The following is a 144,179-nucleotide window of genomic DNA, read 5'->3' as shown; positions in this document are numbered from 1 at the left end:
ACTTCCTTCTGCTGCTGAAAATGCAGGTGTGCCCACCGCTCACGGATACACCTCAGGTGTGCCCACCTACCCTGGAGAGAGAGAAGGGAAGATGGAAGGCACGATCGAGAGCCATTCCCAGGGCCCTGCCTGCAGCTCCTGCTTCTGTCTTCAGGTACCCGTCTAGCTCCAGAAGAGTGCCAGAGGAGGAATCTCCCAAACCTGATCCCCTCTCCAGACCAAGCCCAGGCATGGGCAGTACCAGCGGTGTGGCTCACCACACTTGCTGCTCCCTGACCCTGTGGTCGGCCAGGCACTGTGCCTTTACAGAGAGTTTATCTCCACTCAACCCATGTCACGAAGCTGCAAGAATCAGTCATTTCCTATCACCCACATCATAGTCTGGGAACTTGGAACCAGTCGCCTAAGTTACTTTGATTTCTCTCACTCCGGGGCACACAGAGCATTGAATGCAGGGCTTTTCAAGTTTTAATATATAGATGCATCACCAGGGAGCCTGCAAAAATGCAGACTCTTACTCAGTCACTCTGGGTGGGACCTGAGTGCATTTCTAACAAGGTGATGCTGATGCTGCTGGTCCAACACCATAATTTATGGAGCAGGAATCTGAGTCAGACCCCTCATGTTACAGGTGGGAAGACTGAGCCAAGAGCAGGAGAGTGGCTTTCTCATGATACTTAAATCAGGCTGGAGGAAGTGTTTCAGGTAGGCTCACCTACCTCCTGTCACCTCAGTTATGATACAGACCCCCAGCTATTTAGGGAAGTGCTTCTCAAACTTTAATGTGCACATGAATTACCCAGGATATTGTAAAAACACAGAGTCTGATTCAGTAGATCTGTGGTGAGTCCAGAATCTTAATTTTGTCACAGCTCTCAGGTGGTGCCAATGCTGTTGATACATGGATCTCACTTGAGTAATAAGGTCCCGGACAATGGCAGTGCTATGGTTTGAATGTTTGTCCCCTCCAAAGCTTGTGTTGAAATTTAGTTACTATTGTAACAGTTTTAAAAGGCATACCTTTGAGAGGTGGTTAGGCCCTGAGGGCTCTGCCCTCATAGGTGGGATTAATGCCCTTACAAAAGGGTGAATTCAGCACCCTTTCGCCTTTCTCTCTCTTTGCCTTCTCACCATGTGATGTCACAGAAAGCCCTCACCGGATGACAGTATTTTAATCTTGGATTTCCCAGCCTCCAGAGCTGTGGTGAAATAAATTTGTTCTTTATAAATTACCCATTCTTGGGTATTCTGTTATAGCAGCACAAAACAGATTAAGATAGACAGTAAGAGCATTGACTTGGTGACATCAGGAAGCATCAATAGTTTATAACTGGCTGTTACATGCATTCACTTCCCTGAGGTTCACAGCTGCCATGGGGCACAGCCAAGCCAAAGGTATTTATTTCCCCCATACCTAGTTGGTTTCCTACCTGAGGTCAGCCCAGAGAGGAGTTGTGCTGTTAAGGCTGCTGTTGAAAAGAGAAAAAAGTTTAGAATAGTGACAGACTTTAAGATTTCTGATGGTGGAAGTTACTTACAGCTTAGTTTCTGTGGAAATGCTTCCCAGGGTTGTCTTTAGCTACAGAGACCAAAGCTAGAGCAAGGTAAAGTAGAGCTATAGCAAAGATGGGGGTGAGTGTGCTTAATATACATTCCCCCCTTTTTCTTATTAAAAGAAATCTGATTTTACTGGAGGCATCAAAGTACCCAGCTTTTAAAAACTGCCATTTCTATTCTCCCTTGAAGCTAGGAATAGACTTTCACTAAGTTCTGGCCAATGAATTATAAATTATAAGTAGACATTGCTGGATGAGGCTTCCAGAAAAGATCCTTAAAAGCAGAAGAAAAAATCAGTTCGTACATGCCTTTTTATCCTTCAGTATCTCTTCCTTCTTGCTGCCTGGAATGCAGATGTGAAGTTGGGGCTCCAATAGCCATCTTGTGTCTATGAGGCACTCCGAAGAACAGAAGCTATATCTTAAAGATGACAGAGTCAAAAGATAGAAACAACATGAGGACAGATGGAATCATGGATCTTCTGCATTATCCCTGAACCAACTAATTCTGCATATCATATTATGTTACAGTAAAAGAGACCCACATATTCTTTAAGCCACTCTTCTGTGAGTCTCTGTTTCAAACAGTTGTGGGGAATTTCTGATTCTGTCATCAATCCTGAAAAGTGGTGCAACAATATATTTATGTATTCCATTCCCAGAATGAAATAATGGAATTGAAATTGGATTTAAAATGACCCAAAGTGGACAAATTTGTGTGGAATGAGCTCGAGAGAGAGTGCCACTGTGTCTATGGGTGGGTGTGTGCAGCCTGCTTCCAGGCCTACAGCATCCTCATTGCAAGGACTCTTTGTTGCCCCCTTTGTGTGCAAACTGTGGCAGACAGAGGCTGCTTGGCTCTCACATCCATTCTACCAAATAGCAGCAGGGTGTCTGTGGACCCAGTCGTCAATCTCTCTGAGGCTCTAGTTATCTAAAAAAATGGAGAGGTCAGGCTCAGTGGCTCACACCTGTAATCCCAGCACTTTGGGAGGCCGAGGCAGGCGGATCACAAGGTCAGGAGATTGAGACCATCCTGGCCAACATGGTGAAACCCCATCTCTACTAAAAATATGAAAAATTAGCAGGACACAATGGCGGACGTCTGTAATCCCAACTACTCGGGAGGCTGAGGCAGGAGAGTTGCTTGAACCTAGGAGGTGGAGGTTGCAGTGAGCCGAGATTGCGCCACTGTACTCCAGCCTGGTGACAGAGTAAGACTCATTTAAAAAAAAAAAAAAAAGAGGAGACTGTAATTAAAATGCTTACTTCTTAGGGTTGCTGTGATCCTTAAATGGGACACATCTCAATTAGCATTAATTACTATTACTTAAATATTTATTGTACGTATATTTACTAAATTTTGAAGAGCCAAGATGGGGACACAAAGATGACAAAAGAGTAGCCCTATTCCCTCAAGGACCTTCCAATTTCATTCCTTGAAGAGAGTTGTTCCATGCCTTTGTCAGGAAGACGTTTAAATGCTACCAAAGAAACAATCCCGAAGATGAGGTTGTATCCTAGGACTCAGCCTCTGCAAGGCTGTAGGCGGACATTCTACCAGGAGTAAGTTCGAAATGGATTTCTCCAGGACACTCAACAGTGTGCAGAGACCTGGCTGCCTCAGCATCCTGCTTGATCTTTCTCTTGAAAAGTATGTCCCTAACTCAATTTTCTCAGCATTAAAATATAAAGATAAAGCCACTTATCTCCCAGGGCTTCAGGGAGAACTCAGTGAGGGCTTGCAGGTCAAGGGGTCAGGTGTGCTGGCAGCCATCGGGTCTGTGACTGTCCTTCCCTTATGGGGTCCTGCTGGTCCCATCCTCATTCAGATCCCTTCTCTACACCTCTATGCTGAGGAGTTCAGCTGCCAGCCCCATGTGCTGCTTTGCAGAGGACTGCTCATGTGGGACTGGAATATCCTTCCTTGTGCTGGGTATGGAGTTGTGGGAGGAGGAGGAGTCCCACGGATAATTACAGCAAACCTCCACTTATCCAAATAAATTAGTCAGGACTCTGCAAGGCAGGGAGGGCAGCAGCTGCCTCCGAGGTCTGCCTGTTTGAGGCCTGTCCGTGCTCAGCCCAGGACTTGCCTCAGAGAAAGAACTGGAGGAAATGAACCTTTCTTCCCCTCTCTCTTTTGAGAGCTGACTCATCTACCCTCAACTCCTGGCAGCTGCCCCTCTGCCACCAGCCTGGATCAGGAAGGTGGGGAGGGGAGAATGTGGCTTAGGGGCCAGAGTCAGGCAGGAAAGGGGTCCTGACAACAGACTCCTTCACACTCTCCTTCTCGTCTCACTTCAGAACTGAGGCCCAGAGGACACAGACATACTTGCTTTTTACCAAACCGACTGGCTCCCAGCTGATGGCCTAAGTGTTCACGGATAAGTTCAGGGGAAGGCCTGGACCTCATTTAGAAAATTTTATCAGAGGAACCTGGGAGCCACCATTGCCCCTCCCTCCCCCTGCACCATCCATTGATCTATGGGTAAACACTGTCAATCCCAGGTCCCAACACGCCACACATTGAGCCCCTCCTGTGCACCCCCAGCCCAGCCATCCTCATTCTGGGAGTTAATAAGATGATCCTGTAAGGCTCTTTACCCATGGCAAGAACCAGTGTCAGCTGGCATCATTCTTACCATTAGTGTGATTCTCCCTGGCTCTCACCATCCTTTGTGGCCTCACCCTTCCTCCATAGCCCAGAACAGCTTATTGCGGAAGGTCATTGCTGATGAAGGAACCCAGCGCCACATCCAGATGCCCTGCCCTCTCTGCCTGTGCTGCAGCATGCCCACAGGTCAGGATGCACAGCTCCCGTGTCTCAGAGAAATGCACTAAGTGCCTTTTCTAATGGTTCATAGACTCTCCCCAGAGCATAGTAGTTTTAGTGCTTCTGACGTAGTCTCTGGATCTTCTCCCTTCACTCTGTGGTCTGCCAGCATTCCCTTTGTGGACACCCACTACCATTCCAAGCTCGGTGGGAGAATGCTTAGGCTGGGAGGTAAGAAAGCTGCTTCCCCAAGATGCATGCCAGAGCTCCGAATTGAGTTTTTTCCCTCCATGTCCTGGAAGAATATGCCCCACAAAGTTAGCAGCAGTTATCTTGGAGTGGTGGTGGTAGTGGGCTGTGTGTGGTGTGTGTGTGTGTGTGTGTGTGTGTGTGTGTGTGTGTGTGTGGTTTTCCTAGGGTTTCTAGATGTTCTAGATGTCATGTTAGTTTTCTGATATCTGATAATTTTTAAGGTTAGCAAAACCAAATAAATTACAAGATTTGGTTAAAGCAGAGGAACCAGACCACCCCAGATGAGAATGAGAGGAGCAGCGCCAGAATGGGAGGCCTGGGTCTCAGAATCTGCTCCTGCCCTGGCATGGACTTACTGTGTGACCTTAGGCTAGGCAAGTCTTTTCCTCTTTCTGACCCTCTGATTCTCATCTGTGAAACATGGAAGCCAATGAGATGAGCTCTGTGGTCTCGCCCAGTGCTGACATTCTTTGATCTACTCACCCTGTGGAGACACTCTAGATCTCTTTTGGCCCTGCTACTTTGCAGATGGTTAAGAAATATGCTCAGTAGCTCTTTCCTGCCTTCCAGGGCTGAGTGATGCCACATATCACACACTGAGTCCCTAAGGCCAAAACACTGCAAGGAATTTGATAAGGGTAAACCATTAAATTCCACAGGGTAGTGGTTCTGAAACTTCAGTAGGCATCAAAACACCCAGCTTTCATACTCTGTTCTTCCCCAAGCCCACCCCCAGGGAGGGACAATGTTGCTCTATTGCAGGCCTACTGGACACAGACTGTGTGGATACTCCCAGAGCAGGAAGGTGTGGAGTGGGCCAGGTTGGACTTTCTTGGATAAAGTGGACATTGCCTGGAACAAGAAAGGGGACCTTCTTGATTGGCAGAGGCCTCAATATTTTGTGCATCCTGTTAAATTTGGCTGGGGAGAAATTCTGAGCTAGGAGTAGTGGGAAAATCCAAGGAAAATTGCAGAACCAGAGCAACATGGCCTCTTGATATAAAAGGGAAGCTGGGTTGCAGGTCCCAAGTATCCCAGCCCAGAAAAAAAAGATGTCTTGCCAAGCAGAGTGCCAAGCAGTAACCTTGAAACAGTATTTCAAGAAACCATGCAGGCTTGGGCAATGGACATGGCCACTGTGACTGGGATACCAGAGCACCTTCCCCAGGTATTTCAGAACTAGTAAGGCCGGCCTGGAAAGGTTCATTTGCTTCTGAGAGGAGGTGGAGAGAGGAAGAACTCCAGGGATGACTGAGATGTTCTCATCCCCTGGAGGAATGAGGGCTCAGAGAAACATTTAGTTTAATTTTATAAAAATAAAGTAATGTAGCATTTCTAGCACCAGAGCATTGTGGTGAAGTAAAATCCCTACTTTCTACACACAGATCTTCAGATGATCTGAGGTAGGCTGGCAGCATGGTATCCAATCATCTCCTTGCACAAGATCCTTCACCAGGGTTTTGGTCCCTGTCACTGAACATCCCCTACCACCCTCAGCCAGTTGTACAGGCCCCACGTTCCTAAAGGAGTGGTACCACTAAGGACTGAATTGTGCCCTGCCAAAATTTACAGATGGAAGCCTAAACCCCAATGTAACAGGACTTGGAAATGAGGCCTTCAGGAGGTAGGTAAGGTTAAATGAGGTCTTAAGGTTGAGGTCCTAACCTGATAGGATTGGTTACCTTAGAAGAGGAAGAGAGATCTCTCTTCTACACACTCTGTGGTATTTCGTTTGGGCAGTACCCAAACTGCAATGCTCGATCCTCTTTATCAGAATTACCCAGAGTGCTTGTAAAAAATATAGAATCAACTTGGAATCAACTTCAAACTTACCACAAAAGCAAAAAGAAAAAAAATAAGATCTTAGGAATGGGGCTCTGGAATATGCATTTTAGGACCACCCCAGGCAATTTCTGAAGTTTGACAGGCACTCATTTCTAGGTCTCACTATCTCCCTTCCCCACCCTCCATACCCCAAGGAGTCCAGACACAACTCTGCCCCTTCCAGGAAAGTTCCAGCCCACCCTGATCCCCTTCAGGAAGATCCCTGGATGGATGTTCTGCTCTGAGTGCCAGAAAGTGCACCCAGGGAGAGCAGAGATGTTTGCTGCGTGCAGTCATCTCTGACAGTGACAGGGGTCATGGGCAGGTGCACACTTCCATGCCACCACAGTGGTTTCTCAAAAGACACCTTTCCACATAGCTGCCATCTTCCTTCCAGCACTCTGTCCTTTATTGGCCACTGTCACAGACAGATTGTTCTGGAGTTACAGGTGTCAAGTGCATGAGCCTTCCCAGCCAAACTGTGAGTTATTTGAGAGGGAGGCCATCTGACTGCCCTCCCCTGGAATGCCAGTTCCACATACAACTTCTGATACGGAGGTTCACTGCCGGTTCCAGTGAACTTCCCAGCCGGTTCACTGCCCTAGCCTTGTTGCCAGCACCTGCCTTCATCTCTCCGGTGGTTGATTCGTGGGTCAGGAGAGTACCATCTCTGGCCTAGGGGAATAGGCACCTCAGGGCTCCCCTCAGGAAACTCTCCTCCAAGAGAAAAGACTCCTAACCAGTCCCCCCTCCCAGTTTTTCATCTTATTCTACTTATCAAAGTAATATATTTCACTGTAGAAAACCTGGAAAGTACAGGAAATTAACTGCATTATTAAAAGTACATTTTTGAAACTCTCCTCTGCCAATTTCAACTTCATTCATTCATTGAATCATTCATCCAGCAAATATTTGAGCTAACCGTTCTCTACCCAAATAAGCATTAGAGAGGGAGAAAATACAGGTCGCAGAGCAATTCTCACCCTGTATGGAAATGCTAACATCATTTTTGATTTAAGATATGTAGTTCATTTCAATTAAATATATATTGTATTGAAATGCTCCTTGGACTCGTATTTCATCTTGAATTGAAATATCCATTAACATCCATTCCGTATTTCCTCTGTCCATTTAGATTAATTCCGAGCTCCTGATTCTCTTGGGCATGGCATAGCTCTTAGAACACACCCCACTTCTTTCAGCCCATCTCTCAGTTTTTCCTCCAGCTGAGGGCTAAGAGGTTTGCGATCTCAAATGTTTTCTCTTCTTCTAAAAACCTTTCCGTTCAGCTTGCGCTGATCTACGTCAGGCAAGGCATTTTACTTTGAACATCTCTCTGTAAATGAAATGCTATTGTCTAAGAACGGTGCCTACAGATTTCACTGCCATTGCTGATTTAAGCGTCTGTTCTTTTACCTATTTTTTTCTTACTTTGAAATTATGAAAACAGGTATCAATTATGACTGTGAAACAATTGTCATTTTAATGAATGTGAATCCATTTGGAAGATAATGTGAGCAACAGTGCCTCTCTCACACCAGCACCACCCCCATCCAATCCTATTAGAACTAGGAGCCTGGGGTACAAAACAAAATCACATCTTTTAGTATTCAGATCAGTATAATTTCAAGCTCTGTTCTGTTCACTGCAAGGGTGTCACTCTTCCCCAGAGCCACCTGCTCTACAAAGTTCACAAATCTTGATGATTCGCTGAACTTGGTCCATCCGTGTGATGGTAATTTGGAACCCCAGGGGTCAAGGTATCAATTTGCTGTGTTATTACTCTGTTAAACTCTTTCCTCCCAAACGACTTCATGACCCATATACAGAGTGTCCCTCTTTCATTCTAGAAACTTTCCTGTCTCAGGAGTTTGGGGTGGGAGGTGGTTCAATGAATCTCATGCCTACAGAACCCTAGTCCTTCCAAACAAATATCGTATTACACTTTCTTCCAGAACAATGGTGATTCAAGATCCTGAAGGGTCTCAGGACGCTTTGCAACTGTGCCTCCAATGAGTGTCCGTTCGCAACTATGCCTCTTCCCCCTTAAATCAGTGGATGCTCTGATAGCATCCACGAAGACCTTTCTAAATCATGAATCCAGCCCCACTGCTCCCTTCCCTTCATAGAATGAACCCCTCTTTCCCTATGGATAGAACCCCAGCTTCACAATTTCCGCAGTTTGGATCTCCTGCCCATCCCCCAACCGTGCATCCCCCTTCCCCCCTTTCCACTTCACCTCATACTCTGTGACTTCACAGAGGATGTTCCTTCATCCAGTGTTTGCAGAAGCCCCTTCCTCTGCGTGGAGCGAAGCTTCCTCTTATTCTGGAACTTTCCCAGAGCTGAAGGATCCCTCCTCTGTTTCTTGCCCTGAGTTCCACTGTTGCCAGGCCATACTGTGTTGGAATTTTCAGCTCTATGGCCTGTCTTTCTCGCCTCTCCCTAAGGATGGTGACTGCACTTCAGTCATCTTGGTGTCTGTAGGCTCTGGCACAGAGAGAATGCTCCATTCGTGAAATAGAAAGCCCCATAATCCCAAGTTCTCAAATCTACCTTTGGTTGGGGTGGGGAAGGTTTGAGAGGCTAGTGCACCCAAAACTCAGTCTTTCTTCCAAAGGCCCTGAGCCAAAGAGGAGCTACCAGAATTACAGAGCAGTTTTAATTCGGGTATCTGATCACAGGCAGCATGTGCCCACAGCCGTCCCCATAGGAACCGTGTCAGGCGAAGCTCTGAATCCGAGTGAGCAGCCTGCCTCAGGCCTGCACTCCTTCCTGCCTACTGCGGCCCCAGGGCCCAGTAGGGCACCCACAGCCCCCACCTCAGGGGCCCACAGGTGCTGCAGCTGCAGGGATCTGGGTGGGCAGGTTGCCATGGAAACCAAGCTGCTCATCTCTCCCTGGTGTCTGGAATTCTGACAAAGAGGCCAGGCTCCACCAACGCATCCTTATTCCTGGACTCCTCCTCAACCTCTCAGCCTGTGTCCAGGGCACATCATGAACACAGAGATGGATCAAGAGGCTGAGAGGTGCCGGGAAAACAGAGGAACCGAGAAACTGGCCATGATTCTCTCCCTTCCACCTCATCTGGCCACTGCCACAGTTCCCGGTGCAGGTTACCACCTGAAAGGAGTTGACCCACCCGAGGGGTAGTAACCAAAGAAGTCCAGAGTCACATTTGGGAAATTTTGGTGTCAGGAACCTTGGACCAGGAAATCTTGTTCTGACCTCATTCTGATATTTCATAGCCTGGTGTCAATGGTGAAGCCTCTCAACCTCTCTAAGCCCAGTTTCTCCACATATAAAATAGGGACCATTTTATCCACCAGATTTTCATCGGGTTTTTTACTCAAAGATAAATTGTAAGCTATAAAGACTGTATGTATAAGGGGTTGTTACTATCCAGGTTAAAACATAACTTGTATTCAAAAGAATTCGATCAATGCACATGTGACAAAAGCTGATGAAATATTAAAAGGATCAATTCCTTGACTTCTCTCCTAAGTCTTACTTAGCTCAAAACCTTTCTACCTAGCTAGGCCTGGTGCTAAGGGCTGGAGATCTAGAAACAAGCCATGAGCCCTGCTCTGGAGGAACTCCTGGCCTCACAGAAGTGTTGTTTGTTGACCTACTGGGTGCCTAACACTGTGAAGCATGCCAGAATAGACACGGTCACACTTTTCTTAAGGAACACAAATAAAACTTTTCAGGGAGATGAACACAAGACATACACCTGTGAAACAGACTTATTATGAAATTAACTTATTTGGGAAGAAAGCTCTAATGCATGTCTCCAGTGGATACAGGAAGGTTCCTGGGATATAGTGTGGAAAGAGGAGATTGAGTCAAAGGGGCAAACACTAGTCTGCATTATAAAATTCTCTGGTTGGCAAGGGAAGAAAAAATTTTTGCAAAATATGTTGCCCTCTGAGGAATAATTATTGTCTTTTAATATGCATTTGTTAATTCATTTAATTGCACATTTTGTCTCTCCCTCCCTCCAGAATGTAAGCTCCATGAGTGCAGAACTTCATCTTTTCATTTTGGTATCTGTAGCCCTGAGCATAGATTTTCATTAAGCAGATTTTCATTAAGCACTACTTAAATAATTACATAGTAGGGACAATAGGCATTCAACAAGCTGCTTGAGGAAGTGCTTTCTATCCACAGTGACATAAGCACTTCTCTTTTATTTTTCCTCCAAAACTCCTATTGCAGTTGGTAGCACGGTAAAATCCTGCCATGATGCTCTATGTGGGGGCCAAAAAGTTCATTTGCAGAGAATATGTGTTGCATTGTCATGAGGTCCGTGGAGTGACTAGGCTGTGCCAGCCACCAAGGATGAGAGCTAATTGCCAACTGCTGATTGTGTGAGTTTGTGTTATTCTAGGAAATGTCACCACAAGACACATTAACGTGGTCATTTTCAGAATTAGTTGTTCTGTCTTTGTTTCCCCACTAGACTGTGAGCTCCTCACACGTGGGCAGTGCTCAATAAATATGTATTGAATTAATGAATAAGTGAATTCATAGGAGAGTAGAACATGAGTATTCCACCTTGCTTTGGAGGGTCAGGGAATGTTTAGTTTGAGGAGAGAAGGATGACTCAAAGTTGGTAAGTGAAGGGAAGGGAACAAATGGGATGTGAGAAAACAAGCAAGAACATTTACAAAGATTCTGAATTGGAAGAGTGTAGTGTGTTCAAGCATTTCACAGCAGCCCAGTATCACTGCGGTATGAAAGAGAGGGCAGGGTGGGGCATTGTTAAAGAGAGATCATGGAGAACTCATAAACTACTTCTGGGATTGGGGACTTCATTGTAACAGCAGTGGGCAGGCACTTAAAGGTTCTCAGTAGAGGTGTCTTCTGACAAGATATTCATTTTCATAAAGAACATCTCTGGAGAATGTGCTGCAGAGTAGTGAAATGATAGTGGGGAAACCTGCTGGGAGCTCACCAATGTCATCTAGGAGAGAAGACAGTGATGTATCATGTTGGTGGCCAGGGAGGTAGAATCAGGGAGTTTCTAGGAGTTCAAGTTAAAGGACTTGGTAGGGAATGGAGGTAGGGGTGAGGAATAGGAGGGATTCCTGCATAACTTCTAGACTTCTGGCTTGAGTGTCCAGGTAGACGGTGACTGAGGAGGAGCTCTGAAGGAGAACCATTTTGAAGTGGGGCATGAGAACAGAAATATCTAGCTTAGTTTTAAACATACTCAACCGGAGATGCTTATGAGATACTCATAAATGGAGATTTGAGACTTTGCTACATTCACGGATATATGGGTCCAGAATGTAGGGAAAAGATTTGTATTGGAGATAAGGGCTTAGATGCCATTTAGGTGTGAGGTAATTGAAGTTATACGAGAGAATGAAATCACCAAAAGGAGGGCCTAGGACAATACCTTAAGCAATGTCATGGTTCAATAGTCAGAGGATGGAGAACCAGCTATGGAGGCAGAAGAGGATCCTCTGCCAATAAAAGCCAAGGGAAGGGATTGCTTCTGCAAGGTGAATGTGGCCAATTATGCTGAACACCCATGATAAGGACCAACTGAAAAGATTCATAAGTCTACAGATAAAAAATGGAAATCCCTCAGGATTCCGGGGGGCTCTCATCTTGGTCCCCCATGAAAGCTTCTTGCTTCCTTGGATATACCCATTTCTCTCCTTCTTCCGGCTTGCTCTCTCTGGATAGGAATTCAAGAGTCAGCCTATTTCCCCCTATAACTGGAGTTTGGAGGGGGTGAGAGGAGTAAGTAGCTTGTGGCACTAAGAGGTCCCTTGGAATAATTTTCACCATCGTACATCATCACTGCTATAGACACTTCCTGTTGTTTCCTGAAACAGGAAGCTGGGCCCTTCAGAAATGGGCCTCCTTCCACCTCCGACAGGCTCACTAGAGTGGACCAAATACACCCCAGCCCAGATATCATCAGAATGTTAAAAACCCACCTCCTTTGCTCTTTTGTACCTTAAACGAATCGCTTCTGGATAGCTTAAAGAGATTCATCATTTAAGATTTGGCCTCCTATCCAGCAGTAGGTCATTGGGAAAGCAGGTTTAATTGGGGCTGCCTATGGCATTTTACAGATACAGCCTTGGAACCTACGACAGAACGCTAGATATCACCATGAATAACTGGCACTAAAGGAATTAGGCCACTTGCATGGGTGCTCGATGAATACAGAGCTTCCCTACCCTCCGTGTATGCCACCACTCTTCCACCCGCTATCAGGCTTACTTTAATATTTTAAAAAATATATAACATTTTTGGCTGGGGACAGGGGTTCATGCCTATAATTCCAGCACTTTGGGAGGCCGAGGCAGGCAGATCACCTGAGGTCAGGAATTTGAGACTAGCCTGGCCAACATGGCAAAACCCCATCTCTACTAAAAATACAAAAATTAGCCAGGCATGGCGGTGTGTGCCTGTAATCCCAACTACTCGGGAGGCTGAGGCACAAGAATCGCTTGAACCCGGGAGGCGGAGGTTTCAGTGAGCCGAGATCGCACCACTGCACTCCAGCCTGGGCGACAGAGTGAGACTCTATCTCTAAATAAATACATATAAAAAATATATAACATTTTATTTTGAAATAGCTTGAAAGACTTGAAAGACTCTCAAAAGGTTGCAAAAATAGTATTGTTTCCATGTACTCTTTTATCCAACTTTCCCCAATTATAATATCTTCTATAATCATAGTACATTGTATAAACCAGGAAATTGATGTGACTACAATATTTTTAACTCAGGTATAAGCTTTATTTGGAGTGCACCAGCTTTTACATGTACTTTCTTCTTATTAGTCTTATTCTTATTTTGGAGGGTCTAGAGTTCCATATAATTTTTACACAGTTTTTTTTTGTAATTAAGATGTAATTCCCACACCACAAAATTTACCATTTTAAGGTGCACAGTTCAGTGGTTTTTAATATATTCACAAAGTAGTGCAACCATCACCACTATCTAATTCCAGACATTTTTATCACTCTAAAAAGAAACCCCATACTCATTAGCACTCACTTCTTTTCCTTCTCTTCCTTGGCAACCACTAGTCTATTTTCTGTCTATGAATGGACATTTCATATAAATGGAATCATAAAATATGTGACCTTTGTGTTTGATTTATTTTACTTAACATACTACTTTTTAAATTTTATTTATTTATTTATTTGTATTATTCTTTAAGTTCTAGGGTACATGTGCACAACATGCAGGTTTGTTACATATGTATACATGTGCCTTACTTAACATGTTATTTTTAAGCTTTGTCCAGGTTGTAGCACTTATCAGTACTTTCTTTCTTTTTCTTTATTTCTTTTTTCATTTTTCTTTTTCTTTTTTTTTTTTTTTTTTTTTTTTTTTTTTTGAGGGAAAGTCTTGCTCTGTTGCCCAGGCTGGAGTGCAGAGGCCCAATCTCGGCTCACTGCAACCTCCACCTCCAGTGTTCAAACAATCCTCCTGCCTCAGCCTCCCGAGTAGCTGGGACTACAGGGGCACAGCACCATGCCCGGCTAATTGTTTTGTGTTTTAGCAGAGATGGGGTTTCACCATGCTGCCCAGGCTGATCTTGAACTCCCGACCTCAGGCAATCCACCTGCCTCAGCCTCCCAAAGTGCTAGGATTACAGGCATGAGCCATGGCCCCCGGCCAGTACTTTATTTCTTTTTATGGCTGAACAATATTCCATCAACATATTTTTGAATGGGTATCCAGCGCAGTGCTGAGATCCTCCAATGAGACATCTAAAGTTCCCTGGAATGGCTCTTTTTACTCTCTCAGCTGCACCCACACAACTATGATCAGCATCCATAAGTGGTCCAAGAATAAGGAGGGGAGTTGTGGCGGTTGAAATGAAGTTCCAGTAGGCAACTTTCCCCACGTGCCTTCCCTCTCTTTGCCTTCAGCTTCCACTCTGCCTCAAATGGTGAAGGCATTTGGCGTAGACCTTGCATACCAAAGAGCAAAAGTATTTCCATCCAAAGGGAACCACCATAAAAACAGCCATATTGCAGTGGCTCACCCTTGTAATTCCAACACTTTGGGAGACTGAGGTGAGAGGATCACTCGAAGTCAGGAGTTCAAGTCCAGCCTGGGCAACAAATCTAGACCCCTATCTCTAAAAAAAAAAAAAAAAAAAAAAAACCTTGAGAAATTAGCTGGGCATGTCGGTGCACGCCTGTAGTCCCAGCTGCTTAGGAGACTGAGAAGGGGTATCACTTGAGCCCAGGGATTTGAGGCTTCAGTGAGCTATGATAATGCCACTGCACTCCAGCCTGGGAGACAGAGCAAAACAACAACAACAGCAACAACAAAACAACAAACAAACAAACAAGCAAAAAAACAAAAAACACCAACAACAAAATTGGCAGCTTCCCCTGAACCATCAATCTGCAAGTATATTGAGATGAACCCTGATTGTGGTAATTAGTTACAGGAGGGGAAAGATCACATCATACCAATAGTGTGGTAAGACTTCTGAACATCTGCGAGGAAAGAGATGGTTAATGATTTTTATGACATTTCTAAGTTCAAACCCAACTGCAAAACCAGAAGGCAGCTAAGAGTTCTCCTTGAAAAATGTGTTTATTTTGCAGGTGGAGAAAATGAGATCCAGAGAAATTAAGACACAAAACTTACCAGTGGCAGCACTGACCCTCCATGACAAACTCCACAGCTATTTCCCCTAACAATGCCCCTTCTGAGAACCCTGAAGCCCTGGTTCTAGGATGGGAGGAAGAGAGAGAGCAAGCGGAAAGGGTGGTTCCAAAAACCGAAGAGAAGCCCTTTTCTAGCCGTGCAGATTCATTTGAGGGAAGACGACAGGGCTTAATGTATGTGCAGGGGCACTCAGGGGATACCCTCTGAAGGAAGGATTCCCTTCTCCCAGTCAACACTCCCAGCAGTTGCTCCTTCTTACTCACCAGACAAAGGGGGGCAGAAATCCTGACAGAGCCCTCACCATGCTCTTTATTTTTTCTGAAATTAGCAAGTTTAATATGGAGAGAAGTTTAAAAAAAGGGAGAAGAAGAAAAAAAAATATTACCCATAATTCTACTACACACATACAAACACTCAAACTTTGAGTGTCTTTCGTTCCAGACAGTATTCTCTGTATATAGCTAGAATTTTGTTTTCATAAAGTTAGAATCAACAGTGTCACAATTCAGTTTTCATGTAACAGCCTAGTGTTAATGCCTTTGCATGAGCATCACAATTTACAAACATTTTGTTACAGAAATTTTCAAGAATATACCAAAGTAGAAAAAAATAACATAATAAAATTATTACCGACTCCAATTCTACAATTATCTACTCAGAGTCAATAAATTATTTTGCAGCAAATTCCAGACCTCAAGTCATTCCACCCATAAATATTTCAGAACCACCATCTTTCGAGGCAGTTCAGTTTTCATTGCCTGGATAGACTGACAGCAGAAGCACCTTAAAAAGCTTGCTGGGGTTGAGGAAGCACCCTCCTCCTCCTCTTCCTCCTCGTCTCTACCCTCCATGGAGCTCTCTGATGCCCATACCCTCTGACCTCTACCCTTTCTGTAGATCTGTGCCTTGGAGCAGGGATGTGGCTGTCCTTGGCTGGTCCCCTTACAAATTGCAGTCCCTTCAGGAAAAGGCCAAGGCTTCACAAGAAAGGAACCCTGGCCCAAAGAAACTGTTTTTTGCTTGACTTAAGAGGTTTTGAGTAAACAGAGTTGTAATGTAATAAAGCACCGAGCCAGTTTCCTCCTCTATTAACTGGCACTGAGAGACAAGATGAATCAAGCAGCTGCAGGGGAGCTGGCTTGGCCTGGGACCCCGCTGCAGCACCTCCTCTACCTCCCCCTCCCTTTTGGTCCTGTGGCCCTGTGGACAGGTTATTTTCTCCTGCTCTTTGTTTTGTTTAATCTCATTGGAGGTTTCAGATCTTTTTTTTTTTTTTGTAATTTCATTTCAAACTATTATTTTATAAGACCTGGCCTATTACTTAGTATGCATGCAGAATATGAAAATTACTCCAGAACTTTTTTAAATGAAATTTTCAAGATGCAAAAAGTGAAACTTTAAAATTTCAATAGAAGAAGGGGAGCAAAAACATTTTAATAAATGAGACTGTTTATTCTGGAATGGGAATATAGAGACAAGGAAGGTACCATGTGAATGGGTGCACCTGTGCTCTCTCGGGTCAATGGTAGGAAACAGCCTGTCCCACAGTCAAGGCAGGCTTGCGCAGGCTATGAGTCTATTGTGGATGCTGGAGGCATTGTTATCTAAGTGCAGCCTCTTTGCTTCCTCAGGTTTCAGCATTTCCCATGAGATCATTTAAAACCACATTTGCTATTTTACCATCTAATCACACATAAGCCTCTCCCCACACTCCCCCCGCCCTGTTTCCATCCAAAGAGTGCACTTTCTGGAGCACCAGCAACCAGGGTGGAACTCGTGACGGGAAATGGGAATGACACCCAAGAAAGCATGATTCCTGTAGTTTCGTGAATGACAGCAAGGCTCCCATCAGACAAGCTGAGCCACTGTCACTGAGGAGGACAAACAAGTGCAAGTCTTTGCAAAGCTTGGCATTTCAGACTTGCTTCTCCTACCTTGCTTCACACACTAGCCTCTTGGCTAGAGAACAGACATCAGATGGAGTTTCTTCTTCTTGCTATGCCTGGATGTTAAGCTGAATGTATGTTCCAGGAGCTCGTGGTCTCCAGTAGAGGCAATCTGGGATAGAAGGGAAGATATTTCTTACGTAGAAGACAAGCAAGATTGAGCAGCAAAGGTTTGGCTGTGCGACTTTGTTAGTCTGTGGCTAACAGTGTAAAGATATTTGCCTGGGGTATTTTGAGGGGGATTACATATTTTATTCATAAACCAAAAACAAAACATGTTTGGTGGGACGTTTTAATATATGACCTTCCTCAAATAGTATTTTCTTGGAAAAATACTATTAATCTATATGCCTAAAAGACTCCCATTGCATCTCTTCCTCCGAAGGATAAGAGTGAAAATATAGCTAAATCCAAAAGCTATCAATTTCTACACACTACATCAATGTCAAGTTTATACTCTTCAAAGAGTTGTGTTGATATAAAAAGACGGTTTATCAGCAAATGTGATTTCAGACATTTAACAAAAACTGTGATCACAGAGCTCAAATGTCCTGGTAGTATTGATGAAGTTGTTAAAACTAAACAAAAAGGGGCACAGAAACAGGGAATGCATGGTCTCCGGGTCAGTGGTGATACACAGCTTCAGCAAGAAGTTTTGCCTCAAACTCAAGGCAACAAGTTATCTTGTTAGAGAAGTAAGAATCAGGGTCAGAGCAGTGGTTTTCATTCTTAGTACACATCAGAATAAAGTGGAGAACTTTTTAGAAACACAGACTCTTGGACCCCACTCCAGGCCTATTGGCTCTGAATGTCTAGGGGGTGAGAGTCAGAAATCTGCATTTTTCCAATACTCTCCAGAAAATTCAGATGGACAACAAGATTGAGGAACTTTTGTTTTCAAATATTGTGATGAAAAAAGACAAGACCAGGTAGCCAAGGGTATTATTCAACCTTCAGTGTAGCATTTATACGTGTTCAGAGAGGTGACAACAGGCACGACCAAAGTCACCTAATCTTTGTTTGTCACCCCAAATCTGTAATCCAGAATGCCTCATTCAGAAGTTTCTGTGGTTCTGGCTTTGTTTGTTTTTTTTCCCCATACCTCTAGCACACTTAGTGTAAATTTGATTCTTGATCATGATTTTGCTCTTCGAGATTACCTGATTAGATTTGTGCCAGAAAAGAGAAATATTTGCTATGATTTTAAAACATAGTTTGAATCAGCTTTACTGGACTTGTAAAATAAAGCAGAGAGAAGCAACCACATGTATATGTTTTAAGTAACAGAAGCCAAAGGTTGGACTTTCTAGCCACATGTTGTGGGAGGAAGTTTGAAATGACACAGATAAATGAATTGCTTTTAAACTGGTGGAAATTTTTGGTTTGAAATGGCATGAAGTTGGTTTGAAACATTAGGAAGGTTTTAGAGTGGCCTTAAAAAGTAATTTCCTAGTTCCCTGTCCACTCAGTCAAGTAATGGTAGTAATAATATTAATAATAAACAAGCATATAAATTGAAACATCAGCATGTTTTTGCCCCAAGCATATGAAAGAGCATATACCTACAATGATGATTTTGAGATAATAATCATCAGAAGGAAATGAAAAAGAAACCTGAGAATGGTCTGTAATGGTAAATGGTGGTAAAGGGTCTTTTACAACTAAATATTTCCAAGAAAATGTTATTCCAGGAGGAGAAACACACTAATTACTGACTCTGGGCATGTGCAGTCATGTATTCCCTTCTGTCAGCACCCAATCAAGTCAAGAAGACTCTTAAGATTTTCAGCTTTTTTTGTGAGTGTTAGCCCCAAGATTCCCCTTAGCTCCCCCACTCTCAGAATACAGACCAGCCCTATGGTCCCCAGATACAAAGTGATACTGTGAGTTTAGGGTCCACAACTCCTGAGCCCATGAGTGAAACACTGTCCCTGCCCCCTCTTCAATTGCCGTATTCTTTCTCATTCGGCAATTGAATGAGAGCATCCGCCGGGCTCTCCCTTTCTGCACAATCACTTTCTGCCCAAATCTTACCTGCCTTTCCAACTCCTGAATAGACCTCATTCTCCCACAAGGCATAGTGCCTTCTCTCTCTTCCTCTGCTCCCACCTCACCTCTTAATTTGTATTTATTTACATGGTGCATGTCTCATTTTAGAGTGATGCTTGTATGTGTCTCTCTCCCCACCAGAGTGTGAGTTTATGAGGATCTCCCTCTCCTCGATTTCTATACCCCATCAAAACTTTGCACATATTAGCAGCCCAGTAAGTGCTTACTGAATAAAAAGCATGGCCTGGTGTCCTGGATCATAGAGGAATAAGATTCAAATGTGACAGCACCTTCTCTCACCCTCCTCACTCAAGCAAATATGTTCTGTCCCTTGCCTGCCAGCATCAATTCTGAGAGGCTTAGAACTACTAATATTTGTCCTTAGAATGTCACTTTGGTCCGTCTTGCTCATTAGATCCCATGGTCACTCTTCTTACCTTGGTATTTATATATGCGCTTTTCTCTGTTCTCCAAAGATATCTAGAGCCATGTTTTATGAACTAGTTCATGAGGGTAGGAAGGGGTCAGAGTGCCCATGGCCAGTTATAGAGTACAGTGGCTAAGAGCATAGGCCTTGTGAACTCAGCTAGATCTTGGTTAGGGTCCGTTTCGTCAATTGTGACATGGCCATAATAATACGTATGTCACAAGATGACTGTAAATATTAAACAGGGGATGCACAAAAAGGTTAGCCTAGTCTATTATCTCCTATTCCTATTATCATTTAGTCTGATACACTCATTTTATAGATAAAGAAACTGAGACTCAGTTTCAGTTTTAGTGACTTATTCAAGGCCATGTAGCTGGTTACTGGCACAAGGAACAGGAACCCCACTCCCTTGCCTGCAACGTGAGGTGACAAGAGGGGAGTCCTGTTGGAGACACTTTGTTCACACTTTGTTCATACACTGTAGGCAGGAGCCAAGGCACTCAAAGCCCCGCATGAATTCATCAGCAGGTGTGAGCTTGACTTGCATTAGGCACAGTCCTTTGGGAGATAAGGTGGAATGGTAATTATTGTTGTGATTATTTTGAGGTACTCACAGAGCTGACCAGCAGCACAAATCAGAGGATGCTTCAGAAAAAGGGGAATTGAGGGGGGTTGTGAATAACAGGTAGACTTATTTATTTATTTACTTATTTATTTGAGACAGGGTCTCACTCCAACACCCAGGCTGGAGTGCAGTGGTACAATCTCAACTCACTGTGGCCTTGATCTCCAGGGCTCAGGTGATCCCCTTACCTCATCTTCTGAGTGGCCTCTACCACACTTGGAAAATTTTTATGGTTTTGATAGAGACAGGGTCTCGCCATGTTGCCCAGACTGGTCTCGAACTCCTAGGCTCAAGTCATCCTCCTGCTGAAGCCTCCCAAAGTGATGGGATTATAGGTGTGAGTTACCATGCCCAGCCATGGGTAGACTTTAGATAAATGGAAGAGAGGGGAGATTTCTGTGCCCAGAGTGCAGTGACAGGAAGAGAATCAGAAACATCTAGCAAGTGCTGACTCTGACAACAGAAGATGAACGGTAGTTCCCTCCAGGCAGAAGAGGGGTAGCCACTGGGAAGGGGTGCAGGAGAGTCTTCTCATTTTCTACATCTTGGTCTTGGGGGTAGTTACACAGGTGTTTGCATATGTTTTTTAAAAAGCATCAAACTGTAAACTTAAGATGAATGAACTTGGTGTACTTTGTGTATGTATACTCCTCAATTAAAAAAAAAATCACCAGTACTACCACTCCCCAAGAATGATGTGTTAATATTTGTATTCATTACCTACTGAGCGAAGAGATAAGATCATTGCCCATCTCCGATAGGCTATGACCTTCACTAAGTTAACCTCAAGGCTTTAGTGGCTTCTCTGCAGAAATGGGTTAATTATAGGATATTCTCCTATGATTGTGTGAGGATCAAATGAGTGTTCATAAAATACTTAGCACTATGCCCAAAATTTAGAAAGCAAATAAGAAGACACATTTGTTAGTAAGACAATCATCTTTTTTGTTCAATTTTTAAACACATAAAGCTGTGGTCACACTTTTAAAAACACTGGCTGCCTTGGTGGATGATCATAGGCCAAGCATGGGTCAGTGGCACTCAGGCTGCCAGCTGCCCTAGAGCTTGCTGGCAGTCACCATGGATCAAGGTGCTCAGGAACTATTGATTGGTTGCCTGGCTCATTGCTCCACCATAAACCAAGTGAGGGGCAGGGGGTTCAGGACATCCTGGTTGGCCTGCTGGTTCAGTGGCTGGCCAGAGGCTGGTCAGACACCTCACTGTTTCCCCTGCTCCAATATATTCCAGTTCTAGCTTTGTGAGAAATCAGTATGAGAGGAGGAAAAAGGGAATCCTGGGGAAATTGGTAGCCTTGGCCCTGGACAGTAGAAAGTCCTGGAAAATCTGGGTTGTTGTCCAGCTCTGCCTCTTATTGCTGGAGTCCCAGGCAAGATCCACTACCTAGTCTCAGATTCTGCAACTGTTGGCTGGAAGAGTTGCACATTAGGAAGACTGTATGTTTTGATGTAAAATCAGACAAAGTGGGTAGCACTTCTGAGTCAACTACTTAATTATGTTACCTTGGGAGATAATAGTATTAATAGCAAGATTAATATATTTCTTCCTTAGTTCTTGAGCAGTACATATCTTTTTTACGCTCATTTAATTTAATGTTCATGACTACTTCATAGTTCAATTTTTTTTTTTTTTTTTGAGACAGAGTCTCACTCTGCTGCCCAGGCTGGAGTGCAGTGGCACAATGTCGGCTCACTGCAACCTTCACCTCTCATTAAGCAATTCTCCTACTTCAGCCTCCTGAGTAGCTGGGATTACAGGTGCATGCCACCACGCCTGGCTAGTTTTTGTATTTTTATTAGAAATGGGGTTTCACCATGTTAGCTAGGCTGGTCTTGAACTTCTGACCTCAAGTAAGCCAGCTGCCTCAGCCTCCCAAAGTGCTGGGATTACAGGCGTGAACCACCGTGCCTGACCTGTAGTTCTATTATTATGATTATTTTGTAGATGAGAAAACTAAGGCACAGAGAAGTTAAGTAGTCTTCTAATAGTCCCACAACTGGTAATTGTAGAGTGGGGATTTAAGCCGGGAAAGTAAGGCTCCGGTATCCAAGATTATAATCATTACCCTATCCTCTTGAAACATTAGTTTCTTAACCAATGGAAAATACGTTGCTCTGTTGAAGAAAAGATATGACAAGTGTAAAAAATGTGTAGAAAAAAAGTTGAGAGGATTCAAACTTTACATGCAATCAAATGCATTTTGAAAAATCTGAAACAGTAAGCATATGCTACAATGTTTGCAAAATGCGACTATTTCACTGAGATCTCATTTTTACCTAATGAGACTATTTCATGCAAACATTCAACAAACCTACTTGGGGTATGTGCTAATGTGCTGTTTGCTGCCAGGCACTAGGGGCACAGAGCTGTGGACAGAATGATTTTTATGTCTGCTCTCATAGAACTTACAGTCTAGTGGGGCAGACAGATATTATACAAATACACAAATAAATCTAATTTTAAAGTGTGGTAAGTGCCAGGAAAGAAATAAACTAGATTCTTTGGGAGATCTCGGGGCCACCTAATTTAGACAGACAAGACCAAGGAAGGCCTCCGTGAGGAAGTGACATTTAAGCTTTAGCCTAAAAGGAGATACACTATTTTTGTCCGAGTTTGCCATTTATAAGCAGAATTTGAGAACCAAATCAAAATGCGACTTGTGAACAAAAGACAGATTCCTTCAGTGTCAGAACTGCACAGCAACACTGGATTTCCTGTGTATCCTTTGCTTCCCTGGAATAAACTGAAGGGCTGCATTATACTGGTTGGCATTTACATAATGTTCACAGTGTTTTTGTCTTAGAACCTTGCCCAAAACCCATTTCTACCTGTCAATTTTTATTAGAATTTGCATATTTTTTCTTTAGAAACTTAGAAGAGAAAAAGGGGGATTGTTGTTCATGAGAAACACTTTGGCTTTGAAATAATTAATGTTTAAGAAGATTAACAACCACAGAGTTGCTTAACGAGCAGGGGCTCATGCTTTTGGCAGGTGTTCAACCAAGGCCATGCACAGAGAGAAAGTGCCCAGTGGGGGCTTCAGTCTGGGCATGTATTTGTGTATTTTTCAGTGTACGAAAGCCCAGAGTGTATGTGGCATTGTGTATGTGGCATTCACATTGTGACAAACACAGTCATAAAAGTACTCTACCAACAGCTTCCTAGGAAGCCTTCACCAGCTTCTCTCATCTATATTGATCCATCCCTTCTTTAGTACCTTGAGTCACTTACCTTTATTACTTAAAATTCCATGGTCAGAACCATATAATATAGCCCTTATTTGTTTTTCTTGTGATTTCCTCGTTATAAGGGCTTCTTTTCTCCCTGAGTAGACTCAGAGGCCTCGAAAATAAGGAACACGGCTTCTTGTCAAGATAGAAGGGCCTCATTATACACCTAGACCAATCCTCTCATTGTACAAATGAGAAAACAGATCCAGAGAGAGAAGATGCCCAAAGACTGAACATGGTTTATTACAGACCTGCTGGGACTCAAGACTCCTAACCGCTAGCCCATTGCTTTTCCCACTACACCACATCATCTTCCACAGCACCTAATTGTGCTACTACTGATAATGAAAGCATTTTAAAATATTCAACAGAATGAGAAAGAGCTGTCTTGCCGGCTCACCCCATAACCTCCAGCAGCTCAGCTGGCACTTTCAGGCTCTGACAGTTTCAAGAGATAAGCCCCTGAACCTTAAAAACTCAAGGTCACGTCCACATTTGATTGAAGTCAGGAACACACAGATCTGTTGTTTCTCATTTTCTAGGAAGTCAAGAACAAAGTGTCTATGAAGAGCAGTCTTCTAATTCTTCCAAAAGTTGCATTCAGAAAGCAACTAAACAGACCAATCACATTTGGGAGAAATACTTCTGCCAGGTGTGTGATCAAACCCAGTTCTGTTGTTTGTTACTGCAAAGTCAACCTGTCTGCATGGAACCTGCCTGGCTTCTAATATGACAAAGCCTTAGTTTCCTCACAAGATCATAATCAGAATGAATCAGAGCCATAACATTACTTCCAGGTCCCTAAAGCACCAGAGTTTGCAGAGGTCACCTCAGAGCACTTCTTCATCTTCCTGCGTAGTAACTGCCTCTCAAAGACAAAAGCAACAACAACAAAAGCATGTCCAACATCAGAAAGCAAGTCAGCAGAAGGTCCAGGGTTACCGAACCCCAGAACCCCTCATTTCCGAATCACAGTTCTTTTCACTGCGTTACAATGACTCCTTCTTAAAAAATGTCACTGAGCTCCCCTTCAGTCATTGTCCCCATTTTAGTTTTCTTGCCTTGATATTTCAGCTTCAAGCTCCTCTTTCTTCACAAGACAAGGTCAGTCGTGCTTAGCATCTTTGGGACATAGGAACAATGTCTTTAATTCTAAGGTCAAACTAGGCACACTGACAGCAGAAATTCTAAACTTAACAGTCACAGGGCACATTCATGATGATTCTCTAAAATAGTCTGTCTCTGAGAAAGCCATCATCGTTCATTCATTTGTTCTTTCACTTCACAAATATTTCTCAAACACTTACATGTGTCACATTGTCTTAGATGCTGAGGATACAGCAGAGGAAGATATGAACATTGTCTGTGGCTCAGGAAGCTTACTTTCTAACATAGGAACAGAGACATTGAACAGATAATCATCAAATAAATGGCCACCAGGAAATACTGGCTGCTATGCAACTGAATAACAAAGAAAACGTGTCTAGTTCAGAGAGTCAAGAATGGTTGTTCTGAAAAAGTGACTCTTAACTAAATTGAAAGAAGAAAGAAGTCACCTGGGGGAAAGAAGAACAAAAACATTGCTGAGAAAGAGAGAAAAGTATGTGTGAAAAGATAAATTTCACCAGCAGAAAGCAAGCTGGTGAAAGTTAGTAAGTGAAAGAAGACCAGGGTAACTACCAGGGGAAAAACAAGGAAAAAGGTGATGTACAAGCAGGTGATGGGCAGGGACCAGATCATGCCAGGCCTTAAGTGCCATGTGAATGAATTCAGACATGCACAAGGGTTGAATGTGAATGTCTAAACCCAAAGAGGTTGAGAAGTCTTTGAAAAGTATCATCAGAGAAGTGATATGATCAGATTTGCAGTTTTAAAAGATTATGTTGGTTGCTATGAAAGTAGGCAAAAAAGAATATGGGGAGATACCAGTTAATAAGCAAGTCTCTGGTAATAGACCAGATAAGAGATGGTTGTGACTTAGTGGTTGGGGCACACGTGAAGAGGTGGTGAGAGGAGAGTCTACGTGTTTATGATGTGAGAAACTGGGTGCTTTATAGTGCTGTTTAACCAAATAGTGAATATGAAAGAAGCAACCAATTTATAGGGGGGAGATATCAAAAAAGAACAGGTGGATAGTCAGGTCTGGAACAGAAAAGAGGTTTGAGTGGGAGTTAAAACCATGAGAGGAGATTAGATTTTGATGCAAGGGAATATAAAAGAGGACTAGGACAGAATGCCAAGAAGCTCTGATATTTAATGACCTCCAGTACGCAGAAGACTTCAGTGAAGCCTCATATGGAACAGAGAGAGGATTTCAAGAAAAATAGAGTGGTCAGTCATGTCAAATTCTGCTGGGAAATCAAGTCAGTAGAAGTATAAAAGTTTATCTGGAATTGTCAGCCTGGAGGCCATTTGCATCTTAGCAAAAGCTTTGGTAAAGGAAGCTGGGAGAGACATATTGCAGTGCTTTGAGGTGCAAAAGCATGCATTGATGTACTTTTCATGTATGAGCTTTGTGATATTATATCACTTAATTAAACCTGTGACCTCATCATCCCTAGAAAAAATTGATTACACAAATTCTACTGTCCACCAAAACTTTATAAATGGCAAATAACTATCTACATTAGTGATTTTAATATTCTTCTTGAATTAAGCCTATACTTCATCCTTACAAAATCTTTGGCTTATTTAAATGTAACTGGTAATGTTAAGCCACAGTTTTAAAAATTGTAAGAACTCACACTGTTTTCCAGGCCTCCTCCTCCAAGAATTATGAAGGAATCCTATGATATCTGTTAAGGATATCATAGGATGAAAATTTGGGGGAGAGGGGGAATTAGAAATAGGAGAAAGGAACACGGCTTCTTGTCAAGATAGAGGGGTCTCATTATACACCCAGACCACTTCCCTCATTGTACAAATGATAAAACTTTTTTTTTCGGTCAGCTGAACCATATTCAAAAGCATTTGCAAACTAAAGGTGGGATATGGAGAAATAAAGTGGAACATTGTAAATTCTTTATATTTAATATAATTGCAAATGATCCCACATGTTTGTTTTGTTTATACACTGAGAGCTAGTGGTGTGGAATTGAAATAGGCTAAGTGGTTATTGGCTATTAAATCACATACGTAATGGAAATATTAAGGTCTATATTATGCATTTGTCTATAATTTATCTTACACAGTGCTTTCATATATGTTATTTGATTTTCCCAGCAACAGTGTCAGATGAGTAGGGCAGAGGCAATCATCTGCAGTTTGCAAATCACAGAAATGAGGGTCAAATAATTCAAAAGACCCAGTCAATGTCAGAACTCATGCTTCCTGTCTTTGAGTCCAATGGCTATTTCAACAAAACCACACTATCTCTCTGGGTTTTTTTTTTTTTTGAATGATTATAACTCAAGGTTTCTATAGCTGACTGAATCCACCGTCCTGAGTTTTTTGGTTCACAACACTTTCAGATCACGTAATGAGGAACTTCTTTTCTTCCTTAGACACAAAAATCTATTTCTTCTTTCTGATCCCATTCTCAATGGGTTGGAAGAGATGATACAGAGGTAAAGACTCATGAGAAGTTAACATTTCTCCTCTTCAACTTCGTTTGGATCTCCATTCTGGTGGGCAGATCTGTTTAAAGTGGCTTATTAGGCACTTTCTTCTCTAAACTCCAGCTTTCTTTTTTGAATTACGCTCTTCTTCCCCTTTAGCACCCATATAAATGCACCTATTCTCAGCACTTCAGCCTGACACACTCATTCAGCAATACCACCATATCAGTCATTTACCAAGCCCCACAAAAAGCCAGTCCCATCCAGCTCTCACCCATTCCTTCCTCTCTTGTTCAGTACCACGGTCAGCTCAAATCCAGACTAGGCACCCACTAGCTATTTCAGGACCATGGATAGCGCACGCACTTTTCTCCGCCCTGCAAATTACTTTGGTCCTGCTCCAACAACAGGTTACCTAGCTATTATCTCTGAGATCATTCAGAGGTGATTCAGTTAAGTAAGGATTTCCCTAACCCCATTTTTTGATATCAGAGGCAACTTAGGATTATTCAACTTCAAAGACAGCTAAGTGCTATTTTTCCAGTGTCACAGATTATTGAGACTCGGTCTTGAATGACTGGGCAGGATCACGTAGAGTGTGGTCTTACTTTCGTCACCACAAACAGCTTATTACACCGTCTCAGTGGCTTATCTATTTCAAATGCTATCTCTTTCCTGGACAGCTTACTCGTATGTTCGGTGTCCTGTTGCTCCCATCAGATGTCTAAAGATTAAAATTTTTCGAAGCAGTGGACTGCTTAGCTTGGCACATATCAGTGTCACTGGCTATATGAAATGCTTACATCTTGGAGACAATCTTTTTAAAGTCTTGACCAGTCTGGCCACATCTGCAAAACCAGGGACATTTAATCTCATGCTCGCGTTGCCATGGAGAGCCCAGCAATATCTTCAGTGCTAAAGCTAGTGTGGTTATTTGTTCCATGTATTAGAGAACCTAATCACTCTCAGCACCGTGCATAACACAGTTTCACTCAGACACAACAATAGTTCAGTTAGTATTTCTTAGCACCAGCTCAGTCACACTTTCACCCAGTGCTATGAAAGGTCCAACCACATTCTCAGTCCTAATAACATTCTTACAGCACACTCCTTATTCCGCCAAGCAGCTAAGTCATACCGGGCAGATAATGAACCTGAAACAGTTCATTATCATGGCCTGCTCTTTTGGTATCTCTTATAATTAGCTTAGTCATGTTTGCAGTCACACCAATATCTCAAACACCCTCTTCCAGCAACTCGAGAAATCTAGTCACATCCTCTCCACTCCACGGTACTTATTCACACTGCCTCTGAGTCTTCATGACTAAAATCATTCCCACAACTAGAACAAGACTCAGCAGTTCTTGAAACTTTTCTTCCTGCTGTTTTTATGACACTGACATATCCTTTTTCTTCTCTTTCATTTTTGGCTACCGCATCTTTGTAATATTCAATGCCATTCCGCCCCCACAACCCTCCTGGTTTCAGCCTTTATTGTTCCCCTCTCATTTTGGAGAATAACTTTTATCCAGATCTTGATGGATTTTAGTAAGTCGTTATTGAACATAAGATACTTGTCTTTTCAGTAACATGGAATATGGTCAGTTTCTATCCACACTGGACTCGCAGTTCAGCTACAGGTGCCTCCTCTTCCCTGTGTTCCCTAAACTCAATTTTGGTGTCAGGTGAAAGGCTCTTTTTATAAATATCTGATACATGCCCATCCAGATCTCTTGAATATTTATTTATTTATTCAACAAATATCTGTTGATTACCTACAATGTACTAAACATTATTCTCAGTGTTTGGGGTTCAACAGTTAAGCAAATAGACAAAATCTATACTTTCATGGGGCAAACATTCTAGCTGAAGGAGATAAATAATGAAAAAGAATGTAAACTATTGGTGGAAAAAAGTGTTATGAAGAAAAATGAAGAGAGAGCTAAAGGAGTACAAAGTGGCCAGAGGCTGCTGTTTGGGAAAGGATGGTCGGGGAGTCTTCTTTAGTAAGGTAATAGTTGAATGAGGTATGTAATTATAAACATGAAGAGAATATGGGCAGAGAGAAGGGCAAGTTGAAAAACACAGGCAATATTGTGCTTGGTGTGTTCAAGAAACAGCCAGGAAGTCTGTGGGACTCAGTTCCAATGAACAAGCAGGAGAATGATATGAAGTGAGTTCAGAGATGAAGTTTATGGGAACACACTATAGGGTATATTTCAAAAGTGCCATTCTGATTGCTACAGAAAGTATAGTCTTCAAGTGGTTGGGTGAATGCTAGCAGTGAGACAAGTTAAGAAGATATAATCGCAGTCCAATCAAGAGCTGATGGAGGATTGGACTGTGGCAGCAGCAATGAAAGTGGGTGATAGTAGCTTGGACTACATGGTTAGCAGTGGCTGTGATGAGAATTAGACAGCTGTACTTCAGAATCAGAGTTTTCTGAGACCGGATATGAGATTTGAGAGAGAGAAATAATGGGTAATTAAAAAGTTTTAAGGCTTTGGACCTAAGTTACCAGAATAATGAAGTTACAATGTGTTAAAATGGGAGAAGGCTAAGGAAACAGTATATTGGGAGTAAAATATTATAATTTGACTTTATACTTCTGTCAGACATCTGGGTGGGTGGTGATGAATAGATGGCTGAATACAAGGATTTGGAATGTAAGTGAAAGACTTGGGCTAGAGATATAAATTTAATGTTTCAAATGTGGCCACGGACTACTTAGGTTGTCATCATAACTTCAGCCTTTTTCTCCTTTGAACAGTAAGGGTCTGGGAAGCTGGCCAGATTAGTCGACTGAGGCCCAGAGCTACATTTAAGCTCCCAAAGGTTATGGACCTATAGTTTGTGTACTGCTGTATCCCCAGAATGTAAAAAAGTGTCTGGGATAAGGGAGGAAGATTTGAGGAAGCATAAAGGAAGACTCCTAAGTTTCCATCTTGGAAAAATGGCTATGCAGTTTATTGAGATAGGGAACACAGAGGGGAGAGAAGCTTGATTTTGGTGGAGGAAGATGATGAGATCATGGAAGACAATGATTTTGAGGTGTTTATGGAGCATTAAAGGGGATATGTCCAAAGGCAGTGGGTTAGCATGACTGGAACTCAGAAGAAAAGGTCAAGAGTTTGGAGTCACCTACATGAAAATGTTAACTGTAGTTGTATATAAGTAGATGAGAACAACCATGGGAAGTATGAGAAGGTACAATCCTACACAGGTAAAATCTTACAATTTTGCTTACTAATGAAGTTCTGGAAAAACTATCATTACCTGTTTATCCATATCATATCTGCTATACAGAGTCATATGTTACATTAGTAGAGAAAGTCCTCTACTGGGTTCTTAAGACCTCAGTGAGTTACAGGAAAAAAAGGCTGTTCTCAGAGGCCCCTTGAAATCTCACCAAATCTGAACACATTCAGATCAGTTGCTGCCTCTCTCAAGTCCCAGAACTCTCCAATGGTGCCCCAATCAGTAGGATTCCAGACCTGCCCCAGAGATGGTAAAGCTCTGAGTCTGGAATCAAAAGACTCAGAGATAAGCTTGTTCAGTCCAATTAACATCTTTATATCACAATAAGCACAGACCCTCATTGGTTCTTAGTTTTCTCTTAAGAAAATACCTTTGACCTACTCTACAGGATTTCTCTGGAGATGAAAAGGGATAATTACGCAGAAGTACTTTGTAAACTCACTGTACATAAATGAGGTGCTGTTGATATTGCTGTGGATCAAGGATTTGAGTAGTTCACCTCATGAGGCTTAGTCATTTCTGTGATCAGACTCAATTAGTAAACACTCAGGAGATAGAGAATTTATGATTGCTGTGTAATCAGAGAAACATCCTGATAAGATCTACAAAATCTGGTCGGAAGAACCTTCTCTCCTTCCCTGCCCACTGTAATCTCAGGGAGACCCTCATTGTCACCCTTATTCGCACCAGCCTCTGCCAAGAAGCTCTGAGTCAGCTAGCTCTCCCAAACCATAGGTCTTAATCAAAGACCAACCACAGCTATTTTAATCACCATCGAAATGGCAAATGTGAAACACCTGTCATCTGTTCAATTACATTTAGTCTCCTTCTTAGAAACTGCTCATTCATCAGATCTCAGAAATGCAAGTCAAGATGCTACTATGGCCCATGAAGAAGAGACCCAGTGGGTCCTCTTGTATCCCAGAAATCCCCAAAACAGGATAAATATCTATATAAACTTGATCCTCAGAAATAACCAAATTCCACTCTGTTCTCATTCCCTGGGTGTAAGTTTCCTGAAGTTCCTGGCCAGGAGTTGCCCTGATTCTGACAACAGAAGGAAGTCCTAAGGACTGCCCCAACAAAACCTCTGGGGAGTCAGAGTTTCCTAGAGCGAATAGGAATACCTGCCACTTGGTGCCAGGTCTCTTTTTCCAAAACTCTCTAATACTGGCTTCTGACCTACCTCCAAAATCCAGAAAGATTTTCATCCAGGCCCTAAGACTGTGGGAGTAGATCGTGGCTTCATCAGATTCTATAACCTTGTCCTGTTTCATCTCACAGTTGCAAAGAACTTCAGTGCTTCTCAAAGGGACAACACCTTTGGCAGCTTCAGTTATGAGTCTGTTAAAAATTGGGCTCCCTGGGCCTCACCTCAGACTTACTGAATGAGAGTCTTTGCAGGTGGAGTCCAGGAATCTGCATCTTAGCCCACTTCCCCGCTGTGATGGGGATACAGCTAGCTCAGCACCAGACTGCGGACTGGCATGTGAAGTTCACTGTACTAGAGAAGGTGGAAGAGCTGTTTTCCATAACACTAGTGGTTACTGCAGAGAACTAAGACGATCAATGCCTGTTGTAGGAGTTTTGGTTCTAGCTTCCCTAAAGCAAGCAACAAAAAATTCCACATAGATACTGCTTTACCCATCTGTGATGGCAAACCATCCTGTTTACCTCCAGACTAGCCCTAGGGCTGATGAGCTTTCTGAGAATATTGTAACGCATAAAGAACTTAGAAAGTCAGTGAACTGCCTGGACCATGATGGACCAGGGATCCCAGAGACCCTTTCTGGAAGCATTAGAGAACATATCTTAGGACAAGATTTCACAAGCTTATAGGACCAGCAAACAACTTTAAAATCATCATGCACTGTTAAGTCATCAGTTGGCCCTCAGGAGATGCAAGATATACTTGAAGTAAAATAACACAGCAAACATGGTTTCATGAATAAATCACCTGAAGAAATTATCAAAACCTTAATCAAATGATTTTTTTAAGAAAAACTTTATATGAGAAGGAAAAGTAACCAATTAGGGAAATTAAATAATTTGTTTTATTAAGAATAAAAAACTGCAATTATGCTGCCAAACTGGAGAGTGTCAGGCAGAAGCACATTCTCAATTAGCAAGTACATCCATGTATTCAAGGAGCTGGGCCTTCTCCTCTATCTTCCTGCCACGTTCGAGATTGGCTGTCACTTCTTAAAAGCATACCATTACATAATAAAAAGAACAATAAAACATGTTAGTGTCTTCTATACTTTTCAACAAATGCATTATAAAGGGGAAAATTTTACCCACATTGTTTTCCCTATAGGACTCTTATTTACAAATTCCGCAGAACACATTGGGGAAAATGCAAGGTTAGACAGTCCTCTCTGAAGGCTCTGAGTCAATACCCTTATAATTGATTAGTCGATGTGAGTGATGGGGGACTGCCTGTGAAAGGAATTTCTGTAGGCCTGGATCTGGCCCTCAGGATCTGGGGCAGAGAGGGTCACCACTGCATAAAGGAAAGTATTGGCCCTATACCTAATCCGTTCTGCCATCACTCAGGTTAGTGTCAGGAAACTCAACCTTCCCCCGGAGATCCTACAGGTTCTGGGAGACATGGAGCTTTAGAGAAGGGCAATAGAGAAAGAACCTCTCCCACCTGATATTAAGAAGGCAAAAGGGGCTGGGTACAGTGGCTCATGCCTGTAATCCTAGCACTTTGGGAGGCTGAGGTGGGAAGATTGTTTGAACCCAGGAGTTCGAGACCAGCCTGGGCAACATGGAAAAACTCTGTCAAAAATACAAAAAGTAGCCAGGCATGGTGGCACATACCTGGAGTCCCAGCTACTTGGGAGGCTGAGGTGGAAGGATCACTCAAACCTGGGAAGTCAAGGCTGCAGTGAGCTATGATTGTGCCACTGCACTCCAGCCTGGACAACAGAGTGAGACCTTGTCTCAAAAAAAAAAAAAAAAAAAGGAGGCAAGGGGAACCAAATATCACTGTTGGTTCATCTTGGGAGAGCTGAATGCCCACCAAATAGAGAGGCTCGCTTAGCAGGAACAGCTATTAAACTTAGGGGAATATAACTGCAAAAACTTATGCAGACTATTTGAAAACTAGGGCTGAGCTTGGAGCCAAACTAGAATAGATATTTCTTGATTTCTTGGATTGTCTCCTCCTCAACCACCAATTCAAGAAGTCAATTATCGGGCCCAGACTAACTCTATAACACATACATTTGATATTGCTACCTCACAAAGGATGTGCCTTCCCCACTGCATTCAACTGGACCCTAAAATAGAGATTCCCAATTAAGGTTGCAAGGACTGTAGCAGTCACTATCTGCATCTTGCTCATTTCCCATGGATCTAGCCCAGAGGTCATCAGCAGACACTTCCTACATGTGACTTCCTGCCTCTCTCTGCCCAGGACTTTCTCTGGCCACTGAAGTAAGTTCTGTAGAGTTAAGATCCCAGGGCGACCCTCAACCAGTAAGGGACAGGACCGGTAAATAAAACCCTAGTATCCTTACCCCTAAGTGAAACAATTCTGAGCCCAGTTTGCCCATAAGAGTAAATGGCTCATAAAAATACTGCTTTCTTCTTCTTATCTTACTTTTCCACTCTTCTATGACATTCCTAGAAATAGCTCTCAGATAAACTACTTGCACTCCAATATTTTTCTCAGGATGTCATGTAAAGACACTGGGTAATAGATGAGAATATAGAGAACCACTTCAATCAAGAGATCCCAGGTCCAGAGCTATCACCTCTAATGGGAAAGTCTTAAAAGAAGGACTGGTCCCTCATACCCACATCACATCACTACAAATTCCCACCCCAATGTTGAAAACAACTTTATCCTTAGTCAGAGGGATTTATGGTAGCCCAGAAGAACTATGGACGTTTGGCATCAAGTCAGTCTCATGACTGCGTCTGCTTTGACCTCAAGCCCCAGCTCCAGGACCTGGAATTATGGCTTAGTCCTGTTCTCAATCCTCAACATTGCATTCCAGTGTTACTGAGAGAACTCCTGCATTGTTACTAAACAACTGAGTCCTGGGATTCAAATTTGGTTCCAAACTATAAGTATCTCTTCTCCCCTAGATGAGGAAGAGAAAGTTAACTTAATCCTTGTTTCTCAGAAGGGAAGAATTAAAGACACTGAAGTCAACAGTGTTTGAATGGTCATTGCATAAATACACCATGTTAATCAGAATTTGGGCACACAATGCACAGAATTTCTAGGTTAGAAGAAAATAGAAGACAGATGTTCAATTATGTAATGTAGGTTGACTTTGAAAAGTTCCCTAAGAGACAGATCAACTACAAATAGGCAGGAAGAGAGGAAGGGGGTGAGGGAAAGTTCTCAGAAGAAAGTAATGGAGGACATTAAGGAAGAGGAATGGTGTCAGAGCAGTGAGAGCTCCTCCCAGGATTTCAATGCATGGAAGGACTGGTGACAACCAACGGAGCCTCCCACATATGGGTATTGGGTACCAGAGCTGCCTCTAGGGCTGGTGACAATAAGTAGTGTCTGTATCACAGGGGTGTTGGATTCAAGAGACACCTGTAGGTATGGTGGGAGCAAGCAGGATAGCCATCATAGGGGTATTTGATTTAAGCAGTGCCTCTGCCGCCATCTGCTTGACTTTGGGGTGTGTGAGCTTTAAAATGTCAATAGACTCAATCATCTCTTTGGTTCCTTATATTCCTATTATTGGATCTGTGATTTTTGCTGTATTTTTCTGAACAAAATGTTCTTTAGTTTTTCAGCTATTATGCTTTGTCATTACCTCTATTCATGCAACAACTATCTATTCTGTATCTACTAAGTACCAGACACTATACTAGGTTCTGGAAAAATCTATGCTGAACAAAATAGATGTGAGTCCAGCCCTCACTGAGCTTATAATTTGGTGGAAACAATAGAAAGGCAAACAAAAATTACAAATCAGAGGTTTATAGAGAAAGAGCAGAGAGTTATGGAAACATGAAACAGGAATCCTAACACAGACTTCATATAGATCAGAAATGGAAGAAATTGTCTCAAAGCCAAGAGTACAAGAATGAGAGAGGATTAACCAGGCAAAACAAAGTGGAAAGATAATTTTAGGCAAAGTAAGTGGAATATGGAAAAGCCTTAACATAAAAAAGAAAGCATCAAATTCAAGGAGAAACTTACAAAAGTAGTGTGGCTGGGAACTACCATGCTGGAGAGGTCAGCACACAGTTTGGGTTATCTTGAGTGCTATGGAGAGCCTTAGAATGATTTTAAATAAAGATATCATATAACCAGATTTGCATTTTGGAAATATCATTTGGTCACTGTTGGTGAATAGGTTAGAAAGGACTAAAGGGTAATCAAAATGACACCTATGAGGCCATTGGGATGGCAGTGATTGGACCAACAGTATGATGGAGAGGTTAGAGAGACATGAAGAGAAGATACTAAGGAGGCAGAAGCAACAGCACTAGATGTCTGATTGCATGTGGGAATGAAATAGAAAGGGCATAATTATGGTACCCAGGTTGTGAGCAGACACAGAAACAGGCTATCTGGGGCTAATGGCAGCAAAAAGACATGGAGGAGAGGCATGTATTCAAAAGAAGTGAGGAGATAACAATGAGTAGTTTGGGGCATGCTGAGTTTTAGGTGCTCAGGAGACACTCAAGTGGAGAGGTCAAATGAAGATCTGAGCCCCATGGACTTCTGAGAGCTACAGATTAAGACTCAGTCATCTGCATATAAATGAGAAGTGAAGACATGGGAATGATGAGATGTTCCCAAGAGATTGTGGCAAACATACGTGAGTTTAAGTACCATTCTGCCACTCATTAGTAATGTGATCTTGGAAAATTTAACTTTGATGCTCTGGTATCTTATTTATATATTAGATATAATACTTCACAGGTACAGTGATAGTTAATGTAATAATGCATGAAAATTGCTTGATCCAGAGTCTGAAATACAGTGGAATCTCAGTAAATGCTAGTGCTGTTGAAGTTGTTACTATTGTTATTATTCTGAAAACAAAAGATAGAGTGCCAATATTCACAATCATGTATGGGAGAAGCTGAGAAAGGAGAGACTGAGAAGAAGACAGAAAGTTAGGAAAACCAAGAGAGTGTCATGGTAGCCAAAGAGAGACAGTATTTTAAGGAGGAAGTTGTCAAAACAGCCAATAGGACCATCAAGATAAGAACTGATATGGGCCTGGACAATATAGTGGTACATCGTCTCTACAAAAATTTTTTTCAAAACCAGTCGAGTGTGGTGACATGTGACTGTAGCCCAGCTAGTAGGGAGGCTGAGGTGGGAGAATTGCTTGAGCCCAGGAGACAGAGGTTGCAGTGAGCAGAGATTACACCATTGCACTCTAGTCTGGGTGACAGTGATACCCTTTCTCATAAAAGAAAAAGAAAAAGAAAAAAGAGATAAGAACTGAGAAGGGCCCCCTGACTTTAGCCACAAGGTGATCTCTTGTATCCCTGCAAGGAAGCATTTTAGTGAGATAGGAGGGCAAAATCCAAGCTTCAAAGACTGAAGAGTGACTAGAAACAGTGAGCAGAAGTAAGTCCTTTTTTAAAAGCCAGCAGAGAACAGAAGGAGAGAGGAGGGAAGACCTGGATGGGCTCTGCATCAAGGGAGAGTTTTTAAAGTTGAAGGAAAGTTAAGCATCTTTAAATGCTGATAGGAAAGAGCTGGCAGACAAGGAGAGAGAGAAAAATGAGGTAGCTATGAGATAAGACCCTAAGCAGAGGGAAAGGACTGGTCCTTAGAATGTGGGATGATACCTCTCATGTTGTAACAGAAGGGACAGAGGAAAAAAGGCTACAGACGCAGGTGAGTTGGAGGTTTGATGGCATGAAGTTGACAGAGTTCTGTTTTTCTCCATGAACTAGGAAATGTGGTCATTGGCTCACTGCAAAAGAAGACAGGGAATAGTGAGAAAAAGAGTGTATTTGAAACCTCAGACTAGAAGAAACTTCTGACTAGGGATACCATATGATTCCCAGGCAATACTGAGTTTTCCCATCACCCCTCAGCAGTTCAGGGGAACGGTTCTAGATTGACTTAGGCTTGGGAATTAGGATAAGGGTGAGGAGTGGCTAAAATTGTGGACCACAGGTCTGATATGGACAGAAGTGTTCAGCCATAGACTGATCCTGGAGGTCCCAATGAAATTGGAGGTTCCAGTGAAATTCTCCAACAATCTGGAGCTCTCCAGTAACTTGGAGGTCCAAATGGAATTCAAACAGGGGGAGAAATGTTGACAATGTCGATAAATAAAAGTTGTGATAAGAAAGTAGCATAAGACTTAAGATAAAATAGACTATGAACCAAAGTCTTTGATGAATATGGGAGAGTGCCTGGAGCTCAGTGGTCCTGGAAATGAGGAGAGAGGGCAGCATGGCTAAATCTGGTGGTAGTGGTAGGATGGTACAAAGTGATGAAGAAGCAATGACATAGAAGCACATGGGGGGCAAAGACATAGCCACCTGGAGGAGGGTGGAATAAACAGCCTCCCCTGAGAGCATTGCAGGGGAATGGGTTCCTGGGAGGAGCCAAGTGTGAGTTCAGGGAAAAGCCAGATATGAGGGTGGGAGGGGGGCTGTTCTGACAATCAAAATGGGACAGATGAGAGGGACAGGACCAGTGGGCAAGCTGTCACCTCTCTGTGGTTATGTCCACTCTCATAAGAGTATAAATACTTCCTGAAGAAGAATGAGAAGATGGAATTCCCCATTGGATCCCTCGGAACTAACAACTTTCGTCGCTTTACTCCGGAGTCACTGGTGGAGATAGAGAAGCAAATTGCTGCCAAGCAAGCAGCAAAGAAAGCCAGAGAGAAGCACAGGGAGCAGAAAGACCAAGAAGAGAAGACTCGGCCACAGCTAGACTTGAAAGCCTGCAACCAGCTGCCCAAGTTCTATGGTGAGCTCCCAGCAGAACTGATCGGGGAGCCCCTGGAGGATCTAGACACCTTCTACAGCACACACCGGGTAAGAGCTACCAGTAGGAATGTCTGCTCTCAGCTCTTGGAGAGGAAGTCGTGGTCCCACCCAGTCCAGGAAGTCCTCCTGAACCCTGGGTGATGTAGTCTACTAAAGATTCCGTTAACAACAAAAAAACCATATCTAACTTCTTTGATGATCTCTTTGAATTTTTATGACATTTATGATAGAAACTAACTAAACCTAGATCTTCAAAAGCAGATAACTGCTGCAGAGCTTTCAGAGAAAGTTGGCTGTTCCTTTGGATGAGCTCTGGCCTGGGGCCTCCAGATGAGTTGGCTCTCTTTGCAGGTGGAGAGCACACATCTTGAGGTTGGGGGAGGAGTATGGGGATGAGGACAGAAAGCAGGATGATTTAAGCCAGTGGTCCTCAACTATGATCTTGGAACCCCTGGTGTACCCAAAACTCTTTTAGTGGGTTTATAAAATCAAAACTATTTTATAACAATACTTGGATATAATTTGTCTTTTTCACACACATTCTCTTGTCATCATACATTGGTGAATATAGAGGCTATTGATGGGGGATGATGTCATCACTCTAACAGCTACTGGAATGTGTGCTTGTATATTCCCGTGTTTTAAAATTTCCTGAGTTTTAAATTTCTAATATGAGGTATATATACACACATATGATATGTATGTATGTGTGTATAAGCATATATACATATATATTAATTTCTAATATGATATACCTATATATGGCATAAACAAAAAGGTATTAACATAAACAAAATTATTTGGGGTCCTCAATAAGGTTTGAGAATAATAATCCCTGAAATCAAAAAGTTTGAGAATCACTAAACAAGAGCTTCTTCATGGCGATTATCTCACCTATGTTGTATTTGAGATGTTCTATAGAACCAAAAAATGGTGAATGCATGTTTGGGATTTAGGAGAACAGGAACCAGCCATCTCAAATATGGCTAGCAGAGTAAATAAAAAGGCACTGAATATCTTTCTTCCTCCTCTCCCATGCCAAGAGTTCATATACTCCTAAATGCTCAGAGGGAGAAGACAGGAGAGGGTTTAAGAGGCAAAGACATAGGAGGTGGAGACAGAAGAAACATTACAAAACAAGGATGGTTCTCTAGTCAGAAGAGAAATTAAATGCAACCAGAACTTCACCATCCTGCTGCCAGAATCCTCCCCTGGGCATAATACATCTTACCAGCCTGAGGATCGGCTGTCTGTCCATGAAGCACCCTCAGTGGGCTCATCTTGGTGCACTGTCAGTCCCAGAGACCAGGATCTTGCTGAGAGGGTGAGGATATGGCTTTTAGTCCTTGATCCTCTCTATCTCTCTGTACCTCCATTTGGCTGTCATTGACCGGTGGTTCCGAGAGCCCTTCTTGCTCATGAGCCTGAGATAATGCCACTCATGTTTAAAAATATGGTTGTATAAGGAGTCTTGTTTCTCATTGGAGGTCCACTTTCTGTTTTGTTTTGTTTTAGACATTTATGGTGCTGAACAAAGGGAGGACCATTTCCCGGTTTAGTGCCACTCGGGCCCTGTGGCTATTCAGTCCTTTCAACCTGATCAGAAGAACGGCCATCAAAGTGTCTGTCCACTCATATCCTTTGCACAATTGCCTCTTCCACGTGTTAGAATCAGACTTTGCCCACCGTGTCCAGTACCTTCTTTAGAGGTTAACAACAGAGCCCTTATCCAATTGAATCCCAAAAGGACAATGAGGTTATTAGATTGAAAAAATGGCCTGTGCCTTTAATATGTCCCACACCCCAAAGCAGTCCCAAGACACAGAGGAAGTGTTCATGCAACACACAGGTGGTTTGGATCCACCTGAGACTAATCTAGACACACCTGTGGATGCACAATTTGAAAAAAGCCCTCTTTATGAGGGCAGGTTTGCTGATGTCCCCAGACACATTCTCACCACAGTGTGTGGTCCGTTCTCCCCACAACACAACAGGCAGTAAGAGGGCCCAAACCTTCTTTGGGCAGATGAGATAGGCGTGGGTTGTTACTCTGTGCCATAACCATGGCAAAAGGGCAGCACCTCCTAGAGGGCAAGGAAAGCAGACCATGATGGGAAGCACACACACAGTCTCAATGAGACTTCGTTGGTCATGGGGCACTGTTAACATCACAAGTTACTCAAAAACTCCTAGCAGATTTAAAATGTCAATAATCCGCGCTTCATGCCGTACAAGACTGTAATGATTAGAGACACATTGGTCAAATGTCTACTATATGAATTGTTTTAGGTAGTGTCAGAAGCTGCCTTCAGGGGATTTTGCAAGGCAAGCCAAACTAGTAGAGAAAAGAAACTTTGGTTTGTTTTCCTAAGATCTTCCTGGGTAGTCCTAATGGAAAGATCCTAATGACCTAAGATCCTTGATCATTGGAAGGACTGGAAGTTCCTTATGACAAATTTAGCCCTGGCTTGCAGGAGATTGATGTGCAAGAATACACCTGCCTCGGTTGCCTGACAAATGGTAACCAGCCTTTTCTTAGAAGGCATCAGTAAAAAAGAGCTCTACCCTGCTCCCTAACTCTGAGGCAGATTGTTGGATTTCTGGACAGTTCTCATTGAGCTAGTAACCTTGGCACAGTCATCTAGCTGCACACTCAACATGAAGCTGCACGGTTGATGAAGTTGCATTACGTTTTCTCTTTTTACATTTTTGTCTTTATGGCTAGCCAGCAAGAATTACGTTTTCTGAGCTGAATCTTGAATTTTCAGATTCTACAGAAGGATATTTAATGACAATAGCAGTCTCCCACTTGCTAAATACTTCCTAAGTGTCAACACCATCATCAGTTCAAAGTAGAGATTACCATCCCCATTCTACAGATAATGAAACTGACACACAGAGGCATTAAGTAAATTATCCAAGACTACGTACCTAGTTAAGAAGTCCAGCCTGCATCCTGCATAGAGCAGTATCTGCAGTGAGGAAGTAGGCAGTTAATGGAAAGTAATCAGGATAATTATTCTCTCAATGTGTCATCTCTGCTTGGGTAGTTATTGCTTTTTCAAAATATATACAATTACATGGAAATTACAAATAAAGAGAAATCACAAACGTACAAACTCCTCTATATGGATTCTGGTTGAATTACATCTGGATAAGTAAAAAACAGCTAATTAGAAATAAAATCCCCTTAAAAGAACCAAGTGACCAGTGAATATTCTCTTCATCTTGAGATTTGATGAGTAAAATAATTGCTTGGTAGAGTCACAGCTGAACAGAAAAGCTGTTGAGGGGGTCTCTTCCTCACAAAAGTCTGCATTTAAATCTCATAAATTTGGTAACTCCAGCCCCAAAAGATACTAGAATTCTCAGGGCCCTATTATTAATATTTCACCAAAAATATAATTCTAATCACATTTGCTATGAATGTTTTCATAGTTAATATTATACATAAGATATATTACTTTTAAAGGTTTGTAGAATTGGAGACATGATTTTAGTTTAATCCATGGATTAACATTTCCCCCCTGTGAGCATACTTCCTAATTTCATTGTAAGTCAGCAGGAAAATGTGGTTTAATTAACAGAATTTTTCTTTTCAAAATAGATGTGTTCCTAAGTAACTAAAACCAGACACATCAAGGCATTTACAGAAAACGAAAATACATTTAAATACTTGCACTCAAATTGAAAAATGAGTGTTGTACTCTCTCTGTAGGTCAAGCTTATCTTCAAGCTTTGTTTTTCCTTAGGAAGTACTGTTAGGAGCCCAGCTATTCCTAAGAAAAATGTCCAAGTGGGAACAATTTACCTTTAAATTCTCCGCACTAACGTTTCTTCCCTTCTATTTACCCCATTTACCCACCTTCCTTTCAATGTCTCCCTCCCTTTCTGGTGATCCCTTTGCCCATAGTCAGCTGTCAATATTTTCCACTCTGGCTATTCAGAGTTCTCCACTCCAGCCTAATTCTACTTGGGGTTTCTTCCGGAGCCAGTATTTCACTTCCCTGTGCCTGCCTCCACCGTTCCTATCTGGAAGACCATTTCCTTGGTGGAACTGATCTCAACTAGGTTATGCAAACAATCTGATGAAACTAATTCCCATGAAAGTTTGTACCTCTTCACTTATCTCCAAGTTTCTAACTTCTCTTTGTCTTTTAGAATAAAAAAAACATTTGCCAGATGAAATTTCAGAACATTTTGTGTAGTGAAATGAAGACTTCGGGGCAGAAGGACATTTTGAAAAAGGGAGTCTGTTTCCTTCTATCTTGCTCAGAGTTTATCAGACAGATAGAGTTCACATCTCTGCAGCATGGTTGACTAGCTGCATGACCTGAGAAAAGTTATTTAACTTTTATTTTCTGTCAGCCTGCTTCTCAGCTTCAAAATGTAGATAATAATACCCACCTGTAGATTAGCTGTATTAGAAGTAACATGGGCAAAGTACTCAGCCTAGCTTAGGCACACTCAGTAAATGTTAGTGGTCATTATGTGACAAGATCATAAAGCTAATACTAGCTAAGATTTATAAATGTAATTATTCAGCATCAAGGTGATCCTAGATGACATCACAGAGACTTGGTGATCTCAGATTTTCCTTAACACAGGCTTTTCAGGTGGTTCAGTTTATTTATTACGGTCACTATTTTGGTTAATTGTGTGTGCATGACCCGAACTGACCTTCCAGAGAAAATTGAGTGAGTAGATTTGCTATCATTATTGTACCTTCTCTTTTTGCTTTCTTTTCTTCCTTCACTTGGCAGTCTTTGTCTTTTATTTATCTTGCCATGACTCATGTGGGTAGTGCTGAATCTTATTGTCTATTTGTCTTTGTAATAACTAGGTCTCTCCTTCTATGAGCTTTGTTTCATAAACATACACGATTTTCAGTTTCAAGGAGAAACAGATTAGTGGTTCTCAACTTTGGCTGCATATTGCAATTTTTGGGGAGATTTTTTAAATGCCTGAGTCCCAGCCCCAGAAAGTCTAATTTCTAATTTCATTAGTCTAAGGTGGCCTGGTAAGATGAGTCCCCTCGCCCCCGACACACACACACACACACACACACACACACACACACACACACTCACTTGTTAGATGCACACATAAATTTATGCCTTAGAGAAGGTATGCTTTTGAGAAGGCCTACTGTGAAAGAGAGACAGGAGCAAAGCTGAGACAGAACTAAGAACAAATGGCTCTGGAGTATATTTAGAAAATAATTCATAAATGAAGCTGTTTAAGTTATCAAGCTTCATATGGCTCAAAGGAATCTTAGTATTCCTGAGGTTATTCTATTTCCCTAGGTTAGTGGATGAAACCTCTGTAGTTTCTGAATGTGGAAACTTTCCAAAACCACTCCATATCCACACATCTGGGAGGGATACTCTCACTCCAGCTTGAACCTAACATACCTTTGGGTATAATAACAGGTGCTTTGCAGAGCTTTCTTTTCTTTTCTTTTTCTTTTTTTTTTTTTTTTTTGCTAACCATAACAGTAATGCATGCCACAACAGAAAATATGTTATATTTTTATTAATAGATTAAAGGAAAACAATCACATAGTCTTCTTAATTGATGCTAAAAGTCATTTGATAAAATTTAATTTCCATTTATAATTTTAAATTCTTAGAAAAGTTGGAATAGAAAGGAATAAATGTGGCACATATACGACATGGAATACTATGCAGCCATAAAAAAGGATGAGTTCATGTCCTTTGCAGGGACATGGATGAAGCTGGAAACCATCATTCTCAGCAAACTAACACGAGAACAGAAAACCAAACACTGCATTTTCTCACTCGTAAGTGGGAGTTGAACAATGAGAACACATGAACACAGGGAGGAGAACATCACACACCGGGGCCTATTGAGGGGTAGGGGGGCTAGGGGAGGGATAGCATTAGGAGAAATACCTAGTGTAGATGACAGGTTAATGGGTGCAGCAAACCACCATGGCACGTGTATACCTATGTAACAAACCTACACATTCTGCACATGTACCCCAGAACTTAAAGTATAATAATTTTTAAAAAGGGAATTGCATCACCCTGAGAAAGGATATTCATTGTTTTAAAGTATCAAGCATCATACTTAATTGTGAACATGGAACGCTTTCCCTTTGAGATCAAAAGAAAAAAAAAACCAAAGATGTCTGTTCTTCTCATTTCCACTTTGTAACAGAAGTCTCAGCCAGCATAGTAAAGAAAAGGAAAAAAAGTGCAAGAAGAAAAGTACCAAAGATGTAATTTACAGATAATAAGATTGTATACATAAAATATCCAACATAACATACAAGAATTAATAAAAGAGTATAGTAAGGTAGCTGGGTACAAATTAACATACATAAATCAATTGTATATATACACTAGCAACAAATAGAAAATAGTACCATTTCATTTACACTGGCATTTTAAAATGTCAAGTATCTAGGAATAAGATTATCAAAGTATGAGTAAGATGTCTATAAGGAAAATTATAATAAGTGTTGTGCAAAATTTTTAAAGAAAACCAAATCAGTGGGGAGACATGTTCTCAGATTCAAAGTCTCAATATTGTAGACTCCCCAAAATTACTAATAAATTTAATATGATCCTCAAATCAATATTTCAACAGGCTTCTTTTGGTATTACTTGAAAAACTTTAAACTTTAAATTTTCTTCCTCAAAAGTTTACATGAAATTTTAAAGAGCAAATTATAGCCAAGAAACTTTTGAGGAAGAAATACAAAATGGGAGAACTCATTCTACCGGATGTCAAGATTTACTATAAAGCTCTAATTGAAACAGTGTGCCATTGGTGTAAGATTGGTCAGAACAATGTAACAGAATAGACAGTCCATAAACAGACCAACACATATATAAACATCTAATGTGTGAAAAGGTGGCACCCCAGAACAGTAGGGAAAAGGCGGTCTTCAAAAAGTGATGCTGAAGAATTAGGAATCCCACTGGAAAAACTACATTAAACATGCAACTTTGCGCCACACACAATAATCAATTCTAGGTAGATCAACATCTCACTTTCTTTGTGAAATATAAATACATAAAGCTCTTTTTTTTATTATACTTGAAGTTCTGGAGTACATGTGCAGAAAGTGCAGGTTTGTTACATAGATATACACATGCCATGGTGGTTTGCTGCACCCATCAACCCATCATCTGCATTAGGTATTTCTCCTAATGCTCTCTCTCCCCTAGCCCCCCATCCCTCAACAGGCCCTGGTGTGTGATGCTCCCCTCCCTGTGTCCATGTGTTCTCATTGTTCAACTCCCACTTACAAGTGAGAAAATGCAGTGTTTGGTTTTCTGTTCTCGTGTTAGTTTGCTGAGAATGATGGTTTCCAGCTTCATCCATGTCCCTGCAAAGGACATGAACTCATCCTTTTTTATGGCTGCATAGTATTCTATGGTGTATATGTGCCACATTTTCTTTTTTATTATTGTTATTATTATTATTATTATACTTTAAGTTCTAGGGATGTGCCACATTTTCTTTATCCAGTCTATCACTGATGGACATTTGGTTGGTTCCAAGTCTTTGCTATTGTGAACAGTGCCCCAATAAACATATGTGTGCATGTGTCTTTATAGTAGAATAATTTGTAATCCTTTGGGTATATACCCAGTAATGGGATTGCTGGGTCAAATGGTATTTGTGGTTCTAGATCCTTGAGGAATCACCACACTGTCTTCCACAATGGTTGAACTAATTTCACTCCCACCAACAGCATAAAAGCATTCCTATTTCTCCACATCCTCTCCAGCATCTGACTTTTTAATGATTGCCATTCTAACTGGTATGAGATGCCATCTCATTGTGGTTTTGATTTGCATTTCTCTAATGACCAGTGATGACGAGCTTTTTATCATATGCTTGTTGTCTGCATAAAAGTCTTCTTTTGAGAAGTGTCTGTTCATATCCTTTGCCCACTTTTGGTGCGGTTGTTTGGTTTTTCTCTTGAAAATTTGTTTAAGTTCTTTGTAGATTCTGGATATTAGCCCTTTGTCAGATGAGTAGATTGCAAAAATTGTCTTCCATTCTGTAGGTTGCCTGTTCACTTTGATGACAGCTTCTTTTGCTGTGCAGAAGCTCTTTAGTTTAATTCGATTCCATTTGTCCATTTTGGCTTTTGTTGCCATTGCTTTTGATGTATTAGTCATGAAGCCTTTGCCCATGCCTATGTCCTGAATGGTATTGCCTAGGTTTTCTTCTAGGGTTTTTATGGTTTTAGGTCTTATGTTTAAGTATTTAATCTACCTTGAGTTAACTTTTATACAAGGTGTAAGGAAGGGGTCCAGTTTTCTGCATAAGGCTAGCCATTTTTCCCCACACCATTTATTAAATAGCAAATCCTTTCCCCATTGCTTGTTTTTGTCAGGTTTGTCAAAGATCAGATGGTTGTAGTGGGTGGTGTTACTTCTGAGGCCTATGTTCTGTTCCATTGGTCTATATATCTGTTTTGGTACCAGTACCATGCTATTTTGGTTACTGTAGCTTTGTAGTACAATTTGAAGTCAGGCAGCATGATGCCTCCAACTTTGTTCTTTTTGCTTAGGATTGTCTTGGCTATGTGGGTTCTTTTTTGGTTCCATATGAAATTTAAAGTAGATTTTTCTAATCCTATGAAGAAAATCAGTGGCAGCTTGATGGGGATAGCATTGAATCTATAAATTACTTTGGGCAGTATGATCATTTTCATGATATTGATTCTTCCTATCCATGGGCATGGAATATTTTTCCATTTATTTGTGTCCTCTCTTATTTCCTTGAGCAGTTGTTTTTAGTTCTCCTTGAAGAAGTCCTTCACATTCCTTGTAAGTTGTATTCCTAGGTATTTTATTCTCTTTGTAGCAACTGTGAATGGGAGTTCACTCATGATTTGGCTGTTTGTCTGTTACTGTTATATAGGAATGCTTGTGATTTTTGCACACTGATTTTGTATCCTGAGACTTTGCTGAAGTTGCTTATCAGCTTAAGGAGATTTTGGGCTGAGATGATGGGGTTTTCTAAATATACAATAATGTTATCTGCGAACAGAGACAATTTGACTTCCTCTTTTCCTATTTGAATATTCCTTTTTTCTTTCTCTTGCCTGATTGCCCTGGCCAGAACTTCCAATACTATGTTGAATAGGAGTGGTGAGACAGGGCATCCTTGTCTTGTGCTGGTTTTCAAAGGAAATGCTTCCAGTTTTTGCCCATTCAGTATGATATTGGCTAGGTGTTTGTCATAAATAGCTCTTATTATTTTGAGATATATTCCATCATACCCAGTTTATTGAGAGTTTTTAGTATGAAGGGGTGTTGAATTTTGTCGAAGGCCTTTTCTGCATCTATTGAGATAATCATGTGGGTTTTGTTTTTGTGATGGATTACACTTATTGACTTGCATATGTTGAACCAGCTTTGATCCCAGGTATGAAGCCAACTTGATCATAGTGGATAAGCTTTTTGAAAGGAAAAAACAAAGAGGAATATCTTTATGACCTCAGATTAAGGAAAACTTTATTACATATGACACAAGAAGCACTAACTATAGAGGGAAAAACTGATACATTTTAGTATACTACAATTAAGAATGTTCATCAGAAGACAACTTTAAGAGCGTGAAAAAGCAGGTGCTTATATTCAGAGTAATGAACCCTACAAATCAATTAGAAAAATGTCAGAACAACCACTTGTAAAATAGCACAAAATTTGAATAGGCACTTTACAAAAGTGGAAATCCAAATGGCCATAAACATATGAAAGTATTCTTAACCTTTTTTTAAATCAAAGAGATGCAAATTAAAATCATACTGAAATATTATTACATGTTCATCATAGAAGGGAAATTTTTTAAAGTGTCACAATACCAAGTATTGGGAATGACATGGAGCAACAGAAACTCACACACTGCTAGTGGGAGTGTAAATTTGGACAACCTCTTTGGAAAGCATTGGGCATTATCTGTTAAAGGTGAAAGCACACATATACCGTATTCCTTTATTACACTCTTAACATACCTGTGTTTAACAGAAATATGTAATTGTGGCCACCAGAATACAGTTACAAGAAAGTTTATGAACACTTGCCCATAAAAACTCCAAACCAGAAACCACTCAAATGTCCATAAACTTTGAGTACGTTAACTATTTCTGTTACATTCTAAAATGAGAAAATGTACAGCAATAAAAATGAATGAACTTTAGTCCTGCACAACAATAAGGATGAGTCTTAAGAATGTAATATTGAACAAAAAAGGCCAAATGCAAAGGATTATATAAACATGATTCATTTATATAAAATTTGAAATCAGGCAAAACTAAACTATTTTGTTTAGGAATGCATACTTATGAAGTAAAAAACATCAATAAAGTAAGGCAAGAAAAAGTACCAAAAATTAGGAGAATAGTAGCCTCCAGGGCAGAAGAAGGAGGACGTAATTGGAAAGGGGCTGGTAAAGTGTTGGTCATATTCCATTTTATGGCATGGGTAGTTGTCACACAAGCTACTATGGAGTGAATTGTGTCCCCTCAAAATTCAAATGTTGAAACTAACCCCCTATGTTGCTGTGTTGGAGATTGGGCCTTTAAGGAGGTGACTGAGGTTAAATGAAGTCACAAGAGTAGAGCCCTTAAGTGGTAGAACGGGTGTCCTTATAAGAGAAAGAGACAGAGTCTTCTCCCCTTCGTGTGAGAACACAAGGACAAAGCAGTCATCTATAAGCTAGAAAGAGAGTCTTTCCCAGACCCAACTATGCTGACATCCCAATCTCAGGCTTTAACCTCCAGATTTTTGAGAAAATAAATTTCTGTTGCATAAGCCACCCATCTATGATAGTTTGTTACGGCATCAAGGGCTGATTAATACATAAGCATTTGTTTTAAAACAATTAATTTATGTTGTATGTACATTTTTATTATACATGTTACATATCATAATAAAAACTTAATAATTTTTAAAATAAATGACCATTGCATCAATGCTGAACACTGAAAATATAAATCAGAAGATGGTAACTAGGTAGAGAAATCACAAAATCATAAAATTATATTGAATATAGTTGAGATTATATAGCACGTAAAATGTCTATGCTTCTTCCGAACTTTTAATGCAAAACACTTTTTTCAAAATGAGTTATTTGGGAGTTATCCGGAGATTCTGGTTAAATATGGAAGATAGAATGCATATGTTTTACCCCACCCTCTCAAAATGCCAATAGAATGACAGCATGGGGAAAAGAACAGTATAAATATACAAGAACAAAGAGAAAGAGAATGGAAAACACAGAGAACAAATGATGTCAAAACAACTGGAAGACCAGAAGTGGGCGGAGAAGTGCTAAATCACTTAGCAGATCAGGGCTAGTTAAACCACGGTGCCTCCAGAGGGGGATAAAAATGAGAATAAAGGCATTTTACCCCCTACAAGCCCCAGAGGCCCTGCAAGTGTTGACATGATACAAATAGCAAGAAATGAAAGCAAAAAGAGGAAAGAACCTGGGAGCAGAGTATGTTTACTTATTGCTGTTTCTATAATAACAAAAAGTTAAAGAGTATTATTTAAAGTTGACAGATCAAGAAATGGACAAAATAATTATATTTGACAGTACAAAGGTAAGCACAAAAAAAGATATTATTGAATACAGTCAGATGATGGATAAAACAGAGAGGAAAGGAAAGAGAATCACCAAACTGAAATAAGAGATTTTGTTTCAAGAACTAGCACACTAAGGACAATGTATTACATGGTTTTAATTATAATTAAAAATTTATAATAAGTTTTTACACAAAGATAACCACTAGGATAAAGATACAAACTCTTTAGTAATCTATATATTTGTAACAAATAATATGACAAACTCTAAATACTGGAAGAATTGTACATCAAAAAATAAAAAGCAAACAAGATACGCCAAATAATGAAAAGGTGCAAAAGTGATTGGGGTTTCAGACCGTGAATATTAAATCATTATAACTAGGCTTAAACACATATTTATTAATCAAAGTAGGAACCATTACAATCAACACATTTTTGCCAATAAGAAATGAGTTTGTTTATTCCTGTAGCATAAAAGTCCATGCTTCGGGATTCAACAAACTCTTGGAAAGCATTTTCTGCATCCTGCTGGTTGTGGAAGTGTTTCACCTGCAAAAAATTGTCGAGATGCTTGAACAAGTGGTAGTTGGTTGGTGAGAGGTAAAGTGAATATGGCAGATGAGGCAAAACTTCATAGCCCAATTTGCTCAACTTTTGAAGTAAGTGTTGATTGTGTGACATGCAGTCGGTTGTTGTGGAGAAGAATTGGGCCCTTTCTTTCTTTCTTTTTTTTTTTTATACTTTAAGTTCTAGGGTACATGTGCATAACGTGCAGGTTTGTTACATATGTATACTTGTGCCATGTTGGTGTGCTGCACCCATCAACTCGTCAGCACCCATCAACTCGTCCTTTACATCCAGTATAACTCCCAATGCCATCCTTCCCCCCTCCCCCCTCCCCCCTCCCCATAATAGGCCCCGGTGTGTGATGTTCCCCTTCCCGAGTCCAAGTGATCTCACTGTTCAGTTCCCACCTATGAGTGAGAACATGCGGTGTTTGGTTTTCTGTTCTTGCAATAGTTTGCCGAGAATGATGGTTTCCAGCTGCATCCATGTCCCTACAAAGGACACAAACTCATCCTTTTTTATGGCTGCATAGTATTCCATGGTGTATATGTGCCACGTTTTCTTAATCCAGTCTGTCACTGATGGACATTTGGGTTGATTCCAAGTCTTTGCTATTGTGAATAGTGCTGCAATAAACATACGTGTGTGTGTGTCTTTATAGCAGCATGATTTATAATCCTTTGGGTATATACCCAGTAACGGGATGTCTGGGTCATATGGTACTTCTAGTTCTAGATCCTTGAGGAATCGCTATGCTGTTTTCCATAATGGTTGAACTAGTTTACAATCCCACCAACAGTGTAAAAGTGTTCCTATTTCTCCACATCCTCTCCAGCACATGTTGTTTCCTGACATTTTAATGATTGCCACTCTAACTGGTGTGAGATGGTATCTCATTGTGTTTTGATTTGCATTTCTCTGATGGCCAGTGATTACAAGCATTTTTTCATGTGTCTGTAGGCTGTATGCATGTCTTCTTTTGAGAAATGTCTGTTCATATCCCTTGCCCACTTTTTGATGGGGTTGTTTGGTTTTTTCTTGTAAATTTGTTTGAGTTCTTTGTAGGTTCTTGATATTAGCCCTTTGTCAGATGACTAGATTGCAAAAATTTTCTCCCATTCTGTAGGGAATGGGGAAAGGATTCCCTATTTAATAAATGGTGCTGGGAAAATTGGCCAGCCATAAGTAGAAAGCTGAAACTGGATCCTTTCCTTACTCCTTATACAAAAATTAATTCAAGATGGATTAGAGACTTAAATGTTAGACCTAATACCATAAAAACCCTAGAAGAAAACCTAGGTAGTACCATTCAGGACATAGGCATGGGCAAGGACTTCATGTCTAAAACACCAAAAGCAATGGCAACAAAAGCCAAAATTGACAAATGGGATCTAATTAAACTAAAGAGCTTCTGCACAGCAAAAGAAACTACCATCAGAGTGAACAGGCCCTTTCTATTGAGCAGTGCTGGCTTCGGGCCTTGCAGTTTTCTGTGCATCTCATCGATTTGCTGAGCATACTTCTCAGATGTAATGGCTTTGCTGGGATTCAGAAAGCTGTAGTGGATCAGACCGGCAGCAGACCACCAAGCAGTGACTATGACTTTTTTTGGTGCAAGTTGGGTTTTGGGAAGTGCTTTGGAGCTTCTTCTCAATCCAACCAGCAAGCTGGTCATTGCCGGTTGTCATGTAAAATTCACTTTTCATCGCACATCACAATCTGGTTAAGAAATAGTTCATTTTCGTTGCATAGAATAAGAGAAGACAACACTTCAAAATGATGATTTTTTAAGCATTTTTCCTTAGCTTATGAGGCACCCACTTATGGAGCTTTTTCACCTTTCCAATTTGCTTCAAATGACGAATGACCGTAGAACGGTCATGTTGCTTTCTTCGGCAACTTCTTGTGTAGTTGTAAGAGGATCAGCTTCGATGATTGCTCTCAACTGGTCATTGTCAACTTCCAATGGCCAGCCACTACTCTCCTCATCTTCAAGGCTCTCTCCTTTGCAAAACTTCTTGAACCACCACTGCACTGTACCTTTGTTAGCAGTTCCTGGGCCAAATGCATTGCTGATGTTGAGTTGTCTCTGCTGCTTTACAACCCATTTTGAACTCAAATAAGAAAATTGCTAGAATTTGCTTTTTCTGTAACATAATTTCCATAGTCTAAAATAAATATAAAATAAACAGCAAGTAGTCATTAGCAAAAAAACATAAAATGAGAAATGAACATTAAAATGATGTATAACATAGCCACATTTATTTAAGAATGTATTCCAATATCAAATGGAAAATTTCAACAATGCAAAAACCACAATTACTTTTGTACCAACCTAATATTTTAAAAACTAAATACATCATATAGAATAATATAAACAAGCTAAGACTAAGCAAATCTGTCATGTCAATAAATATAAATGGATTTGACTCACCTATTTTTAAAAATGCCTATTACATTACAAAGCAATACCCAACTCCATGTTGAATAAAAGAGATACTCCTCATGGTGACACAGAAAGGCTAAAATTATAGAATTTGAAAGACATAAGCAAAGGCAAACAAAGAAAGCAGTATCCATGATCTTAATATTATAGCAAGTGGAATTTAGGTCAAAAAGCATGAAATAGGACAAAAATTGCACAGACATATTAATATTAAAGACATAATAGTAATCTATATCTTTGCAACAAATAAGATGGCAACAATATTTATAAATCAGAAATTATTAGAGTAGGAAGATAAATAAAAACATTGTAGGAATAGAAATTTTCAAATAATTTTAGCCAATAACAGATCAAATGTATTCAAAAGTAAACATAATCCAGCATATAAACAGAACCAAAGACAAGAACCGCATGATTATCTCAATTGATGCAGAAAAGGCTTTTGACAAAATTCAACAGCCCTTCATGCTAAAAACGCTCAATAAATTCGGTATTGATGGAACGTACCTCAAAATAATAAGAGCTATTTATGACAAACCCACAGCCAATATCATACTGAATGGGCAAAAACTGGAAAAATTCCCTTTGAAAACTGGCACAAGACAGGGATGCCCTCTCTCACCACTCCTATTCAACATAGTGTTGGAAGTTCTGGCTAGGGCAATCAGGCAAGAGAAAGAAATCAAGGGTATTCAGTTAGGAAAAGAAGAAGTCAAATTGTCCCTGTTTGCAGATGACATGATTGTATATTTAGAAAACCCCATTGTCTCAGCCCAAAATCTCCTTAAGCTGATAAGCAACTTCAGCAAAGTCTCAGGATACAAAATTAATGTGCAAAAATCACAAGCATTCTTATACACCAGTAACAGACAAACAGAGAGCCAAATCAGGAATGAACTTCCATTCACAATTGCTTCAAAGAGAATAAAATACCTAGGAATCCAACTTACAAGGGATGTAAAGGACCTCTTCAAGGAGAACTACAAACCACTGCTCAGTGAAATAAAAGAGGACACAAACAAATGGAAGAACATACCATGCTCATGGATAGGAAGAATCAATATCGTGAAAATGGCCATACTGCCCAAGGTAATTTATAGATTCAATGCCATCCCCATCAAGCTACCAATGAGTTTCTTCACAGAATTGGAAAAAACTGCTTTAAAGTTCATATGGAACCAAAAAAGAGCCCGCATCTCCAAGACAATCTTAAGTCAAAAGAACAAAGCTGGAGGCATCACGGTACCTGACTTCAAACTATACTACAAGGCTACAGTAACCAAAACAGCATGGTACTGGTACCAAAACAGAGATATAGACCAATGGAACAGAACAGAGTCCTCAGAAATAATAGCACACATCTACAGCCATTTGATCTTTGACAAACCTGAGAGAAACAAGAAATGGGGAAAGGATTCCCTATTTAATAAATGGTGCTGGGAAAATTGGCCAGCCATAAGTAGAAAGCTGAAACTGGATCCTTTCCTTACTCCTTATACGAAAATTAATTCAAGATGGATTAGAGACTTAAATGTTAGACCTAATACCATAAAAATCCTAGAGGAAAACCTAGGTAGTACCATTCAGGACATAGGCATGGGCAAAGACTTCATGTCTAAAACACCAAAAGCAACGGCAGCAAAAGCCAAAATTGACAAATGGGATCTCATTAAACTAAAGAGCTTCTGCACAGCAAAAGAAACTACCATCAGAGTGAACAGGCAACCTACAGAATGGGAGAAAATTTTTGCAATCTACTCATCTGACAAAGGGCTAATATCCAGAACCTACAAAGAACTCAAACAAATTTACAAGAAAAAAACAAACAACCCCATCAAAAAGTGGGCAAAGGATATGAACAGACAGTTCTCAAAAGAAGACATTCATACAGCCAACAGACACATGAAAAAATGCTCATCATCACTGGCCATCAGAGAAATGCAAATCAAAACCACAATGAGATACCATCTCACACCAGTTAGAATGGCAATCATTAAAAAGTCAGGAAACAACAGGTGCTGGAGAGGATGTGGAGAAATAGGAACACTTTTACACTGTTGGTGGGATTGTAAACTAGTTCAACCATTATGGAAAACAGTATGGCGATTCCTCAAGGATCTAGAACTAGATGTACCATATGACCCAGCCATCCCATTACTGGGTATATACCCAAAGGATTATAAATTATGCTGCTATAAAGACACATGCACACGTATGTTTATTGCAGCACTATTCACAATAGCAAAGACTTGGAATCAACCCAAATGTCCATCAGTGACAGATTGGATTAAGAAAATGTGGCACATATACACCATGGAATACTATGCAGCCATAAAAAAGGATGAGTTTGAGTCCTTTGTAGGGACTTGGATGCAGCTGGAATCCATCATTCTTAGCAAACTATCACAAGAACAGAAAACCAAACACCGCATGTTCTCACTCATAGGTGGGAACTGAACAATGAGATCACTCGGACTCAGGAAGGGGAACATCACACACCGGGGCCTATCATGGGGGGCGGGGAGGGGGGAGGGATTTCATTGGGAGTTATACCTGATGTAAATGACGAGTTGATGGGTGCAGCACAGCAACATGACACAAGTATACATATGTAACAAACCTGCACGTTATGCACATGTACCCTACAACTTAAAGTATAATAATAATAAATAAATTTAAAATAAATAAATAAATAAATAAAATAAAGCCTGCATTGACGTTAAAAAAAAATGTATTCAAAAGTATGTAAAGTTATAGATGACCTAGTAATATAATTAATATAATGTATCTGATTAATATATAGCAAACTACCTTCGCTACCAATAGAAAATGCACATCCTTTTCAAAAACACAAACAAATCAAACCAAATATTAAGCCATGACAAAAACCTCAATAAGCTCCAGAAAGTGGAAATAATATAGAAAACATTCTCTGACCACATTGCAATAAAGTTAAAAAATAATAACCAAACTTAATAAAATGAGAGGACTTTCCACTTGATAATTTTTTTAAAATCTCTCTTAAAGAACTCTTGGACAAAAGACAAACTACAAACTAAAATTATATAATTTCTAGGGAAGAAAAGATAAAAAAAAACAGTTTAATAAAAACCTAGAGAGTGCAGTTAAAGACATACATATTCAGGGAATAATTAACAGCACTAAAGCATAGAATATTTATATCAGTAAAAGCTGAAAAGAAATTATTTAAAGACCTAACATAAAACTAGAAAAAGGATAACAAATGAAAGAAAGAAGTTAATAATTATAAAAAGCAATAAATTAGAAAATAGAAAAACAGCAGATCTAATAAATCCAAATGCTGTTTTAAAAATATGCACAAGACCTTTATACTAAAAAAAAAAAGTATTATTGAGAGAAATTTTAAAGTACCTAAATGAATTAAAGGATGTCTCATGTGACTGGATTAGAAGATTCACAATTGTTAAAGTGTGAGTGCTGCCCAAATTAGTCTATAAATTCAATGACATCCCCAAAAAAATCCCAGCAGCAGCTGTTTTGTAGAAATTGACTGAACAGATTTCATTTGCATGGATGAAGCAAAGTTTATTTAACTGTTTTACTATTGATAGACATTCATGCTTATCATAATTAACATAATCCTCATATTTTGCCACCACATATTAATTTTTTGGTGAATATTCTTACACATGTATCTTTGTACACATAATATAAGTAAAATTAAGGGATGAATTTCTAGAAGTAGAATTGCCAGGTCAAAAGGGTGTACATTTTAATTTTTGAGATGTTGCCAAATTGTCTTCCAAAGTTGGATCCTTTCCATTCCCACTAATTATCAAATCCATTCTTTAAGAGATTTTGTATTAACTGAATTATTGACATAATTCCCTTTATACGCACACTATGAAAAATATAACATATACAAATCTACCTATATGGTCTCCAGCCTAGGGATTTGCGTGACAGGTATTGGATGATGTTCAGCATCCTTGGCCTCGTGGAAATAATCAGACTAGATTTTCTTTTTGAAATGCAAATTGATAATAGCCATTAGTTGTTTCCTATGTTGCTGAGAGCCCAGAGGAAGAGAATAAATGTCCTTGGGATAGACTGGGGGTTCTGAAGATCATGCTGGATATTTGTGAAAAAGCATTAAATTGTAGCCAGTAAGGAATCAGAAACCAATCTTATTGCCATGTTCTTAACAGAATCTTTTTCCTTGTCTTCCCTCTCTTCTATTATTCCTTGCTGAAACATTAGCTTTGCATAATTACCTGCTGATAATGGTAGGTCTATGCCTTTCTGTATGCCTGCCTATCCGTCTGCTTGTGGAAAGATAAAGATATATGTTCCATTTTCTAATCCCCTTTTTTGCCTAGGAGGAAACTAAAGGTTATTCCTCAGATTGGGCACCAGAAGGTGAAGGGAGCAGAGGGTCAAAAATTGTTAAGAAGGGCAAGACCAGAACTTTCCTACTCTCCCCATGCCCTGGTTTAAGAGAGTCATTGAAGGGGCTCTTTGATGACCCTAGGACACTCATCACTAACCGTATCAAAATTCTGGAAAACTTTGACAAATTATAGCAATTTGGTTGTAGGGAAGATAAATGTTTTCTCACCTGGAAAAGAACATGTGAAATGAAGCTGCATCTACTGCAGACAGGGAAGTGGGTGTTTAACACTGCATGCATAAAGTATTGATTTGTATCTTTTGAAATTTATGGAACTGTTATCATATTGTATGTGTGCTTTATCTGATATTTTAAAATTATGTTTTTGAGATTTGCCCAAATGGATACATGAAGACCTAATTCATTCATTTTTTATTGCCATATAGTATTCCATAAAGGTATTACTCTGTGTTTTCTCCTCAAAGTCAGTTTTCCTTTCTACATTTAGGTATTTCGATCTCCTAGAATTTATTTTTGTATGTGTGTGGTATGAGATAGGCTTCCAATACTTTTCCATATGGATTATTCCAACATTATTTTCAATACATCATTTCCCAAGTGGTTTCTACCACTGCTTCTGCCATGCACCAGATTCCCATGTCGACGGAATCTGTTTCTCCCAGTAATCTCATTGTCACATCCTGAGTCAACACCACATGGATTAAAACGCTCTATAGTAAGACTTAACCCGGTTGATTCACATGCCCCTCCTTATTTGTCTTCTTGAAAATTATTTTGGTTCTTCTTGTTTCTTTACTTTTCCATATCAGTTTAAGGGTTATATTTTCCAGCTCTTTTCTTACAAGTCTGTGGAAACTTTGTTTGGTAATGCGCTGAATTTATTTATCACCACAAGAGGAGTCACCACATTTACAATACGAAGCCTTCCCACACATCAGTATGGCAGATCTCTTAATTTATACAGGTCTTCTTTAATATTTTTCTACAACATTTTATAATGTCTTTTTCCTAGGTACATTGCAATTTTGGTTGCCCTGTTGCATATTTATTATTGCTAAACTATCTTAATATTATTAATTTTTATATTTTGATTTTGCATCCAGCGACCCTGCTGAGCTCCTTAAAGTTAAATTTTTCTCTAGATTCCCTTGGACTTTCTATTTAGACAGTTATATTATCTGCAAATAATGACAAACTTGTTTCTTCCTTTATGATTCTTATACCATTTGTTTATTTTTCCTGTCTTACTGAATTGGCCAGGACCTGCAACATGATTCTGATTCAAAGCTATGACAGTGAGCATATTTATTTTGCTCCAGATTTTAAAGTGTGTGCTTCTAATGTTTCACTATTATGGTGTTTCTGAGAGTCTCATAATTACTCTTTATATCAAAATTTTCCATTTCTTGTTTGTTGAGATTTTCATCATTAATGGGTGTTGGCTTCTATCAGTATTTTTATGTTTATTGAGGTTATCATATAGTCTTTCATCTGTTAATATAGTAAATCTGTAAACTAACAGATTTGCTAGTCTATTTTTAATGGTTCCAGCTGATCATTTTGCTGGATTCAATTTGCCGCATTTCATTTTATCTATTTTGCTAAATGAGGCTGGCCTGTAATCTTCTTTCATAAACTGTCCCTTTGGGATGTTCCAGCTCCCTCCTGAATTGTCCCTGGGAACTCCAACTTATTCTTACTTTGTTTAGCAGGGCAATTCATCTCTCTCCATCTCCTACAATGTTTCTCAACAAGTGATCTAAGGATCTCTATGCACATATAATTTTAAAATCTAACATGTAAGATTAATTATGATATTCACAGAATTTCTAACTTTTTGTGTTTTCAAAAACAGTGCATGTGCTTCAAAAACTGATTTCATTCATAATGGTTAACATGGAGTTAATTATAGGCAGTTTATCTTGACTAATGTATTTTATTGTCACCTGACGGTTGTTTACACTAGTCAGACTTGCATTTGCCATTGTTACTGTCACATTGCATAACATCACAATTCAAAAAAAAGGAGCCATCACTTCGAAAGTGGTTTTCTGAAGCCTAACAATAATGATAAAAATAGAAATACAAATCCTACAATGTGAAATAAGGTCACAATATAAGTAATGAATGGCCTCCATTGTAAAAATATAAAGCATGAATATGTTTGTCATGAGACAACTGGACAATGGATGTGGATAATCTCCTCAAAACAGACAAAAATATATAAGAAAATGGGAGTCATGACAATGAATAATGAAAATTGAATTTTATTGGACCAATGATCCTTTTGTCCTAGTACCCAGTTTATTATCTGCTAACATTTTTGTCAAGTAATGATATAAAGCTATCAAAACTTCCATATTATTTTCCAATAAAGCTTATCAACCCCACTTTTAAACCAATTGATTGTCTCTACTACAAGTACAAAATAAGGCTTTCCAGTATAAAACTGTGAAAATTTTATGTTAAAGGTTGAGAAGACAACAAAACTATAGAGTCATCATTCATCCTCATATCAAAAACAAGCACAATTGCACTCTTGCTGGTAAGATACGAAACCAGTTTCCAAATCAATTACAAATATTGCAGTTGGAAAAGAAACAAGAAAAACAATTGGTATAATTCCTTAATCAGAAGTATTGCATTCGTTATAATGTGACTGGCATTTAAAGGCAATGACTGTTATGTATAAGAGCAGACATTTTGTTTTATAGTTGAACAAAACTATGAATAAATAAGTTGTCAGCATATGTTCACTATATATATGGGAAAGACTCAGTGACTTTTTGTTCTATTTATCATGAAGCTAATTTTAAAAGGAGAGCTTTCTGGTATAATTAAAAATCAGTTTGAACCTATGAAACAGACTTTAAAAGGTATGTTGGCTTATGCACTAATGTTTGTAGCAGCATTATTCACAATAGCCAAATATGTCCATCAACAGATGAATGGATAAAAAATGTAGTATATATGTAAACCATGGAATATCATTCAGTTTTAAAAATGAATGAGATTCTGATACATGCCACAACATTGACGAAGCATTGTGCTAAGTAAAATAACTCAAACGCAAAAGAACAAATGTTGCATGATTCCACCTTTAGTAGGTACCTAGAATAGGCAAATTCATGGAGACAGAGAGTAGAGTGAAAGTTGCCAGAGAGGAGGAATGGGGAGTTATCGTTTAATGGGTACATTTCTGTTTGGGATTATAAAAAAGTTTGGAAACAGATAGCGGTGACGGTTCCACAACACTGAATGTACTCAATGCCACTAAATTGTGTACTTAAAAATGGTGAAAGTGGTAAATGTTATGTTATGTATATTATACATAGTTTACCAAAACTTTTTTTTTTTAAAGAGGAAAGGTATTAAATTGCCATTGAAGAAATCCAGCCGCAAAGTCAGCAAGGAAAGGTATCACTATCTAGATAGAAGCTTCCAAATTCCAATGCTAGCTCATACCTTATTCACAGAACGCAGCTGGGGGTCTGTAATATGCCTCCAGATTCTGATTTGCTGTTGAGGTACACAGTGGAAATTGTAAATACAAACTGATTGTGGTCACTTAGTGTACATCTCTTTGACCTACTGGGCTGAAATGAAAAGTGAGTAAGAGAGGCTGCTCTCCCACATTGAATTGCTTTGGCTGGCAAATAGGAAAGGCTTACACAGAGTTTTAAAAATAAGGCATGAAATTTTTTAATTACGATTTTTATGAATACAAGTTAGGTATCTCAGTGATCCATTCAGAATTTGAATATTATGAATCTTTGCTTTCAGAGCCTGAATATCGGGATTCGTAACAATCAGACATCAGTGGTGCAAGTGCCTCAATGGCTGAAAGCTTGACTTTTTCCCAATACCCAATGATTTTCTTCATTCACCAGAAAAAGCACTTAGGAAATAACACACTGGGCTTATTAAAAATTACATCCGAATGCTGTAACCGAACATCAAGAAATAACTTGCAGAGCCAAATACCACCAAAGAGGATGCAACTCCATTAGCTGCTGTTGAGCTGGGGCACTTGCCTTCTGGTGAAACACTGAAAATAGTCTTTAGAGAGCACTCTCTCCATAATTTCTGGGTCTGTGTTTGATTTGACAAACCAGAAATATCCGTCAAAGCTTCGCAACAACCTATAATTCTGAGTTAAGATTTTCTAATTTAGAAAACATAAAGAGTGTGTGGGGGAAACCAACAAGATATGGAAGCTGACAGCTCAAGCAGCTATGCAGCCAGATATAGATTTCTTCATGATTTCAAACATGATTTCTCCTCTCACAGATGTGAAAAAAAATTATTCACTTTTTAATTTGACTTTTACTTTTATTTAAGACATATATGTTCATGATTTAAAAGGTCACAGAGTTTTATAAAGATTCTGACCAAAAAAAGCAGCAATTTCATTTTTCTCATCTCTTCTTTCCAGAGGCCATCATTTTTAGCTTTTTTTACCTGTGTCTTCTGATACCTCCCTATCTCCAATAAGATACTCATACTACTAATTTTTAATTTTTCAATTTCTGATGTTATTTATTGGCTTCCTATTATGAGAACAAACTTAAGGCCACATACACAAACTCATTTCCTCTCACCCTCGTCTTTCTGTTACAGTCATATTATAATCTTCACTTAGATCATCAGATAATATATCCATTGTCTGACTACATATATAATTACATTACATTGCTAAGTAAACACTATTTACAGCTGTGTCAGGCAGTGTACTTTGACTATATTTCCTTTTTGCACAATGTTTTTACTTTCCCTGAAGTTAATAAGGATTTGTTTCTTTGTTTGCTCAGTTTTCTATTTATCCCTAATTTGTTCCCAAACTCTTCTCCAGATGTTTAATTGTTGCTTCAATTTATTTGCACACATTAGGTGCATGTGTATCATTTTTTTCCTATGGAAATCACTGCTGGAGTACTTCATCTTCTGCCTCATTCTGACCTAGATGTTTTCTAGGCCTGATGCACAGCTGTTTTCTAGATATTTTTTCTTCTTCATCCTTTTTTTGGATTCCTTTTGCCTCTTCCCTGGATCGCATATATGCTTCTTGTTTGGATGGAGAATATCCTCTAGTAACTTTTTTTTTTAAGACAACGTCTCTCTATGTTGCCCAGGCTGTTGGCCTCAAACTCCTGAGTTCAAGTGATCCTCCTGCCTCAACCTCCCAAGTATTTAGGACTACAGGTACACAGCACTATGCCCAGTTTCTAGTAACTTTATTATAAGGGTAACTAAGAAGTAAATTTCCCAAGACTTCATATATTCTACCTTCTTTGACAGTTTGGCTAGGGAAAGACTTCTGTATTAGAAGTTATTTTCCTCTTAATTTTGAAGGCCTTGCTCATTGTCTTCTAATTTCTTTCTAGCCCTCCTATTAGTCAAACAATACACCTCCTAGTCTTTCAAACTTTTTATCGTTCTTATCCATTTTTGCTTTTTTGTTCCACTTTCTCTGAGATTTCCAAAACTTTATTTACAAGTCCTCCTATTCCATTTTTTCTTTGAAGGTACTTTTTACGGCCTTCTGTTCTTGTTCTATATGTGGAACCTCTTCTTACCTCTTAACTCTCTAAAAATATAAGTACCTTTGTTTGTTTGTTTGTTGGTTTGTTTGGAGACAGAGTCTTGCTCTGTCGCCCAGGCTGGAGCTCAGTGGCGCGACATCTCTGCTCACTGCAAGCTCTGCCTCCCGGGTTCGCGCCATTCTCCTGCCTCAGCCTCCCGAGTAGCTGGGACTACAGGGGCCCGCCACTCTGCCTGGCTAATTTTTTTGTATTTTTAGTAGAGATGGGGTTTCACCGTGTTAGCCAGGATGGTCTCGATCTCCTGACCTTGTGATCCGCCAGCCTAGGCCTCCCAAAGTGCTGGGATTACAGGTGTGAGCCACTGTGCCTGGCCAATACAGTTCTATTTCTCTAACTTTTCTTCTGCCCTCTGTATTGTCTCTTTTTCTTTTCTTTCTTTCTTTCTTCTTCTTCTTTTTTTTTTTTTTTTTTTGTTTTGTTTTGTTTTGTTTTTTCAGTTGTTTGGTTGCTTTGGTTTCTGGTGTTAGAAGCATCCTTCAAATTCCTGTTGCTCCCTGGCTGGCTGCTCATGTTAAAAGTGTAGCATCTTCATGGGCTCTAAACCTGACTATCTTCTGGAAACTTAATGAGGGACAGAAGTGAATAGGGAGGGGAGTTGTTTGCCTTTCAGTATGTAAACTTTTCTTTATGTGCATTTTTCAGTATGCAACTCTTTCCCTTTTCTTCGACTCTTAAGAAAATGAGCATCTAATCTGTTGCTGGAGCAGAAGCAGTTTCTCACTGAATGGATGGTATAAAGCAGCATCTAGAAAACCCAACTGGTTCTTGTAAAAACTTTCAAACAGTTCTTTCAGCCCTACTTATCACCCTCCCCTAAACCTTGCTTTCAGAGATACTTAGCATCTCTACATTCCAAGCAGTTCTGGGGCTCTGCGGTACAGCTTGGCTTGCTTCTAGGTATTCCCTGCTTCAGCCAGTTTTCAGCTTTCTTAGGTCTGCTCTGTCAGTTACCTCTCATCAGTCTGCCCTCCAGTCCCTAAAAACTGGGAGTTTTTAGATGAACCCCCAGCTTCCTGCAGGGTAGAGAGGCCCTGGCAGACATAGAACAGGAGTATCCTTGCTCTTCACCCACTACTGCCCTCTGCCTAACCCCGGAACAGCAGAAGCTGCTGGCTGTCCGTCACACACATCCCTCCCCACTCCATCTATTTGTGTGGCCCTTCTTTTTTCCTCAGTCTGTGTCTTGTTTCCTTGCCTTACCTTCTTCCCCCTCATCACCTTGGTGATATTCTTTGCATGTTTTTTCTTGGAGCAATCACAGAAGCTCATCCCTCCCTCCTGGAAGGAGAAGGAACCCCCTGAGTACTCTCCATGGCACAGTTGATGCTCCTTTTCTACCCTCCTTCCCAGGTATGTCTTCACCGTCATTTACACCTTTGAAGCCTTGATAAAGATACTGGCAAGAGGATTTTGTCTAAATGAGTTCACGTACCTGAGAGATCCTTGGAACTGGCTGGATTTTAGCGTCATTACCCTGGCGTGAGTAATTCTCTATGCAGATCTGCATGTGTGAGAGAAGAGGGAACAAAATGGTGGGTAGGAGACAGGGCTAACATGCAGGTCCCACTTGGACAGTGTGTGGATACTTACCCATGAACGTTTGCTCCAAGAACCACTGCAGGAATATACCAGGAGAACTGAAAGAATTCACAGATCCTTTTAAATAAGTGGCATGCTGCTGCAAATTCTGCAAGACAGGTGAAAAACTGTGAGCTCCCAAAGTGTGGGGGGGGGGGGGAACCTGCCTCCAAACACACATCCCGACTGGGGAATCTGAAAATCCAGATGACAGGAGAAGAATTTACCCTTATCTGGAACGTAAATAAATTTAGGGAGCCCACAAAATATAAAAGTAGAAGCAGCAGAGGGAAGTGCCTTGTAGGCACTCCCAGTCTCCAGCTTGAGACCAGGGAATCCATCCCTGACTATACCTCACAGGGGCCCTTGGGGAAGGCAGCCAGTGGAATCAGGGAGGGGGTCGCAGGGTGAAAGAAACTTCAACTAAAATTAGCAATAATTTCAACTGGTTACAAATTTTCTTGAGCAGAATCCAGGGGGCAAATGGGAACTGCAAGCAGACAGGGAGGGATGAGGTACAAAAGTCATGCTTTCTTTCTCAGTGGGGAAGCTCACAGCCTGGGGCAAGGTCTGAGTGGGGCGCTGCAGGAGCAAGACCAGCCTCACCAACTACATGACAGCTAGGCGAGGCCTCTCACTACCAGCTATCCCCCACTTCCCTGGAGAACTCTGTGGCACAGCAGAGGCAGCCAAAATTCCCTCTGGAGCACAACCCCATTGGCTTGAGAACCAGCCCCCTTCCCCCACAGTGGCCACAGCAACCCCCACCCAAGAAGAGTCTGAGTCCAGACTCCCCTACCCCTGCCCCCACCTGATGGTATTTCCCTACCTGCCCTGGTAGCTGAACACAAAACACAGAAACTCTTGGAAGCTTTATGGCCGTGCTCATCACCTGAGAAACTAAAACATTTACCCTGGCCAACTTAGGGCGAGCTCAGATCCCCCTTCTACTAATGTGCTAGTGCTCTATTGAAAGCATCACCTACCGACTGGAGGCCAACCGACTCAGGCCATTGAAGCAACTCATGACAGCATAACTTTGATCCCAGGAAGAAGAAAACAATAGCCAATTGCACTGCCTGCAACATCCTGGCTAACCAGATGTCCTGAGTCTGTCCATGTGACAACTTCACAGCTAACATAGCTAGCATTCAAGAAAGCCAGCACACTAAACCTATCTACAACCAAGGACTCTCACAGACTCTACTTCATTCCTCTGCCACCTTCACCAGAACAGATGCTGATATCCATGACTGGGAGATTTCAAGATCAATCACATCACAGGACTCTTTGCAGACATTTCCCAGCACCACCCCAGAGCCTCGCAGCCCCACTGTGTGGCTAGGCCCAGAAGAGCAATAACGATCACTGCAGTCCAGCTCTCAGGAAGCCCCATCCCCAGGGGAATGGGGAGAACACCACATCAAGAGATCACCCATGAAACAAAAGAATCTGAACAACAGCCCTTCAGTTCCAGATCTTTTCACTGAAATAGTCTACTCAAATGAGAAGGAACCAGAAAAGCAATTATGACAAAAAAGGGTTTAATAACACCCCTCAAAAGATCAAAGTAGCTCCCCAACAATGGATCCAAACCAATAAGAAATATCTGAATTGCCAGATAAAGAATTCAGGGCTGGGCACAGTGGCTCACGCTTGTAATCCCAGCACTTTGGGAGGCCGAGGTGGGCAGATCACCTGAGGTCAGGAGTTCGAGACCAGCCTGGAGCCAACATGGAAAAACCCAGTCTCTACTAAAAAATACAAAATTAGCTGGGTGTGGTGGTGCATGCCTGTAATCCCAGCTACTCAGGAGACTGAGGCAGGAGAATCGCTTGAACCTGGGAGGCAGAGGTTGCTGTGAGCCGAGATTGTGTCATTGCACTCCAGCCTGGGCAACAAGAGCGAAACTCCATCTTCGTCTCAAAAAAAAAGAATATTAAGTGATTCAAGGAGATACCAGATAAAAATAAAACCTAAAAGAAAATTTTAAAACAACAGGATATGGATGGAAAATCCTCCAGAGAAATAGATATAAAGAATAAATAATCACAATTTCTGGAAATGGAAGACACAGAGAAATACAAAATGCAGTGGAAAGTTTCAACAATAGACTAGAACAAGTAGAAGAAAGAACTTCAGAGCTCAAAGACAAAGCTTTTAAATTGACCCAAACTGAGACACACAAAAAAAAGAATTAAAAAAAGTGACAAAGCAGCCAAGAAATTTGGGATTATGTGAAACAACCAAACCTAACAATAATGGGTGTTTCCAAGGAAGAAGGAAATCTAAAAGTTTGTAAAACTTATTTGAGGGAATAATTGAGGAAAACTTCTTTGGCCTTGTTAGAAATATAGACATCCAAATACAAGAAAGTCAAAGAATACCTCGGAAATGCATCTCAAAAAAGATCATCGCCTAGGCAAATAAACATCAGGTTATCTAAAGTCAAGACAAAGAATCTTAAGAGCTGCGACACAAAAGCCTCAGATAACCTGTAAAGGAAAACCCATTAGATTATCAGCAGATTTCTCAACAGAAACATTGAAAGCCAGAAGAGATTAGGGTCCCATTTTTAGCCTCCTGAAATAAAATAAGTGCCAGCCAAGAATATTGTATCCAGTTAAACTAAGCTTCATAAGTGAAGAAAAGATAAAGTTTTTTTTTTTTTTCAGACAAACAAATGGTGAGGGAATTTGCCACTACCAAGCCAGCACTACAAGAAATGCTAAAAGGAATTCTAAATCTTGAAATAAAACCTTAAAATACATCAAAATAGAACCTCCTTAAAACATAAATATCACAGGACCTATAAAACAATAACACAATAAAAAAAAGAAATTAAGCCAACAACTAGCATAATGAATAGAACAGTACCTCACATCTCAATATTAATGTTGAATGTAAATGCCCTAAATGATCCACTTAAAAGACACAGAAGGGCAGAAAGGATAAAAATCCACTAACCAAGTATCTGCTGTCTTCAAGAGACTCACCTAACACATAAGAAGCCACATAAACTTAAGGTAAAGAGAGGGGGAAAGATATTCCATGCATTTAAAAAGACAAATAGGGACATTATATAATGATAAAATAATTGGTCCAATGGAAAAAGATCATAATTCTAAATACATATGCACCTAACATTGAGCTCCCAAATTTATAAAACAATTACTATTAGACCTAAGAAATGAGATAGATAGCAATACAATAATAGTGGTGGATCAATACTCCACTGACAGCACTAGACAGGTCATCAAGACAGAAAGTCAACAAACAATGAACTTAAACTATAACCTAGAATAAATGGACTTAACAGATATTTGCAGAGCATTCTACCCCACAACTGCAGAATATACATTCTATTCATCAGCACATGGAATATTCTCTAAGATAGACCACATGAGAGATAGAAAAACAAATTTCAATAAATTTAAGAAAGTAGAAATTATGTCAAGTATCCTCTCAGAGCACAGTCAAATAAACCTGGGAGTTAACTCCAAAAGAAACCCACAAAACTATACAAATACATGAAAACTAAACAATCTGCTCTTGAAAGATCTTTGGGTCAACAATGAAATAAAGATGGAAGTTTGAAAATTTTTTGAACTGAATGATAATAATTACACAACTTATCAAAACCTCTGGGATACAGCAAAAGCAGTGCTAAGAGGAAAGCTCATAGCATTAAATACCTACATCAAAAAGTACGAAAGAGGACAAATAGATAATCTAAGGTCACACCTCAAGGAATTAGAGAAACAAGAACAAAACAGACCCAAACCCAGCAGAAGAAAAGGAATAACAAAGATCAGGGCAGAACTAAATGAAATTCAAACAAAAAATAATAATTATACAAAATATAAGTGAAACAAAAGGCTGGTTCTTTAAAAAGATATACAAAATTGATTGACCATTAACAAGGTTAACCAAGAAAGGAAGAGAGAAGATCCAAATAAGCTCAATTAGAAATGAAATGGGAGACATTACAACTGATACCACAGAAATAAAAAAAAAAAAATTCAAGGCAACTATGAACACCTTTATTTGCACAAACTAGAAAATCTAGAGGGGATGGATAAATTCCTGGAAATATACAACCCTCTTAGATTAAATCAGAAAGTAATAGAAAATCTAAACAGACCAATAACAAGTAGCAAGATTGAAACAGTAATTCAAAACTTGCCAAGAAAAAAAAGTCCAGGAGCAGACAGGATTCACAGCTGAATTCTATCAGACATTCAAAGAAAAATTGGTACCAATTTTACTGAAACTATTCCAAAAGATACAGAAAGAGGGAATCCTCCTAAATCACTCTATGAAGCCAGTATCACCCTGATACCAAAACCAAAAAAGGACATTTAAAAAAGAACTACAGACAGTATCCTTGTTGAACAAAGATGCAGAAATCCTCAACAAAATGCTAGCTAATTGAATCCAACACATATCAAAAAGATAATACACCGTGGTCAAGGGGATTTCATACCAAGGAGGTAGGGATGATTTAACCTACACAAGTCAATAAATGCCGTACGTCACATAAACAGAATTAAAACAAAAAAATCACATGATCTTCTCAATAGATGCAGGAAAAGCATTTGACAAAATCCAGCATCCAATTATGATTAAAACCCTCAACAAAATTGGCATAGAAGGGACATACTTCAAGGTAATAAAAGCCATCTATGACAAACCCACAGCCAACATTATTCCGAACAGGGAAAAGTTGAAAGCATTCCCCCTGAGAATGGGAACAAGACAAGGATGCCCACTTTCACCATTTCTATCCCACATAGTACTGGAAGTCCTAGCCAGAGCAATCAGACAAGAGAAATAAATAAAGGGAATCCAAATCAGTAAAGGGGAAGTCAAACTGTTGCTGTTCAACAATGATACGATCGTATGCCTAGGAAACCCTAAAGACTCATCCAAAAAGCTCCTCGATCTAATAAATGAATTCAGTAAACTTTTGGGATACAAAAACAATGTATACAAATCAGTAGCACTACTGTACACCACCAGCAACCAAGCAGAGAAACAAATCAAGAACTCAATCCCTTTTACAACAGCTGCAAAAAAAAAAAAAAAAAAAAATCTTAGGACTATACCTAACCAAAAAGGTGAAAACTTTCTACAAGGAAAACTACAAAACACTGCTGAAATAAATCATAGATGACACAAACAAATGGAAACATATTCCATGCTCATGGATGGATAAAATCAATATTGTGAAAATGACCATACTGCCAAAAGCAATCTACAGATTCAATGCAATTCCCATTGAAGTACCATCATCATTCTTCACAGAAATAGAAATAACAACCCTAAAATTCATATGGAACCGAAAAAGAATCCACATAGCCAAAGCAAGACTAAGCAAGAAGAACAAAATCTGGAGGTATCACATTAGCTGATTTCAAACTATACTACAAGTCTATAGTTATCAAAACAGCATGATACTGTTATAAAAATAGGCGCATAGACCCATGGAATAGAACAGAGAACTCAGAAATAAAGCCAAATACTTACAGCCAACTGATCTTTAAAAAGCAAACAAAAACATAAAGTGGGGAAAGGACACCTTATTCAACAAATGGTGCTGGGATAATTAGCAAGGCACATGTAGAAGAAAAAGACTGAATCTTCATCTCTCACCTTATACAAAAATCAGTTCAAGATGGATAAAAGACTTAAATCTAAGACCTGAAATTATAAAATTTCTAGAAGATAACATTCGAAAAACTCTTCTAGACATTGGCTTAGGCAAACAGTTCATGATCAAGGTCCCAAAGCAAATCCAACAAAAACAAAAATAAATAGATGGGACCTAACTAAACTAAAAAGCTGTTGCACAGCAAGAGAAATAACCATCCAAGTAAACAGACAACCCATAGCATGGGAGAAAATCTTTGCAATCTATGCATCCAACAAAAAACGATTATCCAGAATCTACAAGAAACACAAATAAATCAGAAAAAAAAAAAAAAAAATCCCATCCAAAAGTGGGCAAAGGACAAGAATCCACAATTCTCAAAAGAAGATATACAAATGGCCAACAAACAGGAAAAAAATGCTCAGCATCATTAATTATCAGGGAAATGCAAATTAAAACCACAATGAGACAACCTTACTCCTTCAAGAATGGCCATAATCAAAAAATGATAGATGTTGGCATGGATATAATGAAAAGGGAACACTTTTACACTCTGCTGGTGGGAATGTATACTAGTACAACCACTAAGGAAAACATTATGGAGATTCCTTAAAGAACTAAAAGTAGAACTACCATTTGATCCAGCAATCCCACTACTGGGTATCTACCCAGAGGAAAATAAGCCATTATATGAAAACATATGTATGTTTACAGCAGCACAGTTTGCAACTGCAAAAATATGGAACCAGCCTAAATGCCCATCAACCAACAAGTGGATAAAGAAAATGTTGTGTATGCACACCATGGAATACTACTCAGTAGTAAAAAGGAATGAAAGAATGGCATTGGCAGCAAACTGGATGGAGTTGGAGACCATTATTCTAAGTGAAGTAACTCAGGAATGGAAAGCCAAACATCGTATGTTCTTACTTACAAGAAAGAGCTAAGCTATGAGGATGCAACGGCATAACAATGACATAATGGATTTTGGGGACTTGTGGGGAAGGGTGAGAGGAAGGTAAGGGATAAGAGACTACACACTGGGTACAGCATACACTGCTCGGGTGATGGGTGCACCAAAATCTCAGAAATCAGCATTAAAGAATTTTCAGTGCAACCAAACACCACCTGTTCCCCCAAAAGTGTTGAAATACAGATAAAGAATGTATTCATGTAACCAAACACCACCTGTTCCCTCAAAACCATTGAAATAAAATAAAATAAAATAAAAAGCTTTGCATGTGTGTCCATGTGGGGCTTATGGGTGTATCCACGCTCACACTCTGAAGATGGTTTTTCATATCAGTTCAGCTTCCTCATTTGGAATTGTATGGCCTGGGATTTTCTTGCCACGGAGTACCGCTTTGGGCATTGCTTTCCAAGATTAGTCCCGGCCCATGAGGAGATGTCAAAGACCTCAAATCTGAGATGATAGTTAGCCTGTCACAGTGGATCAGACAAGGCTCAGCCTTGTACCCCTCGGACATGGAGGTCTCCTCCTGAGAAATCAGTGTCTGAGGAGACTGGTTAGTCAAACCCCCGTGTTTGAAGATCCATCCACATGCAGTGTTGCCTAGATCGCAATGCATCTTCTCAAAGGGTCCACTCTGAAAGATGTTACAATAATGAAATCAGTGTCAGTGTCAGTCTATAGATGGCAGTGTCACTAGATTCTAAGTGTCCGTTCTGCATGCTCTCTAGGTTAATGATACCCCAAGTTGTCCTTATTTATGCTGCATGCATCCCCAGGACCCTTGGTTGCAGAGATGCTGACTAACTTCTGGTCCTATAGATATGTTGGCACAGCAATAGATCTCCGTGGGATCTCAGGCCTCCGGACATTCAGAGTTCTTAGAGCATTAAAAACAGTTTCTGTGATCCCAGGTGAGTTGCTTGAACCAGCACATTTATTCACAGAGCATATGTTAGTTTTCACAGCCTAACTCCCTTCTTTAATTTTCACAAGAGCCCTGTAAGGTTCCAGGGCAAGGACTATTGCCCCCATTTACAAGACAAAGGAACTGAGGCCTGGAATATAGGAAATATGAACCCAAGGCCTCATCACTAGTAAGAGACAGTGTGACCTGGAGAGCCTATTGTCCCAACTCCTAGGCCAGTGCTCTTCCCACATACCACATGGCCTCATAATCAACACATAACAGGAGGGGCATGTCTTCACTTTCTATTCTGGTTGAGGGATTCAGGCAAGACCCCCCCAGTTGAATTTTTATTTATACCTTAAACTAAATGATTAAACTTGGAAATGGGGAGGAAGGGAGAAAGCAGTCCCAGTATCTTCACTATTTCCGGAGGTCTAAAATCCTGTCTTTAGACACCCAGAGGAAAAAAGAATTAGGCAATTCTTGATTACTGAGAATTCAGAAACAAAAGTAGTCCATCAAAGCTCATTGTATGGGACCTCTAAGATCTCCACTGTCACCAGTAGCCCAGCGACTACTCTTCATCCCCCACGAGGTTGATGGTGAGGATGGGGAGGCCAGAGACAAGGCAAACTTTCTGAAATGGGACTCAGCCCTTCCCCTTTGTGGCCTGATGGGTTCTCTCCTCTCACCCCGAGCATTCGTTCTCTCATCTGTAAACAGAAACACCCATTCTAGAGTGGAAGTCGTTTCTACCATTTCTTGTCTGGCTCTGCAGGGAAAGATTGGAAACTCTCTGCCAGCTTCCACTGGACACACTTCTTCATGAAGAGAGGCCTGGTCCTGCCCCTTCATATCTCTCTCACTTACTCTCAACTGGGAAGACCCTGAGTCTTATTTGCAAGACCTGGTCTGTCCATACTCCCTCTTCTGCCTCATCTCTCACCTCTCCTCACCTCACACCATGCTCTGGAATCCACCTATGGTTCTGCAAATACTCCACACCGTTGCTCACCTCCTAGCCTTCGACTGTGCTGCCCCTTCTTCCGGGATATCCTTCCTCCTCTCTTTACTCAACTCACACTCGTTCCTCAGGGCTCTGCCAAGGTTTTACCTCCTCCCTTGTTTTTTTCCACCTTTCTCACACTCCACCCACCCCATTCCTACCCCTGGAACTTCAGTTAATGGCTGCTCCCCTGTGTGCCCATCTGCTCAGTAATGCTATGGACTTGCCCCTCAATTATCAGACATCAGCACTCGACATGCTGCTGCCTTAGCCATCACTCAGCTCCCAGCCCAGGGACTGACACATGTAGTGCTCAGTGGATTATTTGCCGACCAACCAAGTTCAACCAGTTAGAAAATGACTAACCAAAAATAAATCCTAAATTGCTTCCCTGGTTAGAGTTCTTTCTGCTACCTGTGAAGCTGCTCTCCCAAAGAAGTTGATTTTACTTACCAGAGCAACAAATCATCCCTCCTTAAACAAGAAGGTGTATCCTTCTTTGCTGCCAGCTGTGCTTGGCACAAGTTCTATTTATGCCCCAGTGACTGTCTCAGTGTTTCTTACAGTCTCTCTCTATTGCGAAACTCACCTCTCTGTTTCTCTGTGTCTCTGTCTTTTTCTTTCTCTTGGTCTATTTTTGTTTCACTCTATCTCTCTTGCATGTCTCTCTCTCTCTCTGTCTCTCTCTCTCTCTCTCTCACACACACACACACACACACACACACACACACACACACAGACACACACAGAGTGAGGTTCATGTGTCCTGAGTCTCAAGTTGCCTCCCAGAACTGAGAGATGCATGCAGAAAGACAGATGCCAAATTACCGGGGTGAAGTTAGTAGCTTCATGCCTAGCACAGTGCCTGAAAAAGTAGGTACTCAGCATAAATTATTTAAATTGAGTTGCTAGTGTCAGGAATTTTATTAGCTTCAAGATGATAAAAATTTATTGCCTGGGTCTCAGTTGCATCATCTTTATAATGAGAATAGCCCCTGCCTAACTGCCTGCCTCTCAGGTAAATGTAAGCTTCGGATGGGAAAGGTCTTGGAGCTGCCCTGGAGTGTGTATATACTTCACTCCTGTATGTAGAGACGAGGGAGGATGGCTAAGATGAAGATGTGTGCTCTGTGTGTGCTCCCTCATCCATGTAGTCATACCACTGTCATCTTCCCACAGGCCTGAAAGTCATTGTGGGGGCCCTGATTAACTCAGTGAAGAAACTGGCTGATGTGACCATCCTCACCATCTTCTGCCTAAGTGTTTTTGCCTTGGTGGGGCTGCAACTCTTCAAGGGCAACCTCAAGAATAAATGTGTCAAGAATGATATGGCTGTCAATGAGACAACCAACTACTCATCTCACAGAAAACGTGAGTGGAGTTTTCCATAGGGATCAAGGTCTGGTTGGAACCTTGGTACCATATAGGGACAGGGGATATGGAGCCCCTGTGTGTGTGTATAGATGTATATTTTGATTCCCCTTTCCTGCCAAAATTCTTCTCTTGAGTTGTGTTTTACTTCTGGGTATTCTATTTCCTGTTGCTCAGCATCCCTCTTGCAAGGAAATGAGCCATAAATCTAGAGACAAGTCATTCTACCTCTGCTGGGGGAGACAGAGAGCCAAAGTCACTGCTCAGCTCTTCTCTTTTCAGATGTGACTTTACACCTTCTATGTGGCCCAGTATGCCCACTGAGTACCTGTAGCCAAAGGAGCTTACTTTGGAAGACTTGGGAGTGTTGCATTCACCACACAAGGCTTGGGTTGGAGGGTTCAGAACCATCTGTGAGGCTTTCTTTTCTTCCTTTCTTCAGCAGATATCTACATAAACAAGCGAGGCACTTCTGATCCCTTACTGTGTGGCAATGGATCTGACTCAGGGTGAGTTTCCAACTTATGACAAAGCAACAATTCCCAACAATTCTTTCTCTTTCTCCATCTTGTCCTTGGCATATTATGGGCACAGACGGGGTTGCAGGTCCTGGGAAAGATGTATAAATAAATAAATCATGCTCTTTGCCAACCCAGAGCTCATGGGGAGGGAATTATGAGTTAGTTTTTGCTGTATAACAAATGACCTCAAAATTTTGTGAGATAAAGCAACAATTTATTTAATTCTTGATTCTGTGCATCAGCATTATGAACTGGGATCAGATGGGCATTGGCTGACATTGACTAGGCTCATTCATGCATATGCAGACAGCAGATTAACTTGGAGATGGCTGGTCTAGGATGTCCTGTCTCTGCTCATGTGGCCTCTCACCTCCAAGCAGGTTAGCCTGGGCCTGTTCTCATGGCAGAGTTCCCAGAGAAACAGTGGAAGTTTGCAAAGTTTCCTCAGGCCTAGGCTTAGAACCAACACAGTGTACCTTTTGTACATTATATTGACCAAAGCAAGTCCCAGTACAGTCCAGATCCAAGAAGTAGAGAAATAGACTTCATCACTCAATGGAAGGAGCTCAAAAGTCACATTGGAAAGGATGTGGGTACACAGGGAGAAGAATTATAGCCATTTTAATAAACAATCTACCCCAGGAAGGAACCAATACGTATTTGTGTCAAATTCTCTACACTTAATCATCACATTCTATAGCCACATTACCCTCACAAATAGAGGAATAAACACATGTATCAGACTTTGCAATTTCAAATTCTTACAGAGGCCAGATTCATAATAACAAATGAGTGGAATGGGCCAGGAGGGAACCTAGGGGCTGAGAGTTCATGCCTCCTCTAAAGGGGACAACCCCACTGCTCGGTCCAGGTTTTGGTTGCCATGTGGAAATGTGGGTTCACTGTTTCCAGCTCTTCCAACTTTTAAAATAGAAATAGGAAATTTAGATTTTTATATAAAATGTCCCAACTATAAATATTGGCTACCTATTCCCAAAAATGTCTACCTATTGTTGGGCCAAACAAAATATTTCTGCCGGCCAAATCCAACCTATAAGCTGCTAGTTTGCAATTTCTCATGCATAGACATAAAGATGCTACTCTGTGGAGAACAAGTTCTTTACTAGAGGCTTCAAGGGCTGGGGAAACACAGTGAGATGGCGGTGTGAGGCAAGAGAGAAAGTCGGAAAGGTTTCTTGGAGGTGGTATTTGAGGTAAGCTTTCAAGGGCAGGTAGGATGTCTCCAGACTGGGTGAATACAAGACAGTTTGAGTGAAGGCCATTCCAGGTCGCAGAACAGAATGTGAGACAAAGCTAAGGGATGAGGACCCCTCAGCTCTGCCTGCTGCTTTGGCCACTGGAGGAAAGCATGAGCAGAAAGAGTTTAGGCAAAAGATCAAAAAGGCCATCTCACCCACCTCCACGGCTGAGAGCTTGGAAGAGCAGAGCTCACAACGCCCCCACTCCCTGAGAGGCTGACGGCTCCATATTGCCCAGGTGGACCTGTATGGAGCCTGCATGAGGCTCCACCTTCATCAGCTCACTAGGAAAACAATCTCAGTTAGAGCTGAGGACTGGAAACAAGCAGGAGCATTTGGTCAACATCAGGTTCCTTGGACTCTTCTTTCACAAATGCACTTGGCATTTGGTTCTTTGGCTCATGGGACGGTTGTTCTGACATCAGTTTTCATTTGCCTTTGACTTAAATGTAAACTACAAGCCCCTCAGCATCCTTTTTCTGTCTAGATAATGCCATTTCTCAAGGCAATGGCTCCAGAGCAGCTCAAGTCCTTTTTGTGGCAAAGTTGTGGAGTCCATCTACACATCTCCACAGCTCAGCTCCCCAAGAGGCCAGGCCCGCTACTGAGCAGGTCGCAGCCAGGCAGTTGGGGAGTGGACCAGGCTGGGATGTCAGAGAGAGGCCAGCTCAGGATAATGGACAGAGTGAGCCCTGGAGGCTCATGCCATGAAAGCTAAACCTGGGTCCTCTGTGGGGCTGCAGAGAAGCCAGAGCCCTGAGGAAAGGCCCACATTGACCAATGGCACTGTGGGAGGAAGGTCAGGGGTCTCAAGGCAGAAAATGAATACCAGAAAATAGCTGATAATTTTCAGTGTTCTTCCACATATATTATATATTATTCCAGTTTATCTTTTCAGCAGCTTCCAAGGTTAAAAACAATAGGAATTTTCCTTCGCAGTTTATTTACAATATTTACTATGCAGAAGTGCAAGATACTGTGCAGTGATCTCATTTAATCCTAAGAGCAGTGAACTGTTGATATGTAGTGACTACAGTGGGTTTCTAGAGAAGACATAGAAATAAGGCTGCCCTCAGGGTTAATTAAGAAACCTACAGGTAATGGGTTGCCTAGCCCCTTGGGAGAGCAAACCGAGAGCCTGCCTTTAAATGTGGGTCTACAAAGCTAGGGAACTTGCAATCTTCAGTCGAAGTGGAGATAGAATTGGAACTGATTAGATTTAAGTTGTCAGAGCTCTAATCCATGGTATGCATTGTTCACATGGATGTCTGGGATAAGGAGAGCCCCAGAGATTGGAGTTCATGGAGAAATCCTGGGAGTAAAAGAATTCCATGTATTCACAAGGAATGCAGGTAAATAAAAAAGGAAAATAAAGAAAAAATATTAAAAAATAATAATTTGGGACTTCAAACGAGGCATTCCTGTTTCATTGATCAGGCAATCTCCACTAGGATAGATGAGAGCCCTTTATGCTCCCTGAGCTGACAGACGCTTCCTGACATCAACTCATCCTACTATTATGAGAGAGAGGAAGGAGTTGAGCACTCCCACCCCAATACTCACCAGGCAGTCATTTTCAATTTGTCCTTCCTTCACAGGCCATCTTCAGGAGGAGACTAGGCTGACTCAAGTATTAGGCTACTTGACAGTTATATTTCTCCTTTTAATAAATATATTGACACCTGCATAGTTTTAGGCAACTGATTTCTTTCTGACCCCCAGCTTCCTTATCTGTAAAGAAAGAACATTGAGTGATTAAATTATAGTGTTTGTAAAGCACTTAAGGGGAGAGAGAGGAACACAGAAAGTGCTCAGTAAGTGGAAAGTGTTATTTCCACTGTTATGTATAATTAATCAGTGAACTTGGCTAATGTGAGACCTCCCTTGATAGACAACTCTGCAGGTGATGCCAACAGGCTCAGGTTTTAAGTCTGCATTATTGCTACTGACTCTCCTTTCCCTGGTGTGAACTGGCAAAGAGCTCATGGTATCATGTCTGGGCAGTCGGCTGCCTTCCCCAGACAACTCCCCTGTGCATGAAATTCTGACGTGAAAGTATTAGCATCTCCATTTTATGGATAACAGAAACCAAGACCTAAACAGACCAAGTGTCCAAAATCATCCTGCTAATAAGATGAAGACTAGGTCTTGAACTCTGATCTCTGACATAAAACTCTGTGGTTGTCTCACAGCCCTGGGCTGCCTTGTGTGCAATAAGCAGGGGATGACCTTCTTTGTTCTTGCTGCAGCCACTGTCCTGATGGTTATATCTGCCTTAAAACTTCTGACAACCCGGATTTTAACTACACCAGCTTTGATTCCTTTGCTTGGGCTTTCCTCTCACTGTTCCGCCTCATGACACAGGATTCCTGGGAACGCCTCTACCAGCAGGTACTGAGCTGCATTCTCCCACACAGACTTGGTTGGAGGCTGGTGGGTCACCTGCATGGCTGTGCTTTTCCTGGAGGAGCCTGACTTAAATTCAGGGGTCCATGTGCTATGGGTACAGGTTTATCTTCTTTCCCTTGAATCTGCAGACCCTGAGGGCTTCTGGGAAAATCTATATGATCTTTTTTGTGCTCGTAATCTTCCTGGGATCTTTCTACCTGGTCAACTTGATCTTGGCTGTAGTCACCATGGCATATGAGGAGCAGAACAAGGCAACCATTGATGAAATTGAAGCAAAGGAGAAGTTGTTCCAGGAGACCCTCGAAAAGCTCCGGAAGGAGCAGGAGGTTTGTAAGGAGTGGAAGCTTTGGGAAGAAAGTTGCAGACTTCCATTCTTGGATAGAGTTCTGGAGTAGCCACTTTAATTAGGGCTGCCATTTAGGGAGCTATAGGAGGAATCATCTTGCCTCAGGGACCATATTAGCTCAGGTTTTCTCAAAGAAGAACCTAAGTGAGGATTCTTGTGCAAGTGACCTATTGAGGGAGTGCTCTCAGGAGAAAGTGAGTTAAAGAAAACAGAATGAGGCAGAGGGTGGAACTAAACAAGGAGTGTTCTCAGCTAGAGACCAGCTTCAGCTTGATGCCATGGGGAACTCTGGGGCATGACCTGTACCACAGTTAGCCCTACCTTGAGGCAAGGGAGCCAGCTGTCTGTACCCTCCCCATACCTATCCTAGAAGCAGGCAGCCAAAAGAGCTTTTTTTTTTTTTTTTTCGCAGAATGCTGCAAGTATGAGTCATTAACTGCTGCCACTCAAGCAGCTCAGGATAGGTGTGCTGATCTGGTGAAAGGGATCTGGGTAGGGCACCAACAGAGTGCCCCATGAATGAGTAGGGGGTGACCCAGAGGTGTCTGTTCCTGCCATGACCTAATCCCACCACCACCCAGGTCCTAACCCTTGAGCTTCTCTGTTTCCGATATCTCACCCACCTGGCACCCCATGTCTGAGGAACACATTTATTCTAAGTCCAAGCAAATACTATTGGCTACACCTGTTGTTCTCTCTTCACAGGTGCTGGCAGCGCTGGGGATTGACACAACCTCTCTCCACTCCCACAACGGATCACCTTTAACCTCCAAAAATGCCAGCGAGAGAAGGCACAGAATAAAGTCAAGAGTGTCAGAGGGCTCCACAGAAGACAACAAATCACCCCGTTCTGATCCTTACAACCAGCGCAGGATGGTAAGAGGCTCAGGTTTGTGCTCTAAAGATTACCCACCATTGCAGCTGCCATGGACAATGGGTTGGAGTGGGAAGAGGTGTGTGGCAGAGAAAGAGCTGGAGGCACAGAGCTTAGAAGGATCCAGACACCCCTCCAAAATGCTGTCTTAAACTAGGAAAGTGTAATTATAGATGGGGAAAAGGGGTGAATTATAAGGACACTTTAGGCGAGGGGGATCCACAAGATTGGGATTGTGGACTGTAGAAAAAGGAAAGGGGAGTCCAATTTGACTCCCAGTTTCAGGATTGGGCAATGAAATGGATGGTGATTCCAAGATGAGGACACTGGAAGAAGAACCCAGGTTTGTAGGAAAGGGAAGCCCATATTGAACATGCCAATCTTAAGGTGTCTGTGGACATCAAAGGTCAGCTTCCTTCTGACGCTCTGGTCTGCAGTTCTACAGCCCAAGGTTCCCTGTCTGTGGTGTTAAGATCCTTCACACACCATTTTTTTTTTTTTTCTGATGTGTCGAGATGGTTTTTATTTTTTACTTAGTTTATTTAAAATTGACGCATCAGAATTTTACATAATTATTGGGTATAATTTCTGACCTCCTTCCTAAGGCCCTGCAATTCAAGCTGTCACCTGTTTTTAGCAGAAAAGTTCCCAGCACCCATCTCTGTGACACAATCCAGCCTGGGAATGGCTTCAGCACCTCACCTCAGACCCTGTAGCAATTCTGTTCCCGCCATAATAACTTTCTGCCTCCCACTCTAAAATTTGCACTGCAACTTTCCTCGCTATGCTTCCTCCCACCACCTTCCCGCCCCTTGAAAGTCCTTTTACCCCAAATATGCCCTTTCTGTAGGTCTGACACATAATATCAGCTGTGTGGGAGGGTGGCTCCACACTAACAGTGTGGAAAAGGGGATCAACATGGCTATTTTTATGTTTTATGCCTCTCACTTCCCTCTCAATCTCTTTTCCTGTGCTAAGCCAAAGGATGTTTTACTTTTTTGCAATACCATCTCTCCAACCCTCAGATTTATGTGTGCATATACAGACACACTCGCATGCACACCAACCTCATGACACACCCACACTTCAGCATCTATCTGCATCTGTGCCCTCCTCTTTCTTGCTTTGCCTCTTTTGAGAAGCACCTGGCATACATGGGGCACAGTTCAGACAATCACAGAACAGGATGAATCACAGCTTCCATGGAAATGTCAATGACACTGAATTGGGCTTTAATTACCCCCATTCTGTCAGCCCCACGCAGATTAGCACTTGGATGTCCAATAATTGGTATGTGTGCTTGTCTCTCCAGTGATGCTTATTTTCAAAGGGAAAAAAGAAGAGCTGCAACTTGTTCATTCAACAGTACTAGGTGCTTGGTATAAAGAGATGACTAGAACATGTTCTTCTCCCCAAGGATTTCCATTTGGGTGGAGGAGGCAGATATAAACACAGCTATGCGTTAAATAGTGTATTAGAGACACATATGTGGTGTTTTGACAATCACGGAAGAAACATCCACTCTCATGGGGCTGGATAGGTATCAGAAAAGGCCTCCTGGAGGAGGGGATAATTGGGGTCAACAATAAATAGCATGTAGGGATTCTTCCAGTAATTGAAGACTTGGGAGAATGTGAGGAGTATTTTCCTGGCAGAAAGAACAACATGTATGTGCAAAGATGGGGAAGTACCATTTGAGTACTGCTTTAATGCTGACTGATTGATTGGAGCCCATCCAGGAAGGCATCTTCTCCCTCTTTTCCCAGGTACATTCATCTGCTAAATAGACCTAACGCAGTTTTTATATAAAGCCATTTTATAACCCACAGAAATGAAATACAGGAATATATAGGAGAGACCCAGGAGGGTTTTTGTGGAAAATCACAGACCAGTTGGTTTCCTCAGAGGATGCCTTTTAAAGCAATTCTAATGTTTTTACTCAGAAGACATTGCCCACCATTTGTCAAAAAGCTTAATTCTAAAATAACTCGTGGCCAAGGAGACACTGCTGTCAAATATGCAACCAAAATTTTCTTCTCAGTTTCTTCATTGGTTTGCTTGGTGCTCAAGTGCAAATAATGTAGTATTCCCTTCTTTAATATGGATGTGTCGATTTTTCTCATTTCCTTCAAAAATGGGAAGGATTTTTGCATTATATGAGTTCTATAGTCCTTGGGCATGTATTACAGGCAGAGAGTACTCTACTTTTTATAATACTGGGCTTTTAGTAATGGTTGCTAAACAGGATCGGGCTTCAAATTATCAAGAGAGGAAACTTCGGTTCTGTGAGATAAGAGGATTAGTAAGGAGAACCCCAGTTGGCAAGATTCTCCACTTTAGTAGTTTGGTAAATAAAAGGAATTAAGGAAGGTGAGTAGAATAAGTTAGTATGATCAGAGTTTGGTATGAGGTCAATGTTTAGATTTTGGACATACTATAGACCACCTGAGGACAGAAATGATGGTTTGCTATGATCAAGTTTCACTATGGTCATGGGAACTACCTAACCCAGCACACTAATTCTCTGAGGGCTCTGGGCTTATGAATTAGCTCTTTTCTCTGGCAACTTTAAGCCACACAGTTCCCTCAGTGGAAGATGTTGATGGGAAATGTTTATTGATTTGGAGGAATGACATTATTCTTCCAGGAAATTAGGCTGCAACCCTTCCTTCAATCTCTCCATTGTTGACTGTTCAAGCCTCGAGGGATCCTAGAAGCTCATTACACTGTACAGTTCTTGTCTCCTCCTGTGCAACACAAACTCTCACACTCATACAGACAGGATCTAATGAATTGCACAACCTAATTTTCAGACAATGAAGTGCACTCGTTCATTCAACAACCACTTACCAAGTATGTTCCAGTACTGGTATGTGTAGTAGCCTCCTTAGGTCACAACTTTGCATGTGGAAAAGGGAACTTAAGACAGCTTTGTCTAGCCCTGTGGCCAAAGGTTGGCAAACAGTTGACCTATCCAGGTGACAAGGTTTCCTCTGACATGTTCCTGTCCATGATAACCTATTTGCTGAGCATCGGCACCCTGTGATCTCTCCTCTCTCCTGGTCTTTCCCCGAGTCTGTCTAGAATCTCCTTTTTCCCTTTTCCCTCACCATGCATACCTAGAATACCCCTTAGATTTGTGCCTTTACTTAGCTACTGAAAGGTCATAAAAATAGGGGCAGGGAAATGGGAGTAGGTAGAGGGAAGTGTTGGGCTCTAGACTTTCCAGAAGACCAGTTTCCAGCCTTCTGCTCCTTTGGGGCAATGCCCAGTCTTTTCTAGGCCTCGCCTCTGGAAAACGCCGGGCTAGCCATGGCAGTGTGTTCCATTTCCGGTCCCCCGGCCGAGATATCTCACTCCCTGAGGTAGTCACAGATGATGGAGTCTTTCCTGGAGACCATGAAAGCCATCGGGGCTCCCTGCTGCTGGGTGGGAGTGCTGGCCAGCAAGGCCCCCTCCCTAGAAGCCCTCTTCCTCAACCCAGCAACCCTGACTCCAGGCATGGAGAAGATGAACACCCACTGCCACCCACTAGTGAGCTTGCCCCTGGAGCTGTCGAAGTCTCGGTGAGTTTGTGAATGCTTCAGACTCCCCCAGGCTGTCTTCCAGCTAAAAACCTTGGGCCAAAACGCCTGAGTGTCACCAATGGAAGGGATCTTTAGCCATCATCCTGTCCAATGCCTCCCCATTCTACTCCTTTTTTACAGACATAGAAGATGAGACCCAGAAAAAGAGATTGAGTTGGCCTGAGGTCAAACAGGTTTCCTGGTTTATTCTGCTGTACAGTGATGCAAATTATATTCCATTTGACCCCATATTTCTTATCAGTGTTTCTCAGTCCCCACTCAACATCACTGCCTCAGTGATAGGCCTCCTTTCTTCCTGGACAGGTATGAGAAAAACTGAAGGACCCTTCTCTTCCTGCTTATGGCTCTATGCAAACTCCTCTAGGCTGGGCAAATGGAACCCAGATACATTCTGGGAGTTTCTTAAGACAGATCTGAATAGAAGCACAGTATTCCTTGCTTTACTCACCGAAGAAATAATTTGCCAAAATGAACAAATTAGGCAACAGTGACTAACTGGCCAGCACTCTTTAATAGAATAATAGCAGAGTATAATGGCAAGTCAGGGATTCCTCATTGGATTGGGAGCTGTGAGTTAATTTGAGCTCTCCCCTCCAGTTTCTAGTGTTTTTCATTTGCCCTCTCTGGTTAGCCAGGGATACAGAGCAATTTGCAGACAGAATTGTAAAGAGACCAATATATGGTTCCACTGATACAGGTAAGTCTTACAGAGTTGCCTTAGCTCGGTCTCTAATTTGATGCCATGTGATTCAGGGTCTCAGCAAGAAACAGATGGACCACTCCAATGGGCTAATAGAGTTTAGTAAAGTATTTACAGAGGTGTGGGCTGGGCTTAGGGAATGAATAAGGGACGGCGAGGCACCTAGAAACTAGTAACAGGGGGAAGTTGTTACATGCCTAGGCTGAAGGGATGAAGGAAAGGACCAGAATTAGACTAAAGCAGCAGCTGCCCTCATGTGTCAGAGAGACTGTGTGGCAGAACTTGTGATCTTAGCAGAGGATCACAGCTCTGCTACTCAGTCATAGCACAGAAGAGAAGCAGCCAGGGGAAAGTACCTGACTTGTCTCTCCTTCTATCCTTGAATGTCTTGCCTATGCCTCCCATTAACCAAACCTGGCCAGAACCAGAGGGCAAGGGTAATGCATTTTGTACAGGTCTCCCTCCCCAGGCACAGAGAGCGCAGAGAAGGTATAGTGTACGTCTCCGAGGCAAATGGAATCACCAAAACAGAGCCTTAAAGTCAAAGGTAGCCTGCAGGGCTCGCTGGAAGTGCATTAGCACTCTAGAAAATGCCTCATTGAAGGCATTTATGCCTCTCTTGTGATGGGCCCTCAGCCTCTTTTCTCTGTTTCTGAGATTATTATGTGTTTAGATATTCTGACGTTGATTCAGTCTTGTTAAATTACCAGGCTAGTGAAAGATTGACTCTTTAGGCCCTTCTGTTTAGTATGGACCTGTATCTTAGTCCCAACTGTGCCAGTTACCACCTGAGTCACCTTTAGCAAGTCCTTTAAATTATCCAAGCCTACTCGTCTCCCCTTGTAAAAAGATTTCTAAATAGCTGGAGGGTTAAATGAAATAATAAAGTGCCAACATTTTTATATATGTCTGACAGATAACAATAAATAGTGACTACTAGTATCATTTGCTTAGTCCTCATGGTTGGAAACTTTATAAACTTTCTTTATGTTTATTAACTATTTATACTTACAGTATTCAGCAATAACATGCTGAACAGATTTGTAGCTTAGGAGAAATAGGCCACACTATTTAGCTTAGATGTATAGAAGGCTATAGCATTTGTTTGTGTAAATACAATGTAGGATGTTCACAGAATGATGAAATCACCTAATGATGTATTTGTTGGAACATATCTCTATCATTAAGTGACATATGACTATATATGAGACTGGCCAATAGGAGGCTGAATGATCCAACTTTGCCATGAAGATGTCAGGTTAAGGGAGTGTCCTGACTCTGTTTGTGTCTCAGCAGGCATTCGATGCAGGACAAAAGAAGACTTTCTTGTCAGCAGAATACTTAGATGAACCTTTCCGAGCCCAAAGGGCAATGAGTGTTGTCAGTATCATAACCTCCGTCCTTGAGGGTAAGTGCTGCTCATTGCATTGTTCGTCCGCTGTGCCATGATGAATTCCCATATCAGCAGCAGAAGCAATGTCTCTAACTCGTGTCAAAGCGTCCATCTCTGTGTACTGGAATTCTTAATACTCCTCCTTCTTGTGTCTTAGGCCCCATCATCTTTTATCAATGTGATTTTTTTATATGCATAATTTTTCAAAAAAAAATAATTTGATGAATAAAATAACCCAGTTCATCTCTTGTTCAAATTAGTATCTGCTTTGCATGCATCACAAAACTAGATTTTAAAAAGTGATCTGGCAGGCATCAGAGAATTTCAGGCCAGCTCTCAGGTGTGCAAGAAATTTAACCATCTTTAATTTTCCAATATGGCAAAATTATCCTTTCCATGATTTCAAAATTGTATCTTTCATGGTTGTAACTTACACAGTTGTAACTTAATTTCTTGTTCAAGCCCCCATTATGCTGAATATTGGAAGACAATTTAAGTCCATTAATCAGTCAATTTAACTAAGTCCTTGTTAATTCAGAATTCTACCAATCAAGTGGGAATCCACTCAGTCTCCCCAGCCGTGTGTCTAGGTTTCAAGCCAAGGGCTAGTAGAAGAAGAGAGTGGCAATAGTCATGGCCACCTATCCATACATGTTGCCATAGAGGGTGATTGCATCCCCCTAAGCCTGAGCAGGAGGTCGGTTCTATTCCAGCCTTTTTTTGCCTCATGGTATGGAGAATGCAACCTTAGTCATTTCCAGTTATCTTACTCCCCTAGACAAATTAAACTGACCTGGGCTGGAGGAGCTGTAAGGGAGCTTGAGTGCCAGTGTGCTCCTGAGAAGGAGTCCTGTGTGTTTTCCTCCCAGCCCTAGGCTGAATCCTAATTTGAGGGGAAGAAATGGTGAGCAACCAAAACGGAAAAAACGTTTGAGGGATTTCAAAACAGAGCCAATGTGTGCCTTACTTTCTAGGTGAAGCCAAAGGTGGCAAGCCTTAGAGAGAGATTCACATGCATGGCAATTGTAGAGTAGAACTGGCCAGTAATGTACCAGATATGCAGAGATGTATCTGTTTTGCTCACAGCTGGATCTCCGTTACCTAGAAGAGCAGTGCATGCACAAAGGTGATATCTGGGTGGTGATGCTAATTTATAGTGATGTAAACTGATAAAAAGGAAGAAAATAAGGAATAGTCAGAGATCTTGGGGTAGGATAGACTTCCACTCAAGGAAGATACCGTGAGAGTGGAGTAAGAAAGGCAGGAGAAACAATGATGTTTTCAAGAAAATCTGGGGAAAGGTAACCTTAGCTTAGGTCAACCTTAGGTTAGAGAAGGCCTGAAGCAGCCTCAGAGAGGGTCCTGTGGCTCTAGAATGGCAGAGAGGAACTGGGTGATGACTTAGACCCCAATGAAGGCTGTGGAAAAAGATGAGTGAGACCCACAGAGGGAATCTAGATAAAGAAGAGCTATCTTCATGGATTCTCCCACCAGGGACCAGATGGGAACTACAACTCAGGCAAAATACGCTTTGCAATGACAAAGGACCTGTTCAACTCTCCACCAGGTTTGGGCCCTATAAAACTCAGACACAGACTCAGATATTGAAATAGTACCCAACATTGACTTAATAAAAGACAATTCCCATGGTGAGGACTTGAAGCATAAATTGAATTCAACTAAGTTACATTTCTTGCATACCTGAGTTTGTGCTTTGAGAAATGTGCACCCATTTCTCAACAACAATGTGTACAGACTCCCTTATATTATTTTTTCTCATTGATAATTATTTAATATCACTCTTCATTGTAATACAATCTGCACTTCTAACATTTTTCATGGCATGGAATTTGACCAAGTTGCTATTCCCACAATTTTTTCTTAACCAGATAGGTTTCTTTGTTTTTGTTTGTTTGTTTTGGTTTTTGTTTTGCTATTAGTCATCAAACAGCAAACATTGAATACAAACAAACAGTTTGTTTTTTCATTTATTCTCAAAAACTGTTAAGCTTCCTCCTTCTCTCTTCTTTCATTTATTCTCTTATCAACAAGCATTTGTTGAGCCCCTTTGGTGTGTGGCATTGCTCCAGGTGCTGGGATTCAGCGGTGAACTGATACAAGCTTGAGCTCATGGAATCTACATCCTAGCAGGGAAGGGGACACGAAAGATGAACATGAATATTCAGATATAAGAAGTAGGAGAAAACATAAAGTAGGGAAGGAGATGGAGAGTTCTCTCCAAGAAGAACATAAATTTGAATTAAATAAAGGAATCAGCTATGTAAGAAACTGAGGAGAAAGTTCGCAGACGTGAACAGCAAGTACAATGCATTTTGCAAGAATGAGATAGGAATGAGCAAAATGCATATCCCAAACACATCCCAATGTAGGTAAGACCAAAGAAGGTCATGGAATGAATGAGAGGCAACAGAGGGTAGTAGTTAGAACACTGCTCTGGAGCCCGGCTGCCTGGGTTTGCATCGTACCTCTGCCACTTATGGTACACAGTGTGACCTTGGAGCTTCAGTAACTTTTCTGTGTCTCAGATTTTTAGCCTGTAAAATAGTGAGACTATACTTATCTTGTAGAGTTTTGTGAGGATTAAATGAATCAGGTCAAGCAAAATGCTTAGAACCATGACTGGCATGTAGTAAGTACTCATCACATTTGGCTATTATTATTCACTAGGTTGTAAAATCTATGAGGGCAGAGATGTGCCTGTTTTGCTCACAGCCTGATCTCCATTACCTAGAAGACAAGTGCATGCACAAAGGTGATATTTGGGTGGTGTGGGCAGGGAGGGGAGTGATGCTAATTTATAACAGTGTGAACTGATAAAAAGGAAGAAAATAAGTAATAGTCAATATGTTGGGGTAGGGCAGACTTCCCCTTAAGGAAGATGCCGTGAGAATAGAGAGAAAGCCAGAGAAACAATGACTCTTTAAAGAAAATCTGGGGAGAGGAAACCTTAGGTTAAATCAAAGAAGTCAAAGTTTTCTGAGCATAGGGCATATCGTCTTCTCTGGTTGGATGTTATATTCGTTACACACATGAGATACTTGAAGGATGCTTCATGCTGCCAGAGTCGTAATAGGATTTACAAAGGCCACCTCTTTAAGAGGGATTGTGCTTAAGAAAGTTTGACCCAAACGAATAGGAGCTTGACAACTCACTGAACTCAAAGCATGTGAACCATCTATGCTTGGCATGCAAGCTGAGATTTCACAGTTGTCCAAACCAGAATTCAATAAGCTGGGTCACAGCAGTGAGCACACCTGAGTCTCTGCCCTCATGTTTAGTGGGGGGTACGAGGATATGAAACAAGTTGTTACTGGAGTGGTGAGTGCCTTAAAGAGGAAGTGCAGGATACTGAGTGAAATATGGTAAGGTTAGCCTGGAGTCAGGGAATTATTCCAGGCTGAAAGGACTGCAAAGCAGAAGAGAGAATAACATTTGAAGGAATGAAAAAGCCTAGTGTAGCTGTAACCTAGAGAACAGGGAGAACTCAAAATCAGGCTAGAGGGATGAGTTGGGACCAGATCCCAAGAACCTCCCAGACCACATTAAGGATATGGGACTTCATGCTAAGAGGAGTGAGGTGCTATTAGAGGACTGGAGGCAGGGAAGTTACCTTTGCATTTTATAAAAGTTACTCTGGATACGTGTAGATAATGAAATTAAGAGGTGAAGTATGTTGGCAGGGAAACCAGTTAGGAGGAAACCAAGTACAAGATGGCAGTGCTTGAACTCTGTGGTAGTGACAGTGGGGCTGATGGGAAATGGAAGGATACGAGCGCTATCTAAGGGGCATAAGATTCAGGACTTGATGATGCATATGGTTCTGGTATAAGCACCTTAAGATATGCTGATACAACAACTCATAACAGGAGCATTTTAGGGGGAGAAGGGGCTTCACTGGGGAAAGATGAAAGGAGAAGATCATGAGTTGAGTCTGGGATATATTGGGTTTCAGGTGCCCTTGGAACATCTTCATCCCCAGTGAAGCCCCCTTGTCCCCCTAAAATGCTCCCGTTATGAGTTATTGTATCAGCATATCTTAAGGTGCTTATACCAGAACCATATGCATCATCAAGTCCTGAATCTTATGCCCCTTAGGTAGCGCTCATATCCTTCCATTTCCCATCAGCCCCACTGTCACTACCCTAGAGTTCAAGTACTGCCATCTTGTACTTTGTTTCCTCCTAACTGGTTTCTCTGCCAACATACTTCACCTTTCATATATATGTATACATATGAAAGCAGTTTGAATATAGGTGGTAATTTTAAGAAGATGCAAGTGGATGAGTTAACACAGAAGGGTTGAAGTAAGAAGAGAAGAAGGACTAAGACACAGTTCTAACAAACTAAGTGTTTAATGGTTAAGCAGAAGGGACAGACCCAGCAAAGGAGACTGAGAAGGAAGGTACAGAAATAAGAGACAACCTAGAAGAATACAATGCAGAGCCAAGAGTAAAATTTCTTCAGGAAGAGTAGAAAGGCCAACAGAGGCAATGCTGTGGAAAGGTCAGGTAAGATGAAATATGAAAAGGTGCAGGGGTTTTAGTCACATGGATGTCTTTGGTGATTTAAGCAAAAGAGGATTAATGGAGTAAAAGGGTAGGCAGAGGCCACATTGAAGGGGCTTAAAGAACAAGTGAGAGGTGAAGAAATGGAGATATGGTGTACAGACAATTTTTTTCCAGAATTTTGCCTGTGAGAGAGAGGAGACAGTAAGATGACACTAGAGAGTAAGTAGAATTGAAAGAAGACTCTTTGGTTTTTGTGTTTGGGGGAGTGTTTGTTTGTTTATTTGCATGCTAATGGGAAGGATCTGGGACAGTAGGAGAGACTGAAGAGTAAGGGAAGAGAAGGAATATTCAACAGACTCCTGCAGTGGCAGGAGAGGAGGCACAGTGGAGACATTGGTGTTACAGGAGCAGGGGGACCTCTTTAAGCGTAACAGGATGAAGGGAGAAAAGTTCTTTCTGTAATAGTTTTACATAGCAGATCCTTTTGAGGGGGGCCATGGTCATGTTTTAAGCCGCCAAGTAGGTACTTTTAGCTTCTCTGTCTCCGCAATCAATCAAGTTCAGCAATGTCAAGGCTGTTTACAAAGCTGCTTCTCTTTTCCCATCATGCCTCACAGGTGGCTGCTTCCTGCCAAAATGGCACATCTAAAGTGTCCTCATTCATCACTACTTCCTATGCTTCATCTTAGTGCCAAAATAGGTCCAGGGAAGTTCTTGCTTTTGTTCCAAACGGAGATTGTTGATTTTGGTCCCAGGATGTGCCAGCTTCTTTAGAGAACTATGCTTTGCCAGTTTTGACATCTGTAGTTTCTAAAATCCACTGTCAGTGATTAAAACAGCATGATGGTGAAAATAAATAGTCTGATCTGTGAAAGAGAAATGGACATGTGTATATGAAAACACATGAACATAAATGTTAATAACATGACAAAAATGACATTTCAAATCTTAGGAAAGTGAAAAATTATTCAATAAGTAATGTTATTATAAATAACCAGAGACAGGAAAAAAAAACCACATCAATATCTTACTCTTTACCCAAATAAACTTCAAATGCACCAAAGTTTTAAGTGGAAAAAGTGAAACTACAAAAGAAAGAAAAAAACATGGAGAAGGTGTTTTCCAAGCCTTGCAGTGAGAAAAGCTTCATATGCAAGGCATACAAGCAAGAAAACAAATAAAAATACTACTGATAAATCTTGACTACATACACATTTTTAAATTATCTATCAGGAAAAAGCACTGTTATCAAAATTTAGGGGCACACAATTATTTCTCCAAACTCATTTTTCAAGTGCATATAGTAAAAAAAAAAAAAATGTAAACACTGCAAATGTATATGCAATAACAGTTATGTCTCCTTCCCACTATAGACCCTTCTTGCTCCCCAGACTCCTGGTGCACCCCCCACCCCCACCACAATCCAGTTTATCTTATGTTCTTCAAGCAATGTTCTATGCATATATAAGCACATGCATGCACATACACACATCAAACATATATATTTTTCTACATCACTACAAATAAATCTGCTCATCCTTTTTCATAATGTATTATACTTTATCAGTTGTTGTTTTCTATTATGATTATAAACAATGGACATCATCTTTCTTTGCCCACATAGGCTGATATCTGTTTAAGATGCATGTCTTGCCACAGAATTTATAGATAAACCTAAAGGTAAGAAATTGCGCTCCATCAAGGTGGCCACAGTTACAGATCCACATGGAGATTTAATGGAGGCAGGTAGAGAGATGAGCCTAGTGTTCAGGAAGGGATCAGAAATTGGACGCATAATTTCATGGAAATCAGCAAAGAGATGGTTTTTTAGGGCTATGAGGTTCAAAAACACAGAGAGGCTAAAGTGAGAATGCTTAAGTTCTCCAACATTTACAAGCAGGAAAGGAAGATGGAGACAAAAACAGAAAGTAAAAAGAAGTAGAGAAATATAGGAGAAAAAGCAAGAGATAGTGCAGTCCCCAGAGCCAAATGAACACTGGTTTCAAAGAGAACAATATAAATTCTGTCAAATGCTGTAAGAGTAAGATGAGAACTGGAAATCGATTATTTGAATTTGGAAGCAGCAAAAGTTGGATTCCAGGGGCTGCAGAGAAAAAAAGAGGTAAGGAGGTGTAGAAGGTTAAGTGTAGAAAACTCTTAGGAGGAATTTTGCTGTTAAGGAAGCAGTAATGAAAGAGAGCATGGGGTCCAGGGAGACTTTTTCAAAGCTGCAAGGTAATTAAAGCATGTTTACCTACTCATGGGAATGGTCTGGAAGGAAAAGGACTGTGGATGATGAAGGCCTTGAATAGGTAGAAGAAGAAAGGGCCTGGCACAAGTGGGAGGGGTAGAGCGACCCACGCATTATGTGGGCCATGAAGACAGAATACCAGGTGGACTTGCAGATATGCCAGAGATTTAGTGGTAGGAAAAAGGGGAAGTTCTTTTGTGAGCTATTCTACATTCTGAGTGAAATAAAAGGGAGCTCATCAACAGAGAGTGAGGAGCAGAAAGAAGGCTGGAGGTTAGAGGGGGAAGAGGAAGTGAGAAACAGTCATCTGGAAGACTGAAGGAGCGGAATATAACATAGAAACACAGCCAGATTTCTGGGCAGGGCAAGGCTGGGGCTCACAGATCTTTAGGAGGGCCAGTAAGCATAGTTATGTATTTTTTTTCCAGCCAGGTCCAGCTGGTTGGGTGCAAGTACAGAGTAGTCTACAAATTAGGTCTATTCAGAGTTCAGGTTTTGCCAGGCAAGTACAATGAAGGAGGAGAGGGGCAAAGGAATTGAGGGTGTCTACAAGGGAGGAGTTAGAGAGATGGATGTGAAATCTAAGCTGGGTAAATTGAGAAGTAAGGACATGATATAGGTGATGGGGAGTAAAAATGTGTATTGTCAGTGGTTTGAAGGACTGGATGGGGCAGAGATTAATTGGAGTTGCAGGACTAAAGGAGTTCAAAATATAGGAAATGAACACCAGAGACAGAGAGACGACTGAAGTCAAACTGTTGGAGGTGGTAGTTATTAGAAACAACAAGGCCTAGAGGATGACCGCAGAATTGGGGTCCAAGGTGACACATGGCTGACAGCTGTCATTGACCACACCTGTAATGCAGAGCTCGAGGAGTCTGAACAGAAGTGCCCACCCTGCTTGACCAGCTTGGCTCAGAAGTATCTGATCTGGGATTGCTGCCCTATGTGGGTGAAGCTCAAGACAATTCTCTTTGGGCTTGTGACGGACCCCTTTGCAGAGCTCACCATCACCTTGTGCATCGTGGTGAACACCATCTTCATGGCCATGGAGCATCATGGCATGAGCCCTACCTTCGAAGCCATGCTTCAGATAGGCAACATTGTGAGTGCTCTGGCTGGTACTGCCCTCACTGGCATGGCCGGGGCGGGGGTGGGGGGGGTGACAGGATGCGGTTCAGGTGGGGTGGGGCATGCCCTTATTGGTTAGTGTGTTGAGCCCATTAGCTGAAAGCAGAGCAGCAGTGCAGGAGACATGTGGACACTGGGTGGGTTCAGGAGGTCTAGTATGGGAGGACCCAGGCTGAGCCAGTGGGAATGGCTTTGGGATGAAAAAGCACAGGAAAGTGAACCAAGAGAGCCTGGAGCCAGAGGCAGCTAGTTGCCCTTTATAAAACACAGGACAACCACTTGAATTCTCTGAATCTCAGTTGCCTCTACCTTGAAATGAGGATAAATGTCACTTTTTTATCTAAAGACAATCTTTGGACTTGTCCATTTCCTTCCAATGTAATTACTTTTATGACTGCAATTAGCAGTAGCCACGATTTTCAATGCTGTCACTTAAGGAGAAAAAGAGTTAGGGAGGGAAGGGGAAGACCGTGGAAGGGAGGAAACATGGAAACACGGTTGCTGTTGTAGCAAAAGCATCAGGAAGTCGGAACTTTTCTTTGGCGTCTAGTTTAGATATGATGCTACTTTAAATTTTCCTCCATCATTTGTTAGTGTTATTTACTCTTAACAAGATACAGTCCTTACTGGATTTCACTATATACTGAATCAAGTATCTGACTCAGAGGGAGAACAACTGCTCCAACCTTGCCCCACCCACAGGAATAGTAATAATACTCAGATGCTTCTCACGGATTATCTCATTTTATTTTCACAACAACCCTATATGGTAGGTATTATTATTATTCCCTTTCCCAGATGGAAAATGGAGATACAGAAGGTTAAATAATCTTCCCAAGATCATAAAGTTAAGTTAGTGGCCACATCAGAATTTGAACCCAGATAGACCAGCTCCCAAGCCCACACTTTTCTTAACCCCTGAATTAAGCCCCCTCACAGGACTTGCTAGTGTGTGTGTGTTCAAACACATGCACACATGATAGGCAGAAACTAGAAAGGGTCGGTGTCCTGCCTTCATGTCCGCAGCAGGGTCCACCACTCTGGACGTGACCTACTGGATTCACCAGAACTGTCCAGCTTTGGGATCCAGCTTCTTACAGGCTGCAGACTTAGGTGGAGGGGGAAGGCCCAGAGGTAATGTAACTACTCGTCCCTAGAAACCACTCCCTCCCGCATAATCCAGGGCTGTGAAAGGGGCTGCAGTAGGTTCTGGAACATGGTGGAATCAACATGACTCATGTTTTGGCAGCACCTAGGCTGAGGTCACATCCTAAAGTTGACATGAAAAGGAAAAATGGAAAGAGAAGAGAATGCTTATTCCCAAGAAGTCAGCCTAGGACCACAGAGGGCCTTATGGAATAGACATTTGAGCCCACACCCTCATTCTACAGTTAGAAAAGTGGACGCAAGAGAGAGAAAAGGCCTTTTCCACAGTGTCAGAGCAAAGTGCCATTTTTTTAAAAGCAAGAAAGTCATGTGTTTGGTGCCTACAATGAGTCAGGTGCTTTATGAATGTTATCTCAGTGTCACAACAACATTATAAGGTTATCATCACCCTCACATGACAAAAGGAAGCATTAAGACTCAGAGAGGTTAAGTATCTTGCCCAAGATTGTATAGCTGGTGAGGGTGGAGCCAGGGTGGACCCACGTCTCTGGAAGACACAAGACCTCAACCCCACCCCCCACCATACCACACTGACTTGCCTACAAGGGGCACTCAATAGATGCTCTTTGAATTACACAGGGACAGTCTTGTGGCATGAGATAGTCACTTAAACTCTCCTGTTTTCTTCTCCATAAGAGGGATGCATTGTCCGTTTTTCAGGCTGGTGAGGGGCTCACATGAAAAGATATGAAGGCAAAGCACCTGACCCTGGTCTTTGCTTTCCTCCTTCTCTGTCTCCCTTCCCTGCTGGTTGTTGTGTGACCCGAGCCTGGTTCTGACCTCTCTCAGCGTCCGAATTCTGTCCTATTTAAGACAATTAGAGACACATAGAGCCTAAAAGAATCTTAGAGACAATGAATCATTGTTCTCACTAGTCACTATTATTTATGAATGAATTACTATCTGCCAGGCCCTTTGCTAAAAATTGCACATGCATTGGCTCATTTTATGCCCATTATACAGATGAGGAAATTGAGGTACAGGAAGGATGTGTTATTTGTCCAAGCTTACATAAGCTAGAAAATGTCTGAGTTGGGATTTTAATCCAGGTCTGTGATGTCCCACAACCCACACTTTTTAACTACTGAACCAGACTGACTCTTCACTGACATATTTACATTATAATAATGATCTTAAAGACTATCCACTTACTCCACTCCCACCACCATTCACATGGAAAAACTGCAGCATGCACAGCCCCTGAGAATGGTGCAGAAATGTCTCCATTCTGTCCCGTTGACTGTTCCCCTGGCCAATACTCAGGAGCCCACAGATAACATAGCAACTGAACAAAACAAGAGGATTTTCTATTTTGTAAATAAGACATTTTCTTGCTGCCATTTTTGTCATTGCCTCCGACCCCACAGATCCCACTGTGATAAAACTTGTTTCCACTCCTAGGTCTTTACCATATTTTTTACTGCTGAAATGGTCTTCAAAATCATTGCCTTCGACCCATACTATTATTTCCAGAAGAAGTGGAATATCTTTGACTGCATCATCGTTACTGTGAGTCTGCTAGAGCTGGGCGTGGCCAAGAAGGGAAGCCTGTCTGTGCTGCGGAGCTTCCGCTTGGTAATGTTTTTCTCTTGATGGCTTGGGGGAACTCCCACCCAGACTCAGGGAAGACACTGTGCTCTGGGGACTGCACCAGCCAGCTCCCCCTTCCTCTCCTGTCCTTGTGGGAGGGAGCAGGGTATGACTCCTGGGCGACTGGAGACTTAGGTCTGTGGTCCCAGCTTTTCGGTGACTCAGAGTACCTTCTCCTCTCTGGGCCTTGGCTCCCTCATCTGCACCAAGAGGGGACTTCCAAGCACTGTCCTCATCTCTTATCAAATAACAATAACAGCGATAATCATAGCAGCTAATACTTACTGAGCACTTCCAATGTGTCAGGCATAGCACTGGACACTTGATAAAACGTACCTCATTTTATGCTCAGGACAACCCTGAAAGATAGTTGTTTTTAAGATCCTCATGAGTGGAGGAGGAAAAAGAATGGTTCCATGATGACCCCAAAGTCTCCCATCTGCCAAGCAAGGGAATATGCCACAGACCTGGATCTCAAATCCAGGTTGTCTGACTCCAGAGCCCCAGCTCCTTCCAGCCTCAAGGAGGTCATTCTCCAATTCCCTGGTGCCCGAAGTCACAGCCCCAATGTGTCAAGCACCCTCAAACTGCCTCCTATTAGCCTCACTCACATGCAGTGACGACTCTTCTCCAAACTCAGCTCCAGGACGCCCTCTACAGGAGAAGTGCCACAAGTCACCCACTTTTATCAGAGCCACGTTTGTCAGCCAAACTTGTCAGATTCCCAGGAGAGTCAGGTCACTAGGTTCTTCCAAGTCTCCAGGCCATCTGGAGGAAGCTTGGCATCTCGTTGACTCTTGGGAATAGGAAAGAGGCCTGAAGAAATGTCATGGCTTGTTAGCGCAGGCCACTAGCTCTCAGGAATCTCTCAGTGTTAACTGAGAGCCCTGCATCTAGCCTTGGAGAGAGGTGACGAAACAAAGGGGAGTGTCCAGCAATCTCCCCAAGGTCCTGACAAGTGTTGGGCATCCAGAGATTGAAGGGGTGCATGGTTCAGGAGGCAGCGAGACACTAGGACAGATCTGCCTGGGACCCTATCACGGAGGCCAGTGAGACAGTGTTGAGCCCCTGAACTTGGTGTACCTGGATTAGGGGTGGCAAACTCAAATGCCCATGTGTAGTGACATAGAGCCAGCCATGGAAGAGATTTGGGCACTGGATATTTGCCTCAGGTAGACAGGCAAAGATGACTTCATTTCACCTAGGCGGACCCAAAGCAGTGCACAACTCCAGGGAGGGAGGTTTACATAGAAATCAACGTGACCATCTCAGGCCGGGTGCAGTGGCTCACACCTGTAATCCTAGCACTTTGGGAGGCCAAGGCAGACAGATCGCTTGAGCCCAGGAGTTCAAGAGCAACGTGGTGAAACCCTGTCTCTACAAAAAAATGAAAAAATTAGCCAGGCATGGTGGTGCGCATCTGTTGTCCCAGCTACTCAGAAGGCTGAGGTGGGAGGATCACCTGAGACCAGGGAGGTGGAGGCTGCCGTGCGCCATGATCATGCCACCGCACTCCAGCCTGGGTGACAGAAGGAGACCCTGTCTCAAAAAAGAAAGGAGACAGAGAGAGAGAGAGAAATAAAGATAGAAAAAGAGACAGAAAGACAGATGAAAGAAAGAGAGAAAAAAAGAAAGAAAAGGGAGAAAAAAAGAAAGAAAAGAGAGAAAAAAAGAAAGAAAAAGAAAAAGAGAAAGAAAGAAGAAAGGAAGAAAGAAAGGAAGAAAGAAAGAAAGAAAGAAAGAAAGAAAGAAAGAAAGAAAGAAAGAAAGAAAGAAAGAAAGAAAGAAAGAAAGAAAGAAAGAAAGAAGGAAAGAAGGAAAGAAAGAAAAGAAAGAAGAAATCGAGAGAGGAAGGAAGGAAGGGAGGGAGGGACTATGGCCTGGAAGGAAAGAGGAAGGAAGGAAGGAAGGAAGGAGGGAAGGAAGGAAGGAAGGAAGGAAGGAAGGAAGGAAGGAAGGAAGGAAGGAAGGAAGGAAGGGAGGGAGGGAAGGAGGGAGGGAGGGACGGACTATGGCCTGTCCATTATTGTCAGAGTTACTAATTTTCCATAAAAAGTCAGAAATTCAGATTTTTGTGCAAATGTCTTTAATACTGCCCACTAAACCAATTTTTAAAAACACTCTAAAGACCAAATAAAGCATGTCCTGAGACACAGCTGTGCCATGAAACGCTGGTTGATGGCATCTGCCTAAGCTGATGGTGCTGTCACCATCCCAGGGAGGAAAAGGGTAGAGTAGGCCTGTAGGACTCTTTATCCACAATCCAGAAATCTTAGAAGGTCAGAATTAAATCACATTTGTAGAAGGACAGATTTCTCTCGGTATCTAGAAATTGATGACAAGAGGCAGGCCCCTAAGCTGATGGTCAATATAAGGCACCTATGCACAATCATTAAGAGAGCAAGATATCATACCCCCATGCCCTGGCAGGCCCACAGTGAGTTTTCTAATAAAATACGAACGTTTCTATACATTTGGGGAAGCAGAAGCTTAGTGTTTTAAGGTCTATGTGCTACTTTTGTTGTGATCCCACAGTCTAAAGTCTCAAACAACCCAAAATAGGCAAGTTTACTTCACAATCTGCCCCTACAGGATTCTCCAGGGGAATGCCACCCTGTCCCCACCTTGCTGATTTTAACATGCTGATCAAGGCACAATTCCCTAACCACACCCACCAACTACACACTTTCTTGGGGTCTATTCCACCTCCCTCATGACCTGCCTTAGATTTCACGGCCCACCAATATTATTATGCCCTTGAAAATAAACTCAGTCACCTTTCCCCTCTGCCTCTTTGCATTTTTGTGTTTGGCAAAACCTCACTGGAGAGTCTAAGTCAAATATTTCTCTCCACCTTGCCTGCACCTGAGCTGTGAGAAATGCTGGAGAAAAATCACTGCCAGCTGGTCAGCTTCATGGTTTTAATTAATAGACTTTATTTTCAGGACAATTCTCAGTTTTCAGAAAACTGGAGCATATTGAACAGAGAGCTTTCATATACCATCAATCCCACCACACACACACACACACACACACACACACACACACACACACACACAGAGTTTCCCTATTACCAACCTTTTATGTTGGTAATACATTTGTTACAAGTAACTTCACTGGTTTCCCATTGCTCTGAGAATAAAATCCAGACTCCTCATGATGGTGTACAAAGTTCTACATAATCAGGACCTGCCAGTTCACCAGTCTCTGTCTTGCCCACTTTACTTCAGGCAGAAAGGCCTCTTCTCTCTTCTTCACACATAACAGAGATCTTCTTGGCTTTGGGCCTTCGAAGTTGTTTTCACTGTGCCTGGAATGCTTTCCTTTAGTCTTCACTTAGCTCACTTATTCTCAACCTCTGAGTTCCATGCACTTGTCACCTCCTTAGAAGGGACCTCCCCAACCACGCTATCTAAAATTGGATTCCCTCATCAAATTAACCCGGCATTTACAATTGTCCTGGTATCCCATGAGGCAAAAACCAGAGTTTCTTGTCTACCATTTTACCCCAAGGGCCTAGCACAAGGCACAGCACATACATAGGAACTCAATAAACATCTGTTGATTGATTGAAGGAAGGAAAGAAAAGAGAAGGGAGGAGGGGGAAAGGAAGAAATAAAAATTCTGTCTTCCGTCTCTCCCAAAATAGTATTGCTTCTCCTCCCATCATTTAAAGCCTTGCTCCATTTGCTCCATTAGTCCATTGGTCTATCCTGGTACCAATATCAGTCTTAATTATGGCAGCTTTAAATATATCTGTGTCTGTAAATCAAGTAATCCACCTAATTTACTGCAAGAATATCTTGGCCTGCACACTTTCATATTCATTTTAGAATTAGCTTGCCAAGTTGCACACCCCTCCACACACAAAGCTGTTATTGTTTTTCCCATTAGGGACTGCTATAATTGATAGGTCAATATGGGAAGACATATAATCTTTACAAAATGCAGTCTTCTGATCTATGAAGATAGTATACTCTCTACACCAGTCTTTCAATATAGTTTAAAAATGTTTCCATGATGTTTTTGCAATTTTCTCCATAGGATCTTGCATATCTTTTTAAATGTTCTTTTCTAGCATTTTTGGCTAGCATTTTGACATTTAACATTTTTGTATCCAGAAACGTCTCTTATTAATTCTAATGATTTATCTATACAATGTTTTAAATTTTCTAACACAATCACATCATGTGAAAATAATGAGTTTAATTTTTTCTTTTCTAATCATTATGCCGTTAGGTTCTTTTTACTAGATCACTGTGCTAGTTAGGACATCCAGTACACTGTTGAAAACAAGTGTTAATAACAGGCATCTTTGTCAACTTCCTGATCCCAAAGAGAATCCTTTCAACATTTCACCACCCGTAACAGTTGTGGGAGGCTTTTTTAAAGATAAGAAACCTTTATCAGTTCAGAAAGTTCTCTTTTATCAAGGATATTTATCATGAATGGATGTTTAATTTTATCGGACAATTATTCTACATGTATTGAGATAATCATGTATTTTCTCCTTTAATCTGTTAAAGTGGTGAATTATATTAATTGGCTTTCTAATGTTAAATCAACTTTACATTCCCAGCTTAAACCTAGCTTGATCATGATGCATTTTTTAATACATTGGAAGATTTAGTTTGCTAAAAATTTGCTTAAGATTTTTTTATCCATATCAATGAGTAATATTTGATCTATAATTTTCCTGACTTTCATTGTCCTTGCCAGGTTTCGGTATCAGGGTTCCAAAGTTATGCCAATTTTTTTTTTAAAGCCAAGGGAGTCGGTGGGGTGGCTCACACCTGTAATCCCAGAATTTTGGGAGGCCGAGGTGGGAGGACTGCTTGAGGACAGGAGTTGGAGACCAGCCTGGCCAACAGGAGGAAACCCCATCTCTACTAAAAATACAAAAATTAGCTGGGTGTGGTGGCGCATGCCTGTAATCCCAGTTATTCAGGAGGGTGAGGCACGAGAATTACTTGAATCCCAGAGGCAGAGGTTGCAGTTAGCCAAGATCATGCCACTGCACTCCAGCTTGGGCAACAGAGTGAGACTCCGTCTCATTAAAAAAAATAAAAAGAAGGCCAGGTGCATTGGCTAATGTCTGTAATCCCAGCAGTTTGGGAGGCGCAGACAGGTGGATCACCTGAGGTCGGGAGTTTGAGACCAGCCTGACCAACATGGAGAAGTCCCATCTCTAGCAAAAATACAAAATTAGCCGGGTGTGGTGGTGCATGCCTGTGATCCCAGCTACTTGGGAGGCTGAGGCGTGAGAATTGCTTGAACCTGGGAGGTGGAGGTTGCGGTGAGCCGAGATCACACCATTGCACTCCAGCCTGGGCGACAAGAGCAAAACTCGGTCTCAAAAGTAAATTAATTAATTAATTAAATTAAAATTTAAAAAAAAGAAATGTAAAAAAAGTAGCTGGACATGATAGCGCACGTCTGTAGTCTCAGCTATTTGGTAGGATAAGGTGGGAGGATGACTTGAGCCCAGGAGGTTGAGGCTGCAGACATTACACCATAAATTAACTCTCCATTAGTTAATTTAATCAAAGCCAAAAGTTAGCTAAAATCTGTAACCTTCCTCCCAATTTTTCATTCCAGATACCATTCCCCAATTTATTGTAATGATAAGTATTTTAATTTTATCTTGTTTATAAAAAGTTTTATTAATCAATGAAAAAAAAGCTATTATACAGACAATCCCTAAAATTGAGTAACTTACCCCAATAAAGGTTTATTTCTCATTCATATCATAGCCTAAATCAAGCCAGACAGCTCTAGGTGGAACTCCAAGAAGTGACATTGCCATACCTGTAGGAGGCCAGTATAACCTTCAAAGTTTGCCTCCTGCTTGTGGAAAAATGGAAAACCAAGGTTTGTTTTAAGGTTTAAATAGTGAAAGGCTTTTTCAGTCAGGGATTATGGTTTATTTCACACTACCATTACTTCAAAAACTTAGATGGCTTCAGACCTCTCATTTGCCACACAAAATGCTTTCTTTGACAAAGTTCTCAATTGTTCTTCATTTCTTTGCTCTCCTTTCCCCATGCCTTTCTCTTGCATGAGAAACGGTGGCTACACCATTACTACATGTTTTGTTAAGACTTGTTTCATTTCATTGGAAAATTTAACTAGTCTTCAACATTGGAAGACGTAATCCCATTGCTCACTGCCTGGAATCTAGAAGCAGTACAGTTTCCCTAAATTGTCAAGGCTCTAAATTTCTGGATTATATTTCCTTTTATTTCTTATAAACCAGCTAAATCTTTCCTACGCTGATCTCTTTCTTGCACTGTCCTGACCAACGTAGCCAGTTACAACTGACCCACAATACTAAGGTTTAATAAACCCTTCCCCTAGGGTTGCTGGTTCATGAGGCTTATGATCTGCCTCAAAGTTTTTGCAGGCATTATTTTGTCACTGAATAGCATGGATTGACTTTCCAAGCCTTCTCCTATCAGCTTCCTTGTTGCTCACCACATGATCATTAAGCCAGTGCCACAGATTGATGCTTTTGAAAAGGCGATACCTTTTTTCAATGAACCAATTTCTCCATTACTCAAGATAAGTACAACTAATTGCAGAGATACCCTCTAAATCTGTAAGTTAACATAATAGAGATGTATCTCTCACAGCACGTTCAGTGCTTGTTGGGAAGCTCTCCTGGGAGTTTCTACTTCAAGTAGCGACTCGAGGATCTAGGATTATCCCATATTATGATGTCACCATCTTCAATTAGTGACCTTTATGGTGAACATGAAAGGGAAAGAAAAAGTGCAGGGGGTTTAAGGCTATGCCTAAAAGCCATGTATATTACTTCTGTCTCCATCTCCATTCCACCAGACAGAACCCACTAATGTGACCCCAACTATTTGCAAGCAAAACTGGAAAACAGTCTTCCGTTGTGTCTGGGAGCAGAAAAGTGAATGGAGACCATATGACCAGTCTCTTCCACATCTCACAAGACATTGCTGTTGTGTCCACTCAATGTTTATTTAGATTCACTCTCATACTTAGCACTTTCCTACTCTTTATGCCTTTGTTATAGAGCCAGTGGGGGCTCGCTGCCCAATGCACTAGAAACCAATACTATGACGTTGGAAGCCAAGACTATGACACCAGGTTTTTGAGAAAAGAAAAGCTTAATATTGCAAGCTGGCTGGCAAGAAGACAGGAAGTCAAGCCTCAGATCTGTCTCCCCACTGCGCTGTCTTCAAGGCAGTATTTTTATTAGAAAATATTTAGTGAGTGGATACCGAGATTTGCAGGTGATTGGTGGAAGGAAAGGGGAGGTTTGGAGAGTCCAAACTGGGCCTGCACAGTTATCTCTTCATGCTAACTTGTGGGTTGCATATGCAAATCTTGGGGGAGTTAGTATCCAATATGAAGTGGAAATTCAGTCCATGACGTCAGTAAGTTCATTCTGCACAAACTCCAGTCGGCCATCCTGGTTCCAACTGATTTCAGCTACTTTTTTCTTCAACTGACAAGAGGAGGGAGTTTCAGTGTCACAGCAAGTTGTTTCTTTACCTATCTGCTGTCCTAAAAACGCAAGAATTTTTGTAAGTTACTGATTTCTTACTCTTTGGAACACAGTTTGAGTTTCGGATTTTCAGTGAGTAGTTTCTTATTTGGTATCCTGTAAGCCTAAAAATTTAGTTATTGATTTATTTAACCCTTTGGGGTACAGTTTCACATTCTTGTATATTACACATTACATGTTACTTCTGGGATCACTTTCTATCTACCTGAAGTACCTCCTTTCGGATTTCTTTTAGTAAGTGCCTTCTGGCAATAACCTCTCTGTTTATCTGAAATTTGCTCTTCAGTTTGCCCCTGTCTTTGAGAGACATTTCTTATGAATGTAAAATTCTAGTTGATACTTATTTTATCTTCCTTCAGTGAAGATATTATTCCAACAATTGGCCTCCATTGTTGCTAATGAGCAGTCAGCTTTCAATTTAACTGTTATTCCTTTCTTTCTGGATGCTTTTTAAATCTTCTCTCTGTCTTTGCTGTTCTGCAATTTCACTGTAATATGTCTAGGTGTGGATTTCTTTTCATTTATAATGCTTAAGATTCATTGACTTCTTGAATCTTTAGATTTGTAATTTTCTTCAATTCTGGAAAGTTCCCAGACATTATGTGGGCAATTATAGCCTCCACTCCATTCTATTTTTTCTCCTTCTGGACTTTGGTTAGATAGATATTAAACTATCTCGTTCTATCCTCTGTGTCTCTTACACTATTTTGATATTTTTCATCTTATGTCTCTCTGGGTTACATTCTGAATAATTTATTCTGACATATCCTCAGTTCACTAATTCTCTCCCAAATTGTGTCAAATCTGATGCAAACCTTCTTCATAGTATTTTTAATTTTAAGTATTATACTTCTCATGTCTAAGAGTGTATTTGTTTTTCACAAGTTGTTATCTATAGTTTTTTTATTCTCTACACATTGTTTCAAGTTATTATTTTATTTCTTTAACATATTATTCCTAATTATACCATTATCTCTGACTAATAATTATATCATCTGAAGAAATGGAATGACTGTTTCCACATCTGTGGTTTCTCCTGGATCTCATTCACTCCTGGTGACTCATTCCTTCTGTTTTTGTTTGTTTTTTTACTGCAACTCTTAAACAGTTTTTGAGGGAATACTATGAAACCTGGGATGAAGGCAGGTTCTTCCAGAGAGTATTTGCATTTAATTCTGCAGAGCACTTTGTAGAATTGCTCTAAATTAAATTCTCAACTTAAAATACCTAGGTAGTGTGAATTCTAGCTAAAATCCTATATGAGCACCACCACTTTGTTGTTCCAAATGCTCAGAGTCAATTTTCCTCCTGTAGCTGGTACCTAGCACCAGCCATTCAATTTTTCTTGCATTCTCCTGGGCTTGTTTATGGTTCAACCTTCCATGAAGGGTAAAGCTCTTTGGGATCTTGTCTTAAAGCGGGGAGAAATTCCTGCTAGGCTCACAACCTTTGGCAGGCCATGGACTACGTTTCCTGCTGCCCATACTAGTTACTAATGCTCAATTTTTATTTGTGTTCATCAGCTGCCTCTGTGACCAGTCCACAGAGTTGTTGTTTTAAGCTCCGCTTCCCATATGAGGAGAGTAATTTCCAGATTAGGTCTAAGGTGAATGTGGACCCCCTCTCCCCTATCACATAAAGAGGTGTATACAGTACTTACTGTGTAAGAGGATGAAACCTCCTCCTATGAGATTTACTCACTGATATGAGTGATAAAATTGTTGCTGCACTGTTCTGTTCAGCATTGCATCCTAGCACCTAAGCCACAGGCTGGCTCCTAGTAGGTGCTCCATAAACACACCTTGACTGACAGACTGACAGACTGACAGTTGATCGCGGTTGTTTTTTTCTGAAAAAATTAGAGAACCACACAAATATATTTTAAAACATTTACACATTTTTATGCTTGTTGCTTTTGCTGTCTGTGGGACTTAGCATATTTGAGTTTACAATGAAGACTTTTTGAGACTTCATCTTTTCTCAGTAACTAAACAATTAGTTCCATGAGAGCAAGGGCCCACACACCTCTCTTCATATACCTCATAGGCTAGCACAGTGCCATGCACCTGCATGGCTGGTGCTCCGGGGGGCAGGTTGGTTGGTCAATTAAATGAACATATGAATGCTGAGTCCATGAAATCATAGACATTTGTAGTTTCAAAGCTGGTGGGAGCAACAGATGTTATCCACTTCCCCAAGATGAGAAATGCCCTAAGAGATGTTTTGCCAATACCTATCGAATGCAGTGGGTCATCCCCTACCCGAAGGAGGCTGGTCTCTCTTCAGGTCAAAATAAGCTTGTTCTCACTTATTTGTGAGCCCCATCACACCCACCCCACCTCCACAGAAGAGGCCCATATTCAGGAGGGATCAGGCCTGTGGCTATAGAACAGAGTACAGATCACAAGGCCACCACCCCAGTACAAGACCCTGACTCAGCCACAGTCAATGAAACACATTGATACTTAGGAACCATAGAAGGCTGGTCATATTTTTGAGTAATTTATAGCATAGGAAGAAAGGTCTCTGAAAGCAGCTTCCAGAAAATGCCCTGGTTTAATGGGATGAGAGGCTTTGTGTTTTTCCCAGATCTTTGGTTTCTAGCCAAAACTTTAGATGAAAGGTAATGAGCACAGCTACCAACACCTGACAGTCTCTGTTTCTCTGCAGCTGCGCGTCTTCAAGCTGGCCAAGTCCTGGCCCACCTTAAACACGCTCATCAAGATCATCGGAAACTCAGTGGGGGCACTGGGGAACCTCACCATCATCCTGGCCATCATTGTCTTTGTCTTTGCTCTGGTTGGCAAGCAGCTCCTAGGGGAAAACTACCGTAATAACCGAAAAAATATCTCCGCGCCCCATGAAGACTGGCCCCGCTGGCACATGCACGACTTCTTCCACTCTTTCCTCATTGTCTTCCGTATTCTCTGTGGAGAGTGGATTGAGAACATGTGGGCCTGCATGGAAGTCGGCCAGAAATCCATATGCCTCATCCTTTTCTTGACGGTGATGGTGCTGGGGAACCTGGTGGTGAGTGGTGAGCCCTGCTGGGGGCACTGTCTTCTGGGGAAAGGAGGAGGCTTCTGGGTTATCTGAAAAAGCTTTGATCTGCATTTTTATGCCCAGATTGTACTTCTCTGGTTGAAAAGTCTTCAAACTTTTCAAATTCATCTTGGATTCATTACAAAAAGTGTGCCTTGGGAGGCAGCCTGACTTGCAGGAATGAGAACATATGATTAAAAAAGAGAGACCTGGTGTAGAATCCCAGCTCCACCATTTACTAGGTGGGTGACCCCAGGCAAGAGACTTAATCTTCTCAAGCTCTAATTTCCTTAAAATCAAGAAAATAGTGCTTACTCATGGGTTTACTGGGAGAATTAAATGACAGGAGATGACATATGCAAATTGCCTAATGCAATGTCTGGGCCGAGGCAGGAACTCAATAAATGGTGGCTATTAGCTGTTAAAGGAAAAATGTGTTTCCCCACTCTAAGGGGGCTCAGAAACCATTTTTATTCAGGGAAGTAAGAGCTGACTGATTTCTCCAAGCTGCATAGGTCCTAGCTAGGAGCAGGGGGAGAGGCCGCAGGGAGAAGGCACAACAGGTCACAGACAACATCCAAGGCCATGGAGATAATAACAAAATCGACTCCATGTTTGGAGGAAGCCCCTCTGGAGACTTAATTGCCAATGAGCACCAGTACCCCTTCTCTGCCCCAGCCTGGCCCCCTGCCCTCAGCTTGTCTCCACCCAGTCTGGTCATGGGGGGTCGTTGCCCTCCTGGGACTGGCTGGTTGTGTGGGACGATGCAGTCTTCCAGAAGCCCCTTTCTTATTGCCCTGGACATCAACCAACTTGGGTTCTTTCCTCATGAGAGTTTTATAGGCAGAAGAAAGCTAAACCAAGAGAAGGGAAGCAACAACAAATCCAGACTCTTTAGTCTTTTCCACCCTGGCTTCTGAGCCAGAGATGCCTCTGCCTGCATCCCAGAAGCTCTGTTCTTCCGGGCTGAGCCCACCATCTCTGCAGAGCCTCGCTAACCTCTTCTCACCCTCAGACAGGAAGTTTACCCCTCTGAGCACTTTTACATTTCTCGTATCATTTTGTCTTCACATCCACTCTTCACCTGCTCTCAAGTGAAGAACAGGAAGCAGCAAGATGTGCCCTGGATTCCAGAGTTGGGAATAGAACCCAGGGCTTTGGCACATGAGGGTGGTCGCAGGAAGGGCCAGTGCCTTCTCTCTGTTGTCCCTAAACGTCCCTTTGCTCAGCAGGGGGCTCCTCCTTTATGGCAGAAAATATGCTTCCACGCCTCATCCACTAAGGCAGGTCACTCCAGGACATCCCCAAACCTTCCCTCAACTGCTCTCAGAATGTCTATTCCCCTAAAAGAGACAGAATCCCAGGAGGACAGGAAGAGGCTCAGGCCATGGCTGTCCTGCCAGCCAGCTGCTAACCCAGTAGGCCAATGTGGGGCTCAGCTTAGAGATTGATCAGTCTTCCCTTCCATTCCCTCTCTTCAGGTGCTTAACCTGTTCATCGCCCTGCTATTGAACTCTTTCAGTGCTGACAACCTCACAGCTCCGGAGGATGATGGGGAGGTGAACAACCTGCAGGTGGCCCTGGCACGGATCCAGGTCTTTGGCCATCGTATCAAGCAGGTTCTTTGCAGCTTCTTCAGCAGGCCCTGCCCATTCCCCCGGCCCAAGGCAGAGCCGGAGCTGGTGGTGAAACTCCCACTCTCCAGCTCCAAAGCTGAGAACCACATTGCTGCCAACAATGCCGAGGGAAGCTCTGGAGGGCTCCAAGCTCCCAGACGCCCCAGGGATGAGCACAGTGACTTCATCGCTAATCCTACTGTGTGGGTCTCTGTGCCCATTGCTGAGGGCGAATCCGATCTTGATGACTTGGAGGATGATGGTGAGGAAGATGCTCAGAGCGCCCAACAAGAAGTGATCCCCAAAGGACAGGTAAGAGTTATCCCCATAGGACAGCCACAGGCAGTGGGGAGGGGCCTCAGGGCTTGAGTGACAAAGGGCAAAAGGGAAATGCAGAGGAGACCTTGACATAAAGAAATGTAAACCATGCCAAGCTTTCCAGGGGAGGTGGCGTTTGAGCAGGGCCTGGAAGAAAAAGTCAGAATTCCCCAGGCAGGCAAACAGGGAGTGGGGGGCAGCAGGTGAGCAACAGGCCACCTTGAGGTGCTTAGGGATTGTCTTTCACACAGTTGTCCCATGCGCTCTGCCCAACCCAGGCTCTGTGCATGAGATGCTAATGAGATTTCTCTAAGAACAGGATGTTGTCCAAGAGCAAGGCTCATCTAATCTTCACCAGCATCCTCAGAAGTCCTGATTCTTATGTGACTCATTTAGCCAGCTTTTCCCCACGAGTGATATAATAGGGAAATGACACACTCCTTTTGGCACCAACAAATTTAAAGCACATTTAAGCCATTTGATAATATGTATTTTTAAATACTTGGCACTATTCCTTACTACCTTAAGCTGGTATATCAACCCTCGCTAACCTCTTCTCAGTAACTCAGGGCATTCACCTCTGCCCAACGTGGGAAGGCAGGGATCCCTGTGGGGCCTCAGGAACATGCAGGGCTGCTGGTCAGGTCACTAAGTGGTCCAGAAAAATTGTGCTTTGAGTCTGTAGCTTTCCCATAGCCTTCTTCCCTGCAGTCGTCACTTGTGTTCCAGCAGCTGCTGTTATCAGCTGCCATATTTTACATGCCTTTGTCTGGGTGACAGCAGAGGGCAGGGCATCACCATCCCCAGAGTAAAGGACATGAACTCCGTAACAGCTGTCTGCCACTCAGAAGCATTTTCAGTTACTTTGGGGCTCTTAGGGAGCTCCAGATGGCCAAGTTCCCTACAATTTTGACCTCTGCACAAATAACAATTGGCATGGCTGACATCTACTGAGCCAAGCACTTCGTGCAAAGTGTTCTACAAGCACTAACATATTTAGTCACCAAAACAGCTGAATGATGCAGATCTAGCCTTTTGAATTTTGAAGATGGGAAAAACAAAGATTAGAGAGGTTAAACAATTTGCCTAAGGTCACACATCTTATAATTAGTGGAACCCAAGGATAAAACACAGGTCTATGTAGCTATAGTCTTCATGCTCACTTCACACTGTGTATGTATGTATATGTATGTACGTGAGTTGCATATATGAAACCCTTGGCTCTGGCAGCCTGTGATGTGCAAGATCCCTTCAAATTTAGAACTGGTCATCTAAAGGTGGGGCCAGGCACCCGGCTGGGACCCTCTCTCACTAGCAGGAGCAGCTGCAGCAAGTTGAGAGGTGTGAGGACCACCTGACAGTCAGGAGCCCAGGCACTGGAACATCTTCTGAGGACCTGGCTCCATACCTGGGTGAGACGTGGAAAGATGAGTCTGTTCCTCAGGCCCCTGCAGAGGTAGGTATGTGAGCTTCCTGGAGAGGTTGGACAGCCAGCCAGACACTGACCAGTGGGCTGGTAGAGGCTGGAGGGTGGGGGTGAGGGTGAGGTATTCCAGACTGCGTTCAACCACATAACCTCATTTCTCATCCTGGGAATTTTTGAAGTCCCTCCCAACCTCCGGCTAATCTGCACAATTTCAACTTTCATCATATACCATTGCTGCAATGGTATCTCACTCCAGGGTGGCTGTAGGGAAACAAAGAAAGAGTGAGACTCTGCAAGCTGTGGGACCTAAGATCGGTTCCTAAACCTCTCTGAGCCTCCATTTCTTCACCTATGAAACTGCATGGTAATGCCTCCTTGGTAGGATGATTTTGAGGCTTAAATGATATGCTCTTGTCAAATGTGTAGCTCCTGCCCGAGACAAAATAAGCACCCAGAAAACGGCAGCCAAGAAAAAAGGAAACAAAAGACAATGCACAAAGAAAGTCAAATGTCTTTCAGAGCCAGCAAGTAAGAGTCGGAGGTGCTCACAAATGAGGAAGTTTTCCCTTGATTCTCCCCCGCTTGCTTTTGTCCACGTCATTTTCTTTAGACAAAAACAGCCTGGGGCTGGGGAGGGGCTCTCTATAGGTGAGTAGTGAAGTGACAGCCTCGCAGAGACTGAGCTGGAAGGTCTGAGGTTTAGGATTGCCTTATACAAGGTAAAAATAAATGTTGTGGTTTCACTCACAAATCTTGAAGAAAACAAGCTATAGGGAAAGAGGCATCTATGAAAGTTTAGCATCTTTAATAACACTGCCTTCAATTCAAGAATTTAATTTGACACCTAGCCGCTGAGTGCTGACTATGTGACAGGCACTGGGCTCAATAGAGATAAGGAAGACATAATTCATCCCCAAAGTTATCAAGCCCTTCAGCTTGAAGAATGTCAGCTACTGGCTGTGTGCCCTAGGCAAGGCTGACCACAGCAGGGTAAGATAAGAGGGAGGGCTGAGACGGCATTTGGGGGCTGTGGGTGAACAGAAGCCGCTTGGTTCCCACTGGGTGAGGGCTGTCACATTGTGCACGTGGATGTCATGCTTCTTCCCAAATGTTCCAAGGACACCCCTGGCTAGTTGTCCCTGCTCAGTGTCTTCAGTACACAACTTCTGGGTGTTGGTTTTTTGTTTTTGTTTTCTTGTCCGTGACCCTGGCTAGGCAGGAGGGGCCTGACAGGGACAGATGGGGACCCGCCTCACCATTTGGGTCCATTAGCCAAGCTATCAGGTTTACTAATATGAGAGCAGCTTCAACTCCTAATTGAATTCATCTGGAGACATTATAGGGCTGGAGCTGCCAGGAGGGCAGCAGGCCCCTGCAGCATCACTCCATGATTAAATATTCAAGCCCAGTGAACGCTGAGAGTCGTTATGGGTGTAATTACGGTGTCTCGGGCCATTGCCAGCACTCCATCAGGGGCCCAAAGGTTTACAGTCTCACACAGCTAAGCCTCTGGGGCTCCAGGGAGAACAGCAGTGTTCCAGGCCTCAGCTGGCGAGGCACCAAACACGGGTGCAGTTGAAACTGCAGTGACCGTGTTCAATTCCCCGGGCCCCGCGGAGAGACGAGTTCACTGCCCTGGGCTTCTCCCCTGCAGGGAGTGGATGACACAAGCTCCTCCGAGGGCAGCACGGTGGACTGCCCAGATCCTGAGGAGATCCTGAGGAAGATCCCTGAGCTGGCGGATGACCTAGAAGAGCCAGATGACTGCTTCACAGAAGGTAAAGGGACAGCCACAGGCCCCCTCACACTGATGTTAATTAGGGCCAGAATCCAGTTGAGCAAACACTCACCTGGGCACCTCTGGGTCCAGGGCCCTGGCCTGGTGTCCACAGAAGACAAACACGCTGTGCCCACTTGCTGCCTCACTCCCAGGCCTGAGGGCGCCAGCATCAGACACACATGCCCCAGCTGGCAGCAGCCTGGCCATGGTATCTGCATCTCATGCACTATCAGACACCACGTTGAGATGTGGGCCTTCCTCGTTACCCTCAAAAACCGCCCCCTCAGTTCTAAACCAGCCCTCTTGAGTTGAAAGGGGGAAAGGTAGTCACCACCATAAACACCACCGAAAACTCTTGATTTGGATGATGAAGGACCCAGAAGCGGGCCGTGATGTATCTGCTTCCCTCAATCTTTTGTTTAGCTCTCAAAAGCAGAACCAGTGTCTTAGTCATCTTTCTTCTCAGTGTTTAGAACAGTGAGACACGTTACATTCTCAATAAACATTTGTGCAATGAATGAATCAAGAGTCCATTCTATGAAGGGAATTGTGGCCTCAATGCTTTCTAAAAATACATAGAAAAAATGTCTTAAACACTTGAGTTTCTATTAATAGTTTTATTTGACCCTGGGCTGGGCTGGGCTGGACTGGACCTAATTCCCATCCCAGCCATGTTGTGGCCCTCAGTTCAGCTTGGGCTCGGAGCATATCCCCCTCAGGCACCCCCAGGCTCATATCCTGTAGCTTGTCTGTTTTCCAGGTATAGGTGGGCAGAAGAACAGGGACCACTGGTGCCATCTGTAAGAAGGATATGGCTAGGAAAAATACCAGAGTGGGCAAGACTGATGATGGAGAGGAACACCTGCAGGACTGGATTGTGGGACTGCCTGGAAGGGACCCCTCTTCTCCCATATTCCAGGAAATAATTCTTTTCCAAGGGGATGACAAGTGGGTTTCCTAGCAGAAAGCTTTCTCTGCAGCAGGAGCAGAAATTATCCCCTTTGCCCAGTGGCCATCACCCACCATCAGTCACCTCTCCCCACAGGATGCATTCGCCACTGTCCCTGCTGCAAAGTGGATACCACCAAGAGTCCATGGGACATGGGCTGGCAGGTGCGCAAGACTTGCTACCGTATTGTGGAGCACAGCTGGTTTGAGAGCTTCATCATCTTCATGATCCTGCTCAGCAGTGGATCTCTGGTAAGGGGAGGCACACTCCCTGCCTCCAAATCCTCCAGATAGGAATCTCGTACAATCCAAAGGCCCTGGAGCTGCATCGGTGGGTTCTCCTGACTACTGAGCTGAAAGTCCCCAGCCTGTCACTAGAAGGAGAGCTGCAGCCCAGGGCGAGGGTCCCTCTTAGCAGCAGGGCATGGGAGGTGTTCAAGGTGCCCATGCCATGGCCTGTCACACCTGGCTGCAAGCATTTGAGTGAGTGAGTGTATGCATCCCACTGCATAGTGGGGAAACTGACACTCAAAAGGTTTAAGACTTGTCCAAGGTCACCCAACTTGTCAGCAGCAAACCCCAGCTTTTCCCTTACTTAATCCCAAAGCCCCTGGCTTCTCACCCTCTGACCTCCCCAACCCACGGCCTTCTCTGAAGGCCTACAGTACAAAAAGGACTATATTTCCTTATCAAACCACTTTCAAATGCTACTAATTACTCCTTTAAAGCTCACAGAAAATCATTACAATAGCAATTCTCAAAATTTAATCTCCCAGGAGCTTGTTCAAATGCAGATTCTCATTCCATAGATCTGTGGCAGGGCCTAAGAATTTGCATTTCCAACAAGCTGCCAAGTGATGCTTGTACTGCCCTCAGTGACCCACGCTTTGAATAACGAGACCTTATGGGAATAGAGATTCAGAGTTGGGACACATCTCTAAGGCCCTGGCTGAATACTGGGCTTTGTAGAGCAAAGAAGGAAGGTTCTCTCTGTACTGTGGCTTAGGCTCCTTATACAATCTCAACTACTCGGCCAATAGACCAAGGTAGACATAGACACAGGAAGAGACAACATCCTCAGTTGTTTGCATTTTCTAGATGAGGAAGTTGAAGCCCAAAGGCATGAGGGGCTTCAGGTAATGAGTTGAAGGGCTGGGAATAGAGTCCAGGGTCGCAGCTAATTCGTTGAAGGGCTAGGACTACAGCCCCACTCTTTTGATTCACGGCTGTGTGTTTTCACTCATCTTGCGCCTCGTGTCATTTACTCTCTAAAAACAACCTACTAAATATCTGGGCCTCAATCTAAATGTCAGATTGCCCAGGAAGGGTGACAAAACTGCTCGGTGCATGGCCTCAGCCTTAGGGAGGAGCACAGGTGTGGGACAAGGCAGGATCTGAGAGGTGGGAGGAAAACTAGGGTGGCAATGACGCAAAGCCAAGGGAGAAGAGAGTTTTGGGGCAGGGACTGGTCTGCCATCTTGGGTGCAGGGGGGAGGGTGTGACAGCAGCTGCAGGTGCCCAGTGCCCTGGCACAGGGTGGTGATTGTCCACACGGACCTCAGCACAGTGTAGAGGCCAAATTGTAGGGGCAAGAGGGGGCTGGGCAGTGCTTTCTCCACACCTACGCTCCTTTCCTTCCAGTCCTCCTGGATTAAAATAATAACCACATGTGCTGTTGGCCAGGTGCTCTCCTCACTACCTCATTGGCTTGTGGGCCTTCTCTCCTCATTTCACTTCTCTGCTCTCCCTTGCTCCCTCCCTTCTCTCTCTAACCCCCTTCTCCTCACACCTCAGTCCACCCCCCACATTCCCAGGAGGAAGCTCAGACCTGCAACATTGCTCCAGCCCAGCCCGCCCCCCTGCAGCTCTCCCTTCCCTCCCATCTTCTTCCCCATAGGACTGAACAGGCTGGCACCAAATTTAGCCCTCTTTAGGCTTTCACTTTGAGTACCTTTTAAAAATAACATGCATTTTCATCTGACAAAGTAAAGTACCAAAAAAATACTTGGAAATTATAGAAAAAGGTAAAGAAAAAAAAAATCATCCATTTCCCCATCACTCAAAGAGAAGCTCACTTTGAAGACATGCTGGTATACCTCCTTCTCATCTTGCTTATGCATAAAATATACACATATCACAAAAATAAAACCACATGTATGCATGCTAAAACCTCAGTAAATTTTCTCAGTAAATATTCTCATATTATCTCATTTAATTGGCTACAACATATTCCTTTATAATTTATTCAATCAATCCCTATGTTTCCTTCTAATACACATTGAATATTCCCTATGTGTACTCCCTCAGAGACATTGGATAATCTCCTGTCTTAGTCCTGGTCCTAGACACAGAATCAGAAGCTAAGAAAAGATACGGGTTCAGTTGAAATCCAGCTTCAGCTGATCCCACGGAAAGCGCTGAAGCACAAAGGGCACCACAGAGCTGTCCCACCTTGAGGCAAAGGAGACAGCCTTGTAAACCCCCGTGTCAGTGTCCCTGGCTGAGGGCTGCCCCAGCAGGGAGGATAAGCATTTCCCAAGGTGGACAGTTCCCTCCAGCTCAGCGAAGCCATCAGGAAAAGGGGGTGTCTGCATCCATGAACTATTAGCAGCCGACATTCCCAGCAGATGAAGGATGGGGCACTGGCGCCTTAAAGAGGACCTGGGTGGGCGCCAACAGCCTCCAGTGTCCTTAGGATTAGTGCTTGAAGGAGGAATTGCTGGGTTCCTGAAACCTTTGAGTCACATTGCCTATTTGGCTTCACACAGAACTGGTCAGGTTTTCACTCCCGCCAGTCACTTGTAAGAGTGGCAGCTCCCCACAGCCACAGCATCCTAGGCTTTCCCCCATTCTTTTCCATCTCCACCAGTCTGATAAAAGAAAAACAGCATCTTCTTTTAATTTGAATTTCCTTGATTACCAGTGAGATAGAACATTCTTTTTCAGAGGTGTGTTGGCGATTCTTACTTTCATTTTGTAAACTGCCTGTGAACATCCGTTGATGCTTTTATTTTTAAACAAAGTCACTGTTAGCATCCCTTTGGTTCACTTCCAAAATCCAATTTGAGAAGGTTTTCTTTCTCCCTTGCATTCAGCATCCCTGCAAGTCTCAGCAGGGCTGTGTGTCCCCGTTGGCCCTGAAGAAGTCATGCTTTGTATCTCACAGTACCTCCTCCACTATCCCACTTTACCTCCCCACAGCAAATAAAATGCTACCAGCAAGCTGACTACCAAATCCCCTTCCAGGGACTGTGGTCAGGGCTGGCTGGGTCCTTCCCTATCAGTCTGGGTGCCAGTTCTGTGGGTTCAGGCAGACTGCCATTCTGCATCCTTTCTTCCTTCCAGGCCTTTGAAGACTATTACCTGGACCAGAAGCCCACGGTGAAAGCTTTGCTGGAATACACTGACAGGGTCTTCACCTTTATCTTTGTGTTCGAGATGCTGCTTAAGTGGGTGGCCTATGGCTTCAAAAAGTACTTCACCAATGCCTGGTGCTGGCTGGACTTCCTCATTGTGAATGTGAGTGGTTCAGTGGGAACACGTGGGGTTTGGGGTCCTGCCCTCTGACTCCTGGCTATAGCTAGTGCAAAGGAAGCTCAGAGACTTGGCCCTCAAGGGCTACTCCAAAGAAAAGCTTTGAGCAATCTAGTGAGGAGTCTGAGAATAGCCCCGACACCCATGAGTGGTAAAGTCCAGGCAATACATGACTGTGACACAATAGTGACTGTTAGGTGAGTTATTAGGTCTCCATTCAGAAAGATCCCTGCAATCCTCTGCATTTTTACATCCAAAGTGAGATGACATATGCAGCTTTCAGAGGTCTTATGGCCCTGCATCCACAGATGGGGCTTCTGGACCTCGGGGAGCCATGAACTGTGAGCACAGAGGATCTTCCCACCTGCTGCTCTGTGGTCCTCACACCTGGCTGCTCTTTAGAATCCCTGAGGAGGTCTGAAATATGCAGTGACCAAACACCACTACCCCAGAGATTCTGATCTTATTGGTCTTGGGTGGGGCCCAGGCATCAGTATTTTATAAATGCTCCCAGGCATTTCCAAGGTGTAGCCATGGCTAAGAACCACTGAGCTTATACTGCTGCCTCCTCCCCAGTGGCACTGAAAAGAACAGAGGGCCCTTTTGGAGAGGTAATGAGCTAGAGTTCATGTGTTCACACTCATAGTAACCTGTGGCCAGTAGCCCGTGCATTAGGGAATTGACTGTGTGCTTCTCACACATCACACATTTGATTCCTCAACATCATCTCTTCCTCATCTTAACCACTTCATTGCTGTATCACTGTCTAGGCCCCTACCTTCTTTGCTTTGCTGCATGGTTACCTAAGTTATGTGTTCACTGCCGCATAGCTGAGGGTTTCTGCAAGCAGGGTGAGGCATGTGCTGTGTTGGTCTCTGCCTGCCCCACTCCAGCAGCTGCCAGCAGCAAGGTCTGCCCAGCAGAGGTGTCAGGAAATGTGTCTGTATTTGGTGCTTGCCTCCTGAAGCTGGATGAGGTCCAGCACAGAACATTCTGTCCAGCCTCCTGTGCTGGCAGGTCCTCCACAGCAGGCCTGTGCATTCAGTTCTCTTCTTCCCTGATGCACTAGCAGCTTCAGGCCACTGTACTACAAGGATTAGTTGTGAGACCTGAAATCGCAGTCATGGATGATAATTCTGTGCATATAAAATAATTATTCATAAATGAAAGGAAAATTATTTATTCCTGTGTCCCACCCCTTTAGGAGCACAGTCACTCCTGCTTATGTTGATGTCACCAGTCTCAGTCCTAATCACCTTAAATGGTCATGCACTCATTTTATCCATCTTCCTACTGATTCTTCCTTCCAACCATCCATCCTTCCTTCCATACATTTCTCCTTTCGTATCCAACCATTCAGTCTTCCTTTTTCCTTCCTCCCAAACATCCATCCATCTTTTTTTTTTTTTTTTTTTTTTTTTTGAGATGGAGTCTCGCTCTATCGCCTGGGCTGGAGTGCAGTGGCCGGATCTCAGCTCACTGCAAGCTCCACCTCCCGGGTTTACGCCATTCTCCTGCCTCAGCCTCCTGAGTATCTGGGACTACAGGCGCCCGCCACCTCGCCCGGCTAGTTTTTTGTATTTTTTAGTAGAGATGGGGTTTCACCGTGTTAGCCAGGATGGTCTCGATCTCCTGACCTCGTGATCCACCCGTCTTGGCTTCCCAAAGTGCTAGGATTACAGGCTTGAGCCACCGCGCCCGGCCATCCATCCATCTTTATTCCTTCCAGCTGTACATCTCCATCAGTCCTCCCCTTCCATCCATCCATTCCCATTCTTCTTTCCCTCTTCTCTTCTGCCCATTTATTCTAAACTTCCGTCCATCTATTCATCATCCTTAACCCTTATATCTTTCTATCTTTTGATTAATTCTTCTATACAACTGTCCAATCATCTAACATTCTGTTCACTCATTCACGCATCTTCCATCCAAGCTTCCTTCTACTCACTCATCCTTCTATCCACTCATTCTTCCATCTTTCCATTCTTGCTTCAACCTATCCATCTATTCTTCCTTTCTTCCACTTATCTGTTCATTCATCCCTTTCACTTTCATTCATCATCCATTTGTCCATCCTATCAACCTTCCAGTCATTCACTAATTTATTTCATTCATCTATTCTGTCCAAATCCCCATCTTTCCATTTATGCATCAGTCATTTTACCCAACCATCCATCCTTCTCTTATCCACCTATCTCATCTATCCATTACTATTCCCTGCTTTCATAATTTTTCCTTTCTTCTTTGTTTCTTCCATCCTTCCATTCAACTATCCTATCCATCTTTTTGTATCTGTTATCTTTTAAAAAATTTTAAATACATTTTACCGTATGTATTTGTATTAGTCTATTTTCATGCTGCTGATAAAGACATATCTAAGACTGGGCAATTTATAAAAGAAAGAGGTTTAATTGGACTTACAGCTTCATGTGGCTGGAGAAGCCTCACAATCATGGTGGAAGGCAAGGAGGTGCAAGTCACGTCTTACATGGATGGCAGCAGGCAAAGAGAGAGGTTGGGCAGGGAAACTCCCCCTTACAATACCGTCACATCTCATGAAACTTACTCACTATCATGAGAACAGGATGGGAAAGACCTGCTCCCATGATTCACTTACCTCCCACTGAGTCCCTCCCCTCCCACAACACGTGGGAATTCAAGATAAGATTTGGGTCGGGACACAGCCAAACCATATCAATATTTAAGGGATACAAAATGATGTTATAAGATATATATATAGTAAAATGGTTACTCTAGTGGAACACATTAACATATCCATCATCTCACATAGTTACCCATTTCTCCCCCTGTGGCAAGAGCAGCTATAATTACTCAGTAAGAAAAATACTTAAAACAATATGCTATTATGAACTATAGTATTCATGTTATACATTAAATTTATCCTATTTATCATTGTATCCTTTAATTCATCCCTCTGTGAAATTACCCTTCAACTTTTCATCCAGCGGTACTTCCTTCTTTCCTTCCTTCTAGCCATCCCAATGCTCCTATTTTTCTTCCATTTGTCAAACGTCTATTTATAACTATTGAATACAGGATTGCCTTATGAAGTGCTCTGGAAGAAACCGAAGCACAGAATAAGTACTCACTATCTCCAGGATCTTACACTTTAGTCTTTCAGCAGACAAGACACACACACGGAAATAAATGTATTGTAAGGGTGAATGTGTTGAGCACTGCTGGGGGCAATTGGTATCTTGGAGACAAAGAGACATGAGCCTTCTTCCACTCTTGGGGTGGGGTGGTTGAGAAGGCTTCCTATGGGAGGTGGCATTAGATGTGGGGCATAGAAACAAGCAGGAGCAAGAAGCTGCGAGACGACTGGGGAAGGCCTGTCTTAGCTAAAATCTGACCCTGAACAAAGGCACAGACACAAGTATGCTCAGGGAACAATTTGATTTGAGTAGAATGTGTGGGTGAAATATGACTGGAAAAGTAGGTTGTGACCATATAACACAGGCTACAGAGTATGGAGCTTATCCTGAGGGTGATAAAGTACCAGTGAAGTTTGAGAGTTAGAGAAAGACATGATCATAATCAGATTTGCAATGGAGAATAGATGCATGGATGCAGTACTAGGGCCTGGAGACCACTTGGGAGGCTAGTGGGTTGAGCAGTGAGAATGGAGGTGGGCTTGGGTGGACAGACTTTGCTGGAGAGGCACCAGCACCTGTCTGCCCCAGCTGCAAATTATCCATGTGAGGCAGACTTCCCAAGGGGCTGAGCAAAAGACTGAATAGGGTTCAGCATGGAACTGGCCCCAAACCTCCCTGCCCTCAGGCACCCAGGCAGCTGGGTTTCACCTGCTGGTGTCTGGAGCCTTACATGAATGAAGGAAGGAGGTCCCTTCCATTCCAGTTGTTTGTCCTGGTAGAATAAGCCATTCATCCAAAGAATGGGCATTGCTTGGGGCCCTGTCACTCAAGTATAAAGCCCTTCTTTTCTGAAGCCCCTGTGTGCATCCCGCCTAACTGCCAGGATAAGCTGAGTCTGAATTCAGCCCACCATCCGTGGCGTAGCTAAGATCTCACAGCACAGGGTCATAGCCCGTATCTATGACATCTCCCTGGAACCTTCAAAGTTCCTAGCAGGGGAACTTTTTTCATGTAATTTTCTGTCCTTTGCAGTCTTTGGACCACCACTTAAAGAAAACTGACAGACCAAAAGGGGTTCACAAGTCAGTCATTATTTCTCAGATATCTATTGAAGCTAGATCTCATGGACCCATACCAGAAACTTTTTGAAGAACTACAGAGCTATCAGAACTTTGGAATTCTCTTAGTCTGACTTTTTCATTTTACAAAGGATGAAAGTATCCTGGACTAGCCGGGCACTAACCCAAGGTCACAAAAAATCAGGGGTCAAGAGGGAATTAGACCCCACCCAAGCCACTATTCTTTCCACCCCACTTCTCTGAGCAAATATAATTGAGACTACTATATTCCTTAGAGTAGACTCTCAGCATAGCCCCTAGGAGGGAACATCATGTCTCCAAGTCTCTGAAAATCAATTTCAAGGTTGTTGAGGCCTGACTGCTGCCCCTAGAGGGAAAAGGAAGAGTTGATTTAATACACTGGAAGCTTGGCCACCTATATACCAGAGGTTGGTGATGTTAGAGACTGAGTTTTTCCTGCCCAGATTGTTTAAGAGAGTGGTGAATAAAATTTTTAATAAAAGGGAAGAGACAGAACTCTTTCCAGACCTCTCATTGGAGTTCCAAATAAGGTGGGAGCTAGGATGATGGCTTAGATGTGTAGGGATGGGAGGCTGGGCAGGGAGTTCCTGTCTTCTTCCACCAGGACTGCCCTTCTGCAAACCTAGAGTGATGTTTCTGCCCTCTGCTGCACTTAGATCTCACTGACAAGTCTCACAGCAAAGATTCTGGAATATTCTGAAGTGGCTCCCATCAAAGCCCTACGAACCCTTCGTGCTCTGCGGCCACTGCGGGCTCTGTCTCGATTTGAAGGCATGCGGGTAAGTCTGATCTCAAAACTGCTCTCATCTGGCCAGGCGCGGTGGCTCATGCCTGTAATCCCAGCACTTTGGGAGGCTGAGGCGGACGGATCACCTGAGGTTAGGAGTTCAAAACCACCCTGGCCAACATGGTGAAACCCCGTCTCTACTAAAAGTACAAAAATTAGCCGGGCATGGTAGTGTGTGCCTGTAATCCCAGCTACTCAGGAGGCTGAGGCGGGAGAATGGCTTGAACCCAGGAGGCAGAGGTTGCAGTGAGCTGAGATTGTGCCATTGCACTCCAGCCTAGGTGACAGAGTGAGACGCCATCTCAAAAAACAAACAAACAAACAAACAAACAAACAAAAAACTTCTCTGATCTGCAGCTTTTGGTAACCCTTAACCCTTTATGCCCTCCATCCCACCAACCCTGAGCTCCGGGGCCCCACGTCCAAAGGTAGGCTCTGAGTCTTCACTTCCTGCTCTGACTTTGGTGGTGCTGCATGTCCTAACTCTCTTAGTTCTCTTTCAAGTCCTTTTGTGGGCCCCTCTTCCCTTGTCACCCATAAATATCACAGCCACCAGGACCCAGAACTCACCCCCTTTCCTCTTAGTGAAATGATCCTGAATCATTGCTCCACAAGCATCTATTCTCTCAGTCACTCAACTCTGCCTCTTATTGCCAACATCTCCAGAACATCCCAAGTTATCCGTCTTTCCATGATAAATGAGTCTTTCCTCTAATACTCCATTTAAACGTAGTGACATCATCAGCTCAGTACCTCAGCTGCCACCCACTGGAATGCTTCTTCTCTCCAACTTGATGCAATCATCAGGTCCTGTGGATTTTCCCCTTCCATCCACCCCTTTCTTTATCCACCTGTGTCAGCCTCCACTTTGCCCTAATTGCCTCCATCAGGACGGAATGCTCACAGCCCAAGCCTTGTTTTAGAGACTGCTGATTGACAGCCACCTCTTCCTCATAATTACAAAAGGCTCCCCAGCAGAAAGTAAGGTTTTGCTTTGCTCCACTATCATTGGCTGGAAGTAGTCATCATAGCTTCAAAAACAAAAGTGGGCTTTTGAAATTAACTTGTGCCTTTACAAACAGTAGGACCTGAAGATTGAAATAGTTTGAAATTTATTTTATTTTGTATCTAATAGATCCTCGTTTGCTTATTTACAAATGAGCTATTTTGTGACTATGGATTTAGGTTTTCATTAGTTCTTGACCAAAGCATACTTTAAATTGTATTTAAATTGTGTTTCTGTTTTATGTGTGGTATTTAAAGAGAATAAGTCAAGGTTCTAGAAGTCTGTATGTGCAGGTACAATACACACATTCTCACACTTCTAAACGAGTGGAGTATGCTTGTAAACTCATCCATCTTCTCACTGCAACCCACCCTGAATGAGGTTAAGGGAAGAAGGTCTAAATCCATCTTCAGCTGCCCAGTGTCTCTCAGTCTTCTGAGTCTGGATTATTGCACTAATTAACCCACTTCTCTTGCTGCTTCCACAGGCCACTGGCTCATGAAGCAGCCTGAATGAGAATAGAAAGAGATAGAATCCAGCAGAGGGGGTGGGGCATTGGGGGTTCCAGATCCGTCTCTATCTCCCACCAGGTGGTGGTGGATGCCCTGGTGGGCGCCATCCCATCCATCATGAACGTCCTCCTCGTCTGCCTCATCTTCTGGCTAATCTTCAGCATCATGGGTGTGAACCTCTTCGCAGGGAAGTTTTGGAGGTGCATCAACTACACCGATGGAGAGTTTTCTCTTGTACCTTTGTCGATTGTGAATAACAAGTCTGACTGCAAGATTCAAAACTCCACCGGCAGCTTCTTCTGGGTCAATGTGAAAGTCAACTTTGATAATGTTGCAATGGGTTACCTTGCACTTCTGCAGGTGGTGAGTCAACCATGAGATCAACCATATCTCTTGCTTTGGCTGCTCAATAAAATGGAGAGTCTGAGTTCCCAGAAGATGCTATGTGGGGACTTTGCAAGGAGTAGAACTCAGGGTGAACTGAGGTCATTCTCTATTCCTACAGACTACACCATGAGACTAGAGGGCCTTCCTAGTGAATGTGATCTCACAGTGGTGCAATTACACAAGTGTGGGCTGGTAGAATAGTATAAAGGGATGGGCCTGCCATGGGATTGTATCAGGTGGTGACTTAAAACACAGTACCTGTAAAAAATAGACAGGGCATAGCCATATGTTTGGTCTTCACATCATTTCCTAAATGGTAATAAATTATGTCTAATTAGGTCTATCGTAATGATAGATAATGTCGGTGATAATGACAATCAAACACATTCACCGTGTCTTTCTTTCTTTCATCATCCATTCAGTCGTTCATTTCTTGCCTTCATCCACCTGTTTATTCAGTCCTCTGTTCATTCAAGTGTTAATACAGTTACTCATACATTTGTCATGCAGTTACTCTTGAGTGTCTACATTCCACCATTGGTTCTTGCATTTATTCAAAAAAAAATCTCTGAGTATCTCTGGTATGCCAGGCATGGTACTACTCAGCCCTGGGAGATACAGTCAGAACTGGCCTTGGACACTGACGCTGTATGAGAGAAACAGACTAATAAGTGAATCAAAACAGCTCATCAAGTGCTGTAACAGGCCTAGGAGTGTAAGACCTAAGATGTCTTGCACGCTCTGAACATGCTGGAAGGCACACCCAGTTTCTCAACCTCAAGAATGCTAAAGCTGAAGGCAGGAATGTGGAGGTCTTCTATTCTCAACTTCTCCATCTGAAAGATACACCATTCTTACATCATGTGCATATGGTGGGAAAGTGGTTGAGAAAATGGCAGCCCTGAGAGGGGAAACCTTAGGCAAGTGCACAAAGCAGCATTGTAGCAGTTGGCACTAGAACCAGACACCTAGACACTCAGTCCTCAGTCTATACTACATTCTGAAAGGCTCTGTGTCTTTAATGCTACTCTAGTCTTAAACAGCCACATGTGGAATTACTTTAAATCATCGTATGAGATTAGTCAAGTAACCCAAAGGAACCTTTCCTTTCATTCTTTCTGCCCAAGCCCTTTCCATCTCAGGAATCTGCCCCTCTCTCACTGGGCCACCATGGCTTGGGAAAGGTCCAGTGTAAATGGATGGGCAGACACTGAGTGGCCTCTGCTCCTTGTCTCCAGGCAACCTTTAAAGGCTGGATGGACATTATGTATGCAGCTGTCGATTCCCGGGAGGTGAGTCTCAGCCCACTGTCCCTACAGCCTTCCCCTCTGTGAGTCCTACCCATATCAGTTCAGTCTGCTTTTGAAATGAAATGAAGATGACCCTGGTACTGGAAGAGGTGATCACCAAGCAACCTCACACTGTCCCTCCTTGAGCAGTGTCCAGCTGGCTCTCTGTTGGGTGTTTCAGCCACTGAGCCTATCCCCTTTACATCTACACTCCTGAGGCTTCTCAAGGTCTTCCTCTGCTCACCTTTGAGGAAAGCATCAGATAACCTCTAAGAGAGAGTTCATGTGAGCCACTCCCTGGACAGGGGTGGGAGCAAAGCAAGGGTAGTGGCTATAATCAAGGGACATTGGGAGGAATGAGGTAGAATCTCAGAAACTATCATAAAATCCAGGCTGGGTTGGGCGCAATGGCGCATGCCTGTAATCCTAGCACTTTGGGAGGCCGAGGTGGGCAGATTGGCTGAGCTCAGGGGACCAGCCTGGGCAACACGGTGAAACCCCGCTCTACTAAAATATGAAAGAAATTAACTGGGCACCCAACTGCTTGGGAGGCTGAGGCAGGAGAATCTCTTGAACCCAGGAGGCAGAGGTTGCAGTGAACCAAGATCGCTTCACTGCACTCCAGCCTGGGTGAGAGAGCAAGACTCCATCTCAAAAAAATAAATAAATAAAACCAGGCTGGGGAGACACTGTTGGGGAATGACCCCGTCCTGCTATGGCAGGTACTGTCAATTCCCTGCCACCTTTTCCTTTGGCCCACTTCTGATTTCACCTGCAGGCTGCACTTCTGATTCTCTGTTTGAAGACTTCAGGGCTTAGGAGCTTGTTCAGCAACTCCTCCCCCAAGGACCAGGGATTTAATGTTCCCAGGGGCAACACTTACCAATAAGTTTTGGGAGTCTCAGGATAAATACTCCAGCTTCCCTGTCACTTGGTGATACAATCCTGCATGTGCTCTACACAGTTACTCAGAGGACCCCAGTAGGATTGTGCTCCAGTTGCCCACAATGATGCCCTGCTTAACAATATCCTCTTCACAGGCTCTTCTCCTGTTCCCACTTATTCTCCCCCACTCCCTCATTCCTGCTTCCTTGGATCACCTCCCAGATAAATCACCTGTACCCAGGTCCCTGTCTCAGGCTTGGCTTTCAGACTGAACCTGAACTAAGACACCCACCCTCCTTCCCACTCTCCCTTGTCTGGTCACAGGTCAACATGCAACCCAAGTGGGAGGACAACGTGTACATGTATTTGTACTTCGTCATCTTCATCATTTTCGGAGGCTTCTTCACACTGAATCTCTTTGTTGGGGTCATAATTGACAACTTCAATCAACAGAAAAAAAAGATAAGTGGGGCTCAGGGGTTTCTGGTTTCTGCTGTAGTGGTAAGCTTTATATTTCCTGTTCCCTGGCCAGCTCTGGCCTCCTGACAAAAGCCACACTACTCACAGCCCATCACTTTAATATCAGTGCTAACCCTTGCCCTGTGATTGCTGTTGCTGGAAGAGCTGCATTTCTCTCTGTCAGCAATGCCCCCCTGACATCCTCATTCAGGGTTCACATCCCAAAGGGACCTTGGTCTTCCCAACTGGAACCGGATGTATTAGATGTCTTCCAGGTGAGCCCTGGGAGAATACAAGCAGGGAAAGAAAGGGATTCAGAACTTGCTGACCTGTTGGGGGATCTGATCCCCACAAAGGACTGAGTCAGGGCATCTCAGGAAAGGCCATGGCCAAGCACTGGCAGAATCCCAACCCTCCTTGGGATGGGGAGGAAGGCTTGTGCCTCCAAGGGTACCGACTCTGATTAATAAGAATCAAATCTCAGATAACCTCTGATGTTTATAAGAAAATATCAGGGCAATAAAGGTATAAAGTACTTTCCTATTATCCTTTCATTTAATGCCCTCCATACCCCTGAGGTAGATAGGCACTGTCCTAGATTTGCATGACTGAGATCCAGAGAGAAAAGGGGCTACATAGATAAGTCACAGAGCACATACAAACCTGGGTTTGCATTCCTGACTCAACTACTTGTGGATGGCTCATGCTGGCAATATTTTAAACCTCTCTGAGTCTCAGTTTTTTTCATTCATTCAATGGGGCTGATAATACCTACTCTCTGGATTGTGGTGAGGGGTAAACAAAACCCTGAACAAAGAGCACTGAGGTTAGGACTGAGCATAAGACATCTTTAGTGGTGCAGTTTCCAGCACTGTAACAGCAGAGGGCACTGTGACTGGCAGGGCCTCAAGAGCACCAGATGCTCTTACTATTAACAATTTAAAATATATACATAGTGGGGCAGGCACCCCACTTACAGGAAATCCTTGCTCAGGGTTCTGGGCATAAGAAGAGGGTAGGATAGGTCTGGGACAAGACAGTGTTGATCAGTGTGATCAGCACCCTGGGGAGGTTTGAGATTATTCAGCAGTCGTTTCTCCCATTTTACAGATGAGAAAACTGAAGCCAAGAGACAGATTACAGAGGGAGACATTGGGTAATGGAGGGAGATGAGCCAGTGATCAGGCTGGGGTCACTGAGAAACTGCATCTACTGAATCCGTGGTCAGAGTTCTCAGCATGACTTCACCCAGAGCTCACCTACCCACTGCTCTTGCCCTTTCCTTCTCTTACCCCATAAAGATGGTCCTCCCAGGAAGCCCTTTGTGTCCACAGATCTTCTCAGATCTCCTCTCAAATTCCACGGATCTCAGCCCACTTTCCCAGCATTTGCAGGGACTGACTTCCATAAACATGTTATTAAAATGGGTGGCTTTCAAATTATGTCAGGAAGTTAAAGGTGAGAACTTGAATGAAGGAAATCCAAGGGCCACTAAAGAAAAACTAATACCCAATTCTAAGCGTGGAAGACATCTTTGGTGCTACAGTTTCTGGCACTATAACAGCAGAGGGCAGTGTGACTGGCAGGGCCTCAAGAGAACCACAGGTCCCTCTGAGACCAAGGACCCAAGGATAAGGCAGTAATTGTCCTCATCTCCTCCTCTTCAGAAAAGATTTGAGGGCTTCTGTCCCAGAGTCTTTGCTTCAAGGTCCTCAGGAAATCTCTTGCCCACTGGGAGAGACTGTGACTCTAGAAGACCAAAGAATTTTACTGGAATGAACAGGCTAGATCCAAGACTCAGATTTGAACCAACATGTACTGTCTCATTGAGTCCTGTTTCCCAACCCTCCCCACCCTCTATCCAGGCAGTATCTCTGGATCCCTCGAGAACAGAAACTGGCTTTGCTTTAGAGACCCAGGCAGGGAGTCGGCAATGGAACTGACTCCCACTGTTCTGACACTGGTTGTGGCAAGACACTCCTTGATGCTGAGCTTGGTGTGTCTATTTGTAGAGGAGGGAAGAAGGTTGATATGATCCTTTCTCGCCTGCCTGTTCTGATTTTGGTATCCGTCGGGAGTTCCTCTTGCTTTAGTAACAGTGTGGCCCTCTCTGCACTTAGGGGGCCAGGACATCTTCATGACAGAGGAGCAGAAGAAGTACTACAATGCCATGAAGAAGCTGGGCTCCAAGAAGCCCCAGAAGCCCATCCCACGGCCCCTGGTAAGCCCCAGAGTTTTCCTGTAGCACAGCCTGTCTGTGAATCCAACATGACAGTCTATGCCTGTGTCAGGCAGGGGCTTGAGGGAGTGCTGTTTATGGAGGAGAAGATCTGGGTTGACGTTGGGATGAGGGTGATGAGGGTTCCTAGGCCCAAGGAATGAGAAGTCCAAAAGAAGCAACTCTGGTCTTCTGAAGTAAACGTACCTTTTATAGCTATTTGAAATGAATCTGTTTGGGGGAGCACTGAGTTTCTCCAACAGTTTTAGAGTTCAAGCATAGGATTGGAGGCAGATTAAGCTAAGTGACAGTAAGGGTAGTTAGAACCCAGGGATTAAACTTGTGTGGTTATGTATCATGGTCTAGGTCACAGTGGATCTCCAGTATCACCCTATATTCTACCCCATGCCTACAGGTATAGAGAGGAAATGACCACAACTCAACTCCCCCGCCAGGATCCAAGATGCAGACATGGTCATGGTCGAGTGGCCCAATAGGAACCAAAAGTTATCCGACTTGAGTTAAGGGCCAGACTCTAGTTTCACTCCTTTTTTCATAAAGATCTCAAGATCTCCATTAAACACACTACCCATACCACACATGATATCACCTAAGTTCTTCTCAGCCCTCTACCAGAAGATAGAAAACATCAAGCCTCTGAGAGGCCCCAAGATAGCACTTTTTTGGGAATGGATGATCAGGTTTGTGGGTGAAGATGTTGATGTGTCAGAAATTTTTGCTGATCCTCTTCAAAGAATTTCCAAGCCATCCACTCCAGTGAATGGAATTGGCCCCCCCGTGTCCCTTTACGTAAACTTTCTGTGGCTAAGATGGAGCATTGGTGAAGAAAATCACAGGTACTGCTCATGGCACAATTTCATTAGCCCTTCCCCACACAATGGCAAAGTCCAAAGGACCTTTAACAAAGGAACAAGCCTTTCCCTAAATGAATTATAGAGACTTGCATTCTGTTAGCCAAGGTATTAGATTTTTTAAAATCAAGGTATAGGATTTGCATAATTTACTTCAAATTTTGTCAGAACAAAGTCAAAAACATTTACAAGAGAAAAAAAATGATGACTTTTGACACTTTATTTTGAAATAGTGGTCATGAATTTATTACTAGTCTAGATTCTGATAAGAAGTGTTCCAGTGGGGAATGGGGAGTGATAGGAGGTTCAGACCTCTGTAGGGACAGAGCTGTCTTCCTAAACCCCCCATATGATCAAGATAACTGGATCTGAGTGAGCCTAAGCAAAAGTCCTTAGGTTCATTGAGTATCCCTCCATCAACAAGTTCAATGGGGAGGAGCAGGCTCAAAATTAAAATTAGGTGAAAGGCTGAGTCCCAACTACATTCAAGTCATGGGTAATGGGAGGAGGACCCTAAGACTTGCTGAGAAGCAAGCAGCTGAGTCCACACTGGCCTTTACTGGTGGCTGGAGTAAGGTTGAATCCACATTTGAACCAGATGCCAAGGAAGTGTATGCTAGGGGCAACCCTTGGCAAAATCATAAAGGTTTTTGGCACCTTCCCCCACATACTACTCAATCTCTCTGACATCCCTGCTTCTTCCCTGTCATCACCCAACCCCATAGGCTGCCAAAGAAAGCTTTCTCCCCTCAAGGAAGACAACATTCTTAGGACAAGATAAATCATATTTTAAAAGGGACCCTGGAGAGGCATCTACTTACAAAGGCAGGACTCTAATGTTGAAATTCCAGGCAGTAAATAAGAGTGGGAGATGGAGTTGATGGTCAGCCAGGAATACCTGCAACAAAATCACCATTTCTGCTAATTAAACTGCAACTAGGATCCTCCCAGGATGGCAATGGGGGAGTTCTCCACATGTGGAGGGAAAGTGAAACCTCATAACCAACTCTGTTCCTGAGATTCTCCATCCTTTGAATGGAAGGGGAGTAGATTACTAATTCACTCTCAACCTTATGCTAGCCTTAGTGGAGGAACGTGGCTCTCCCCTTAATATTCTGGCCCAAGCAAGGTAAACACTCTTTCCTTTGTTCCCTAATTTAGCATAGCTGAGGCAAGGTTAGAACATTTAAACAAAACTTTGAAGTCACAGGGATGCCAACAGAGAAACCAGCATGAAGCAGAGTCCAAGCACCAACTGCAGATGGCTGCTCTCCAGGACCCATATGTCTTGGACAATCCTAGCTCCTGATCAGCATCCATATGACAGGCAACATCTTTGACACCCACATGCCCAGTGGCACAAGCCTGATCATCTTCCCTCTTCAAAGTCTAGAACCAAGAAAGAAATCCAAGGAAAAAGGAAATTCCCACTCCCAACTAAGACCCTTCTTCCCAGGCCCAGCTTGCTTTTGGCCAGATTATTGGCCCTGGAATGTCCACCTTCTCCCCTTAGGAGCTCCAAAGCTCAAGCTGGTCATACCAGCAAAGCACTGACACAGGACTTTTTCCCCATCAGTGCATGGGTGCCATTTCATGACAGAGCTTACCTGGGACCACACAGGAGCCCCACACACCTCCTCTCACCTCTGATGATGCTCAGGCTCTAAATCTTGTTTCTTCCATGGCAAAAGCTAAGGATTCAACAAGACTGGAAAATTTTTTTCTTTAACATTCCCTGCTACAGAAATCAATAAAAGCAAGTCTCACATACTCCGCTTTATAGAAATATAATAGGTTCTAGAGATTATCACATCATCAATCACCCACTTCATCATCTCTGAGAGCACCAAGGGTTGCAAAGGTATGATCCCTGACTATGGGCTAAGCCAAGAGCAGCTAGCAAGTCACAATATCCAGGGCAAACTTCACACCCAGCCACTTAGCGATGCTGTTGCCTGCTGTGTTTAATTAGAAGTCATGTGACCATGAATGGGCCTGTATTTTTTCACCATTTTCAGTGATGAAATGGAAGGGATTAGTGGCTCAGCAATCCCCCTCCCACCCCGGGAAAGATGTGAGCCAGCAGTTCTGCGCTGAGCCAACGCCACTTGGGTCTGGTACTTTGCTCTAACCCAACAGGAAAGGAACCCATCCCCACCGTGAAGCAGAAGGCAAGGATCAGCCTCATCACAGCACTTCCCCCTCTGCCTGCTGTGCAGCTCCCGTGGGCTCCCTGGCAGGGATCAGACAGGTTCTTCTTTTCCTCCCTCATAGCCACTCATGCAGAGGCCACATATCCCATACATTCAGTATGTACCCTTGGTACAGAATTGAATTTAGTCAAATAAAGGGTGACTTTAAATTTTTATTTGAGCTATGGTTAACTCAGAGCTGCCCATTCTGTCTTCCACTCATTTACCAAATTTGTAGAGCATCTATTGCAGCCAGGCACTATGGAGACACCAGGGTTAGAGCAGTGAGCAAGACAGACAAAGTTCCTACTCTTATGGAGATTACAGTCCGGTGACAGAGGCAAACAATTGACCAAATTTGCACATATATATTAACTCCTGGCTGGAGAAATTGTCAAGGGAGAAAAAATGGGGTGAAGAGCAAAGGATGCTCAAGACTGAGCCTTGAAGAGCTCTGATGTCTAAAAGTTGGGTCAAGTAGACTATAAAAGAGCATCACAAATGGCAAGAAAAGAAGCAGAAATGTAAGCCATGGTGGAAACCAAGAAAGCAACATTTCAAGGTAGAGAGTGTACTAGGCAATGTCAGACAAGTGTCCTTGGATCTAATATTATGGGAAGTCATTCATGATCTTAGTGAGAACCATCTCAATGTCAGGATAGAGGCAAAAGTTCTGTTGACGTGGGCTGAGGAGTAAATGAGGGACAGTGATTGTCACAACTCTTTCAAGAAATTTTGCTTTGAAGGTGGGCAGAGATCTAAGATGGTAGCTGGAGGGAGATGTAAGTTTCTGGAAGATTCTGCTTTAAGTTAGGAGAAACTAGGTAATTAGAGATTTGTGCAATAAACTAAGAGACAAACAGTAATGCACATGGATATTAATGTTGCCTAGGATAATAGCCAAGAGTGGGCAAATGTGGCCAAGAGTGGGCAAATATGGCCAAGAGCCTCCTCACCCATCAGTAATGAGGCAGAGAGACCAAGAGGTTGGTAAGTGGCAATAATGAGGAGGTGACAAAGCTAGGTGGCAAAGCTACAAAGCAAGAAGGGGTTTTACAAGACACAGGAAGAACAATGGTATGGAAGGGTCAGTGGTGAACAAGGAGAACCCCAGACCCAACCCCTGAGGTACATGGGGTAGGGGAGAATGGCAGCCTTTGAATAGGGGGAGATACGTGCAGATCAAGGCAGGTGAGCTCCATAGAGGTCAGGGGAAGGTTTGGGAGGTCAAAAAGAGTGGGGAATGGGGTTGAGATCAAGGACTCACAGAGCAGTAAGATGTTCACAGCACTAAAAAAAGAGAGGATCACACTAAGAACTTTTTAAAGACACCATAAAAATAACCAGATGTAAATGATCTCTTGGTTTTCCAGGCCACTCTGGATATTCCTTCCAAGATGCAAACAACCAACACTTGACCCCATGCCCTATACCTGTATTTGCTTAGGCATTTGCATAGCACCAGAAGTAGAGGGAACATTTCCAAGAATAAGTTTCCCCTTTGCACTTGACTTTACTCTCAGCAAAGTAGTTCAAACTAATATTTCAAGCAGCTCTTGAACTCTTGCAATGTACAGGGCACTACAGGGAAACAAAGTTAAGGAAGGTATAGCCCTTGTCCTCAAAGAGCTCATTGTCTAGTAAAGAAGAAGAGACGCAGATATGAAATACTAGAACTCAAGGCTGACTGAAAAGTGGGAGCCCCAAAGGGACAGGGCAGTGTGGTGTCACGTGACTAAGGGAAGCTCCATGCAGTAAATAGAGCTTAAAACAGATGAATTACTCAAGACTGTTGGAATTTAGACAGCCAAGAGAGGGGACTGGGAGGGCATTGCAAATAGAGGCAAGGGCACAGACCAGGACAAAGGAAGGGCCTGGTGACATCAAAGGGCCAGGAGAGGTATTAAGGACTTGAACTGGGGCAATGAGGTAGAGTCAACTAAAAGTGAAATTTTGGAAGAGGTAAGGATAGTATTTGGCTTCTGTTCAGATGTGGAGTGTGATGGAGACAAAACTCATCTATGGATAATACAGATGCCTGGTTTGTGTTGGCCCATAGGCTCTGATGCCACTATCTCCTGTTTTCTCAGAACAAGTTCCAGGGTTTTGTCTTTGACATCGTGACCAGACAAGCTTTTGACATCACCATCATGGTCCTCATCTGCCTCAACATGATCACCATGATGGTGGAGACTGATGACCAGAGTGAAGAAAAGACGAAAATTCTGGGCAAAATCAACCAGTTCTTTGTGGCCGTCTTCACGGGCGAATGTGTCATGAAGATGTTCGCTTTGAGGCAGTACTACTTCACCAATGGCTGGAATGTGTTTGACTTCATTGTCGTGGTTCTCTCCATTTCGAGTAAGTGGGCAGTCAGGTGGTGGGGAAGCCCCACCTCTGCTTAGGGGTCTTTGGGATACTCTTCTAAAACCAAGGAAATAACCAATGAACTTTTTGAAATACATGTTTATGTTAGAACAACCCTGTATTTGCGGCTTTCCAAGAGCCGAAAGTTTTAAATGCCTTGGGCTACTGTCTCAGTGAAATGAAGAGGCTCTGTTGGTCTTCTCCATGCTCACATGAAGTGTTTTCAATTGCCTACTGTGTGCACAGCCCATGGCCAGAACCTCAGGGGCTGACAGAGAATAATCATTCCTCCTGAGAACCTCAGACTGTAAGATGATGGAGCCTCCAGCAGACCTTGCTTTTATGGTCTTGAAAGCAGGGGGCGGGTGGTGTAATGTGAGGTGAGTCTTAAAATACGTTCTGGAAAAGGAGGTGGGTTGCCATCAAAGTGAGGAAAGACTGGGAGGAGATTGTTCAAAGCAGATTCTCAAGTCTAGGGTCTGGAATTAAGTCTCTACACAACTGTTCTATTAGGGAACATCAGTGATAGAAAAGTCAAGATATCAATGCCAAGAAATTAAAACCCTTAAGGCCCAGTCTGGGTGTTGTTGAATGACAGGTCCAGTATTTTGGGCCCAATGGTGTTCAGAGAATATTACTAGAGTTAGAGGCTAACATGGGGAATGGAACTGCCATGATTGAATACTTACTAAGTTCTGAACGCTGAGCTGGGCTCCATGAATGTTCGCAGCCTCCCTGTTAAGCAGGTGTTATTATCCTCATTTTATACATTTAAAATTGAGATTCAGAGATCAAGAATATTATGCAGGGTCACAGAGTTTCCAAGGGGTGAAGCTGAATTTAGACTAGGCTCTGATCTTCTAATGAACTTGCTGCCTGTCACCAATAGCCAAGAGACTGTCCCTGGACTTATGGTTTAGGTGAAGTTTGACCCTATAAAGGCCAAATCACAGCTCACCAGCTTCACCTGGCATTATCAATGTATATTGATTGGTTATATCCTGACCTGCTTACTTTTCATGTTGGGGCATAGCTGTAGATTTAATTTCCCACTGATTTACTACCAAGAGCTGAGAGTATCTAAATACAACTTGGCAGCATTCATCAACCTCCCCACCTTGGTGCTGAAACACAGCCTTTGGTTGCATGTATTTCTGGGGATTTCAGTTTGTTTTTGTTCCTGTTTTATTCTGATATTGCTGCTCTGTTTTCTAATACTTTATTGAGGTATGATCCACATGTAAAAAGCTGTACATGTTTAATGTACACAACTTTATGAGTTTGGATATAAGTATACACCCATGAAACCATCACCACCATCAATGCCAGAAACATGTCCATAACCTCCAAATATGTCCTCCTGCCTATTTATTTATTTATTGAGTGCTAGGAACACTTAAGATTTATTCTCTCAGCAAATTTTTAAGTAGACAACACGGTATTGCTAACTACAGGCACTATGCTATAAGTAGAGCTCTAGGATTTATTCATGTCACATAACTGAAAGTTTGTACACTTTGACAAGCACCTCCCCAATTTCCCCTCCTCCCAGCTCCTGGAAACCACCATTCTATTCTCTGCTCCCATGAGTTTGACTATTTTAGATTCCTTATATAAATGCAATCATGTCGTTTTTGTCCTTCTGTGTCTGCCTTATCTCACTTAGCATAATAGGAGTTTTTGTTGGTTGGTTGGTTAGTTGTTTTCATTTTTGTTTTGTTTTGTTTGTCTTCCAAAGTGAAAGATTCCAAAGGCTATTTTGATTTTATATTAAAGAAGGGAGCTTGTTTATGTATCAGAAATATAGAAATAAAACATAGCCAAGTACTTAGTTCTGTGATGGGGATATCTGAACTACCAGTTCCTGTGACTTACAGGGTAGCACCATCCGCTGGGGCAGGAATCCCTTATAGAGCTGGAAAATAAGCAGAAAAACCCACTATATCAATCTTTCTGCCTTCTCTCCTTACCTCCCTTTCTTCCTTCTCACCAGCAAGAGGCAATTGGATATCTAACTGTTACAAGTACGAGCACTCATTCTCCCTTAAAATAAGATTCTGGAGCAAATTAAAATATGCTGTAGACCAGTTGTCTGGCAGAAAATTTTACCAGAGTATATAGACAAATAATGTACCCTACACTATGGGAACATGTCCTAATTAAACTGGAATTTCACAAAAGGTCTTCCACAAAGATTTTATAATCCAAAATTATAATTATTTCCCAAGTCCCATTATACTTTCTTCCTCTTTCCAACACAATATTGTGACCCATGTGCACAACCACAAAGGGCAGGTTAGGGGAGAGGGCCCAAGGAACCCGGCAAGGAGTGAGAGCTTGCTGCTACATCCCTCACCATTTTTCCTGTGAGATGTTGAACTTCTCTTACCTAAAGGCCTTGCCTCATCTTTGGTGGAGGCCTTTGGTACAAATAGGGTTCCCCAGGTCCCCAAGACTAAGCTTCAAACATCTTCAAATTAGACATCACATAGAGGCACATATACATTCTTTATATTTCCAACTTTGTTCTTAGTTGGAGTTGGGGGCAGTAACTGACCCCCAAAAAAAACCTATCTCCAGGCCCTAACATAAAGTTCAAACACAGCTGGAACCAAAAACAAAAACAAAAACAAAAACAAATTAAGCCATTGTGCAGACAGCTGGCCATTCAAAGCCATTCTACTTTAGCTGTCAGCCAGTTGTCCGACTCCTCAGGCCCCCTTGTAATTAACACCAGACTCCATACAATTAGCCATGGGACCAGGTGCCAGAAACAGAGTCAATCTTCACAGTAGGAGGTAGGGAGAGGAATCACAGGGGGTCATGGCCTTCACAGAGCACAGGACCAGAGAGGAGGAAAGGGCATGACCCAAAGGCTGCAGTATCAGGGAGGAGCAGAGTCTGTGTCATAGGCAAAAACAGGCCAAAGACTGTGGGCCTGTGGAATAAACTGCAATCACTTCCGGCTGAACTTGGCTGCAGAAGATAAGTTTTTGACTGTGGAGGATGTTCTGGGTGGAGGCAAGATAACATGGTAGGAAGGGTAAGACTGATGAGGAAGAGAGGACTTATGCAATGGGCGTTTACAGAGCCCCTACTTTGTGCTACCTACCGTGCCAGGCTCCGAGGGCCCAGAGTCCTCAAATATGGATGCCCAAGTGGCAGTCCATGCCAAGCAAAGCAGAGTGCCATCACAGCCAACTTTGTCAGGTCTCACAGCTGGAGATACTAATTAGATAATTTCCCCCTTCTTTTAAAGGCCTGGTTTTTTCTGCAATTCTTAAGTCGCTTCAAAATTACTTCTCCCCGACGCTCTTCCGAGTCATCCGCCTGGCCCGAATCGGCCGCATCCTCAGACTGATCCGAGCGGCCAAGGGGATCCGCACACTACTCTTTGCCCTCATGATGTCCCTGCCTGCCCTCTTCAACATCGGGCTACTGCTCTTCCTTGTCATGTTCATCTACTCCATCTTCGGCATGTCCAGCTTTCCCCATGTGAGGTGGGAGGCTGGCATCGACGACATGTTCAACTTCCAGACCTTCGCCAACAGCATGCTGTGCCTCTTCCAGATCACCACGTCAGCCGGCTGGGATGGCCTCCTCAGCCCCATCCTCAACACGGGGCCCCCCTACTGTGACCCCAATCTGCCCAACAGCAATGGCACCAGAGGGGACTGTGGGAGCCCAGCTGTGGGCATCATCTTCTTCACCACTTACATCATTATCTCCTTCCTCATCGTGGTCAACATGTACATTGCAGTGATTCTGGAGAACTTCAACGTGGCCACGGAGGAGAGCACCGAGCCCCTGAGTGAGGACGACTTTGACATGTTCTATGAGACTTGGGAGAAGTTTGACCCAGAGGCTACTCAGTTTATTACCTTTTCTGCTCTCTCAGACTTTGCAGACACTCTCTCTGGTCCCCTGAGAATCCCAAAACCCAATCGAAATATACTGATCCAGATGGACCTGCCTTTGGTCCCTGGAGACAAGATCCACTGCTTGGACATCCTTTTTGCTTTCACCAAGAATGTCCTAGGAGAGTCCGGGGAGTTGGATTCTCTGAAGGCAAATATGGAGGAGAAATTTATGGCAACTAATCTTTCAAAGTCATCCTATGAACCAATAGCAACCACTCTCCGATGGAAGCAAGAAGACATTTCAGCCACTGTCATTCAAAAGGCCTATCGGAGCTATGTGCTGCACCGCTCCATGGCACTCTCCAACACCCTACATGTGCCCAGAGCTGAGGAGGAGGCTGCATCACTCCCAGATGAAGCCTTTGTTGCATTCACAGCAAATGAAAATTGTGTACTGCCAGACAAATCTGAAACTGCATCTGCCACATCTTTCCCACCATCCTATGAGAGTGTCACTAGAGGCCTTAGTGATAGAGTCAACATGAGGACATCTAGCTCAATACAAAATGAAGATGAAGCCACCAGTACAGAGGTGACTGCCCCTGGGCCCTAGTGAGGACACTCCAGCCTGAATATGTTCAGTTATGATGTGTCCTTCTGCTCTGTGTTAACTCTTTCCCGCTACAGATCACACCCAGCTACAGCCTCGGCAATGCATGCCACTGGTCACAATGTCAGAACTGGGCAGGGAATGCAGCTGGTAACCACCTTTGAAAAAGCCCTCATACACAAAAAGGAGTCAGAAGCCAAGAGTACTTCCACTGTGATTTCCCTTCTGAATTTCAATATCAGATCATGGGTTCTCTTACTCTCCGGAAAATATCGCTGGTCCTTTTATTTTGATTGTAATCAGATTATACTTACTGAGACAAACTTCTCAGGACCAGAACTTCCAAAGATATAGAACAAGAACGTTACTTAAGGTGCAAGGTAGTCCTCTGTGAAGCACCACATAGAGATTGGCAATGTTATTTAGGATTTTGCATGACTGCATGTGAGAGCTGTTGGACAACTGCTCTGACCCAGGGTAACACCTGTGGCCCATGTCTTGAAAAACCTTTGCGATCTCCATTAAAATTATTATTTTTAAAGGTATGTCCACACCAGTGTTATATCTTAAAGCATCATTTTATTTTTCTTTTATTTCTGTGATACTGACATGTATCATGAGTCACTTACCCCTCACTTTCTGGGATCTTGGTATTTTTCAGTTTGAGATTGAGGCTGGGTGGAGCAGGAAAGAGCGCTGTCCTGGGATCTGGAAATGCCAGTTGGAATCCTAACTTTTCCACTGATTGCCTGGCTGACCAGGGCTAAAGACTTTCCCCTCTTAACTTCAATTTCCTCATTTGTAAAATTGGTGGGAAGGGAAGACAATGAATGCTGTCTATAGCCTTCACGTCTCATGTTGTAGAACTCAATGGTGCCTGCCCCATTTATATGGGAAAAACACTCTTCTCTGAGGCTGAAATGGCTGGACCTTTCTGTTGTGTAGCTAAAGAGGCAGCTTCTGAATACATTCCAGAGTCTGTTCACATCTCATAATCAGACATTAAGGAGGAGAGTTTTTACATTACCCGGCGGCCAGGACTCCATAGTTAGTATAATCAGAAGAAAAAGTATAATCATGAGAATGATGATCCAGTATATAAAAGGTATGGCCAGTAGTTTCTTTCATTCATCCTGCAAATATTATTAATTACCTAGTATATGATGGGCACTGCTCCAAGAACAAGAGATAAAATAGGAGTTAAGCCCCCAAAAGATTAATTGTATGAACTGAATGGAGTGAGAATTGTCAGAGGAGTTTATTTAGGCCAAAGGCGCGTTGCAGATTTTGAGATGAAGGAAAGCAGACTCCCTATGACAACAGAAGACATAGGGATTGTAATGACAATCATGATCTTCATTAACTCTTGGGCCATTCCCAGCCACAATCACAAAGTTCAGGCCAATTCATTGGATATATATTTGATCATTTCATAAGATTTTCCATTTGCATAATTACAAAGCACAGTGGCTGATACATATCACATGCCTCAAGGATACAGATTTGCTGAGGCCTTGCTGTGCCTTCTCTGTCATTATTAGCCCATCAGAAGTCAAAGAGGCTTTCAAGGTGCTTATTGGGAGTTGGCAGCATCCACAGATGCAGGTTAATAAGATGATGATGGGATAGCAGAGGGCCCAAGGCATCTCACCACAAATCAGCTATTCTCTGAATGCCTAATTTATTCTAAAAGATGAGTTCAACCAAATAGCTCTTCTTTTCTTGTAACACTGAACCAGGGAGCACAGAGACTGACTGTGCAGCTTCTTCAACATCTAAATCCCATGTGGATTTACTAGCCCAAGTGTTTATAAGACAGCTAAGTGGACAGAGAGTTTGGGCACAGGTTTATTTTTACAATGATATGTGAAAGAATTAAGTGTGCCCAACCATCAGACTGATTCTGTTAAAGTAGACGATACTATTCTCAGAAGTATTCTTACTTTGAGTTGAATTATGTTCCCTAAACATAGGAACATAATTCAACTTTATGTTGAATTATGCTTCGGGTTGAATAATGTTCCCTAAAAGGGTATGTTGAAATCCTAATCCATAGTACCTGTGATTGTGACCTTATTTGACATTAAGGTCTTTGCAGACATAAACAAATTCAGATGAAGGTGAGCCCCAACCCAATGACTGGTGTCATTAAAATATGAGGGAAATTTGAACGGAGACACACAGAGAGGAGAATACCATGGGAAGATGCAGAAAAAGCACACACAGAGAAAAGACAGCTGTATGAAGACACAGGAAGAAATCGGAGAGATACATCTGCAGGCCAAGGAGTGGGAAGGATTGCTGAAGCTAGAAGGAGGCACAGAAGGCAAGGGTTCTCCCTTGCAGGCTTCAGAGGGAACACGGCCCTGCCAATTCCTTGATTTTAGACATCTAGCCTCAGAAATGTAAGAGAATAAATTTCTATTATTGTGATCTACCTAGTTTCTGGTAATTTGTTACAGCATCCCAGGGAAACTAATACATTTCTCATTTTTTCTACACAAATGCATTTCCCAAATTGTAATGGGAACCATTGGAAAAGGGATGCAATATATACATCTTGCATGACACGGAGTTTTTGGAAATGTATCCAAATGCAAGATTATCTTTTGAAAATTTCGCTAGATCCAGTTTCCAAGTTCACCTGGTGGTACAACTGCAAGGTAGGAACTAGATTTCTATGCGAGCCAACCTGAGAGCCAGAGCTACCTTCTGAACCCCACCCACAAGAGATAATACTAGAATCTCTCTGGACCAGAATATGTGAGGATACCTTAGCGCTGAAGGGAGATAAGAGACAGGACAATGATGCTGGCTATACAAATATCTGAAACCTGCAAGTTCTCAAAAATATGCCTCCACCATAAACACCATCCTAACTTTTTATACCATTAAACTGCATAACACGTAGACACAGATGGCAAATTCAGAACATCCAGTTAACACAGAATAGTAGGTATAGGCAGAGCCCTGGTGTGCTGGAGCATTTGCCTAAGACAAAAGTGAAGTCACTTCTCTAAGTGCTAGGGATGCAAAATAAGATAGAGCTTCAGTCTGGAGTTGAAGACAGGCTGAAGGCTTACAAATACATTAAGAAGACAATTCTTTTGTTTTTTTCTTTTTTTAAAATTACACTTTAAGTTCTAGGGTACATGTCACAATGTGCAGGTTTGTTACATAGGTACACATGTGCCATATTGGTTTGCTGCACCCATCAACCCGTCATCTACATTAGGTATTTCTCCTAATGCTATCCCTCCCCCATCTCCCCACCCCCGGCAGGCCCCAGTGTGTGATGTTCCCTGCAGTGTGTCCATGTGTTCTCGTTGTTCAACTCCCACCTGTGAGTGAGAACATGCGGTGTTTGGTTTTCTGTCCTTGTTATAGTTTGCTTAGAATGATGGCTTCCAGCTTCATCCAAGTCCCTGCAAAGGACATGAACTCATCCTTTTTTATGGCTGCGTAGCATTCCATGATCCATTTTCTTAATCTAGTCTATCATTGATGGACATTTGGGTTGGTTCCAAATCTTTGCTATTGTGAATAGTGCTGTAACAGACATATGTGTGCATGTGTCTTTATAGTAGCATAGTTTATAATCCTTTGGGTATATACCCAGCAATGGGATCACTGGGCCAAATGGTATTTCTAGTTCTAGGTCAGAAAACCGCTTAAATTTACCCATGACTCAGGTTTTTCATTCTTGGGTATGAAATCTAGAGAAATCCATGCATGCATATTCCAGGAGATATTTACAAGACGATTTCTTATCAATATTGTTCGTGATGGACCCAAATTAGAAACAACCCAATGTCCTTCAATAGTAGGATAATTTAATAAATTGTGGTATTTTTAAATGTAATTTTATGTAGTAATGAAAATGGATGATATACAGCCTCAAACAAGTCTGAAAAGGAACCTTATTAAATGAAAGAAGCCAGACACAAAACTATATCTACTCTATGATTGTATGAGTGCCAAAAACAGGCAACATTAAACTATATCGTTTAGGAACGTATAAAGAAAAGCAAGGGCTGGTGACCACAAAAGTCAAGGTTACTGGTAGATGGACGATAGTGCTTGTGACAGATTGGCAATGTTCTAATTACTCATGTAGGCCGGGCACAGTGGCTCACGCCTGTAATCCCAACACTTTGGGAGGCCGAGGCGGGTGGATCATGAGGTCAGAAGATTGAGACCATCCTGACCAACATGGTGAAATCCTGTCTTTACTAAAAAATACAAAAATTGGCTGGGCATGGTGGCACGTGCTTGTAGTCCCAGCTACTCAGAAGGCTGAGGCAGGAGAATCACTTAACCTCAGGAGGCAGAGGTTGCAGTGAGCCGAGATTGCGCCACTGCACTCCCGCCTGGTGACAGAGACTCTGTCTCAAAAAAAAAAAAAAATTACTCACCTACATGATTCTCTTAACGAGTATTATCTTTATGTCTATGCATTAAGCTAAATGTATTTGTCTCATGCATTTTCTGTGTACGCTCTATCCCATGATTTTAAGAAGAAAAGAGAAATTTTAAATGGTTCAGCTTTGATACTTCTACCTTTTCACAGAAGTAGTTACTATTTGCTACTCTCAGTGGTGACATTTTATGTCTTGGACTTGAATTATCAAAGCTGAGTTGTAAAAGGTGGCGTAGGAGTCCAATAGTGGGTAATAAAAAATAAAATTCTTGGAAAAAGGAATAAAAACTGCAAAAGACACTGAAGATGTGCATGTGGATGAAGAGTTTGAGGAAAGGTAACCAAGCTATTGTAATACAAGCATATCAAGGAGTGTGAGAGTGAGGAGAATATGCTCACAACGGGCACAAAGTTTTGTATCCCCTGAATTATTTCGGATGGTACTATGGATGACATTAAAACTTTTCACAATCTGCCTGGCACTAACCAATTAGCAGGAACTGACCATATTGTTGAAGCAGGCCCCCTGCTGTGTCAGTTATTAACCCTTTCATTGTTGGATTGTGGGGAGGTCCAGAGAGAGAAGTCCCAAAGAAGGGATCAGGATAGCTGGCGGGGTAGGGAGCCCTTGGAAGACTTGAGGCAGCCGCTATTTCCGAGTCAATATAGAAATATCTCATTATACCTCTGTATACTGACCAGATATTATCCCATGTTGCAAGTGATAGAAATCCCACCTAGATTAGTTCCCGGGAAAAAGGAGAAAGAAAAGAAGACATTTTCATCTAAACAGAAAACGCTGAGATGCAGCTGAATCTGGGCTTAGCTGGATTCAGGAGCTCACACAATGCCATCAGGATATCATCTCTCCCTCTTGACTCTGGTTTCTTCTGTGTTGGCTCCATTATCAGGCAGACTCTTTCCATGGGGTAGCCAAGATCACCTGCAAATTGCATATCTGTGATCGCAGAGGGGAAGCTCAACTCCTACCCAGTGATTCCAGCAAAAATCCAGGAAGGCATGGCTTTGGCCCTGATTGTATTACAGCCCTTTTCCTAAGCAAACATTGTGTCCAGAACATGCAGCCTGCGGGCCATTCCTGGATCATGTGCTCAGTCAGAATCAGAAGCTGGGTGGAGAGTAGTTCCCATATAGAGGAGCTCTGTGGCCATAATAAGAAGGAATAGATGATGAACAACAGCTGCTCACGACGTTCCACCTCATGGCTGCCCAGTGTCGGCAAACTTCCTTCTTTCCAGACATGCAATAACAAGAATAACTTCCTAACATGATGTAACTTTCTCACATAAAACCATACACTCCCAAGCCTTGTCCAATTATTGCATTCAGCTTCAAGTCAAGCATGTTTCAATAATAGATATCAGCAACTACTGTCAACTCTGCTTTCAAAATTCCAGCAGGTTCTGTGTCCAGGATTTGACCATTTCTTTTTTTCTTTCTTTTTTTTTGAGACGGAGTCTTGCTCTGTCACCCAGGCTGGAGTGCAGTGGCGCAATCTCAGCTCACTGTAAGCTCCACCTCCCAGGTTCACGCCATTCTCCTGCCTCAGCTTCCCAAGTAGCTGGGACTACAGGCGCCTGCCACCATGCCTGGCTAATTTTTTTTTTTTTTTTTTTTTTTTTGTATTTTTAGTACAGATGGGGTTTCACCATGTTAGCCAGGATGGTCTTGATCTCCTGACCTCATGATCCACGCGCCTCGGCCTCCCAAAGTGCTGGGATTACAGGCGTGAGCCATCGCGCCTGGCCGATTTGACCATTTCTTACCACCTTAACTTACAACTTTATCCAAGTAGCCATCATTTTTCACAAGTTTTATTTCAATTTCTACTCTTACCCTCAACAGTCAATTCTCAAACCACAACCAGAGCTCAAATCCACCCATGCTCCAGGGTGCTCTGAGT

The 144,179-nt window shown here is 42.4% G+C and overlaps 1 protein-coding gene and 1 long non-coding RNA gene across 4 annotated transcripts in view; one reads left to right on the top strand and one right to left on the bottom strand.

The window, feature by feature from the left end:
- Positions 1–1,474, bottom strand: part of LOC141409748 (uncharacterized) — a 1,583-nt gene extending 109 nt beyond the window's left edge. The window contains exons 1-2 of the long non-coding RNA XR_012431777.1: positions 1,431–1,474; positions 1–71 (exon numbers count right to left, since the gene is read on the bottom strand). The exon at positions 1–71 is cut by the window's left edge and continues 109 nt beyond it. This is a non-coding gene — a long non-coding RNA (uncharacterized lncRNA). The remainder of the gene's footprint in view (positions 72–1,430) is intronic.
- A 36,439-nt stretch (positions 1,475–37,913) lies between these two features.
- Positions 37,914–138,365, top strand: SCN10A (sodium voltage-gated channel alpha subunit 10). Of its 3 annotated transcripts, none has more exons than XM_015445464.4 (27): positions 37,914–38,183; positions 39,651–39,778; positions 42,752–42,832; positions 64,077–64,205; positions 71,750–71,841; positions 74,023–74,214; positions 74,657–74,723; positions 78,244–78,385; positions 78,532–78,729; positions 79,455–79,625; positions 82,896–83,189; positions 85,207–85,318; positions 92,950–93,188; positions 95,783–95,956; positions 106,182–106,541; positions 108,035–108,481; positions 109,806–109,943; positions 111,568–111,691; positions 112,739–112,893; positions 115,987–116,160; positions 121,048–121,170; positions 122,775–123,059; positions 124,322–124,375; positions 125,582–125,719; positions 127,833–127,937; positions 133,089–133,359; positions 136,625–138,365. In XM_015445464.4, exons 1-27 carry the CDS (start codon positions 37,914–37,916, stop codon positions 137,836–137,838), a joined length of 5,877 nt encoding a protein of 1,958 aa, XP_015300950.3. In that variant the 3' UTR covers positions 137,839–138,365. The 3 variants fall into 3 exon arrangements, with proteins under 3 accessions (XP_015300950.3, XP_005546741.3, XP_015300951.3); XM_005546684.5 differs by having other exon boundaries at positions 109,803–109,943; XM_015445465.4 differs by lacking the exon at positions 82,896–83,189 and having other exon boundaries at positions 109,803–109,943.
- The last annotated feature ends 5,814 nt before the right edge of the window (positions 138,366–144,179 follow it).

This window comes from Macaca fascicularis, chromosome 2 (genome assembly GCF_037993035.2).
Source record: "Macaca fascicularis isolate 582-1 chromosome 2, T2T-MFA8v1.1".
Taxonomy (NCBI): domain Eukaryota; kingdom Metazoa; phylum Chordata; class Mammalia; order Primates; family Cercopithecidae; genus Macaca; species Macaca fascicularis.
Note: the sequence above shows the minus strand (reverse complement) of the source record. Positions and strands in the feature narration are given on the sequence as shown.

Excerpts from the sequence above, each read along its gene's own strand:
- SCN10A (XM_005546684.5), top strand. The coding sequence starts at position 37,914 with ATGGAATTCCCCATTGGATCCCTCGGAACTAACAACTTTCGTCGCTTT. Across the intron at positions 111,692-112,738 it reads AGATGACTGCTTCACAGAAG|GATGCATTCGCCACTGTCCC; the intron begins GTAAAGGGACAG and ends CTCTCCCCACAG. Across the intron at positions 116,161-121,047 it reads TGGACTTCCTCATTGTGAAT|ATCTCACTGACAAGTCTCAC; the intron begins GTGAGTGGTTCA and ends TGCTGCACTTAG.